Genomic DNA, 144,179 nt, shown 5'->3' on the forward strand with positions numbered 1-144,179 from the left:
ACAATATAGTATTTATATCCATGTACTGAAAAAACTAGGGAAGGTCCCCATAAGTCTGAATACATTAAGTCCAATGAAGTAAAATATGTGCTACTACTAGAAACAAAAGGTAATTTGTGTGTCTTTCAAAGCAGACAAGATGAATAGAAATCCAAATGAGAAGAAGAGACTAGAAGCTGGAATTTGATTATAATTTGTCTAACAATTGGTGTTGTAGGATGCCCAAGCCGAGCATGCTAGTTATTTGTTGAAGTTTGTTCACTTATAAATGCTGAACCAGAATCAATATGATCTACTACTCCCGTGGATTGGACTTGCAATTTATAAACCCCATCCTCAATTGGTCCTTTCAAAAGTATGTTCTTTGTCTATAGATCTTTCACAACAAAACCAAAGGGATAGAATTCAAAGTAGTAGTTATAATCCATTGTAAACTTGGCAATAGATAATGAATTTTTCGTGATATCAAGGACATTTAAGATATCATGAAGAGAAAATTTTCTAGATGATGAAAAATGTGTAGAAGAACCAATATGTTTAATGCCCAAACCTGTTCCATTACCAATCTTAATTTGATCAGGACCATCATATTCGGAGTGCAAAGATGAGTTCTAAAGATTAGATGTTATGTGATAGCTAGCTCCTGAGTTAGGGTACCAGTTGTTATCAATGAATGGTGCAATACTTATAGTATAGGCTGAAACATTACCACCAACATTGCTGCCTTTTGACCTCTCCTATTTGAAGTTTTTATCAAAACGTGCTCTACATTTGTATGCGGTATGATTTGGCTTGAGACAAATTTGACATTTGACTCCTTGGTAGGGATTTGGATTACGTTCTTTGTTAGTCTTGTTCCTGTTCTTGCCAACATCAACTTTGGGAGTAGAAGATCTGTAAAGAGTAGATTGAGCAGCAACATTTGCAAGTAGTGAAACATCGAAGAGAGGCTTTGATTGCTTTGTTCGAAGTTCATGATTAGGGAGAAGAGCCTGAATTTCATCAAACGTGTAGTCTTTAGGTCTTAGAACAAGACTAGTTACAAGATATTCATAATCTGGACCCAATTCTCCTAGAACATACTAGATTAATTCCGAATCTGAAATGAACTCACCAATAGCCACCAAGTTGTCAGAGAGTAATCTGGCCTTTTGAAGGTAGTATGCCATGCTTGTAGTTCCTCCTCCCCATCTCCTGTTACTCCTTTCAGGAACGTTTCAAACCTGATCTCAGTGAAGCTTGACAAACACAACTTCCTACTATGGAAGGATCAATACCAACCACTGCTTGAAGGCCACCACCATTTTGGGTACCGTGATTGCTCTATAACTTGCCCATCATGGTATATTACTGACAAAGATTGAACTCTCACCACCACTGTCAACCTGAGTTGTAGTCATTGGCAAACACATGATAAACTACTCTTAAGTTGGTTGCTTGTATTGAAGAGTCGACCAACCCTAGTCCTCCTCTTACCAAAGAGAGCTCAAGATCTTCTACCAAAGAGATCTCTAGTCTTCCTATTAAAGAGAGCTCTAGATCTCCTACCAAAGAGAGCTCTAGTCTTCCTGCTAAAGATGGACCATCTACTATACAAAGAGTTCTTACTATAGAGAGGCCAATCAAAGAAAAAAAGGAAACTCTCCTCTTAGGAAGTTTCCTACTCTCTTTCCTTATTTTACTGTTTCTATACTTGTAATTATTTCCAATTTATTATTTATTATTCTTATATATATATATATATATATATATATATATTCAGCCTTGTACAACATTTAATAATTAATGAAATTCGACCTATTCTTTTGAAGATCACTCTCTTCATCTTTTTTAACTTGGTATCGGAGCCATGGCCTACAATACCTCCATTGCGTCTAAAGCAATGAGATCAAGCTCAACCTCTTCCCAAATTTCTTCTCTACCAATGAGCATCAACTCAATTTCCAATATCTCTCATTATCTGGCAATCAAGTTCAATGGTGACAATTTTCTTTTCTAGAAAGCGCAATTGCTACCAGTACTTCAAGACCACAAGTTGATGGGGCTAATTGATAGATCGACCAAACCTCCCTCAAAAGAGATATCAGATCCCAATGATAACATGAAAAAAATTCTGAATCCAGAATTCTCTACCTGGGTACAATTAGATCAGCGGTTCTAAGCTAGCTTGTAGCCTCTCTAACTGAGGGAGTCCTGGCACAAATTGTTGGACTTTCTACAACTGTCAAAGTTTGGAGTGCTTTGGAAAGATCATTCTCTTCCCATTCTCGATCTAGGGTACTGCAACTTAGGCGCCAACTTCAGAACCTCAAGCAAGGGAATCTCTCCATCAGTGATTATGCTTAGAAAGCCAAAACAGTTGTAGATTACCTTGTAAGTAGGAAGTGGTTAGGCTAGGGGAGTGGTCTCCTTGAAAGACAGAGGAAGACCGGGAATAGAGAGTCAACTGAAATGTTAGGGTAAGGTGGAGTGAGGAGATAGCTGAGTAGGGAATTTGATAATAGGATTGATTGAGAGTTGAGTGAACGAATTTCGTTATGAGGGGAGTCCTTATTTAAAGGGAGGATCCCAAGATTATGAAAGGAAGGAGACAAAAACATTTGTTCTTATTGGATCTCTTGAATGTTGACTTTCCTTTCACCTAAAGATCCTCACAACCCATGTGTACTACTGCCTTTCGTACCTCACTTAACTGATGTGGCATTGGTGATGTCATCACCTAATGGGTAGCCTTTTACTAAACCTACATGGCACCCGGTCACGCGTGTAACTTAAAGTTTCACATGCAACCAATATTTGGACCCGGTTTTGGTGAATTGCGGCTCCATAATGATCTAGGGTTCAACCTAGGGCCAGGTTCGTGTGAACCTCTTCACAGGTTCAATCCAGAGTTTGCTCTGAGCTTGTGCTAGGAATGGGTATTTTGTGGGCGTGTGATGAACCATGTGTTCATTGCAGACTTGCGATGTGTTATAAGTTCATCACAGGGAAAAATCAATTATGGGCTACTTGCAAGCATCCATGTGGTATCAATCCTGTGTTTATTGTGCTATGAGGGACTGAGGGAGCACTATGTACCTACATTATCCCCCCTGTTTATCAATAAGTGGAATCTTATCGATAAGCATATTGTCTTCAAATTTGTTGTAAAGTTCTTTGATAAGTTGATGAACGCATGTGCGTTGGATCTAGCAATCCACTATGTTTTGCAATTTTGTGTGGCTAAAGAGGAGTTGATTTGGGCATTTGTCAGCCCTCCTGTCTATTAACGAGCTAGAAGTCAGTTATTTGGGTGGTTGGATGTCTTTGCGCGTTATCAGCCTTTGGTAAGAGTTAGGTGTTTGTCCACCGGTTGCCTTTCATCTTCTTCTTTGATCTAGCCCCTTGTCTTTTGATGATTTCATTTCTATCAGTGGGCAATTCTACATTGGATTTGCGAGTTTCAGGCCCCTTGACCACTGACAGAAAGGAAATTGGTAAAAGATGGTAACATTGATGTTTTGGTATGGGAAAAGCCCCCCTCCTTGTATGTTAGGGCCAAATTTTGTGCTCGATGCACGGTATTGGTTGATGATGCATGATTTGATGGTGTACCATATTCATCTATTGATTGAAATCTGGAAAGTTGTTGGGTGAAGACCACGTGGTGGTTATCATTAGAAATTTCTTGTCTGTAATTCCATAATAAATGTGGTCTGTTCGCTCATGTGGCACGATTCCAATACCCAATATTTAAGGCAGCAATTTCTTATGTGGCACTTCATTTAAATTAATGCGTTGTTTTGTCCCGCCATTTGGAGGGTATAGATGTAAATTTATTGGGGTTACTTTTTCGTCGAGTGTCGGTTGGGGTCCCGTACTCGCGCCTGTTCATCTTCCACGACACTATTTGGCATTCCCGACATGTGGGAAAGGGGTATAAAGGGTTGTTGTCTCTATTCGTCCTCCACTTTATCTTCTCACTATCTTCTTCTTAATCTCTCTATATTCTTTGCTTCGCTCTCGTTTTCCACTCTGCCTATTGTATTTTGTTATGGCTCCTCACCAAAAGAATGCCGATTGTCCATTTGTTGACTTCATCAAGAAAGTTGACATGGCGGAGCTACTATTGGGGAGGGAAACAACCATCGTGGTCGATGGGGAACAAGGTTTTTGGCCTCCCATTCCGGTGACTAGGGTTAGGGGCGGTGCTTTCGACGTTGTTGACGAGGCCGAGTTAATGTGTCTTTGTGACCATTTAGACCAATCAATTTCATATAAATGTAAGGAGCCTAGGACTGACAGTTCAAAGTCTCCTAACAACTATACGACGTGGATGCAACACATTTTGGAGAACCCTATGTATTGCCAGATGCTGCAAGACACCAGTCTTCTCATATTCGTAGGCTGTTATAAGAATCTGAAAGGTAGGGAAGGGGTAAAGCACATGAAGCATCTACTGGAGCAATGATGTTGTTGTATCCGATGTTCTTCAATGCATTTGGAGAATTTACTATTACCGTTGAGGTTGTGGCCGCCTTATTGGCGTTGCCCATTGGGGGCTCGATGTCTTCTCAACATCTCCAGCATGCGAAGTCTATTCCTATCGACTTGACAAAGCTCAGCGATCCACTCCTTGGTGAGATTTCCGTGTACAAGGCCCAGGTAAACCAATCCATCGCCCAAGGAAAGATGTTGTTGGACCAGTGGTTGGATTGGTTTGAATCCCATGGCAGGAGGGACATAATGGTGCGAGGTGTGGATAGTCAATGCCACCTCACTGCCTTCATTTTGTATGTTTCCTCCAGCTTCCTTTTCCCTGGCCTTCTCAACTATGGTTTGCGCACCGTCTTAGTCCCACTTACTGTTCTCGCTACTTGTGGGCACCAGCTTCCCTTGGCTTCAATGTTCTTGGGGTATTTATATGAATAGATGGATGACACCGTCCAACAAATAATGGACCCAAGTTGTAAGAGACGAATCAGCTATGTTTGTGCGTTGTTTTTGTGGGTGTTTCTTTGTGAACACTTCAACCTCAACGTTACACCCCATCCTCTCTCCCCGTTGCATGTCTTCATTGCCACCATGAGGGGGGATGAATTTGAAGAAAAAATGGTCAATGTTTGCTGGGAAAGTGTTGGCTTCAAGCTAGCAGGCATAAGCAATTCAAGATGAGCGAGAAAGGGTTCGTATAGAGGCTATACACCCAAGTCGTCCATCATGCAATGCCATTTCCGCATGCGTGCTCCAATTCTTGCGGATGGTGACCAGTAATGCACTATGGAGGTTAACAGTCCTGCCGCAAGCATAGCGCAGTTAATAACTTGGCCTGGCATCATTGTGTATCTTGATCGCATAGGCGAGGCTCAACTAAGTGCTTACCGACTAGACTGGGTACATCGCCAGTTTATGATGATATGGGTATTCACACGTGCAGGGTTGCAAGTCCCTCCATTTCACATATCTATGCGCGTTGTTCAGGAATTGATAAGGGTGAACTGCTGCCCCTTCATGTCTCAACTCCCTCTGAAGGTCATGCTGCCAACCAAGGTGGGAGTCTAGTTGCTCCTCAACTGCTCTCGCCGAAGAGGGTGAAGAGAAAGCGTGAGGGAAAGTGCCTCATTCCAGCAAAGGGAGAAAGTAGCAATCCTCCTCCAACGAAGAGGCCGAGGTCGGCAAGGGTGCCTCATCCAACGCAGCCACCAGTTTTTCAACAACCCTCCGGCTCAGACGTGGCTTCATCGCAAGCACAGGAGAGTCGAAATAAGGCTAGGAAAGATCCTCCCGCTTCGACGCCCCAAGAGAAGGAGGCGCCAAGCGTAGATTCGGCGGGGTCATCGATCATGGTACCCCACAGTAAGATCACATGTGTCCATTTCTCGAGTGGGCATGTGAAGAAGATGGCTTCCTGCCCTCCGAAGTGGGGTCCTGTGGAAAATGACTTGGTATGTAGTTTATCCTTTAGCCCTCTTTATTTCACTACCATTTCGTTCGATTTTATTGTAGAAGACTGAACCATATTTGATATGTTGTTTTTTCTTGAAGTCTGTTGAGACTGATGGTATTCCATTGAGCCCGGAGATCCCGACAACCCTTGCAGAAAGGGTGGATTTGGTAAGTAAGATTTTCTTGTCGATGTGTTTGTTTTACAGTTGATGCCATTATATTCTGTGACTAACTAATTAGCATATAGTCTTTTATTTTGAAGCGTGTGGATGCAAAGGATGCTCAGCCTGGTGCAGGAGCTTCAAAAGTCCCTATTGTGGACAATGAGGTATGCGTCAGTTTGTTTTATCGACGCATTGCTATTTTGAGTTTAGGCATTGTTAGACAATTTTGTATGCCCTTAGCTTCAATCAGAATGATGTACTTTATGAGTTTATTGTAAATGAATAAAAGTGCATATTTGATTCGTGTTCCCTTGATATATTTCTGTGTAATACCTTTAAACTGGACACTTAATGAAACTCGTGTTAGTTTAAAATGTTCACAGCCTGTGGGTTGGTCTGGGGAGACCTATCCTGATAAGGCTGACACTGTGGTGCCACCAAGTCGGTTGGGTGGCCTGTCTCAGCTACCAGGGTGAGACCCTAGGCACATACAATGTAGGATTAGTTGAATTTATGAACTGGATTAGATTTCCAGTATTGCCCTGGACCTTGGAGATTGATGGGCAAAACTAGAAAGTTACACCCGATCCCTAGACTCGATTATGATATTGCACTAAGTGTCGGAATGGGCTGTCTTTGATGTACCAATCAGTGAGATCCTTAGCGACGGTCAAAACCTGGGTATGTTGGGACAGTCTGAGAATTCATCTGAGTGGGTGATCGTAGTGACAGGATCAGCTCTTTTGTCAGACAAATGTAGGGGATGCACTCTCACTGATGGAAACCAAGACTGCCGACAGCCGATTTCAACCGTTGAGATTTATTTTGCAAAATATATTTTATATGAGATATAAAAGTATATATATTATGGTTTCTAAAATGTTTGCAATGAGGTTTTAATTCCCGGGATCCATATAAGCAAAGAGTGCAACACTATTCCTTACAGCCGAGGGAGAGGTCCTCTCTTGTCGGGCAGTGTATGATTATTATGGCTAAGAGGTTAAGTGTAAGACCATTGAGGATAATACCTGATGGGTTAATCTTGCATCTGCCCACAGTCCCTACATGTTACAAGGTGGCTTGGCCCAGGGACCACTTAGGGTAATTGTTGGCCCCATAGAGCCCATAAGATGGGTTTCAGGTGGTGCACTATCCATAACAGTGTATTCGGCCAGGCCTTGTAACAAAGGCTGGGCCGAACCCATGTGGCTGATGTGTAGATCAATGTTTGGGTCCCATGCCATACAATGAAGCCCAACTGGTCAGCAGTTAGGAAGGTTAAGTGAGCACATAAGCTTAATGGGCCTAAAGCCCATTTCGAACTGGGCTATTTAATTAGTTAATTATGGGGCGAATTCTGAGATGGATTAGCAGATAGGATATGGTCTTAACCCTATCCACTCAGAGAGTCCAGATCTGAATGTGATTCAGATCTAAAAACCTCCTAATTTGATTAGGAGAAAGCTAATCTAATCTGTAGATAAGATAAGGGTTTATCCTTATCACCTAAAGAGAGGGCTGATCCAAATATGATTTGGATAAGTAGCTCCTAATTGGATTAGGAGATGATCTTTTAGGTTAACAAAAAAATGAGTGGGCGACAACCTTTAGAAAAAAGAGATAATCAGATCCTCTTAAGAGCTGAAATCACAGAAGAAAGAACTAAACAACCCTGTAGAATTCTTTCTTGCCGCCTGCTTGTTCTTGTCGCCTTGTTTGCCAGTTCGATCTTCAGTTGTAGGAGAAGTCAAAATTCGATCTTGACATCAGTTCTTTGAGAAAGAATTGATAGGAAGCTGTGCTCATGTGCCATATTGTTGTTTCTTGCGAAGGACAGAGTTCTTGGAGAAGAACACTGTTGATTCTGCTCCATCCTATACTGCGCCATTTTTAGTGGGAGCAGTCTTTGGATCATTCCTTATTCGTGAACACCTTCGTTGGGGAATACTATTTCTCCATATCAGGTATAATCATCTTACTTCTTTTGGTTCAGATTTGGTTCAGTTTATAGTTTAAGAATGATCATTGAAAATATGATTTTGTAAATAGGGAATGCGATTCTCAGTTGAAGGGAGAAAAAAAATTTTGAAATTCGCCCCTTTATTCCACAAGATTTGAGCATCCATACGATGGATCTCTCATCCCTTCAGGCATGTCACACTAATTGTTTGTGATTTATTTCATCACAGGCCCTGTTCCATGTTCATCCTGCCACTGTGCCGATCTTTCCTATTATTAGGTGGCTAGTGGAGGAGCTGAGATCATCACAGCCCCCCATTCAAGCTCCAGAAGCTATTGAGGTCGCTGAAGTGCTAGCGTACATGATGTCGTGCCGGGTGCCTTGGTGTAGGGGGAGGAAAGCTCCCCAGGGGCAGAGCCAGGCTCAGCGGTTAATCGCGTAGAAGCCTCTCCCCCTTCTACCACTATAGAGGTTGAGGTCCCCACCAACCCAGATATCCAAGCTTAGGACAGAACTAGGGTTCCTATTGAACCAGAAACACTCGTCGAAGGAGGGGACGAAGCAGCAGAATTGTCGTACGAGGAAGAACTTGCACAGATTCGGTAAGAGTTCACGGAATACTGCGACAAGAACAACATCCCCTCCCTGGGTTATGAAACCGTAGATCTTGTCCAAGTCCAAGGGTGTCGGGGGAGTGATAAGTACTTCGTCTCTCGTTCGGTGGCGGGGTTCACATTGACTATCATCCAGGCAGGATAGTTGTCATTTTCCAATCTTCATCAAATGGTCATGGGGCCCGCTTTGAATATCATTGTGACTATGATGGATCACGTAATGAACCATCCAGTTGAAGAGTTTTCGTGGTTGGACTTTGCTCTCTAGCTAGAAGCTTATAGTCCTTTTCTGTCATGGGATTCAACATGGCGTAGATCGAGGAGCGAGTTGTTATGCTGGCCCATGCGTTTCCGAAGGCCGATCTGAGGGTGTCGTAGTCCGTTCTATTTCGCTTGAGGCTAACATCGCAAAGGCGACAGGGAACTCAAGGCCCTGATGGATGAGTGCTCTAGGCAGAAGATGAACCTCACCGAATATGTAGTAGAATTGAAAGACTTGTGGAGCTTCGAAGAGTGTAGCAAGGCATTGGAATGAATACCTTGTTATTGTAAAGGATTTGAGAATGATATTAAATAATATTTGAATTTTGCTTTACATTGTTGCCTTTGCGCCTTGTTATTAATTACTAGTGTACGTTGGAGTCAACTGTTTCGAAAGATTTTCTCAGTGTTGTTCCCTTACATAGAGCCCTTATGGCGATATATGATTTTGCCATACTAAGTTTTATTGTAAATAAGTATCATTGCAAGAAGTAAAACAAAGTTTAGTATACTTCAAAAAGCTAAGTGTCGATTGATCGCACTTCACCGTAGGTAGTAAATTCTATGCATCCCCCAAGTAACTTTGTTTATGAGTAAGGTTTGAGCATTATTTCAAGTTTTGGGTGTCATTGATCAGGCAAATTGGTCAATATCTGACGGAATTTAATCTTAAATAAAAGGACTTCGATTTTAATGGAATTTTGTGATTTCATGAGGTGCAATGTTTATGCTTGTAGTGATCGTTTGTTCACTTGGGAGCAAAGCTTAGAATAAAATATTATCGCCATTCTTTGTGTTGGCGTGCACGTACTCCTAAGTTTATGCATTCAATATGACAGTCAGAGTAAGGTTTGTTTATCTAAAATTTGAACTTTTATCACAATTGTGTGCGTTCATGATAGCAATGTAAACGTGAATTTATATTGACATAAATACAGTTGAAATTTTGATCACAAATTGCTAGAGAATGGTACCAATGTTGAGCCATGCCATCCTAAAAATATTGAAGACGAAACATCATCACATCATAGGTACATATCAAAACATATTGGGTGAGCTTTCGGGTTGGAGGCCTAACACGATGGTTGGGTAACATGTTGCGAGTCTTCAGAGTTGCAAACTTTATCGCAAATAGCGTCTGTAAGTATCAAATAAAACCCAAGTAATCCAGTGTTGTATGTACCTTCACCGTGAGTGAACGCCTCTGTGTGTTTCCTAGTCGTCATAATTGGCCTTTAGTCACAGAATGTTTAGAGAGGAGAAAGAAATCTACTACTGTTCCAATTCTTGAAACATTTGCTAGGGTGCGATAAGGTTAACTCTATGTAATGCAAACGACTTATCATGCACATAGGAATGGTGAAGTTAAGCCTTTTCGTGGGAAAATATGACTTTCCCAAGGAGTGAAACGAATGTCATCGTGCTTAGAAAAAAGAAGTCTTCTATGTGGGTGATATGGTTAGGGCTCAAGACAGTCCTTCGTTGCCTTTTGCGATGAGTTTTTGTCTTCACATGAAAAAACTACTTGATCAAGCATTGCTCTTAGCAAAGTAAAAACGTTTGTCTCAGATTATTGTATTTATAGTTTGAGCTAAGTACTTGTATGAGGCAAGGAACATACTTGTTGTTGCTGAAGCGTTCCTCGGGCTGCTACGGGGTGTTAGTGCGCCTGGGGTTGCCTGGGCCTTCCCGAGGCTACTGTGGAAATCTGAGTGCAAGTCTAGGGATGCCAGGTGATATAATTGCACCTAGGGTTGTCAAAGCCTCGCTCAGGGAATCTGAGTGTGCTTGGAGTTGCCAAGGAATGTGAGAGTGCACCTGGGGTTGCCAGGGAATATGAGAGCACGCCTAGGGTTGCTAAGAAATGTGAATGCGTTTGGGGTTGCCAGGGCCTTATCGGGGTTGCTGGGGAATCTGAGAGCACTCCTAGGGTTGCTAGGGAATGTGAATGCGTTTGAGGTTGCCAATGCCTTCCTAGGGTTGTTGGGGAATCTGAAAGTGCACCTAGGGTTGCCAGGGCCTTCCTGGGGATGCTAGGGAATAAGAGTGTGTCTAGGGTTGACAGGGCCTTCCTGGGGATGCCTAGGAATAAGAGTGTGCCTAGGGTTGCCAGGGAATACAAGTGCAATCCTGGGGTTGCCATGAAATACGAATGGATATGTGTATATGAGAGATGCAAAGGTTAGTGCACATATTATATTGAATGAGACATATATTGACAAAGAGTCATAACTTTATTGTATTTTTTAGAATGCATAGATACATCAAGACTTTATTGCAGAAAAAGACCCATAGCTTTATTATAACATATACTTTATTACAAATTGTAAACTCTGAATGCATGTATGAGAAATTCATCACTCTTTATGTCAATATGATAGATACAATCTCATGAGGACTTGTGAAATTGTACAAAAAGAGTTTGATCATACAATAGATACATTCATCTTGAGCAAATACTCAAATACTTAACATGCTAGTAAATGTACACATGCATTGCATGTGGAAGGTTTAGATAATAATAATTGTAATAAGAATAATTGTTAAACAGTATATGCCCTTAGCTCCAATTAGATTGATGTACAAATACATTTATTGTAAATGAATAAATGTCCATTATTGTTTTATATTGTTATCGGTTTGTTTTTGTGTACTTACCTATTAAACTGGACACTTATGAGACTCATGTTAGTTTAGAATGTTATCAGCCATTGAATAGACTTGGGGAGTTTATCCTGCCAAGACTAACATTGATGTATTGCCAAAGAAGTTATGATAGTTTGTCACAACTACTAGGGTTAGACCCAAAGCACATGTAATGTGTGTTTGGTTGAAACACTAAACCCGGACCTTTTTCCAGTTATGCATTGAACCTTGGAAATTGATGGGCAAAACTGAAAAGTTACACATAACCGCTAGACTTGATTATGATACTTCACTAGATGTTGGATTGAATTGTCATTGATATGCCAATTAGTAAGGTCTATCAAGAATTAAATCCTAAGTATGTTGGGGCAGTTTGGGAATTCATTAGAGTGGGTGATCATAGTGATATGACCGCCCTCTTTATCAGACAAAATGAATGATAGGGCTTACACTCTCTCTCATGGAAACCTAAACTACCGGCAGTGGATTTCAATTATGTTTGAAATTTGTTTTTGCAAAATATATTTATATGATATATATATATATATATATATTATGTTTTATGAAAAATATATGCAAAATGTTTTAATTCTCGGGATTCATCCAAGCAGATAATGTGAAACTGTACCTTGTAATTAGGGGATAGGTCATTCCCTGTCAGGCAGTGTTGTGATTATTATGGGCCGAGAGGTTAAGTGTAAGAAATCATTAAGGGTTGATTACCTAATGGACTTTATTTTACTTAAGTCCATTATCCTTGGGGTCTTCATAGGATGAATGAATTCAAATATCATTTAAGTGTAAATGTTGGGCCCATATTGAGCCCATAGTGATGTGTTCAGGGGTTCATTGCGTTTAGTACTGAATTCGGCCAAGCCTTTTCACATAGGCTGGACTGAACCCATGTGGACTTATGTGAGGTCATTGTGGGGTTTAATGCCATACAAATCAGGCCTAAATTGGCCATGCAATACCCTTGGGTCATGAGCCTTATAGCTGATGGACCTAAGGCCCATAATTAATATGATTAATTAAGCTGTCACATGAAAGCTTAAGTTGTCATGTGACATGGGGGGAATCTGGGTATGGAGCACCTAATCTTATAAAAAGATAAGATATATCTCTAATTTGAGTTCAAATTTGATTTAGATCTGTATCATCTCCTAATTAGATTAAGAGATTGCTCCATAAGAGATTATAAAAGGGGAGGGGGCTGACCAGTCCAAGACAACTTCATATTTTTGCAGATTTTAGTTCTCTCTGCACCCTTTGTCTCCTAGTTTTTTCCCCAGTCAACCTTAGCTATCTAGGACTGATATAGATTAGTCTTTCCTTTGAATTTTGCAAGAAAAATTTAGGGAATATCAAGCTCAATTTCCCTAGTTCGATCCAAGCAGTTAGATTGCAGTTTTATTGAAAACTGTGTTGCTGAATCGACTTCAAAAATATACTACACCATATTTAGTGGATGCTAGTTTTAGGACTAATTTGGTTGTGAATTTTCACATTGGGATCTGTGTTTGTGGTATCCATATCAGGTATATATCTCTGTCTTTGATTTGTTTCAAATCTGGTCTGGTTCATTGCAAGACCGATCATGAAAGATGCAATTTTTCAAAACATAGGGAATTCAATTCCCAAAAGGGTTATGGAATTTTTGAAAATTTGTCCAGCCATTTAGCATGGTTTGGCCATCCATATGATGGATCCTAACCCATCCAACAATAATAATAATAATTTCAAAGATGTGTCTAGATTTCTATTATTTCTTTTATAATCTTTTTATATTTTTATCTAAATTTAAATTTTTATTATTTAATTACGACACTTGTTTGTTTTGTATAATATGATTAACGTATAATATTGAGGATGTCTCATATTTTTCTATAATTTTGTCTACTTTTTTATAGTTTTTAGTATTTTTTGTATTTATTTTTCATTTTCTATTATTTAATTGTGATATCATGGGTTAACATAGACTATTGAATTTTAAACCATTCATTGAATGGAAAACATTTTCCTTTTTGAGGCAATTTTAAAATTTTTATTCCATTTTCATCATTAATAAAATCAATTCTTATTGATCACACTTATTTTCTTTAATATAATGGCTATATAATATTAGATATGTGCCAAATTTTCTACTAAAATTTTCTATTTTTGTATTTTTCTGTTTTATTTTTTATAACAATTAATATATAATATTAGAAATGCATCTAAAATTTTCTATTTTATGTATTTTTTTTCTATTTTTAAATATTATTTAACTATTACATCATGGATTGATTCATTGATATAAATAGTTGAACCATTGACCCACCACTCAAGGAGAAAATTTTTTTCACTTATGAATCAATTTTAAATTTTGTATCTCATTTCCATCATTAATAAAAATATTTTTTATTTAGCATATCTATTTTTTAATATGACAAATATATAATATTAGAGATGTGCCTACAATTTTTTGTTGTTTTTGTTTATGTATCCTTACCTATTTTTAAATTTTTAGTATTTAATTATGACATCATGGATTCAACTATTTAACCCAAATGGTTGAATTACTTGCCACTTAGAAAAACCAGTTTTGTTTGTAATTGATTTTAAAATATATGTTTTATACTATAATATCGTCATTCATGGATTTAATTAGTGAAATTTAATGATGACAAATATATAGAATTCAATGAGAGAGAATGAGAGTTAATGATTTTAATATGAGACTTATTGGGAATGAAATGCACTAAGAATTAATATCCAAAATATAAATTTTGCCCTCGTAATAAAAAGTGAGCAAATTAAAAATAAGAGGTATTTTAGTGAAAAAGAAATCCAGAAACCATAAGGAGGTATTTACACTTTTTATAGTAGTATAGATTATAAATACAATGGTAAAAGACTTTAACATACCCGGAATTTTCACAAATTGACTTGATTAAATTTACCCTTGAGTTTTTCAAATAAACTTAAATATACCCTGAGTTTTTCAAATAGACTTAAATACACCTTCTGGGCTGATCCAACTAGACTTAAATATATTCTCATCAATGAAACATCACATGTGAAATCATGTAAAATTTTTAAAATCCTATTTTGCCATTTTTGGGAAGAAGAGGAGGAGAAAGAGCAGAGGCCTGATCTACTGTAATGGTTCTTTACACAGGTGGTGGCCTCATCATATAGAGAGCACCAACACCACCATTAACCCTCCTTCCCCTCTCTCTCTCTCTATGTATATTCATTCCTTTTTGCTGCAATATTGTACTTGCTCCTCAAACATTTTAAAAATCCAGAATCCCAATGCCACTTGTACCTCCTCCCCTATGTCACGATCCTAAAATTGTAACTTTAACTTGGCTGCCAGTCCAACGACTTTGATATAAAAATGTAATGGAAAAAAGTTGAAGCAAAGTTCTGTAATTGGAGGGGTTTATGCATGTGATAGAAATGAACCGAAGAGGTTGTTTATATAATTCAGAAAGGATAGGTAGAACAACGTCCTATTTTGAATATCATAGATGATTAGGCGTGTTGTTCCTACAAGGTTTTGCTACCACCTAATATTGTGGCCGTTACTTTGAATCTATTTTAACCATATGATCCAATTGATTATGACTCCGGATCTCTTGCCCACGAGAATTCTGCTTACGTCTACCCATAATACATTATCCCCCATGAATTAGAAATATTTCCCCTGCATAATACTATACAGAGGTTGAGATGTTCTCCATATATAGATAAATATGGGCAGAAGATCTGGACTCATTGATTATTCGATTACTGAGTTTGATATGAAAGCCAACAAATTTTACAAAGCATCCCATCTTTTGAAGAATGTAAACAAAACTCAAATACAAAGTGCACATGTTTTCACCAAGAGAAGTATTTTCCATACTTTGGAATTTGGATGGGTTAGAGAGAGAGAGTTCAATATGCCCACCACCTACATGAGTTTCAAAAATTTTGGTATATTTTAAAAATTTGAAAAAAAGGGTAAAAGTATCACAAAATTATTTCAATCTTTTTGTAAAACTCAGTCATGTTTAAGTTAACTTATAAAAACTCATGGTATGTAAAATCTATGATATGGAAAAAGTAACTTTTCCATATCATATCGGATGAGATGGATCAATCAACTTTCGACTTTCTGTTTTCGTGAATATGGGTTATCGCAAGTAACTGGTTTCAAAACAACAATTAAAATCACATTTGAAAAAAGAAATTCATTTTAAGAAAGACGTTAACTTATAGAAAAGCACCGACCATCATTTTCCCTGATATCTTCAGCTCAACACCCCTGTTGAATCATCCCTGACAACAATGGTTTCTCTTCGGTGTGACCTCGTCACTCTTGTGCTTCTTCAAGTGATCCTCTTGCTCTCTCACCCTGTCAAATCTGATGGTAAGCATTGTCTCTTTTCCTTTCTTTTCTTAATTTTGCTCTTGCAGATCTTTTACTTTGATGGATTTGTCCTATTTGGTTTTATTTCTCTACCAATTTATATATGTCCATCATTCTTTCATTCTTGCATGATTTGGGTCTTCATTTCAAGTTCCAAGCATATGGGATCTCTTTATCTTCAGTGGTTGCATTGCAAGTCTGAGTTTGCCGATTAATGGGATTTTTCTAGTAGAATAACATTCATTTGGTTGGGAGGAAGATCCTGATTCCTGGTTCTCCTAAAACGTCATTAGGTGACGATCTGAACGCATTGTGTCTGAAAAGGGACCTGGTGATACGTGCATGCATGCAGCAGCCGAAGACCCGGTCAAAGTGGATAGCAGCAGAAGACCCGGTCATGTTAGCTCTTAGTTGGGATAAGCCTTATCCATTCAGTTTTAATTTTGTTAGAATAGATAAGTCTTCAATTCTGCTCCTTGATAAGTGCATTCTGTTTCCTAGATAAGTGCATTAGATAAGTCTTCAATTTCTGTTCCTAGATAAGTGCATTCTGTTTACTAGATAAGTGCATTCTGTTTTTTTTGTTGATAAGCTCCTAAGATTAAGGGGCAGTAGTTCCTATTTCTACTCCCAGTTTGTAGCACCATAAGGCTATAAATATAGCCTGAATGAATGGAGTTGGCATTGGCTTTTCTACAAACAAACTCTCTTTCTCTCTCTTCTCCTTATTCTAGATCATTCTCCCTCTTGTTAGATAACTTGAGCGTATCACCTGGATAGGGGACAAAAATGCATGTTGCAAATATCCATTTGACTGGGTATCATGTTCTGTAGTGTTACTGACTCTCTCTCTCTCTCTGGTAGTTCAATGATTCAAAGAACTGGTTTTAAGATTTTTTTTTCGTTTTTCTTGTTGGACTCTTGTCTATCAGACAAGTGCTCTGGAGGATACAGGAGAAATACATCCATATTATTTGCAAGAGCATGCTCATTACTAGATTCTAGTCTATGTCTAAATTCTTGTGTTTTAGATAATGTAATGGGGTATTCGGTTAAGGGATAAGTTAAAGACTCTTTTAAATTTTTATTAACATATAAAAAACCAATTACCGGTTACTTAAATAAAACCGATAACTTCTGTATACGTGGCAGCAGTACAAGTTTTAGATATGATATGCTTTTCCATATCATAGTCGGACCCTTAATTCTTTTACCCTAAATACAACGAGTTGCATCGATCAAACTACTCTGACAGTTCTTTATTAGACGTACTCTTATTTGAGATGGGATTTGGTCCTCACACCCTTCTCATAAGTCATATCCTTTTGCAGTAGTGTGAAGTAAACTGTAAATCTGAATTGCAGAGATGCAAAAGGGTTTTAGGAGACGAAAGGGAGTCCAGATCTGCTCTTAACAGATTGCTCCTCACAATGCATTTAACCGACCCATCAAGAACTTCTCCTATAATTTCTGTTGTTATTCATGGGGTTCCCATTACACGGTGGGATGGGCTGTGAGGTTGGTTGGAGTGTACTCTCTAAGGAGCAAATCTCAATTCAATGAAAGAAAGGGACTCGGATATGCTACCCACTACTTGTTTCCACAATTCAACCCACAGAACATAAAAGTTGTGCATTGGCAATATATCACTTTTCATTCATAGGGAGATGTTCCCAATACACGACGGCAGTGCTCGTGGGTATAGATGTGGGTACAAGTATTGGGCATCAGATCCAGAGGGGAAAGAAAGTTTAGATCTGGTCCCAATATATGGGATCTGCTCCCAACCCCATCCCAATAATCTGTCTGCACATCTCATTGTGAGACAGTGACCCATCATCATGAGAATTAGGATTTACTTCTCACAGAGTGCACCTCACAGCCACATCCCACCTGGTATTTGAAACATCTCTCAATGAATAATAAATACAAATATGGAAGATATTTCTAGGGGTGTTCACGGGTCGGGGTGGATCAGTTTATTGGGGTTTTCTCAACCGACCCGACTTGGTCGGGTTACCTGAGGTGGAAACTGAAACCGACCCACTGATAGGCCAAACCGACCTAGTCGGTTTGAATCGGGTTGGGTCGATTTCGGCTTTGCTCCTGTACAAAAAGACACTTAATTGAATTCTAATTGTAATTGCCTAATGAGTTGCCTATTTGGTGTAAAAGATTATAGAAAGTTAGAAACTATGATAGATTGCCTATTCTAATTGTAATTGCCTAATTGGCCTTCTAGTTCTAGTAGAAGACTAGTTATAGTTAAGTAGGAAACCACTCAAACTAGGAACTACCAAACTAGTAGAAGACTAGTTCAGTTTGGGTCGGGTTGGTTTCGATTTTCACACAAGAAAACCGAAACCGATTCGATATATCAGTTTATATATTTTTCCAACCCGAAACTGACCGGTACTGATGAAAACCCAGCTGACTTGGGTTGGGTCGGTCCGGATTGGTCGGTTTGGTCAGATTGGACATTTTTCTGAACAGCCCTAGATATTTATGATGTGTGTCTAAGACAAGATGTGAGTTCAGTGTGAGGCGCGCTTCGTGAGGAATAGATTTGGACTCTCGTCACGACTCACGACCCCGCATCGTGTATGTGCTGTGCGGAGATGGATGATGTTGGAGCGCATTAAGAGATCCGAGCCCAGTTGCCGGACGTCCGGATCTGGTCCTACGGCTGCGATGGCTGTTGGGATCGTGTGCCGGTAATTTGGTATCAGTCAGATCCAAACTGGCGTGTCTAATTTTTAAATTTTAAGAAAAACAAGAAAATTGAAAATATAGATTAGATCTCTACTCACTTCGGATAGACCATCTGCGGTAGAAAACTTTCCAGGGAGTTTGCTCTGCGCGCCACGGCACTAACAAAGATCGAAAGAACTACTACATAATTAAACAGATTACGAAATTGTATAAACTAGAACAGCGCGCGCTTTTCAGGGACAGTACAATCTCTCTCTCTCAAACTAACTCTCGCGTATCACGCTTTGGCGCTCTCCCGAAGAAGGGAAAAGTTGAGTACGAATTATTTATTATAATAAAAAATGATTTTAACAACACCTCTCTATGCCTCCAACAATGTTCAAATGGTCTTCACTCCCATTGTTTCTCATCCTCCAATCTCTACCTCTGCACTAAAACCTCTTTTATTTCCACTTTCGTTTCACGCTATGGCTACCAAAACAAGGAAGAGAACTGGATCGCATTCCTTTCGGAAATTAAGTATAGTAGCTTCCGCAACTTCAAATGAATCTCCATTTTCTGCATCTGAACAGGATAAGGTATATTATTTATCATCAGCAACTTATTCTTTTTAATAGTCCCTGTATCTCTCTTAGATAAGCTGTTTCATTTATTTTGTAGGATAATGATAATCCATAAGGTTTTACAGTGAAATTTCATGTTTTAGGAATTCCTCGATCAAATTGGAAAATGCTCGTTATTTCTCGTTTTGGTCTCTTATCATTTATTTAAATTTTGTGATGTCTTGGATCTTTTCTCTTAGTAATTCAAAGCTCTTCTCCCTCTCTCTCTCTCTCACACACACACAGAGCTGGTTTTACTTGTTGTTTTCTTGGGGATGGAATTCCTACTGTTTTATTCGTTGTTGGGGTTTCTTATGTTGTTTTGCTAAAATTTGGGACTATCTGATTAATCTGATTTATGTACCTAGTAAAAGATGCCTATTATTGCTCTTCTATTCTATAGACATTTGACAGATCTATAATCTTTTGTATTGTTTTAAAAGTCTTTCTGAATCACCCTTTCAGCTAGTGCTGCATGCTTGCATTATTGGTTCTTTTGGAATTTTCTTCTATTTTTATTTGGCTATCCCTTATGGATCTATACTTGATTAAATTGAAAATTTCCTGTTATTGCTCTTTGGTTCTCTTGACTGAGCTAAGCTCTCTTGAATTTTCACCTTTGTTTTTTTTGTTTTGGATTTTCTGCTGCACTAGGATTCACAAAGAAAGGGACCTGATCTTCCAACACTGTGGAGAAGATTTTGGAAAGTTGCAGCTCCATATTGGTCATCAGATGATAAAGTCCAAGCTAGGCTACAATTGGCTGCTGTTTTTGCTCTCACCCTGGGTACTACAGGAATTAGTGTTGGATTTAGTTTTCTTGGTCGGGATTTCTACAATGCACTTGCAAGTAAGTCTTAATAGTTTATATCTTCTCTTTGTTAGCCTTTTTTATCCAGTATTATCACAATCCACACATAAAAGCTTTATGATAGAAACATTTAGAAGGTTAAGTGTGTTTTCATCAATTAAATTATATTCTGTTTTTCAATCTTGCAAGACAAAGATCAAGAACAATTTACAAAACAACTATTGTACTACCTTGGCGGTTTTGCTGGAGGAATTCCGGTGAGCATATTGCTGCACTTTAGTAGGTATTGCCCTACAATCCATATTGAAGCATTTCCAAATTGACTCCACATATGAGAAGATATTAGTTTTTTTAAATAATTTACTTGTCTCTCTAGAACTAAAGGAAAATAAATTGTTTGCTAGTTTAATTTCAGAGAAGAGAGAAAATTTTAGAAGAGAAGCGAAAACTGAATGTACATTCCTGTCTGCCCATAATAAGAAAAAAATAATATAAAACAAGTAAAAGCTATAACAGCAGCTATAGGCTGTCACTAGGTCAGGCAGACCCAATAGACCAGAACCAAACTTATAGTGTCTGCATTATGCATCCCAAGTATAATTGGGTTGGGATCGGTTTTGGTTGTTCCAAACCAAGTAAGACACAAATAAACTATATATATAATTGCGTATATAATCATACACATACATATTGGCATATTGCAAAGGTATCCCCAGTCTAATACTTTTTTTTTTTTCTATTTTACAATAAAAGATACCTATGTTTCTCATGATATACTTGTAATGTTATTATATTGTGATGTCCAAATATGTGGATTTAACAAATAAGTAGGTTTATTGTCAAATTACAGGTTAAAAGTATAGCTGTCAATTACAATTGAGTCTTATCTGGTCAGACCTGATAGTTCTGATTATAGATCCTATAGGGTCTGGTTTGGAACTGGTTTTGCACATCCACTTATTGGTTGGGTCTGGGTCTAACTGGATTTGGACACAAAATGACCCATTGACATCATTAATCAACTATAAAACAACAATAAAAGTAATAAAATAAATCTGAAACAGGTGGCTGTCACCAGGGTTGGGGGGTTATGGGCTACCACCTGTTGCATAGCTCCACAAAGCCAAAAACAAGAAAAAAAAAGGAAAATGAGAAAAGGAAAGACTATCAACCTTTATGTGTTTGAACCTAGCACGTCGAACCAGGTTGTAAGCAATATTAATGGTGGCATGATTATCACAGTACAACATTAGTGGCTTCTGGAATTCAACTCCCATCTCTCCAAGTAGAGACCAAATCCACAAGATTTTTGACACACCATGTGCCAAGACCTTGTACTTTGCTTCAGCATTGGAGCACGCAACAACTAAATTTTTTCCTTTTCCAAGAGATCAAATTTCTATCAACAAAAGTGCAATACTCAAATGTAGAACACCTATCGTTAAGTGAACAAGCTCCATTTGCATAAGGCCTCCACTTTCATGTCACCATGATTAGCAAAGAAGATACTTTTGCCTGGATGTTTTTTGAAATAGGCCCAAATCCTCTCTGTTGCAGCTGGTTGAGAATTTCTAGGAGCATCTATGGCTAACTACACTCACTGCATTTGGTATATTTGTCCTTGTCCTAGTCATGTCATGTATAGATACCAACTTGCTTATTACTAGTCACTACTATTATTCAGTCTGATGATTCCTTATTTGGTATATTTGGGACACAAAATTAACAAAGTACCTTATTCAGTCTGATGATTCCTTATTACTAGTCACTACTATCATCATCAACATGAATAGTAAGTGTAATCAACGGAATACTTTGCCACTTAATGGATAAGGTGTGATTAGACTGAGATTGAGAATGCCTATCATATACCTTTTCATGTAGATCACCATATTATGGTCAAATCAAATGGGAACAAAGGCCAAGAATAAGATGCATCCCTTGGAGAGGTGCAAACTACGACTTCTCCTAACAATGTACACTGTAAATAAGTATCAAATTACACCTGAGCCAAAACAACTGTTCCCTATTTGCCTCTTGCTTGGCTAGACAATCAGCCAGTGCATTTGCTGATCTCCCCACCCATTGTATTCTTATAGACATATTATGTGTTAGACTGTTAGCCACTTAAATTTCTTGACTTCATTTTTGTAAGACCACACATAAGTCTCTGGGTCCTTCAACCAGCCCACTACCACCTTGGAATCCCCTTCAATCAAAAGCTGCTCCAGACCTAGTTGATTTGCAAACTGCACTCCTTGTAGGGCAGCTAATAATTCTGCCCTAACAGAGTCCCCAATTCCCAAGGGACCTGAGTAGAAAAGTGCAATCTCTCCAAACTTATTTCCCATCAAAGTTCAGCTTCAAAGAGCCTTCAGGAGGGGGTGCCCAGTTTGCTACCACCCTATTCTTTATGGAAGAACACCTTGCTACTGTTGGTCAATTCCTCCAAATATCATTAAAGGAGAATTGGTGAAATAGATCCATAGTCTTTTTTTTTTTATTGGTAACTGAAAATTCATTAAGATTAGAAAGGAATTACAAGAGTACAATAAAACAAAGTTAGAGAGAGATATACCCTCTTCTCTCTCCCTAACCCAACATAACTTCTTTTTACAATTGAGCCCATGAGAACTGTCTGACACCATCTTATTTCCTCCTTATGAAGTAGATCTTCTAGTTGTTTCCTCAGTGACCACCTAATTTCCCTATCTCCTTCCTCAAAAGTACTCGTCTCCTCTCTTTTATCTAATTCCTCATTTTGATTAACCAATGTTTGCTTACTCTCTTCAATCCTTCCAAATTCAAAAATATTTCATTCCTTAATCTTGGATTTTAAATCTTGCAGCTCCCTATGAAATCTCACCCTTTCTAGTCAACTCTTAGGATGTTTTCCTCCCACCACTCTCTAATCTTTTGTATAAAGCCAGGTGACACATCCACATGTTCTCAAAGCAAAAGGGAGCTGGTCCTCTACCATCAAACTCCTCCTTAGGAATGGAGATAGGCCAATGACTCGAAATTAGTTTGGGCAAAGCTCTAGACACTAGACCACCCCAGTGCTCCTCCCAGTCCAATGAGAAGAGAAATCAATCCAGTTTGGAGCAAATTGTGATAGCTTGGAGGCTGGACAAGGTAAAATTACTATGTAAGAGGGGCGATTCTTTAAGCTTAAAGCACTTATGAATTGATTAAACCTTCTCATTCTTGTGGTGATGCTTTGTCTCCTATTATTTGCTTCTTTAGTAAATCTTATCACATGAAAATCTCCACCAATACACCAGGGTCTCTCCTACAACCCTTTTATATCTCCCAATTCGTCCCACATTTCATTCCTCTCCTTATATCCATTTGGACCATACATATTTGTTAATACCAGTTCAAAACCATCCTCCACTTGGTGAAACTTTATACATACTGTAAATTTAGCCACAAGTTCTTCAGTTCCAATCATCTTCTCCTATTTCCATAAAGTTACCATGCCTCTAGAAGACCTCCTCCCTTAGTGCTCCATACACTTTTTGCCCATCTACTATCAAACTCTACCAATTTGGTTTTTTGAAGGACAACAATACCGGGATTCTCTTTTCTTACCACTTCCTTAATAATTGCTCTCTTCCTAGCACTACCTAGGCTATGAACATTCTAGCTTGAATCTTCATATCTTTTAACTCCCCTCCTAATGTTCTTTTTCCTACTTTCTCTCTTTTTTCCTTTCTCTTCTCACACTAAACTCCTTGTCCCTTTCAATGTCCAACTTCAAATTTTCAACTTCACTCAAGTTTCTTTTCCTCATCTTTCCTTCACCCTTGTTTTTTCCTTAAATATGTTTTCAAACCAATTGGGTCTTTAACGCTACAACCATGTTTTCTGGCAAAATCCACCAAGTCCTCATTCTTGCTATCTTTCTTCTTCACCGAACCTTCTCTACATACTTTTTTATCTTTCCCACTCCCCTCTACCCTCACATCTACATTGCCATCCTCAATTTTATTTCTGTCACCTTCTCCCTCAACTTCTATTTTCTTTAACTCCTCAAATAAAGCCTCTATCATTTCCTAAATTCTTCTACCTTCTTCCACATTCACAACCTATTTTCCCCAAATCCTTCCTTATCAACAAGCTTCTCATTTATACTTTGATCTGCATTACCTTGGACTCGCAAATCGGAAGGCTGTAGAATACTTGGAGGATAACTAACAGGTATAGAACAATCATTAATATCCAAAACTGAAATGACAAATGTACTTGAGCAAGAAGTCTTAGAGGGAGACTGAAGAGAAGGAACCGTGGTAGATTTTGTTGGAAAGCACCTTCCGTCTGTGACACTACCCGTTGTTCACCCTCAAGAATCTGTCACTTATCAATTATCCTAGTTCCCCACCTGACATCTCTCTGTTAGGCCTTTGAATACCGTCGCCAATTCCCTGCCTGGAACTTTTAATTTGGTTTGGAATTTCTCTATTTAGGCTTTAAAGGTTTTCACCAATATCCCTGTGCAACTCTAGTTTATCTTCCACCCTCTTTGATAGATCCAAAGTAAGGTTGGAGTATTTTTGATTTCTTCTTTGAAATGCATAGCTGTACCATACACCTCTTGTCTATCTTCTCCATCTTCACCACCTTCCCCCAAACTATTGATCAATGAGCTAGTCTCAGAGTCCGAGCTCTCATCATTTTTGAAGCATAGTTTACCCAATCTCCATCTGCATCCTTAACATCTTCTTTTCAATCTCTTGTGTATCTTGGGTTTGGTTGGTCCAAAATGATTCAACTTGCATGAGATTCTTGTGAAAAAGCCCTTGGTCTCCATTACAGAATCTCCTTCGATGATCTATTTTGTGTTGAGAAGCCATTTGGGAAGATAGAAATTCAAGAATCTTTACAAGAAGGGAGAGAACCAAGGAAGCTATTCAAGAGGTGATTTTTATTATAGTTGTAAATTGGCTTAAATCTATGGAGTTATTCAACAATGTGTTGATGGATGATTTGCCAAGAAAGTGGAAAGAAGTTGCTTATTCAGTTCCATGTTAAGAGGTGTCAGTTCCGGTATGGACCCCCCTCCTAGCGTCTTCTTCAAGATGAATTTTGATGGAAGCAGTGTTGGTAACCTAGGGCCTTTGGGTATTAGGGTTGTTTTAAGGAATGAGGAAGGGAAAATAATTGCCTTGTTCTCAAGTCCAATTAGAGCAGGTGACTCCCTTAGAGCTGAGATCTTGGCGCATTGGAAGGCGTACAGAGAGCTAAGGAGTTAAATATAAGGAAGCTGGTTATAGAAGGAAACTCCAAATTGGTGGTGGGCTAGTTGAAAGAAGACAAAAATGGTCTGCGGACTTGCAACAATGAAAAGAAAAAACTTAAGTAGCTGACAAAGGACATGGAAGTGAAAGTGACTTGGGTTAAGAGATGTTCCGACTCTTTTGCTGATGGCTTAGCTAAACAAGCTGTGAATAGGGGTGCTTTGTTTTGGGCTCAATTGTAAAACTTTTTCTGTTTTGTTTGTTTGCTGTTGGGGGAGATAACAGAGTTTATCTCTTCCCATTGTATCCTTAATTTTCATTAATGAAATCTTTTGTTATTGATAGAAAAAAAGATAAACTTAACTTATCATCCCTAGTCGGCCCTCTACATAGACATGGACCTTGACTCATATGGGTCAATAATAACTCATGTGAGACCTTTTTGATTGCCCCACTGGCCCATAACAAAAGACTTGCTATCCAAATTTCTTTTTCCATTTTCAAAAAATTTAAATTCATTTCCTTTTTGGTTAAAAACTTTGCTCGACCATTTGGAACTGACAATTGAGCTTCAACCTTCATCCAACACTTGCCCCTCAATTCTCTCTATTGCCCTTTTCCTTTCTCCTCCATGTGTCGCCCACTCCATCAATGAGCTTTCATCTTCAACCTTCGACCAAGATTCCCGTAGACGTTTCATATTCTGAAACCATCCAGACTTTCAGTCACAAACCATCAATGAACATGTCCAAATCCTTGGGGATTTTGCCTAGTTTTAGCCCCTTCACTACCATTCTTACCACCTGCAAATCATTAAGGCTACATTTCACAAGAGTTCCTCCTAGCAACTTCACAATTTTCTATGGACTATTCGTTCTAGAGATTTATAGGGAGGCTAAATAACTTTACTGTAAAACTCCCATGGGGTATATCAAGTTGGTTACATGATGCATGTCAGTTTTCAAGCATCACCAAACCCTCTAGGGTTTACACTGTCTCAACATCGGAAATGATCATCCCCTCTTTTCCAAGATCTAAGATTGCTTTTTGATTGCCAAAGGGCATAGCTGAAGTAGGGGACTTGAAGCCAAACTTCTTCAATATGCATTTCGTATCTTCCCCCAATCTTTAACATCTCTTGGTGTTGTAAGAACTACCCATTGTTTCCAACACTCTTTTCCTTCATTGATTATCAATTTTTTGTTAATGTTTGACCCAACCAAAATTGGATGAGGGCTCCTTTTCTCACCCCTCCTTCCTCCATCTCCTCCCCCTTCGACTATGAAGCTGTGGGTAGAGTTTTACTTGCACCCCTTGCTCTAACTGTTACCTTCTCACCATCTCCTCTTCTTCCTTCTATACTTCATCCTTTCTCAGTTGAAACTCCTAGATTTTATTAGCAAACGCTTGCCAACCTTTTCTCTCCCTTCTGGATAGCAAGCCAATTGCCTCCTATAGTCATCAAAATGTTTTGTTACAGCAACAAACTGCCTTTTCAAGTTCTTCCTCATTTCTATTCCATACCTCTTCCCCATTACATCCAAATAGCTCTTCCACCCCTGTTTTTTGATAGAGTAAACTACTCCTTCCAGGAAACCTTTCAGCCAACAGACAACTTCTCTCACTAGGAATATCGTAGCGCTCTTTTCTTCCTAAACTTCCCAAGGCTGCAGCTCCTCTACTTCTTCCTTCCTCAAACATTTTTTTGTGTGTTTTTATAACTTTGATCTTCAGTTCTCTTCTCCATCTTACTGCCTCCTGGAACTCTCTGCTGCCCATCAATGCCCCGTTCCAGAAGCGATCTAAGCCATAGTAACTCGGACACTCCACGGGCCATTGCCCTATACTCTGCCTCAAAAGAAGATCTAGCCACCACAGATTGCTTTTTACTCCATGAAAGAATGTTCCTTGCCACCATAGCACAATAACCTAAGGTGGATCTCTTTTGATCAATACAACCGTCCCAGTCTGCATCTATATACACTTCCTTCATATGTCCATGCTTGGTGTAGTCCAGCAAAGAAGAAAGAAAGTAGAAAAAGGGAGAAGAAAGGAGAGGAGAAGAGAAGAGAGAAGAAAACAGTTCCTTTCAACTAAGTTGCTGGCGGCACCTAAGTTGGTATTTATACATAGGGTGGCAACTTGCAATAATAGAAAGGAAATATACCAAAAATACTCATACGATAAGCATATATACTTCTTCTTCAGAAAAGAATTTTTAATGTCTAGTTGATGAAGCTCCCAGTCAAAGTTAACAGCCAAGGATAACATGATCCGAATGGTGTTCATTTTAGCAACAAGGGCAAAGGTTTTTGCATAGTCGGCCTCATAACCTATGTGTGCCCTTTTGCAACTAAACTGGCCTTATACCTCTCAATTGTTCTATTTGCCTTGCGTTTCACTATGAACACCCACTTGCACCCTAGTGACTCTTTGCCTTCAGGAAGATCCACTAACTCCCAAACGTTTTTTTTTGTAGAGAACACATTTCTTCCTTCATTGCATCTGTCCATTTAGGGATATACAAAGCTTTCGCAACATTTTTGGGAATGGAGACACAATCAATGGCAGGGGAACAAAGGAAACACTAAGGTCATTTGTAGAATTATCAATAGCAACACCCTTCCTATGAGCAATGGGCAATAGGGTGTTAGATCATGTTCCCCTTGATCTTTTTTTGAGATGTTTTCATAACACAAGAAATGGGCAATAGGGTGCTTAGTAGTACATGATTTAACACCCTTCCTATGAGCAATGGAAGCACTAAGGTCATTAATAGAATTATCAACAACAACAAGCTTAGTAACACCAAGGGGAACAAGGGTACTTGAATCCGCCACCAAGGAGTCAAATGATGTTGGATGCACAGTTTTTAGCTGCTCTACACCCTTTGAACTCAGCTGTTCCTTACGATGCCTTAGAAAAACATGAAATGGAGTAGAGTTAGGAATAAAAGGAAGTGGAACTTGAGGAACTTGCCTCTCCTCCTCCAACTTCTCCCCCTAGGCTGGGAAGAAAGGATCAAACTCAAAAAAGGACATCTATTGATACAAAGTACTTGTGAGAGGTAGGGTTAAAGCATTTGTAGCCCTTATGGGAGGATGGTTAACCCAAAAAAATACATGGGATAGACTTGGGGTCGAACTTACCCCAATTTGGGGACAAACCTTGAACAAAGCATTTACAACCAAGCACACACAAAGGAATAGAAAACAAAGGGGATTGAAGAAATATGAGCTGATGTGGGGCCTTGTATTATAAGAGACGAGATGGCATGCAATTGATGACATAAGCCGCAACTATCACATCATCAACCCAGAACCGCTTGGGAACATTCATGTGTAATATCATGCTACAGGCAAATTCAAGAAGATGACGATTCTTACTTTCTGCAACACCATTCTGTTCTGATGTCTCCAAGTGCAGATCGAAGAAAAGAAGTAAATCTGGTGGCACAGACTTCCAGATTTCAGTGCTGTCAAGGTTTGATCAAAACAAGCTTGGGAGAGAATTTCCAGGGCACTAAAGGGTTCCCAAGTATTGTTAGGAAGACCCCTATATGCCAAAAGATTCGAAGGACAGAAAAATAAACTCAGTAGATCAGATCGTGACCTGCTCTGATACCATGTCAGAGTCTGATCTAAGTCTGTAAACCCTGGAAAAAGGAGAGACAGCAGCAGATTTGTGGGTTGTCCAATGGAGAGATCGACACCCTAAGAAAGATATTTATATTAAACTGTAAAACGACCAAATTTTCCTTAGTGTACAAGATAAAATAAAATACAGCAAGAGGTAAAATTAAAAAAATAGCCTCCTTGGCTAACTCTCTTTATTTCTACAAAATAAACTTCTTTTATTACTAAAAAAATAGTCTTTACACTGAAGACTCTGGTGAGGCACTAGTTGAAATAAACTGGAAACAGACATCTCAAAGACTTAAAAGATACATAGCCTAGGTGACAATGTCATAGCCTTGTTTAACTCAATTTGACACTTGGCAGCCTAGGACCAGGGCTGACATGCCATATCTTAATTTGAATCTTGATCCAGAAGATAGACTCCATTTTCTCCAATCATCCTTCCTGTTCTCAGGTCTTGGAAAAAACTAGTCTTTGGTAAGAAGTTAACACAAAAATTCAATCTTTTAGTTAGAGAACTGACAGATAAGAGATTTGTGTGAAGCTGGGGCACATAAAAAACAGAATCAAGAGATAGTTTATTAGTTCCACACTATATATTGAATTATGGGATCCATCAGCCATAGTAATTCCATCTCTACCAGAACATGCTCCATAGGAAATAAGCTGGACGGACATTCTATCGGTTGTATGATCAGATTCTCTTGAATAGATAATCGAAGGAGTAAGAACAGAGGCATGGAAAGCACGTGTATTGATTGATTTTGCATAGGCAATGGAAGGAACAATAGGACCAGTAGAGCTAGGTCTTCTACTTCAACCCATGTACTTTTTGGTCTGCCCCTAGCCCTTCTAACCCCTTCAACTTGCAACACATCTCTTCTTTTTATGGGTGCTGTTGATGGTCTTCTGTACATGTGTCCAAGTCATCTTGGACATATTCTATCACACTCCTAGGTTCCTTCAAATGACTTCATTTCTGATCCTATCATTTGTAGTTTTTCCACTCATCCATCTCAGCATACACATTCTGTCATACTTATTTTTTGGACATGTTTCTTGTACTGCCCAATACTCTGCTCTACCACATTACTGGTCTTACAACCATTTTATAGATTTTTCCTTTTAATCTAAGCAGTGAACCTGGGAAAGGTTATAAATCATAATCATCAACATCAACAACAGCAACAACATCCAATTTAATCCCATATTTGGATGCCATAATTATTAATTTATTATCCAACAAAAATTTTATAGCTTTGTTGAAGTCTTTAAATGGAGTCCATCTTCAAAATATTGTGAAATGCTCAGTAAGTTTGGTTGTTAATAACTTATTCTATGCTATATCACATCTGTTAACAATTGTTCCACTTCTATTTGATTTCTGTAAGAATTTTAAAAGATCGCACTGTTCCTAATAGTTTCTTTATTCTGATATACCTTTTTTATACTTCTTTTACTAATTATTTCTTTGTTTTTCAGTTCTTTGTATTGAGAGATTATGCAAGAGAAACACTTGCTTTGAGATGGAGGTCATGGATGACAAGCTATTACATGGAAAGATATCTTAAAAATAGGACATTTTACAAAATCCAATCTCAGTCAATAATTGACAATCCAGACCAGCGGATAGTTGATGACTTAAGTTCCTTTACTGGAACAGCACTTTCATTTTCTTTGACACTCTTCAATGCTGCTGTAGACTTGATATCATTTAGTAACATCTTATATGGTATCTACCCACCATTGTTTGCTGTTCTTCTTGTATACTCCCTTGGTGGAACAGCTATAAGTGTATTTCTTGGAAGGGTAAATTTCCTTCTCATTATTACAATCTCCAAGATCTTTTCCCATAATATGTTGTCTTTATCTTCTCAAATTAATATAAAATGTTTTCTTTGTGAATTTCAGGGTCTAGTTAACTTAAATTTTCTGCAAGAGAAAAAAGAAGCAGATTTTCGTTATGGACTTGTACGGGTTCGAGAGAATGCTGAATCAATTGCTTTTTATGGTGGAGAGGGAAATGAAATGCAACTTCTGTTGCAGCGCTTCAAAAGTGCTTTTGAGAACTTAACTGTATGAATAACTTCCCTTTTTGTTCTTATTGATCCCATATAATTGCCCAATACGTTCTATGTTGATTGTGAAGGCTTGTTGCTTTTTTTTGTTTTTTTTTTTTTTTCAACAAGACTTTTGGGAGGAGGAATTCACCATTCAGATAGGGAGGTGTTATGACCCAGAAATTTGACACGCAGTTCACAGACTTACAACAGCGTTCACACACTCGAACATCAACAAAAGAAACTAGTATTCATTCAGCAGAAAGCATTAACAGTTGGTCGGTTCTTCGAGAGAGCGTCGGCTCTCCCAAACACACAATATTCTTTACTCAAAGAAAACATGCCCCCCACCCCCATCCCCCAAAGCCCCTTCTTATACCCTTCTGATAGCATAACTGACTCCCTCTATAAATGCCCAGCTGGCCTAGTTATAAATGCCCAAAAACTCTTCGTTTTTCATAACTGACATAGCTATAAATGCCCCAAGACTCTTCTTGTAGAGAACATTGATGTGGGCCCCACAGCTGTGGTCCCACTCTGTCCGTAGGGTAGAATGTATCTAGTCACAACTGTGGTCGATTTATGTGTTATGATGTAAACACCAAGGACAGATGTGTCCTTTCATGTAACTAGCATAACATATAAATATTAAGTTAAAGTGGTGGCGGTAGAATATTGAGATTCTGTTCTTCTCTTCAAATATGTGTTCTACTGCTCTCTCACCACTTTTTCTCCTCCTTCACTTTCTCTTCTCTTCGAACCTGAAATTTCTTAATGATCAAGACTGATAGCAGTCTTGAACAACTACATGGTATCAGAGCCAAGTTAGGGTTTCTCATGTGAGTCTAATACCAGTCGACCACATGAGAATCTCCTAGAACTGAGAGCTGAAAAGGAGGAGTTCGCAGACTGATTCTTGGAGATCGCCAGAAGTGCTAGCAGCTTTTGGAAACTTGTTAGGGTTGCAGAGTGTTGGTGGTCAGGAAGGATCAGGGAAGACTAGGGTTCGGGTAACCCTAGAAGGCAGCGAACATTTTTTCCTTGTAAGTTATTTACTTTCTAAGAGAAGTTAGATCAGAGAAGATAGGTTGGACCTATTTGGAGGGGAAGGCCAAACCATCATAGGGTTTTCTCTCTGCGATTCACTAGGGTTTTACAGCAAACCCTAGGCCGAATTGTCTCAACTGTGTTTCTCTTTACTCTAGGGTTTGAAAGTAATCTTGCGACAAGCCCTAGTGTTTGACTGAACCTTGAGATTTATATATACGGATTCTAGGGTTTCTTATTAACCCTACTGCAAGTCTATATATATAGTACTGTGTGGATTGTGCAACTGAATTGCTCACTTTAAGGACTGATTAAAACCCTAACTCTCCCAAGCATATCAGACCTCTTTTAAGCTGTTTTTTCAAAGTTCTAAGGGGTTAGAGCTCTACGGACAGCTATTGTTGTGTTGGCTAGTTGGTTTCAGATCAGAATTATCCCAGTTTTGTGCACATACACTATGAAGACAGATCATGCCCATACTGTTTTTCGATTGTGATTGGTAGTCCAAGTGCTGTTTTGAGACTTGACAGAAATGGAGTTTAAAAATCAGGTAGAAGGCAGCCTTGGGAACATTAGTTATGGTAATGTTTCTGAGATGGGTGGTTAGATTATGACTGTAAAGTTTGATGGATCAAACTATTTGGAATGGGCCCAATCAACCATGATGGCTATTGGTGGAAGAGGTAAATTAGGGTACTTCTTGGGAGATATGAAGGAACCTCCCAAGGGAGACCCGACATATACCAAGTGGATTCAAGAAAACTACTTGGTTATGACATGGGTGTGTAATTCTATGCAGCCTCATATTAGTCGGAATTATTTGTGGGCAAAGACAGCTAAGGAGATATGGGATGTTATGAAAGAAACTTATTCCCAACCCCTTAATGTTGCTAGAGCATATGAATTGAAATGTGAAGTGAAGAATCTTAAACAAGGAGAGAGACCGGTTTCAGTATATTTCTCTACCTTGCAGTCCCTGTGGCGTGAGATTGATCACTTAGAGACTCTTGAGTGGGAGAGTCCCAAAGATGCATAGATATATAGAAAGCAGGTTGAGACAAACCGGGTATTTGAGTTTCTGGCAGGCCTAAATTCAGAGTATGATATTGTACGACAACTGATTTTGACTAGAGACAGTGTGACTCTCTCTCAGGCATACTCATTTGTACACAGTGAAGAGACCGGAAGGAAGGTTATGATGCAACCTCGACCCTCCACACCAGCCTTTGTAGCGGTCACACCCAAATCAGGGGGTGATTCAGAGAAGGACAGGAGGAAGGAAGACAAGAAGGATGTGGTATGTGAACATTGTAAGAAGCCCAAACATACAAAAGAGACATGCTGGAAACTGCACCCTCACTTGGTTCCTGCAAAGTTGAGAAACAAGAAGGGCACTGCTCATGTAGCCGTGAACACTGATTCAGCATCCTCATCTGGCACAAAAGGAACATCTTTAGAGACCTTAGCAGCAGTTAGGGCTGCCCTAATACAGTTAGAAAAGGAAGTTGGAAATTCAGCTCAACCACCACAGTCTTCATCAGCACTTGCCACATCTGCCTTCGCACATTCAGGTACTCAAGCTTCAGCCTATCATGCCTCAGCTCCAGGTACTACTGAACCTTGTTGGGTAATAGACTCAGGTGCATCTGATCACATGACTAGCTTTCCTTCACTGTTTACTACTTAGCATTTGTCTTCTGGTAGGAATAAAGTATCTATTGCTGATGGCTCCCTGGTTCCTATTTCTGGAAAGGGTGACATCAAGTTATCAGATACTATCTCCCTGCCATCTGTCTTGCATGTTCCTAAGCTTGATACTAACCTTCTTTCAGTCAGTAGTATTACCAAGAATATGAACTGCTCAGTAACATTCTTTCCTGACCGATGTGTTTTTCAGGACTTGGAGACGAAGAAGGTGATTGGGACTGGCCGTGAGACGAATGGGATTTATCTGCTTGGGGAGAGGTTCCATCAGGGAGAGTCAGTTGAGAAGATGTCTTTTGTTTCTCAGAGTGTGAATCCGGTTATGCTTTGGCATAACCGATTAGGTCATTTGTCTTTTCGGTCTTTACAGAGTTTGTTTCCTGCTTTATTTGAGTCTATTGAGTTGTCTCAGTTATAGTGTAAAAGTTGTGAGTTTGCTAAGCATTGTAGAAAGCCTTATTTATCGAGTAATAAAAGGAGTGATAATTCTTTTGATATTGTGCATACTGACGTTTGGGGGTCTTATCATATCCCTTCCATGGGTGGGTACAGATATTTCTTGTTATTTGTTGATGATCATACCCGTTTTTCTTGGGTTTATTTCATGCGTTCACGAGATGAGGTACCTTCCCTGACCTAAAATTTTCACCAAATGATCATAACCCAGTTTGATGCCAAGATCAAAGTTCTCAGATCTGATAACGTAAAGGAATACTTTGCTAAATCATTGACATCTTATCTTCTTCATCATGGGGTTATCCACTAAAGCTCTTGCCCTCATACACCTTAGCAGAATGGAGTTGCTGAAAGGAAGAATAGACACATTTTGGAAGTGGCTAGAAGTCTAATGTTACTTCCAATGTTCCTATCCGCTTTTGGGGTGATGCTATCCTCACGGCGGTATACCTTATTAATCGGGTTCCTTCCAGGGTCCTTGATATGAGATCTCCTTTTTCCCTTCTACACCCACGTGAGGACTTGTTTTCTATTCCCCTTAAGACATTCGGTTGTAGATGCTTTGTTCAACTTCTCGGACCCCATCACTCCAAATTCAAAACCAAAGCCTCCAAATGCATCTTCCTTGGTTATGCACAAACTTAAAATGGTTATTGCTGTTATGATCCTGTCTCAGGGAGGAAGTTTGTCTCCATGGATGTCACTTTCTTTGAGGGGACACCCTATTATCCTCGGGTTTCCCCTCAGGGGGAGAGCAGCGAGAGTGGGGGTTTGAGTCCTTGTCTTCAGGGGGAGAGCAGTGAGAGTGGGGCAGTTCCTTTACCTATTCCATTGGGTTATGAGAGCTGTAATGGTGAGGGTAGTCAGAGGGATCAGGAGTTGAGGGAGAACTGCAATGGTGAGGGTGGTCAGAGGGATCAGGAGTTAAGGGTCTATCACAGGCGGTGCAGGCAGGTCGATCTTGATCATCAACAGTCCAGGCCAGCTCCAATCTCACCTCTAGCTCCAGGTCTAGGTACTATAGTCCCAGCCATTTCACCTCCTACAGATGATCTTGACCTTCCGATTGTAGTCCGTAAAGGGAAACGACATTGTACCACATCTACAACCCACTGTATTTCCCATTTTTTATCCTATGATCGTCTATCTCTTACCTATAGGTCCTACCTTAGCTCCATTTCCAATGTCCCTATTCCAAGAACAGTGCAAGAAGCCCTATCTATCCCGGAATGGAAAGATGCAATGCAAGCTGAGATGGATGCCCTATTGAAAAACAACACCTGGGAGGTAGTTGATTTGCCCAAAGGAAAGAAATCAATTGGATGCAGATGGGTATTTACGGTGAAGCATAGTGCAGATGGATCTATTGAGAGATATAAAGCTCGGTTAGTTGCAAGAGGGTTTACACAGACTTATGGCATAGATTACTTGGAGACCTTTGCACCGGTAGCCAAGATGACCACTATTCGAGTCCTATTATCCCTTGCAGCAAGCCACACTTGGCCTTTATACCAAATGGATGTGAAAAATGCCTTTCTGAATGGAGATTTGCAGGAAGAAGTTTACATGTGTTTGCCTCCTGGATTCTATGATGCAGAGATAGGTAAGAAGGTCTGTCGTCTCAACAAGGCTTTGTATGGTTTGAAACACTCACCTAGGGCTTGGTTCGACAGATTCAGACTACCCTATTCATCAAGAGGGTGGAGTCCTCCTTGACACTACTGGCAGTATATGTTGATGATATTGCGGTCATAGGGAATGATAGCCATGAGATTGAGTCCCTTAAACAACTCTTTCATCAAGAATTTGAAGTGAAAGACCTTGGTGTACTCCGGTATTTTTTGGGTATTGAGTTTGCTAGATCCAAACAGTGGATCTATATCTCTCAGAGGAAATATGTCCTAGACTTGTTGGTAGAAACTGGAAAGTTAGGTGTCAAGCCTGCATGTACACCAATTGAACAGAACCACAGGATCAGTGCCGAGAGTGGGGAGCTTCTTGAAGACAAAGTTATGTTCCAGCAATTGGTAGGAAAGCTCCTATATCTCTGTCTCACTTGGCCAAATATTACTTATGCTGTTAGTGTTGTCAGCCAGTACATGCATTCTCCTAGAACCACACATCTTGTAGCAAAAAGAATCTTAGCCTACTTGAAGAGATGCCCGGGTAGGGGTATACTGTTCAAGAACAACAACCACATAAAGGTGGAGGTCTATACAGATGCTGATTGGGCTGGGAGTGTTGATGACAGAAGGTCTACCTCAGGATATTGTGCCATTGTGGGAAGAAACCTTGTTTCCTGGAGAAGTAAGAAACAAAGTGTTGTCTCCCGGTCAAGTGCTGAAGCAGAATACAGGTCCATGGACAACGGAGTGGCTGAAATCCTATTGCTAAGATCTTTACTTGAGGAGTTGGGCATTGAGTATGAGAAGCCCTTGATGCTGTATTGTGATAATGAAACAACCATTAATATAGCATATAATCCAATGCAGCATGACTGAATCAAACACATTGAAGTTGACCGGCATTTTATACTAGAGAGGGTCTCATCTCTAGAAGTATGCCTCCCTTACATCACATCCAGTATGCAACTAGCGAACATCCTCACTAAAGCCGTATCAAGAAAGAAGCTAGAAGCAGATCTATCCAAGTTGGGAATGATAAACATCTACTCCCAACTTGAGGGGGAGTGTAGAGAACATTGATGAACATTGATGTGTCCATAGCTGTGGTCCCACTCTGTTCGTAGGGTAGAATGTATGTAGTCACAGCTGTGGTCGATTTATGATTATGTTATTCTAGTTGTTATTTACTTTTCAGTTTTATATTGTTATGTGTTATGATGTAAACACCAAGGGAAGACGTGTCCTTTCATATGACTAGCATAACATATAAATGAAGGGATAGGATATCCATCACATGGACGCCCAAATCTTGTGGAATGGATTGGGCGAATTTCAAAAAAAAATTTCTCCCATCTTTGCAGGGAATCGAATTCCCTATTTAGAAAAACATATTTTTCAAGGATTAATCTTGAACAATTAACTAAACCAGATCTGAACCAAAAGGAGTAAGAGGGAGGATGTACCTGATACAGAGAAACAATATCTCCCAATGGAGGTGTTCACGCCCAAGGAAGGATCCAAAATCTGCTCTCTCTGAAGATGGCGCAGTGTAGGATGGAGCAGATTCAGCAATGTTCTTCCAAAAGAACTTGACCCTTCGCAAGAGTCAACAGGATGGCTTGTGAATACAGCTCCAATCAATCTTTTCCACAAAAGATTGGTATCAAGATCAAATCTTGATCACTCCTGTAGAGAGTAGGAGGTCGAACTACTGGAGGTGGCAGCTGCAGGAAGGAGGCGGCAAGAGAGTATTCGTAGGGTGCAGAATTCTCTCTTCTTGTGATTTTACTTCTGAAGACAAGCGTTTTTCGTTGCCTATCTAAAGGCTGCCGCCCCCTCCTCCTTTTATAATCTTAAAGGGATCAACTCCTAATTCCATTAGGAGTTGCTGATCCAAATCATATTTGGATTAGAAGTCCCTTTAAGTGATATTGGATAACTATTTGGATTAGAAGTCCCTTTAAGTGATAAGGGATAACCCCTATCTTATCTGCAGATCAGATCAGCCATCTCCTAATCTCATTAGGAGGCTTCCAGATCTAAATCTTATTTAGATCTTGGACTCTCTAAGTGGATAGGGTCTAGGCCCAATCCTATCAGCTGATCCATCTCAGAATCGCCCCTTTTAATTGACTGGTCAAATCAGCCCAGTTTGAAATGGGCTTAAGGCCCATTTAGGGTTATGTACTCACTTAGCCTTCCAAATTGCTGCCCAGTTGGGCTTCCTTGTATGGCATGGGACCCAAACATTGATCTACACATCAGCCACATGGGTTCAGCCCTGCCTTTGTTACAAGGCCTGGCCGAATACACTGTTATGGACATTGCACCCCCGAAACCCATGTTATGGGCTCTATGGGCCCAACACTTACCCTAAGTGGTCCCTGGGCCAAGCCACCTTGTAACACCCAGGGACTGTGGGCAGATGCAAGATTAGCCCGTCAGATATTATCCTCAATGGCCTTACACTTAACCTCTCAGCCCATAATGATCATACACTGCTCGACAAGAGAGGACCTCTCCCTCGGCTGCAAGGAACAGTGCTGCACTCTCTGCTTATATGGATCCCGGGAATTAAAACCTTTTGCAAATCATTTCGAAACCAAGCATATATTTATATAAATATATTTTGCAAAACAAAATCTCAACAATTGAAATCGGCTGCCGACAGTCTTGGTTTCCATCAGAGAGAGTGCATCCCCGATCATTACCTTTGTCCGACAAAGGGGCTGATCCTGTCACTATGATCACCCACTCAGATGAATTCTCAGACTGTCCCAATATACCTAGGTTTTGACCCCCGCTAAGGATCTCACTGATTGGTATATCAAAGACAACCCAATCCAACACCTAGTACAGTATCATAATCAAGTCTAGGGGTCGGGTGTAACTTTCTAGTTTTTCCCATCAATCTCCAAGGTCCAGGGCAATACTGGAAATCTGGTCCAGTTCATAGATTCAATTAATCCTACACTGTATGTGCCTAGGGTCTCATCCTGGCAGCTGAGACAGGCCACCCCAACCGACTTGGTGGCACCACAGTGTCAGCCTTGTCAGGATAGGTCTCCCCAGACCGACCCACTGGCTGTGAACATTCTAAACTAACACGAGTCTCATTAAGTGTCCAGTTTAAGGGTATCACATAGAAACATACCAATGGAACATGAATCAAATATGCACTTTTATTCATGTACAATAAACTCATAAAGTACATCATTTTGATTGAAGCTAAGGGCCTACAAAACTGTCTAACAATAAATATTAAATTAAAGTGGCGGCGGCAGAATATTGAGATTCTGTTCTTCTCCTCAAAACTGTGTTCTACTGCTCTCTCACCATTCTTTCTCCTCCTTTTTCTTCACTTTCTGTTCTCTTCGAACCTGAAATTTCTTAGTGATCAAGACTGATAGTAGTCTTGAACAACTACACTTTCTATTCCCTTTTGACCTCCTCCATAAATGCCCTATGTCTAATCTCCTCCTTATGCTGCCTTTTCTTTCTCCTAGCATACGTAAGGTTAACTGGGGGCCTATCATTACCCGCCGCCCAAAGTCTAACCTTGTCCTCAAGGTTAAAATGAGGAAATTGGTCTCGAAGTAGGTCAAAAGGCTCCCAAGAATCTTCAAAATCAGGCAGGTCCTGCCAATGAATAAGCACTTCCAACCAGTAACTCCAGGAATAGTGGATGGACTCACAACGCGCACGGCCGCAGGATAACAGAGCTTTGCAACTCTTCCAGTCTCTGAATAAAATTCCTTCTTTCTTTGAAAGGTAGACCTTTTCAATCTCTTGACTGCTACCCTTGTTATAAATGCCCAGCTGGCCTAGTTATAAATGCCCAAAAACTCTTCTTTTTTCATAACTGACATAGCTATAAATGCCCCAAGACTCTTCCTATTCCCTTCTGACATCCTCCATAAATGCCCCATGTCTAATTATCTCCCCCTTATGCTGCCTTTTCTTTCTCCTAGCATACGTAAGGTTAATTGGGGGCCTATCAGGAGGTCTTAGGGGACTAAGGACTTCTTTATTGGCTTCACAACACAATAGGTTACAAAACAATGGCTAGGACATAACATAATATAGCAAGTTACACTTGCCATTTGATCAAAAAGGATTCATTATAGAAATATGAGTCTCCAAACTGAGATACATTATTGGTTTTAGTCAATTAGTGAAACAGCTTTCCAATTAGCTTTTTTGGGGGAAATACCTAAGGTCAAGGCCACTTTGCAGAATACTCTCTGTGATCAATTAGTATTTTTAGTTTTGTATTATGATAGTTTTGCACATCTATGTGAAGCTGATCTTATTGCTTCGTTTATTTGGGTTGTGTTTTACTGCTCAGTATTTGATTTGTCTAATTCTTGGGTAAAAAAAAGAAGGTTGCACAAGGTAGATAGTTGCATCTTCACAATATTTAGTGCTTTTTTTTTTGATAAATAATGAGTAAACTAGCTTTTGGTCTAAACATTATTTTAAATTTTTCCCACCATTTTGAACTGCTTTCTTTCTGGGTTAATAACTGCAAGACAAAGATTTTCTAAAATGGTTAAGGAGAGGGAGAGGGACTGCTGTTATAATTTACAGGATTTTAACCATTTAGGTTGCAACTTGTATGGCTTGGGTTGGGTTTAGGATCAACTCAGTTCCAATCCCAAGACTTGGGCCTCTGGCTCAAGCCTGGCCTACCTGAGGTGAAAGCCTGAGTTTTCAGACACATGCCCAATCTGAGCTTAATCCAACAAAAACTGGGCCAGGCTTGGACTTGGTTAGGCCTGGGAGGGTTGGTTGGGTTTGGATGTTTCCTTTTTATTAGAAACAGTTGGCAATTGATTTTGAATAAAAGAATTTTGTACATGGACCATAAGATCTAACACCCCTTTGTTTGGCCTATCACAAGCCACCCACCTCTTACTCTCATTGCTATTTCTTTCTTTTTTATTTCATAAGCCTCCTCCTTGGGAAATCAGTCCCCTATACATTTGGTTTCTTCCTTTTCCTTGTCTACCTAATGATTTAGTCATGTTATTGGCTGAACATGGAGTCCACTTGTATGCCACTCTGAATAGATTTGTTATTTACTTAATGTCCTTGATTCATGTTTTAATGCCAAGACCCCATCCTATTTTTTTGGTAATAAAATAAAAAAAGAATTTTCATTAATTGATAAAAAAATACAGCCAACAGTGATGGGAAATCACCAACAAGAGAAAAAACTCAAGATAAAACAATAAATCAAAGGCAAAAACAGTACAATAGATCAACCCAACAACCAATTCTAATGATTCCATGGACACCCTCTCAAATTCAGGCAAGATTAAAATCCACTCCAGAATCCTTTTTTCCAATGATTGAGATAATTTGATCCTTGCACTTGAATGGCCTTCAAATGTTCTTCTATTTCTCTCTTTCCAGATTTCAAGGGAACATATTTCCACGCTATTTTTGTGTTTCTTCAAAATAAGCCAATGGGAAAATATCAAGATTAAAAAGGCTGAAGAAGTATCTCCAAATATACTTAGAGAAACAGTGTTCAAAATAAAGATGTAACACATTCTCCTCTTTGACCAAACATAAGTAGCACCTGCCTGCCATCTGGATTTCATTGCTTTTGATACGATTCTGGGTAAGAATGCTATCTAATCCAACTAGCAATCAAAAGCCCCCACCCTAGGAGGAATTGGATTTTCCCAAATTTCTTTCACATCCGACTTCTCCACTTCATTCCTTGCCAAAACTCTATAGGACTTCAAACACACACACAGAAAAAAAAAAAAAAAAACGAACTACTTTCTTTCCACCATCCACATCATTTCTCTCTACTTGTAACTCAACTAAGTGTAAATTTGCTAATAACTCCACACACTCCTCAACCTCCCAATCAAGGAGCAACGTTCTGAATTTTGGTCACCACACCACTCTTCCTTGATTTAATTCATAACAATCAGCAATTAAAATATTCTTCTTGCTCAATCTATAAGGTCTTGGACACAAATCACATAATCGGCTAATGCCTAACAAATCATCTTCCCAAAATTCTCTATCTGCTCCATCCCCAACCTTGAATATACATAGTTTACAAGTGCTGACTGAAAACTCATAATTCCCTTACACACACACATCCCACACCATACTTACAAGCAACCACCTTTCTCCAAAGAAATTCTCTCTCAACACCAAATCTCCATAATTACTTTCCCAACAACTTATTAAATACCCTTGCTCTCATTATCCCTAAATCTCCATCTTTGGCCCTACACACCCAATCCCAGTTCACTAGATGGCACTTTTTTTTTTTCAAAACCCTCAACGTTCCATAAGAGATCCCTTTACATATTCTGAATTTAATCTTCCATTGATGGTGGAACTTTAAGCAATGATAGATGGTAAATTGGGAGGTTAGACAAGACATTTTTGTTTAATGTGATCCTCCCACCAAAGCATAGATACTTTGCCTACCAACCTTCCAATCTCTGATCAATCCTGTCCAAAATTGGCTGCCAAATAGAAGGAATTGAGGCTTTTGCATCAATTTGGAGTCCTGAATATGCGAAAGGGAACTAATCTACAAGACAACCCACAACCTGAAGATACTGCATACTCCTCTAACAATGATTGAAAAATATCTCCAACTCCAATCATGGCATTCTTATTTAAGCTAATTTTCTGACCAGATAGGGTTTCAAAACACTTGAGAATGGCCCTCAACCTTAACACTTGTTCCACTGAAGCATCAACAAAGATTAATGTATCATTTGCAAATTGAAGATGGACATTGGATAATCCTTCCCTACCAACTCTGGAACCTTCTATCATTCCCGTTTCTGCTCCCTTGTTCACAAGTCTGTTCAACACCTTTGCTAGTTGCTACTAAGACAGAGTAATGGAGAGAGGGGATCACCTTGCCTTAAGGTGAGCCATCTTCAACCATTTAAATCTTGAGGTTGAGTGTGCTAACCTTAAATCCATGTTATACTGCCTTCGGTCCACCCTAGTTGAGTCTCCATAAGCTATGGGGCAAAAAAAAAAAAAGGAGCTAAAAAGTGCCCATTAATTCTGAAAATACCTCCAATTCTGGAGTTGCCTATATTGCCAAAACTGCAGCCTTGGAAATTTAACTTTATCATATCCTGATTAGGTGGCATCCACCCAACAACCGAAAGGAGGGGATAAACAAGAATTAAGTATCTTTCTTTGAAGTAGGTCACTTGTGTTGATTCTTTCCAAGAAAGTTTCCCAACAAAAACTACCAACCGAGGAGGAATGGGCTTACTCCAAACCTCTTTAGCATGGAAGGGCAACCCAAGAGGAGTAGGAGGATGAGTTAAGGTTTCAAAAAAAGAGGCACAGGAGAAGGCACCTGAGGAGGAGGGGGTCCAAATTCTGATATCTTCCTTAGAGGGTCTGGGAAAACATTATCAAGGATGTTTAGCAATGTCAAAATGCAGTCCAAATCTATACCCCTAATGGTCCTTCTCAGGCTTAGATTCCACCCAAAGCCAGAAGTTGAATTTGAAGGAACTAAGAAGGAAGAAATAGGTTCATTCTTCAAGTCTGACAGAGTAAACAAAGAAGGGAACTGTTCCATCAAAGGGGAATCCCCAACCCAAGTTTGTTCCCGAAATTTTATTAGGTTACCTGAGTTCAAGCCATACCTGATCGAAGGAGAGAACATTGGAAGTATCTCATGGATGGCTTTCCATGTAGATGCAGCTGTAGCTCTTGCCAGAATTCCAAGATCCTAACCATTATCCTCCAGCCCATGAATGCTAGCCACTATCTTCGTCCACAATTTGTCCCTTTCCAGAGGAAATCTCTACAACCACTTCCCTAGCAAGGCCATGTTTCTTTTCTTAATATTCCCTATCCCAATACCTCCTAGGATTTTTCTTCTAGTTACCACCTCCCAACCCACCTTATGATCCTTTTTCTCCTTTCCTAGCTCCCACAAGAACTCCCTCATTAATTTTTTCAACATGTTTGAGACTTTGGTTGGAATCTTAATCATTGACAGGAAGTAAACATGTAAGTTAGCTAAGGTAGACCTAATCATAATGGTCCTCCTTCCCAAGGATAAATAATTCTTCCCCCAAGAAGCAAGCCTTCTCTTGAATCTTTCCACCACCGGGTTCCAAAAACTTTCTTTCTTGGGATTATCTCCTAGGGGGAGGCCTAAGTAATTTAAAGGCCAATCCAAAATTGCACAGCCTAACTCACCTGCATAAACTCTTATTTTCCTCTCCTCCATGTTTACCCTCGCAATACAACTCTTGTCAAAATTCACCTTTGGATTAGACATTTGCTCGAAGAGTTGTATTTCCAATTTTAGGTTCCTAGTCCAATTTGTGTCTCAACCTTCACAAAACAGAATTGTATCATTTGCAAATTACAAGTGTGTAAGTGGAACTTCCTCCCTTCCTACTCTCCATCCTCTTTGTAGATTGACTAAATTCCTCGAATCAGCTCTATGAATCAATCTCCCAAGAACATCCACAATCAAAGTGAACAAAAAGGGGAAAAGTGGGTGATAAAATTCAGATGTAGTGTCCGTACGATTTCAGATAAGGTGAAGAAGAACAATTTCAGTCGAACTAGAGAGAAAAAAACATCTTCCCTAGTCGGCCGACCTTTATTTATACTTTTCTAAATAAACAAGAATTACTCTTATTCCCTCAATTAAGTGAGAGCCACATCAGCTAAACAATTAACATATAACTTAAAAAAGGTCTACACTACCCTTCTACAGCCGACTCTAACACTCCCCCTCAAGCTGGTGAGTATATGTCATATAGTCCTAGTTTGTTACATATGTAGTCCACTCTTCCCCGATTCAACCCTTTGGTAAACAGACCTGCCCATTGATTTCCTGTGTTCAAATTTGTTGCACTTATCACTCCATTAAGCACCTGCTCATGTACAAAGTGGCAATCAACTTCTACATGCTTTGTCCTTTCATGAACCACTGGATTGGGGGAGATATAAACTGTAGCTTGATTATCACAATATAGCTTCATAGGAGTGTCATTCGAGTATCCCATCTCCTCTAGGAGATGCTTCAACCACACTAGTTCACATGTTATGTGCCATGGCTCTATATTCAGCCTCTACACTGCTTCTTGCTACCACTGTTTGTTTCTTAGTTTTCCATGTCACTAAGTTCCCACCAAGAAAAGTGCAATACCCTGTAGTGGACCTTTTGTTAAATATGGAACCGGCCCAATCAACATCTGTGTATCCCTCTATCTCAAGACTTCCTCTACTCTTATATAACAAACCACGACCTGGAGCTCCCTTCAAACACCGCACAATCCTTAGGACTGCCTCTAAATGTGGAATTCGAGGATTCTGTATAAACTGACTCACTACACTAATTGCAAATGAGATATCAGGTCGAGTGATGGTTAGGTAATTTAGCTTACCCAACAACCTTCTGTACCTTCCTGGATCCTCAAACTCTTCACCTGCATCACTGCTCAACTTAACATTCAGTTCGATGGGTGTTTCAGCTGGTCTAGCACCTAACAACCCTGTTTCTTCTAGCAGATCAAGGACATATTTCCTCTGGCACAGATTAATACCATTCTTGGACCTCGCTACCTCTATCCCTAGGAAGTATCTTAATTTGCCAAGATCCTTTGTTTGGAAGTGATCATGCAAGTAAGTCTTCAACCTGTCAATCCCTAGTTTGTCATTGCCTGTGATTACAATATCATCTACATATACAACCAATAGGATCTTCCCAACATTGGATTCATAGCTGAATGCGGAATGGTCAACTTGACATTGTTTCATTCCAAACTTCTTCACCACTTCATTAAATCTCCCAAACCATGCACAGGGAGATTGTTTAAGTCGATAAATAGCCTTCTTAAATCTACATACCTTGTCAGCCTCCCCTTGAGCAACAAACCCTGGTGGTTGCTCCATGTACACAATCTCAAGAAGATCACCATGTAAAAAAGCATTCTTGATATCAAGCTGAAACAAGGGCCAATCAAATATAGCAACGAGAGAGATCAGAACACGAATTGACCCAATTTTGGCAATTGGAGAGGTGTCTGTGTAATCGATAGCATATAGTTGTGAATAACCTTTGGCAACTAACCAAGCTTTCGATTATTCAACACTCCCATCAAGTAAGTATTTAACCGTGTACACCCACTTACAACCCACAACATGCTTACCAGGCGGAAGAGTGGTGAGGTCCCACGTATGAGTACGAGTCAGGGCCAAGAGTTCTTCTTCCATTGCTTGGCGCCACCCTGGAGAAGTGAGAGCTTCCTGGATATCCTTGGGAACATAGATAGAGGATAACATAAAAACAAACTGGCGATGGGAAGCCGAAAGGTGAGATACAAAAACATAATTGGAAATGGGGTGAAGAGTGCAATTGTGTTTACCTTTCCGCAAAGAAATAGGGAGATTAAGGTCAGAAACTGGGGTTGGGGCTGGGGTGGTAACAACTGTCGGATCTGTCAACGGAGACAAAGCTGGAGGAGGAGCCAATGCTTGACGATGTGTATACACTTTCCGGATAGGTGGTCGTTCTGCAGGTAGTTGCATTGGAGGCAAAGACTCGGTCACAACTGGAACAAGGGGAACGAGGTCCTCAACTTGAACTGGAAGAGGAGGTGATAGCAACAAAAGAGAAGAAACATCCGACTCGGAGAAGAAAGGAACAAACTCAAAGAATGTAACATCAGGACACACAAAAGAATGCCGAGAACTAGGATTATAACATTTATACGCTTTTTGAGTCTTGGAATAGTCAAGGAAGATGCACTTAATGGATTTAGCATCTAACTTGTCCATTCTAGGCCCAAGATTATGAACAAAACACACATCCAAAAACTCTGGGAGTAAGGGGAAAAGGAGACAACGTGGGAAACAAAACAGAGAATGGGGGCTGACCTTCAAGGATAGACATGGGCATGCAGTTAATAAGGAAGTAGGATGTAAGTACAACATCACTTCAAAGGGGTTTGGGAACATTCATATGATGTAAGAGGGACCAAGCAGTTTCTAAAAGGTTATGGTTCTTTCTCTCAACCACCCCATTTTGTTGAGGGGTTTAGGTACACGAGGTTTGGTGGATAATGCCATGTTATTCCAAATATTCTTGAAATGGTGTGTAAAAATACTCGCAACCATTATTAGAATGGAGAATTTTAATGTGTACACCAAATTGATTGCGAATCTTAGCATAAAATTTTTGGAAAACAGAAAACAATTCACTCCTTTCTTTCATAAGGTAAAGCCATGTTATCCTTGAATAATCATCAACAAAAATTACAAAGTACTTGTAACCATTATAAGACACTATTTTATTTTGACCTAGATGTTTGACTGGACTAAAGAAAAAGGACTCGATGTACGACTATCAACTCTATTACGAAAGGGAACACGATGATGTTCCCAAATTGACATGACTCACAATTCAAAGTAGAAAGACGACTTAATGATGGAACAAGTAACTAAAGAGCTCTAAGAGACGGATGACCAAGTCTGTAGTGCCACTAATGAGGAGAAAGAGATGTTTGAAGGGCTGTTGTTGAACCACCTCCATCAAGATAATACAGTCCACTAGCTTCATGCCCTCCACCAATCTTCATCCCCGTCTTGAGATCATGAAACATGCAAGAGGAGGGTAAAAAGTTATAGAGCAATTAAGGGACTTAGTCAATTTACTAACAGACATCAGGTTAAAGGGAAACTTGGGAACATATAAAACTGAGGATAGGGATAACGAGTCTATGTCAACATTACCAACACCACATATGGCAGATGTAGAGCCATTGGCAAGAGGAACATATTGTGATGTGGATGGAGAAATGGATGAAAACACACCTGAAGTCTTAGTCATATGATCGGAAGCTCCAGAATCTATAATCCAATGGGAAGGTTTGGATGCCAGACAAGTCGTACCTGAGTGTGCAAGGGTAGCCGTGTTCTGTTGAGATGTTGTTAGACAGTTATGCCCTTAGCTCCAATCAGATTAATGTATCTTTTGACATTTATTATAAATGAATAAAGTACATAATTGATTCGTGTCATTGTGGTGTGCTTCTGTGTAATACCCTTAAATTGGACACTTATGAGACTCGTGTTACTTTAGAATCTTCACAGCCATTGGATAGATATGGGGAGATTTATCCTACCAAGGCTGACACTGATGTGTCGCCAAGTTGGTTGGGTGGCTTGTCTCAGTTGCTAGGGTGAGACCTGAGGTACATGCAGTGTGGGTTTTCTTGAAACCCTGAACCAGACCAAAATTCCAGTATTGCCCTGGACCTTGGAGATAGATGGGCAAAACTGGAATGTTACACCTAACCCCTAGACTTGATTATGGTACTACACCAGGTGTCGGATTGGGCTGTCTTTGATATGCCAATCACTAAGATCCTTAGGGGGGGGTCAAAACCTGGGTATGTTGATCATAGTGATAGGATTAGTCCCTTTGTCGGACAAAGTGAATGATCGGGAATGCCCTCTCTCTGATGGAAACCTAAACTGCTGGCAATTGATTTCAACTGTTGAAATTTGTTTTTGCAAAATATATTTATATAGAGATATACATATATATATATATATATATATATATATATATATATTATGGTTTCACAATGTTTTGTCAAAGGTTTTAATTCCTGGGATCCATGTGAGTAGAGAGTGCAACACTGTTCCCTGTAGCCGAGGGAGAGGTCCTCTCTTGTCGGGCAATGTTTGATCATTATGGGCTGAGAGGTTAAGTGTAAGATCATTGAGGGTAATACCTGATGGGCTAGTCTTGCATTTGCCCACAATCCATTGTTTTCATAAGGTGGCTGGACCTAAGGACCATTTAGTGTAAATGTTGGGCCCATTAAGAGTCTATAGTGATGGACTCAGGGGTTCACTGTCTCTTACAGTGAATTCGTCTAGGCCTTGTAACAAAGGCTGGGCTGAACCCATGTGGCTGATGTGTAGATCAATGTTTGGGTCCCACGCCATACAAAGAGAGCCAACTGGGCAGCAGGTTAAGAGGTTAAGTGAGCACATAAACTTAATGGGCCTAAAGCCCAATTTCGAACTGTGTTAATTTGATTAATTAAATAGGGGCGGACCTGGGTTTGGATCAACAGATAAGGATAAGAGGATAAGTCTTATCCACTTAAAAGAATCTAGATTCAAATAAAGATTTGGATAAGGAAACTCCTAATTTGATTAGGATTAAGCTGATCTTGAACTGCAGATAAGATAAGGGATTATCCTTATCACTTAAAGAGTCCAAATCCAAATAAAGATTTGGATCAAGAAACTCCTAATCAGATTAGGTGGTTGTCTCTTTAAGTCTATAAATAAGAGAGCAGGGTGGACATGAAAAAACACACCAGACACGAGACAACAATTTGCAGAGTTCTTCCCTGTTCTTGCCGGCCCTACCTAGTTCAATCTCCACTTGTGGGAGTGCTCAAGAATTGTTCTTGATATTGCTTCTTGGTAGAAGAAGCAATCTGAAGTCGTGCTCACCAGCCCTTTACTCCATTCTTGCTGAGGAATTTGGTTCTTGCTGAAGAGCCATCATGTTGATCCTGCTTCACCACACACTGTGTCATCTTCAGTGGAAGCGGGTTTTGGTTATCTCTTTGGGCGTGAACACCTTCACTGGGAGTTACTGCTACTTTGTATCAGGTATCTCTCTCCTCCGTTTTGGTTTCAAATCTGGTCTGGTTTGGTTCAAGATTGATCATTGAAAATACAATTTTCTAAAATAGGGAATGCAATTCCCAGATGGGAAAGAGAAATTTTTTGAAATTTCGCCCAACCTTCTTGCAGGGTTCGGCCATCCATATGATGGATCTCTCATCCCTTCAGATGTACCCTGAATAAACCGTTCATACTCATCCCGTGGAACACTCAACCTGTACTTTTTGGAGGCATCTGTAGATGTAGAGGGTATCTGATTAGTATGTTGAGATTCTTGTTTCGAACCACCACCATTTACGGCTGCATGATTTGCCCAGGTTGAAGGTGGGCCATGTAGATCATAGCAGAAGTTGATACTATGTCCCTCCATACCACAACGTTTACACCTCCTTTGAGTATTACCATGTCCTCTACCACGGGCTCCCCCTGAGTCTCGACCTCCAACATGACCACCACCACGACTATACATTCCACCACCACCACGACCATACATGGGTCCACACCACTACCATACATGGGTCCACCACCACTACCACGGCTAGGTTGACCTCCTCTACCACCACGGCCTCCTCCTCTTGTAACTGCAAATGTAGACCTATCTGATATAGTGGAATTCTCTGTGGGTCCAACTGAGATCCTCCAAAGACGAGCAAACACTTCCTCAAGAGAGGGAAGAGCAGACCCACCTAGTATTTGTGCCCTTACTGGTTCATATTCAGACTTCTACTAAAAATCTGGTCACATCCAACTGCTCTCTCTGTTGTTGCTGAATTTTGACATCAGGTGTAAGAGGGTGATAAGCATTCAACTCATTTTGCAGATTTCTCATACTTGCATAATAGTCCTCAAGACTCTGATTCCCCTGTTGCAAATTGAAATACTCTTGGTATAGTTGGTAAACCCTACTAGTGTTATCTTGTCCAGAATAAAGCTTCCTTGCATGATCCCAGACTTCCGTGGCTGTATCTAAAAACATGAAGTTCACACTGATTTTGGATTCCATATTGTTTCATAGCCATGTCATAATTTGAGCATCCTCTTGCTCCCACTCATCATATCCTTGAGAATTAATTGGGGGTTTTTCTTCCTTCACATGCTTCACTTTCTTTTTGGCTTTCAGAAAAACTTCAACAGATTTAACGCAAGGCACATAATTCTCACCATTCAGTTTTATAGAAGTCATCTGCACAATCAAATAATCAGAAGGGACCATCACACTTGATTTGCATTCACTGCTGTCTCCCATGACTGCACAAGGAAAAAGGGAGAACTTCTACCACTAGGTTGTCACTCTACTGCACTAATTAGTCACCACGCTACACACTAACAACTGAATACTACTAGGGTTCCTACTATCATAGGTTTCCGCAACAACACTCACAATTCTTCACCACTGTTAGTAACAACACCACTGCTGCCGTCCACTGTCAGCACCATAAACCCTCACAATACACCTCACGAATAGGACATTTAGTTTTGCAACATATCAATTTTTTTTTTCTGCTACACAACACAATTTGATTCAGAGATCATGTACCTGTTTTACCAAATCTGCACTGTCACCATCCTCACGAAACCAACCCTTTTCGAACTGCCGAGTAGAGGGTTTTCTACCAACCACACAAAACCACAACAACAACACTCATTGGAGGCATGAAAACACCAGAAGGAGAAAACGACCAGTCCTTTTTTTTTTTTCTTTCTGAAAAACTCCTAGCTATCAGTGAGAATTCTGCAAAACCCTAGGAGAGAATGCCAGAATAGAGAGAAAAGAAGGAGACTGATCTGAACTGATTATTGTGGCTCTGATACCATGATAAAATTCAGATATAGTGTCCATACGATTTCAGATAAGAAGGAGAAGAAGAAGAACAGTTTCATTCAAACTAGAGAGAAGAAAACATCTTCTCTAGTTGGCCAGCCTTCATTTATACTTTTCTAAATAAACAAGAATTACTCTTATGCCCTCACTTAAGTGAGAGCAACATCAGCTAAACAATTAACATATAACTTAATATAAAAGCTCTATACTACCCTTCTACAGTCGTTAACAGTGGGTCACCTTGCCTTATTCCTCTCAAAGTGGGTCACCTTGCCCTATTTGTAGTAGAATGAAAACCTGAATGGGCATATGTGGATGAAGAGGGAACTATCTCTAATGAAGTAGGTGCAATAGTAGTAGACTCCAGGTGACTAATTATTCAGCCATACTTCTCATACTCATCCCTAGCAATTGCTAGTTGCTCTCCCATCGACTTCTCACCACTATGCCCCTATTCACTCTGTGAGGAGGTAGCTACATTTGAAGGGATGAGATATCCATCGTATGGATGCCCGAATCTTGCGGAATAGAATGGGCGAATTTCAAAGATTTCTCTCCATCTTACTGGGAATCGTATTCCCTTATTTTAGAAAAATCATATTTTTCAAGGATCAATCTTGAACCAAGAACCCGACCAGATCTGAACAAAAACAGTAGGAGAGGGATATACCTGATACGGAGAAATAGTATCTCCCAATGGAGGTGTTCACGCCCAAGGAAGGAACCAAAAACTGCTCCCACTGAAGATGGCGTAGTGCAGGATGGAGCAGAATCAGCAGCATTCTTCACAAGAACCGGATCCTTCGCAAGAATCAGCTGGATGAGATGTGAGCACTACTTCCAATCAGCCCTTTCACAAAGGACTGATATCAAGATCTGATCTTGATCACTCCCACTGAGAACAGGGGATCGAACTGGCAGATATGGCGGCAGCAGGAAGGAGGCGGCAAGAGAGATTTAGCACAGTAATGCTGAATTCTCTCTTCTGTGATTTCAGCTCTGAAGACAAGATGTGAAGTGTGTGTGTCTAAAGGCTGCCACCCCCTCCTTTTATAACCTTAAAGGAATCAGCTCCTAATCCCATTAGAAGTTGCTGATCCAAATCATATTTGGATCAGAATTCCCTTTAAGTGATAAGGGCAAACCCTTATCTTATCTGTAGGTTAGATCAACCTTCTCCTAATCTCATTAGGAGGTTTCTAGATCTGAATCACATTTAGATCTGGACTCTCTGAGTGGATAGGGTTAAGACCCAATCCTATAGTTCTATAGACTGAACTTGTCTTTTGCTCTCCTCACTACTCACCATAGCATAAGCGTGAGATAAAGTCACCTCATCCTTTGCCAAAAAATTTTCTCACTATATCATACTCCGGGTACGGAACTCAAAAACTCGATTTCTTTCAACCAACTTCCTATGTGTTTTAGCATCCTTTGTACACCCCCAAACCATAGTCTCCATCAAATCAGTCTCCTGCCAAAAAGATTTTAGCATGGCGAAGTAAATGGCTAAGGGCTTCTCCCCTTGTCTTAGATTATTCACATCATTCTTCAATTTGTATGCCCGAGCAACATTTGATTTATGGGAATAGGTCTTCATGACACTTTCCCACCCATCCTTTGCAGTTCCCATCCACAAGTAGTGCTGCCTAATATGTGGTTGCATAGAATTCATTAACCAACCCACTATTGTGTAATTCTCCTGCATCCACCTCTCATAGGTAGGGTCATCCTCCCCCGGTTTCTTCTTTCTCCCGTTGATGTAACCGCATTTCCCTCTACTGCATATCTTAATTGACTGAGACTAGGCTAAATAATTGGTCCCATCCAGGTTCACAATGGTCACTACCCCAAAAAGATTCTCCATTGATCCCCCATGTCCAAACCCAGAATCTGTTGGATATTTGGTTTCTCCTTCAGTTTGCTCCACTGAGTGAAATGGATATCACAATAAGTCTCAACTAAGCTATAATTTCTATTCCAAGCAAAAAACTTCTCTTCAAACAACCAAATCTATAGTTTTAGAAGACCCGTCCGAATAGAAGAAGAGGAGAAAGTTCAACCACTCCTACCAGAGGTTCCAGAATCCTGTCCAACTCAAATTGCCCTTAATGAAAATCTAAAGGCTACCCTTTGATCTCAGTAGAAGTTCAGGACTGTTACCAGTCTTGAACCCTAATGGATTTCAGGTTCGAAAATAAGAAGAAAGGTAAAGAGAAAAGAGGAAGAAGAGGGAGGAGAAGCGGTAGAACACGAGAGTTGAAAAGGAGGAGCAGAAGCTTAATGTTCTGCCGCCGCCACTTTAATTAATATTTATAGGTTATGCTCATTACATGGAAAGGACAGATCTGCCCTTAGTCTTTACATAACAAATAGAGCAAAAATAAGACTGAAATAAATAACAACTGAAACAACTAAATAACCAATAGCTAACCCTAGGAAGACTAGAACACCTTCTACCCTACGAACACAGTGGGACCGTAGCTGTGGGGCCCACATCAGTGTTCTCTACAATCTCCAAGTGCCAGTTTCAAAGTGTCTCTAGGACTTGTAATTAGTTTTCTTCAGTTGTCTAGGGTTTTCGGGAAAAAACTCCAAGAACTTGCCTTGGGCTTCAATTGGGGATGAAAAACTTCACAAAACCTCTCCAAAAGCCCTCCCAACTAGGCTACATAAGCTGCTCCCTAATCAGCCAATCAATTCTCCATACACACTGTGTATGGGCAGAGAGAGAAGAAAGAAAAGAAGGTGAGAACCTTCTCTGATACCAAGCTGTTTATCACACCTGCAATAATCTGAATTAAAAGAAAAAGAAACAGGAGAAAAGGAGATTGAAGAGAGAGAAGTGATGGAAGAAAAGGAAGAAGAAGAGAGAGTAGTTCAAAACCTCTCTTCAGTCCCCAATGATCTCTTTTATTCTTTTGATATGAAAAATAGGGACAATTACATGAGTGCCCTTAGTAGGGCGTCCATCACTAAAGACAACAATAAAAAAGAGAAAACAGGTCCACTATCTACTAGCAAAAGTCATAACCATAACTTAAAGAAAAACGAAGAAACTAAGGCCCATTCCGCCCATTATCTCTACAAAGTTGTTAGCAATAACACCCTTTACAACATAGAATCCCACCACCCTATTAACATTGAGCCCAAAATAAATGATGTCTATTTACTCCTTGTTTATCTAAACCATCCGCCAAACCATTATTGGATCTCCTAATCCATCTTACTAATTCCTAAAGATATTGAGGGGCATAAAATCAGCAAAGGCATCCAGTGTCTTCATCTAGTGAGCCACCTTAATAGAAAGATTCTCTATCAACATTTCCTTAAGTAGCATCCTCTATTTAAAGATCCTGGCATTTCTTTCTTCCCAGGAGTACAATAGATGATAAAGGGTTGCTGAATATTGAGAATGTCATCAAGGACTTCTGTGCGGAGAATTGGACAAAAGATGATAAAGGGTACTGTGAATTAACCCAGGAGTACAATATGTTCTTGGGGGGTGGGGGGGGGGGCAGAGATCAAAAGATATTCTTGAGTGGAACAAGTGTCTTTGGTGTGCTTTGGCTTCTTGCAGTGATCAACACACCAGGTCCTTCTTCTCTTCTCTATTCTCACTGCCACCACTTTTAACCCCACTAGGCCAAGGCTTAGTACTCACCATGGTTGTGGCCTCAACAACAGAAGGCTTAAGCATAACATTTCTTTAATTTTCAAAAGTTTGTTTTTCATTTCTGGGGTTTAGATGTGCCTCTTAGCAATTGTTTAGATTCTTCAATCTCTTTTAATGGCATTAAGAATGTTAGGTTCCAAACAATTTCTGTCCTTACTTCAAAATTCTGCATTTTAATTACATTTGATAAACTCTTTTTCCATCCAAATGGAATCTTCCACTACCCATATAAAGAAACCTATCACCATCACCTAGGCCTTATCCCAACTATATGGGGCTGGCTACATGAGGATGCCATTGTAGAAAGATTTTGTGGTTTTAGTAGAGTATTGCATTAGGTTCCTGAATGAATGCTTATGATTTTATCCTATCTTGATGAGTTTTGTTGTTTATTTTGCAGAAATTGTTGATTTCCTCTAGAAATCTGGAGTTCTTCACAAATGGTTACCGCTACCTGATTCAGATTCTGCCTGCTGCAGTTGTTGCTCCAATGTACTTCTCTGGAAAAATTGAATTTGGAGTCATCAACCAGTCTGTTTCTGCTTTTAATCATATCCTTGGAGATTTTTCCCTCATCGTATACCAATTTCAGGCTATCAGTGCCTTTTCAGCTGTCATTGATCGACTAGGTATTGCTTTCATTGTTTTCTCCTCCTTTCTCAGTGTATTTCCTAACTTGCATTCATTTTTTTTTCTTTGTTTAGTAAATCAGTTTTGTGGTAAGACAAGTAAAGTGATCAGTTCTTATATTTTTCCTGGTTAGGAAAAAAAAATTCTCCTGGTTGAGAGTGATCATCCTAGAAAGTATATAAATATGTTTACAGCTTAGATGGATGCCTTTCTTTTGATATGAAAAGGAACTGATAAAGAATGACAAGGTGTGAGGTACCTTAAAAAGATTCCAGTGATCTAAGGAATGCGTAAGTTTGCTACTTAGGCCATGTTTGGGAGTGCTTATGTTAAAAATAAGTGCTTAAAAACAAGTGCTTATTTGAATAAGCACTTATTTGCATTTGACATCCAACTTTTTCAAGTACATGTTTAAAAAAAGCACTTATTTCATATTAGGCATTTGGTAGTCTTGTCCTTCATTTTCTTTCAAATTTTCAAAATATACCCTTATGAAAGTACTTTTATTAAATTACATTTATAAAAACACTTTTATGAAAATACTTTTACGAAAGCATTTTTATGAAAGTGCTTTTATAAAAGTACTTTTGTGAAAGCACTTTTATGAAAGCACTTTTAGAAAAGCACTTTAATAAAAACACTTTTACGGAAGTACATTTATGAAAGCACTTCAATAAAAGATTGATAAAAAACAACACTTTAATAAAAGCACTTTTACGAAAGTACCTTTTATAAAGTACTGTTATGAAAGCACTTTTATAAAATTCAACTAGGGATAATTTTGGAAGAAAAAAATTGAATAAGTTCTTATTGTATAAGCACTTAAAAAAGCTGGAAATTTGGGGTCAAAAAATAAGCCCTTATTTTTAAAATAAGCACTTATTTCGGACTTATTTCCCAAACACCAATAAGTGCTTAATGGTTTGGTCCCAACCCAAATAAACACTTATTTCGAATAAGCACTTATTTTTAAGCACTCTCAAACATGGCCTTGGATGCTTAAACAAATTTGTAACATGGATGTGCTTGCAAGTTTTGATCAAGATGGCCTTTTTTATAAATAGAGAAGAATTAAGGAAAAATTACAAAGCAGTTAAAGGGTGTTGAGATAACACTCTAAAGTCTCAACCAATGTTTTAAAAGGCGTAGGACGCATACGCCTGAAGGCGTGCCTCAATGCCTCTAGGTGAGGTGCTCCCAAACACCCTGAAGCACATGCTAGAGGTGTTGACACCTCTGAGGCGTATGCCTCAGGTGCAAAAGGTGTACATCCCATGTGCTTTATGCACACCTCATATAAAAAGACTAATAAAAAGAAAAAAAAAGGAAAGGAAAGGAAAGGAAAGGAAAGGAAAGGAAAAGAAAGGGAAGGGAAAGAAAAAGAAAGAAAGAGAAGAAAAAAGGGAAAAAGAAAGAAAAGGAAAGGGATGGGAAGGGAAGGGAAGGAAAGGTAAGGGAAAAGAAAGTCGCCCCCGACCTCTTTTCTAGACCCCCTCTTTCAACTAATGCTATGCATTCTTCATTCTTCTTAATATAAGAGATTTTTATTAAAAATATAGAAAAATGAGATCCTCCTTCCTCTTCTTCCTCCTCACCCCCTTTCAACTAATGCTATGAACTTTGTGTGGATGCCAAAAAGAGATTCGGCCACAGGACAGAGGTGTTCATCTAGTCGAGGTGGTTCCGAGCCTTGTTCTCCTTTTTCCACATCAAGTGTGTGGGGTTTTAGCAGAAAACATTGGAGTTAAGAGGGGTAAAGGTGGAAGCTCCTGTTGAAGTGGCAGTTGTAGAGAATATAGTGGAAGAAGAAGCATCAACTTTCAATAGTGCGGTTTTTCCTGAACAGGGAAGCGAAGCTTGTCTTCTTATCAATTCAGTGGAGGTTTTACTGGTATATGGTGCAAGTTCAGTTTCCAATAAGGAGGTGCAGGAGGGGAGTTTAGTTTTGCCAATAGAGGAGAATCTGCAAAGGCATGTTGATGATAAAATAAAGGAGTTTCGACAAGAGGTTTTTAATCTTGGTCAGTCTTCACAACTAGAGGTGTTGTGGATGGCGGTGGTTTAGAGTTGACACAAATTGGTAATCATGTGTTTTCCTTTTTTCCTTTGAAGACTGCAATAGTGAGTTGTTTACGACCTTGGCCGTAGGAGGTTTGAGGCAATTTGTGCAGAAGTTGCTGAAGATTTAGTAAATTCGAGAAAAGTAGGATCAACTGCAACTCTCAATTTGTGCATTGCAGTATAAAGAAAAGACAGGTTTAGAACCAACGTTGGTAGTGAACGGCGATAGTTGGATATGTTAAACAGAGGCAAAGAAAGAGCGGTGTTGCAGAGTGTTTTAGGGCCAGCAGCGGCGACGTGGCTAGAACTGAAGGGATGAGAGATCCATCATATGGATGGCCGAACCCTACAGGTAGGTTGGGCAAAATTTCAAAAATTTCTCTCTCATGTAGGAATCGCATTCCCTGTTTTAGAAAATCTGCATTTTCAAGGATCAATCTTGAACCTAAACCGAATTAGATTTGAAACCAAAAGGTAGGAGAGGGATATACCTGATATGGAGTAGCAGTAACTCCCAACGAAGGTGTTCACACCCAAGGAAAGTTCCAATGACTGTTCCCACTAAAGATGTCACAGCGTAGGGTGGAGTAGAATCAGCAGGTGGTTTTTCACAAGAATCAAATCCTTCAGCAAGAATTCGATGGAGGGTATGTGAGCACGACTTCAGATCAGTTTTTCTCCAAAAACTGATATCAAGAACCCTTCTTGATCGCTCCTACAGTGGAGAACGAACTGGCAATGGCGGCAACAAGAGGAGGGCGCAAGAGCATAAGATGGCGCAATCTTACTGTTGCTGTCTTCTCTCTTCCTGTGATCTGAGATCTGATTGAGTTGTGTTGTGTTGTGTGGAGGTTCACCCTCCTCCTCCTTTTATAACCTTAAAGAGAGCTCCTAATCTCATTAGGAGTTTCCTAATCCAAATCCTTATTTGGATCTGGACTCTCTTTAAGAGATAAGGATAATCCCTTAATCTTATCTGCAGATCTAGATCAGCCCTCCTAATCTCATTAGGAGTTTCCTGATCCAAATCTCTATTTGGATCTGGACTCTCTGAGTGGATAGGGATAACTCCCTATCCTATCTGTTGATCTAAATCCCAGATCCGCCCCTCTTTAATTAATCTAGTTAAACCAGTTCGAATTGGCTTTAGGCCCATTAAGTCCATGTGCCCACTAACCTTCCAAACTGCTGTCCAATTGGGTTTCCTTGTATGGTGTGGGACCCAAACATTGATCTACATGTCAGCCACATGGGTTCATCCTAGCCTCTGTTACAAGGCCTAGCTGAATTCACTATAATGGACAGTGAACCCCTGAGCCCATCACCATGGGCTCTTAATGGGCCCAACACTTACACTAAGTGGTCCCTGGGCCAAGCCACCTTATAAAAACCCAGGGACTGTGGGCAGATGCAAGATTAGCCAATCAGGTATTACCCTCAATGGTCTTACACTTAATCTCTCATCCCATAATGATCAAACACTGCCCGACAAGAGAGGACCTCTCCCATCGGCTGCAAGGAACAGTGCTGCACTCTCTATTCACATGGATCCCGGGAATTAAAACCTTTTGCAAACATTTTGAAACCGTAATATATCTGTATATCTTTATATAAATATATTTTGCAAAAACAAATTTCAACGATTGAAATCGACTGCCGGCAGCTTTGGTTTCCATCAGAGAGAGTGCATGCCCGATCATTACCTTTGTCCGACAAAGGGGCTGATCCTGTCACTATGATCACCCACTCAGATGAATTCTCGGACTGTCCCAACATACCCAGGTTTTGACCCCCTCTAAGGATTTCACTGATTGGCATATCAAAGACAGTCCAATCCGGCACCTAGTGCAGTATCAATCTCCAAGGTCCAGGGCAATATTGGAATTCTGGTCCGGTTCAGGGTTTCAAGAAAACCCACACTGCATGTACCTCAGGTCTCACCCTGGCAGTTGAGACAAGCCACCCCAACCAACTTGGCAGCACATTAGTGTCAGCCTTGGCAGGATAAATCTCCCCAGATCTATCCAACGACTGTGAAGATTCTGAACCAACACAAGTCTCATATGTGTCCAGTTTAAGGGTATTACACAGAAACACACCATAATAACATGAATCAAATATGTACTTTATTAAATGTCATAATGTACATCATTCTGATTGGAGCTAAGGGCATACACTGTCTAACAAGAACCAATGTGGGTTGCGACAAGAGCTGTATTTGTTAGGGATAGAGGCAAGGTTGAAGAACGATTGGAGTTCCTAAATGGAAGTCTAATAGGTAGATTTGTTCTCTTGGATCCTGATATTAGAGATGTGGAGAAGTGGGCAAGCCAAGAATGGAGAAACAGAAACCTAAGCTTCTCCTGTGTTCAAAAGATGGTGGCATCTTTATTTTTGTTCAGTTTCAAGTGGAAAAATGATATGGAAGAAGCCTTGGCAAGGGAGTGCATTGGAAAAAACAGAGGAACCCCAAAATCTTTTTTAGCTGTTGGTTACCCAGTTATGGAATGGAGATAGAGATAATGAGGTACATCTGGATCGATGTCTATGGGATACCGGTGCATACCTGGTGTACAGAGGTTTTTAGAGCCAAAGGAAATGCTGTGGGAAGTTTTAAAAGATTTGACTTAAGAAATAGAAGATGGGAGATTGTATAGTTTCCAAGAATTATAGTTGAGACTGAAGATGTTAGCTTGATCCCAACACTCATGGATCTGTTTTTTTCTTGAGAAGTCTTCAAACTCCGAAGTGTAGTTGCTAGTGGAGATCCACTGTTTCGATGGAAGGACCAGAAGGCAGGTAGGGAGGCCCTCAAAGTAGACAATCAAAAGAAACCGCCTGTGTTTCATAATGCTTTGGGTAAGACAGAAATATGGGAATTCTGATGGTGAAAGGTTGGGGGCCTGTTGTAAAGTTACAAGCCCCTTGATCGAAAAGAAAATGAAGTGTCAAATTTCGGTTCAATTGAAGCCGGTCTAAATGTTAAGATACAAGTTGGACCAAGTGGGGCCAATCCAGTGGCTGGTTCGACGCAACAGCTGCCTAGGTCTTCTTCTTTTCTAAACAGAGATAACTCTATCCCAAGCAAAGGGGTGAGTATAAGTGCTTCATGACAAAATATTCTTATGTAAGAGGGGAGTGGTCAGAGAATAGGCAAGGTATAGTTGTCTAGTCCAGATAAGTCTGAGGAAGATTCAATTCTGTTGAGAAGGGCCTAGGGCTTGCAGAGATTTGGGTGCTGCAACAACATTGTCTTGTCCAGATAAGTCTGAGGAAGATCCAATTCTGTTCTCAGGTATGGAGAAAAAGCTGCTTGATGACATCTACTTCAGCCACTGTCTTGGAACACAATCGCTCGACAGTGGAGGTAGATTATGTTGACCCTTTTTTGCTTTCTAAGTTAGATGAGGGGAAAAGGGTTAAAAACACACAACTAAAGAAGGTGGGGAATGCTCTTGTCTCGACTGTGGATGAGGACCAGCTCACAGCTCTGAATCTTAATGGCGAGGTGGGAAGATTAGCAGAAGATCCATACACTAGTGCAGCTTTGCTATCTAATCTAATCTGGAGGGGCAGAGCTTAGAGGAAGGGAGGATAACCAAAGATGATGGCCATGTTTTAGAATTCATAGTAGGGAAATTTGGTAGAGATCTTGGTAGGAAGATGCAGGGACCAAGGAAACTTGGGTTAATGAAACAACATACCTCCTTCTCAAAATCATCAGTAACTTGAAAGAAGACAAGTGGTACCAACACTAGGCATCTAATTCACATTACCAAGGTCTTCTCCAGGCTGAAATATGGACTCATAAGTGTAAGACCAAATAGCAAATTTAAGAGTGTATAGAAGGAAAAGACTGAAAGACAAAAGTTCTTTAATCAGAGACATTATTGTTGAGATTATGTTGGACTGTTTTCCAGTTGGTGGTGATAAGGGAAATAAATCAGCAGAGATCATCGAAGAGGTTTTGGCAAAAGAAGGGGTGTTGTCAGGGGAAGAGGATGCTTCAGAAGAAGTTGATGAAAAAGTTGAGCAAAAGGTGGTGGAAACTGGTCTCCAAGTAGGTAAGAAGTTGGGCTTATTGGTTTTAGGAGGGGAAGAATACACTAGAAGAGTATTTCGAGAGTTAGAGCTACAGTAGCCTCTGATTGTTGAAAGCCCTTGATATGATTAGGGTCAAATTATGGTTTTCTGTTTAGGGAGATCTTTTGTTGGGTGGGCATCTTGGTATTGGTTAACTAAGGGTTGTGTTCTTCAAAAGCAAGTTTATGGATTAATTTTTTGAGGTTTCAAATTAAAAGTTTCTTAGAGTTTTGGTTTTCTCTTGGGATCTCTGTTCATTCTTAATGGGTGATATCTTATCACCTATATTGTACTTTTTTTTATTTTCTTAATAAATTTCCTTTTTTATTTATCATAGTTGGAAACTAGTATTGTAAATCTAGGGTTTGTATGAGAAAGAAAGAAAGAAAGAAAGAAGTAATTGAAGGGATAGGATATCCATCGCATGGACGCCCAAATCTTGCGGAAAGGACTGGGCGGATTTCAAAAATTTCTCCCATCTTTGTAGGGAATCGAATTCCCTATTTTAGAAAAACATATTTTTCAAGGATCAATCTTGAACCATTAACCAAACTAGATCTGAACCAAAAGGAGTAGGAAGGAGGATGTACCTGATACGGAGAAATAATATCTCCCAATGGAGGTGTTCACGCTCAAGGAAGGATCCAAAATCTGCTCCCACTGAAAATGGCGCAGTGCAGGATGGAGCAGAATCAGCGATGTTCTTCCAAAAGAACTTGACCCTTCGCAAGAATCAACAGGATGGCTTGTGAATACAACTCCAATCAATCTTTCCCCCAAAAGATTTGTATCGAGATCAAATCTTGATTACTCCTGTAGAGAGTAGGAGATCGAACTATTGGAGGTGGCGGCTGCAGGAAGGAGGCGGCAAGAGAGTATTCGCAGGGTGCAAAATTCTCTCTTCTTGTGTTTTTCAGCTTTAAAGAGAATTGAACATCAATCCATCATAGTTGCCGCCCCTTTCTCCTTTCATAATCTTAAAGGGAATAGCTCCTAATCCCATTAGGAGTTGCTGATCCAAATCATATTTGGATTAGAAGTCTTTTTAAGTGATAAGGGATAACCCTTATCTCATCTGCAGATCAGATCAGCCATCTCCTAATCTCATTAGGAGGCTTCCAGATCTAAATCTTATTTAGATCTTGGACTCTCTAAGTGGATAGGGTCTAGGCCCAATCCTATCAGCTGATCCATCTCAGAATCGCCCCTTTTAATTGACTGGTCAAATCAGCCCAGTTTGAAATGGGCTTAAGGCCCATTTAGGGTTATGTACTCACTTAGCCTTCCAAATTGCTGCCCAGTTGGGCTTCCTTGTATGGCATGGGACCCAAACATTGATCTACACATCAGCCACATGGGTTCAGCCCTGCCTTTGTTACAAGGCCTGGCCGAATACACTGTTATGGACATTGCACCCCCGAAACCCATGTTATGGGCTCTATGGGCCCAACACTTACCCTAAGTGGTCCCTGGGCCAAGCCACCTTGTAACACCCAGGGACTGTGGGCAGATGCAAGATTAGCCCGTCAGATATTATCCTCAATGGCCTTACACTTAACCTCTCAGCCCATAATGATCATACACTGCTCGACAAGAGAGGACCTCTCCCTCGGCTGCAAGGAACAGTGCTGCACTCTCTGCTTATATGGATCCCGGGAATTAAAACCTTTTGCAAATCATTTCGAAACCAAGCATATATTTATATAAATATATAAATATATCGGCTGCCGACAGTCTTGGTTTCCATCAGAGAGAGTGCATCCCCGATCATTACCTTTGTCCGACAAAGGGGCTGATCCTGTCACTATGATCACCCACTCAGATGAATTCTCAGACTGTCCCAATATACCTAGGTTTTGACCCCCGCTAAGGATCTCACTGATTGGTATATCAAAGACAACCCAATCCAACACCTAGTACAGTATCATAATCAAGTCTAGGGGTCGGGTGTAACTTTCTAGTTTTTCCCATCAATCTCCAAGGTCCAGGGCAATACTGGAAATCTGGTCCAGTTCATAGATTCAATTAATCCTACACTGTATGTGCCTAGGGTCTCATCCTGGCAGCTGAGACAGGCCACCCCAACCGACTTGGTGGCACCACAGTGTCAGCCTTGTCAGGATAGGTCTCCCCAGACCGACCCACTGGCTGTGAACATTCTAAACTAACACGAGTCTCATTAGGTGTCCAGTTTAAGGGTATTACATAGAAACATACCAAGGGAACATGAATCAAATATGCACTTTTATTCATGTACAATAAACTCATAAAGTACATCATTTTGATTGAAGCTAAGGGCCTACAAAACTGTTTAACAGTAATGTGTCGAGTGGTGTGTTGTTGTTACTGTTCACACCCTCAAAAGGCACTTTATATTTTGAAACAAAAAATTACAAAGAGGTCCCTACTTGGGCACCCAAATACAAAAATATTACAAAGGGAAGAGATAAAGACTAAAAACACCCTTGTGTAAACATTCTCAACACTCCCCCTCAAGCTGAGCATATAAGTCAATCATGCCTAGCTTGGCAGGGTTCTTAGCAAACTTTGGGTGGTGAACAACTTTAGTGAGGCATGACAATTGACCTAGATTCTAGGATGAAGAATGGATGCTTCGACCCTACCCTAAGGGTCCTTTATATAGAAAGTGAAAGTTACAAAAATTACAAAGAGGCCCTTCTAGGGCAACACAATTTAGAGAATTTACAAGGAGGCCCTTACAGGGATGAAGTGAAAATAATAATAAATAAGAAAACAATACAATAAGGGTCCTTGCTCACAAGAAATAAGTGTCTGGATCTCGTCATGGCCTTTGTGAAGATGTCAACAACTTGCATATCAGAGGTAACATGAGGGAGAGAGATTGTGTTTGCAAGAAACAAATCACGGATAAAGTGAAAGTCCACCTCAATATGCTTTATCCTTTCATGAAAGACAGGATTAGAAGCAATTTTAATAGCACTAGTGTTATCCACATATAGAGGAATGGGCATAGGAGAGGAATGTCCCAATTCCTGAAATAAAGATTGAAGACAAGCAACTTCACTACAAAAAGATGACATTGCCCTGTACTCTGCTTCTATAGAGGACTTGGAAACAATCTGTTGTTTCTTGCACTTACATGATATTAGAGAGTCATCCATGAAGACACACCATCCGGTAGTGGAGCGTCGTGTGTTGGGGCATCCAGCCCAATCTGCATCAGCATAGGCTTTCAGTTGGAGAGAAGAAGATGAAGAGAAGAAAAGACCTTGTGATAAAGAACCTTGAATATAGCGGATGATTCGATGCACTAGAGTCAAATGAGGTTGATGAGGTGCATAGACAAATTGACTAACAAACTGAATTGCATGTGAGATGTCAGGACGGGTCATGGTCAGATAGAAGAGAGATCCTACAAGTTGTTGATAGAGGGAAGCATCAGGAAGCATGGAGCCTTTTGATTTGGATAATTTGACATTCTACTCCAAGGGAGTATCGACCTGTTTATTATCACTGAGGTTGGCTAACTTAACAAGATCAGAGGCATATTTGTGTTGGCAGACAAAATAACCTCGAGAGCTCCGTTGAACTTCAAGTCTCAAGAAATAGTTAAGAGGGCCGAGATTCTTCATGTGGAAGGAACTATGGAGAAGAGACTTGAGGTCTTGGATTCCTTCTATATCATCTCCAGTCAATAGTATGTCATCCACATACAATAAGAGAATGGTAAGGCCTTGGGGTTTTTTCCAAACAAAGAGTGAGTAGTCCAATGCACTTCGGCTATATCCGCCTTGCACGACAACATCTTTGAATTTTTCAAACCAAGCTTGAGGGGCTTGTTTGAGCCCATAGAGGGACTTCTTTAGTTGACAAACGAGGGAGGGATCACTGCAGTACCCTAGAGGAGGTTTCATATATACTGTTTCCTTTAGATGCCCATGTAAAAAGGCATTTTTCACATCTAGTTGAAGGATTGTCCAAGAGTGAGCAGCAGAAAGAGCTAAAAGAACACAGACTGTAGTAATCTTGGCTACTGGAGCAAAAGTCTCTTCATAGTCAATGTCATACTCCTGCTTATATCCTTCTGCCACAAGCCTGGCTTTGTAACGGTCCAAAGACCCATCAGATTTCAGCTTGATGGAATAGACCCATTTGCTCCCAATAATAGAGCCATCTGAAGGTGCTGGGACAAGGTCCCATGTGTCATTCTCATGCAAAGCTTGAATCTCTGCATCCATGGCTTCTTGGCATCGAGGGCTGCTACTAGCCTGTTGGTAAGAGCAAGGAATATCTGTAGAGGTCAAAACAGCAGAGAAGGAGCTATGGTTTGAAGGAAACCCATAGCGGCCAGGTGGTTTGGAGATACGAGTAGAACGACGTAAAGGAATAGAAGGAATAATTGAGGAATCGGAGCATCACTTACAAGGTTGTCTATGATGGGTGAGGGATCTGGACCAGGAGGAAGAGGTGTCGTAGGCATAGGAGCTGGACCAGAAACCCGCTTGCGATAAAAGACGAGAAGTTCCTTCTTAGTAGTGGATGATGGAGAATCCTATTGTTCAAAATCATGCAAAATTGAAATAGAGGGTGCAAATAACTTGGCAATTCCTGAAAAAAAGGAGATATGCTCAAGAAAAATCACATTTCGAGAGATACGAATCTGATGTGCTAAGGGATCGTAACAAATGAATCCCTTGTGGTTTGGGCTATACCCTACAAAAGCACACATGACAAACTGAGCTGAAAGCTTTGAACGTTCACAAGGAGGAAGATGAACAAAGCATAGACACCCAAAGACATGAAGACTGGAAAGATTTGGGGGGGGATCCAAACATCTTTTGATGAGGAGAAATGTTAGCAAGCACAGATGATGGGATACGATTGATCAGATATACTGCAGTGCTAGTGGCCTCAATCCAAAATGTGGGAGGCGCGTGTGATTCTTGTAGGAGAGTCCTTAAAACATTGAGAAAGTGACCATTCTTTCTCTTCACCACACCATTTTGCTGAGGAGTGTTTGGGCAACATCGTTGGACTTGTATGTCGTGATATTTCAGGTAAGCCAAAAAATCTCCGTCACTGTATTCTCCCCCTGAGTCTGAGCATAAGATTTGCACATTCACTTGGAAACATGCTCGAACCATGTTATGAAACAAACTAAAGGTTGGAAACACTTACGGTTTGTGTTTGAGAAAGTAGATCCAAGTGTACCTGGTACAATCATCAATAAATAGCACAAAATACTTGTATCCCATTCGAGAGACAATAGAAGAAGTCCCAACATCACTATGAATAATTTCAAAAGGTGAAGTAGCATGTTCAGCTCGGTGAGTGAACGGTAAAGTATGACTCTTACTCTAACAACAAGAAACACAAGATGTATCAAAGGATTTCATAGAAGGAATTTTAGTTTTAATAAAACCAGACTCAAACAAGTATTTAAGTTTATCAGAATTTGGGTGGCCCAAGTGCTTATGCCATAGATCCTAAACATAGTTTCTCTGACTCAAAATAGGATTCAATGTAGAAGAACTCAAAAAAGTAGAGGATGATGTTGATGGAGATTTCTCAAACTCCAATGCAAACAAGCGGCACATCCTACGCCCCTTCCTTTTCATCTTCCTAGTGCACTGGTCCTGAATCAAACAATCATCAGAAGAAAGTGTTAGAATATGACCTTCATCAACTAATTGACCAATTGAAATTAAGTTGGCAATAAGATTAGGAACAAGGAAGGTTTTAGCAAGGGACAAGGAATTTGAGGGAGTAAGTTTGATACACAAGTCATCACTTCCATTAGCACTGTATTCTCCCCCTGATGTCAAGTTTCTCACCATTAGCAATGACAATGTGTCTATGGTTGGTTTCAAACAATCTGTTTGAAGGTTCAGGATATGCCCCAGTCATATGATTTGTAGCACCAGAATCAATTATCCAAACGGGAGAAGAGCAATAACTGGAGAACTTGCTAGATAGACCAATAGCAGAAAAGGCAGATGAGATGGTAGAAGATACCAGTTGTTGTATCTCTTCTTTATTCATGGAGGCAGAGGATTCTCCCTTGGCAATGGGGGTGTCGGACACTCGTCCTTCAGACGCTTGGTAAGCGTGTGGCTGATTCTTCTTCATGGGTCCCTTGGGTGGACGAATTGGGCAATCTGGAATGATATGTCCATGTTGTTTGCAATATGTGCAGACATTCTTCTTTTTGCAATGAGAGGCTATATGTCCATACCCTTTACATTCATAGCATTGAGTTTTATAAGGGCCATTTCCACCAGATTTCTTATTCCCTTGTGCAAGAAAAACAATATCCATCCCTGAATCAGGATGTTTCCCTTCTATGTTTGCAGCAGTTAGGAGTCTAGTTTCTTCCCTCAATAATTCTCCCATCACAGAGTCCAAGTCTGGAAGAGTTCCTCAGGTCAAAATATTTGACCTGATTATTTCATACTCAGGTCTCAGCCTCATGAGAAATTGGTTAACTTTCCTATTTTCAAAATGTTTATGCAAATACTTGACACATTCAACGGGATCAGAGGGTTCAGTATGAACAAGTTCATATTCCGCCCAAATACACCTTTTCCAAGTAGGTATACATCTCATAGGCAGTCCTTAGTCTTCTCATAGGAATACTACTGCGAGGCGCAATGAAGCTCAAAATCCATGAGACTAACTTTCCATTGTCAAGCTTCCATTGTGTATAGGCTTTACGATCAGCCTCATCCTCATCAGGTTTACTTACAGTCCCATTCGAGTAACCTTCAAGTCCCTTTCCCTCAACATAGAAATCAAAATGGAACTTCCGCATATTGTAGTTAGTTCCATCAAATTTTACAGGGAGAAAATCTGCTTTGTCAGCCATCAAGAATAAATAAAGGCAACCCAGGAAGAAAAGTAGCAGTACTGAAATTCGAAGTTCAGGGCTGTTAACCACTTCACTTAATTCAATAGCAGTTTAAGGAAGAGGTTGTGGAAGGAATAACTACTAAGGTTATCCATTGGTTGAAATCCTGTGATCTTTTTTTAAGGATTTCTCAGTTGAAGACATTTATAGAAGTTGGGGTATTGTGGCATCTACTACTACTTCCAAACCTATGATACAGGAAGTTTGGTCCCCAATGGCACAACAAAGGGTGAAACTGAACTTTGATGGAAGCTCTATAGGCAATCCAGGCCCATCTGGTATAGGAGGTGTCTTCAGAGATAATGAAGGCAAGATAATGGCTTTGTTTTCAGGTCCAATAGGAGTTGGAGATTCCTTAAGAGAGGAAATCTTGGCACTACATCAAGGTGTAAAACTGGCCAAACAATTGGGGCTACAGCAGATTGAGATAGAGGGAGACTCCGAATTGGTAATTGGGTGGGTGCAATCAGGGCAGCTGGGAATTTGGCAATATAGACAGCTGATAAGCGAGCATAACAAGGGAGGGGGTGTTGGTTAAAGTGGGTAAGGAGATCAGCAAATGGTTTTGCTTACGCCCTAGCAAAACAAGGGGCTGTAAGGGAGAGTCTTTATTGGGTAGTGCTGTAATGTTTGATGTTTATTGGATCAACCTTTTCTAATAAGGGTTGAATTTTGTATTTCAGGTTAATTTATCTCTAATGAAAGTTATCGTTTCTGATAAAAAAAAAGATGTTAGATCCAACAGCAAAGAGAAAAAGAGAGGAGAGAATAAGAAGAAGAAGTTGGCGGCAATAGGGTTTAGAGAGAAGTCAATAAAAATGTTTTCTCTTGCCTAATCCTTTTCACTAAAACATAATTTACAAAGTTCTGATATTTACAGAGAGGCCTTTAATTGGGCGATTAACTTAATTAAGCATAACATAAAGAATTATAAGAAAATGCCCATTAAGAAAATAAACAGAAACATGAACAAATAAAAACATCCTATGGACCATTCGGCCCATTCTCTCTATAGTAGGAAAAAAGGTTACTGAGCAATTATGGGATTTTGTAAGAGAACTAACAGACAACAAACTTTTATGTAATTGGGGCCATGAAGAACTGATTCAAGAGAAAGGTTATGAGTGAGTTTGACTTCACCCGCCCAAAATAGGGTCTGAGATTCATCAGCAACAATAATCTTGCCCTTCCCTGGGGTTAACCTATATGAGGTAAAATGTGAGGTGTAGAGAACACTGATGTGGGCCCCATAGCTGTGGTCCCCACTGTGTTCGTAGGACAGTATGTGCAATTATTTGTTTCAGTCATGTTAGTGTTAGTTGGTGGTCAGTGTGTTATTTCAGTTGTTATTTATTTCATTTTGTTATTTGCTTTATTTGTCATGCAAGTATTAAGGGCAGATCTGTCCTTTCCTCTATGTACTGAACATAACCTATAAATACTAAGAGAGTGGCGGCGGCAGATCAATTCCAGAATCTGTCCCTCCTTTCAAACCTGTGTTCTCTTGTTCTTCTCCTCTCTTTTCTTCTTTTCCTTACTTTTCTTCTACCTTTTCTAATCTGAAATCCATTAGGATTCAAGGCTGATTGTAGTCTTGATCGCCTACTTGGTATTAGAGCCTGTCTAGGGTTTCTCATGTGAGTCTAGTCCAGCCGACCACATGAGAACTATCTAAGGCTGGAAGTTTATAAAGAAGTGTTCGTTGGCTGATTCTTGGAGGTTACCAGAAGAGTTGAGCAGCTGTTCGAAGACTTGGCACAGCTTGCAGAGTGTTGGTAATCAGGAAGAATCAGAGAAGGCTAGGGTTCAGGCAATGTTGGAAGGTAGCGAACAGAATTCTCTGGGTAAGTCTTATTTATTTTCTAGAGATTGCTATCAATCAAGATAGGTTGGACCTATCTAGAAGGAGCGGCTGAATTGTTTTAGGGTTTTCTCTCAGGGGTGATCTATTCTAGGGTTTGATATTAACCCTACGGCAAGACCTAACTGTTGGGCCGAACTCTTTTATCTTCTTGGAAAGTGTTCGTTTTAAGGGTTTTTTCTCAGAGGTGATCAGTTTTTTTTAGGGTTTCACATTGAACCCCTTGGAAAGTGTGGCTAAGCACTTATTTCAGACCTACGATTAAAACCCTAATTCTGTTCCAGCATCTCAGATTGCTCTCTAAGCTGGTTTCAGACCTGTCTCTTGGTTCCGAGCTCTTTTAAGGGGTGAAAACTTGTACGGACTGCTTGGTACTGTGATTGTCGATTGGTTTCAGATCAGATTTACACTGGTTTCATGCATATACTGTGATTGCCGATTGGTTTCAGATCAGACCTGCACTAGTTTCATGCATATACCGTGATTACAGATTGGTTTCAGATCAGACCTGCATTGATTCCATACTGATTTCTGATTGTGATCGACTGTTCAAGTGCTGTTTTCTGTTGTAGTAACCCTAATAGTTCGTAACTACTGATTCTTGACCAAGAACGGAGTTCAAAATTCCGGGAGAATGTAGTTTTGGGAACAACAGTTATGGTAGTGTATCTGAAACTGGGTTTCAGATTACAATTGTGAGATTTGACGGGTCAAACTACTTGGAATGGGCCCAATCAGCCATGATGGCTATTGGGGGAAGGGGAAAACTAGGTTACCTCTTGGGAGATGTGAAAGAACCTTCCAAGGAGGATCCAATGTATACCAAGTGGGTTCAAGAGAACTGCTTGGTTATGACATGGTTGTTACTCTATGCAGCCACATATCAGCCGAAATTACTTGTGGGTAAAGACAACCAAGGAGATATGGGATGTTATGAAAGAAACCTATTCCCAACCCCTTAACGTTGCCAGAGCCTATGAACTGAAGTGTGAAGTGAATAGTCTTAAACAAAGAGAGAAACCAGTTTCTGTCTACTTCTCTACCTTGAAATCCCTATGGCATGGAATTGATCATCTAGAGACTCTTGAGTGGGAAAGTCCCAAAGATGCACAAATTTATAGAAAGCAAGTCGAGACGAATAGGGTATTTGACTTTCTGGCTGGCCTGAATTCAGATTATGACATTGTGAGGCAACAGATACTGACCAGAGATAGTGTGACCCTCTCTCAAGCATACTCCTCGGTGCATAGTGAAGAGATCAGGAGGAAAGTTATGATGCAACCTCAACCCTTTTCCCCAGCCCTGGCAGCTGTTAAACCTAAGTCAGGGTGTGATACAGAAAGGGACAAGAAGAAGGAAGACAAATGGGATCTGGTATGTGAGCATTGCAAGAAACCCAAGCATACAAAAGATACTTGTTGGAAGCTGCACCCTCATTTGGTCCCAGCAAAATTGAGAAATAAGAAGGGTAATGCTCATGTGGCTATGAATACTGATTCAACATCCTCGTCAGGCACAAAAGGCACACCCCTAGAGACCTTAGCCGCAATTCGGGCTGCCCTAATACAGTTGGAAAAGGAAGTTGGGAGTTCAGCTCAACCATCTCAGTCACTATCAGCCCCTGCCACATCTGCATTTGCACATTCAGGTACTGGAGCCTCAGCCTACCATGTTTCAGCTCCAGGTAATACTGAACACTATTGGGTAATAGATTCAGGTGCATCCGACCATATGACTAGCTTGCCATCCTTGTTCACTACATCACTTATCCTCGGGTAGAGATAAAGTATCCATTGTTGATGGCTCTCTTGTTCCCATTTCTGGCAAGGGTGACATCAAGTTATCTGAAACCATCTCTCTAACTTCTGTCTTGCATGTTCCTAAGCTTGATACTAACCTGTTTTCAGTCAGTAGTATTACCAAACATATGAACTGTTTAGTAACCTTTTTCCCTGACCGATGTGTTTTTTAGGACTTGGAGACGAGGAAGGTGATTGGGACTGACTGTGAGACGAATGGGATCTATCTGCTCGGAGAGAGTTCTCGTTGGGAAGAGTCAATGGATAAGAAGTCCTTTGTTTCTCAGTTTGTGAGTCCGGTTATGCTTTGGCATAATCGATTAGGTCATTGATCTTTCCGGTCTTTGAAGAGTCTGTTTCCTGCTTTATTTGAGCTTGTTGAGATGTGAAAGTTTTGAGTTTGCCAAACATTGTAGAACATTTTATTCTTTGAGTAATAAAAGGAGTAATAATTCTTTTGATATTGTGCATACTGATGTTTGGGGGCCATATCACATCCCTTCTATGGGTGGGTACAGATATTTTCTGTTGTTTGTTGATGACTATACCCGTTTTTCTTGGGTCTATCTAATGCGTTCTCGAGATGAGGTTCCCGCTCTGACCCAAAACTTTCATCAGATGATTCTGACCCAGTTTGGGGCCAAAATCAAAGTTCTCATATCCGATAATGCAAAGGAATAATTTGCTAAGCCATTAACTTCTTACCTCCTTAATCATGGGGTTATTCACCAGAGCACTTGTCCTCGTACACCACAGCAGAATGGGGTTGCCAAAAGGAAGAATAGGCACATCTTGGAGGTATATCTCCTTAATCATGGGGTTATGTTTACCTCCAATGTACCTATTCGCTTCTGGGGTGATGCTATTCTCTTGGCAGTATATCTCATTAATTGGGTTCCTTCCTGGGTCCTTGATATGAAACCCCCTTTTACACTTCTATACTCAGATGAGGAGTTGTTTACTGTTCCTCTTAAAACCTTTGGTTGTACCTGTTTCGTTCAGCTTCTCGGGCCTCCAAATGCATTTTCCTCGGTTATGCACAGACTCAAAAGGGTTATTGCTGCTATGGTCCTGTTTTTGGGAGGAAGTTTGTCTCCATGGATGTCACCTTCTTTGAGGAGACACCCTATTATCCTAGGGTTTCTCCTCAGGGGGAGAGCAGTGAGAGTGGGGATTTGGGTCTTTTTCCTCAGGGGGAGTGCAGTGAGAGTGGGGTTAACACATCTGAGGCTGTACCTTTACCTATTCCATTGGGTGATGAAGGCTGTAATGGTGAGGGTGGTCAGAGGGATCAGGAGTTGAAAGTCTATCACAGGCGAGGCAGGCAGGTTGATCCCGGTCATCGGTAGTCTAGGTCAGTTCCAGTTCCTTCTACGGCTCCAGATCTAGGTATACAGTCCCAGGGCCCACTGAGACACCTTCCACTATTGCCACTTCCCCTCCTTTAGATGACCTTGACCTCTCTATTGCTGTCCGTAAAGGGAAACGGTATTGCACCACATCTACAGTCCACTGCATTTCCCAGTTTTTATCCTATGATCGCCTATCTCCCTCTTATAGGTCCTATCTCACTTCCATTGCCAATGTCCCTATTCCCAGAACAGTGCAAGAAGCCTTATTAGTTCTAGAGTGGAAAGATGCAATGCAAGTTGAAATGGATGCCCTGTTGAAAAATAACACTTGGGAGCTAGTTGACCTACCCAAAGGAAAGAAGCCAGTTGGATGTAGATGGGTATTTACTGTGAAGCATAATGCTGATGACTCCATTGAAAGGTATAAAGCTCGGTTGGTTGTAAAGGGGTTCACCTAGACTTATGGTATAGACTACTTGGAGACTTTTGCCCCGGTAGCCAAGATGACTACCATCCGAGTTCTATTATCCCTTGCAACAAGTTATTCTTGGCCCTTGTTCTAGATGGATGTTAAAAATGCTTTTCTGAATGGAGACTTATAGGAAAAGGTCTACATGAAGTTGCCTCTTGGATTCTATGATACAAAGACAGGTAAGAAGGTTTGCCGACTGAATAAGGCATTGTATGGATTAAAGCAGTCACCTAGAGCTTGGTTTGATAGATTCAGACTAGCCCTTGCAAAATTCGGTTATGTATAGATAGGCCTAGTTAGATCATACACTGTTCATTAAAAGGGTGGACTCTTCTTTGACCTTGCTTGCTGTATGTGTGAATGGTATTGTAGTGACAGGAAATAATAGTAGTGAGATTGAGTCTCTCAAACAACTCCTTCATCAAGAGTTTGAGGTGAAAGATATTGGTGCACTACGGTACTTTTTGGGTATTGAGGTTGCTAGATCTAAACAAGGGATCTTTATCTCTCAGAGAAAATATGTTCTAGATCCGTTGCCGGAAACTGGAAAGTTAGGTGTCAAGCCTGCTGATACACCCATTGAATGGAATCACAAGATCAATGCAGAGGGCGGGGAGCCTCTTGAAGACAAAGTTATGTTCCAACGGTTGGTTGAAAAGCTCCTATTATCTCTGCCTCACTCGGCCAGATATCAGTTATGCAGTTAGTGTTGTCAGCCTGTACATGCATTCCCCTAGAACTACTCATCTTCTTGTGGCAGAGAGAATATTAGCATACTTGAAGAGATGCTCGGGTAGGGGTATACTGTTCAAGAACGATAATCACATGAAGGTGGAGGTCTATACAGATGCTGATTGGGCTGGGAGTGCTGATGATAGGAGGTCTACCTCTGGATATTGTGCCCTTGTGGTGAAAGGGATGGTAGAATCCATCGTATGGACACCAAAACAGTTGCGGAATGGGTGGGCAAATTTAAAAAATTTTCTACCTGCCTTTCAACTGGGAATCACATTCCCTAATTTTAGAATCAAGATTCAAGGATCCTACTTGAACCATAACCGAACCAAATCTGAACCAAAAGTGAAGGAAGTAATTATACCTGATCCAGAGAAAGAAATTTCTCCCAAAGTTGGTGTTCACGCCCAAAGAAGGAACCAAGATCTGCTCTTGCTGAAGATGACACAACAACTGTGGAACAGAACCAACAAAGTGCATCCTACACACTGAATCCTTCACAAGAATCCTCTCGATGACAATGAGCATCAAACCGAATCAGCCTTTCAAGAAAGACTGATATCAGGAACTTTTCTTGATCTTTCTCTGGCAGAGAAAACAAATTGCAATAGATGGGTGGCGGCTGCAACTGGAGGAAGCTAGAGAAATAGATGGCGATTGCAACAGATGGGTGGCAGCTGCAATTGTGTTCTGTCTCCCTAGGGTTCGAATTCATGTAATTCGATTAGGGTTTCTTCCAGTTGCTTAATGATTAAGAAAGGTTTTCCTGATCATATCAGGAGTTGCTCCTTATCCAAATCAGTATTTGGATTAGGTCTCTTCTTAATCCTATCTGTAGATTAGATAAGCTTTTGGGCTCATCCTAATCTCAGATTCACCCCTTAATAATGACTTATCAAATCAGCCCAGTTCGAAATAGGCTTTAGGCCCAATAAGGTTATGTGCTCAAAAGTCTTCCAAATTGCTACCCAGTTGGGCTTCTTTGTATGGCGTGGGACCCAAGCATTGATCTACACACCAGCTACATGGGTTCGGCCCAGCCTCTGTTATAAGGCCTGGCCGAATTCATTGGAAAGCCCAGTGAACCCCCTGAGCCCATCACATGGACCCTATGGGCCCAACACTTACACTAAGTGGTCCCTGGGCCAAGCCAGCTTATAAAAACCCAGGGACTGTGGGCAGGTGCAAGATTAGCCCATCAGGTATCATCCCAAATGGCCTTACACTTAACCTCTCAGCCCATAATGATCAAGCACTGCCCATCAAGAGAGGACCTCTCCCATGGCTGCAAGGAACAATGCTGCACTCTCTACTTACATGGATCCCAGGAATTAAAACCATTTGCAAACAATTTGAAACCATACTTATATATATATATATATATATATATATATATATATATATATATATATTTTGCAAAACAAAATTCCAACGATTGAAATCAACTGTCGGCATTTTGGTTTCCATCAGAGAGAGTGCATCCCCGATCATTACCTTTGTCCGACAAAGGGGCTGATCCCGTCACTATGATCACCCACTCAGATGGATTCTCAGACTGTCCCAACATACCCAGGTTTTGACCCCCGCTAAGGATCTCACTGATTGGCATATCAAAGACATCCCAATCCGACACCTAGTGCAGTACCATAATTGGGTCTAGGGCTCAGGTGTAACTTTCCAGTTTTGCCCATCAATCTCCAAGGTTCGGGGCAATACTGGAAATCTGGTCCGGTTCAAGGGTTCAATTAATCCTACATTGCATGTGCCTCGGGTCTCACCCTGGCGGCTAAGACAAGTCACCCCAACACTTGGCAGCACACCAGTGTCAGCCTTGTCAGAATAAATCTCCCCAGACTTATCCAACGACTGTGAACATTAAAAACCAACACAAGTCTCATTAAGTGTCCAGTTTTAGGGTCTTACACAGAAGTATACCACACAACATGAATCAAACCTGTACTTCATTTATTTACATTAAATATCAAAAGTACATCAAAACTGATTGAAGCTAAGGGCATACAAAAACTGTCCAACATGTGGGGGGTAACCTTGTCTATTGGAGGAGTAAGAAACAAAGTGTTGTTTCCCGCTCAAGTGCCGAAGCTGAATACAGGTCAATGGCTAACGGAGTGGCTAAAATCCTATGGCTGAGATCACTACTTGAAGAGTTGGGTATTGATTATGAGAAGCCCTTGATGCTGTAATCAGGCGGCTATTAATATAGCTCACAATCCGGTGCAGCATGACAGAACTAAGCATATCGAAGTTGATCGACATTTGTCCGAGAGAGGGTCTCATCACAGGAAGTGTCTCCCGTATATCACATCCAACATGCAACTTGCAAATATCCTAACCAAGGCTGTACCAAGGGTGAAGTTAGAGGTAGACCTATCCAAGTTGGGAATGATAAATATCTATTCCCAACTTGAGGGGGAGCGTAGAGAACACTGATGTGGGCCCCACAGCTGTGGTCCCCACTGTGTTTGTGGGACAGTATGTGCAATTATTTGTTTCAGTCATGTTAGTGTTAGTTGGTGGTCAGCATGTTATCTTAGTTATTTATTTTAGTTTGTTATTTGCTTTATTTGTCACGTAAGTATTAAGGGCAGATCTGTCCTTTCCTCTATGTACTGAACATAACCTATAAATACTAAGAGAGTGGCGGCGGCAGATCAATTCCAGAATCTGTCCCTCCTTTCAAACCTTTGTGTTCTCTTGTTCTTCTCCTCTCTTTTTTTTTCTTTTCCTTACTTTTCTTCTACCTTTTCTAATCTGAAATTCATTAGGATTCAAGGCTGATTGTAGTTTCAATATTGCTTTCGATATTGCTCACCATCTTCAGTGTCCTTCCATACAAGAGTCTTTAGGTGATCCATTTCTTCCTAAATAGACTGTAGAGAAGAGAAATACATAGCTACAAATCTCTCCCCTCGGTGCATACTACAAGATTCTCTTCGAAGCTGGTACACTCTAGCAGTATTGTTAACTCGGGAATAAGTGGCAACAACTCTATTCCAAATATCTTTGGCCGTTGGAAGAAACATGTAGTTTCGGGCAATATGAGGTTGCATTGAGCAAATCAACCATGACAATACAAGGGAGTTATCTTGTTCCCACTTTGCATATTTTGGATCTTCCAAATTTGGCTTCACCTCCTTTCTTGTGATGAATCCCAGTTTATCTCTCCCAGTGATGGTAAGTTTAGTAGATTGGGACCACTCTAAAAACTTGGTTCCATCAAGTTTAACAGTAGTTATAATACCATTGGAAATGTCTGCAGTTCTCGGGAACACACTAGAAACCATCTGTACATCCTTAGATGATTCCATAATCTATCAAAACACTTGTGCATCAACCAAAAGGGGCCCCAAATACTTAACCACAGCTAAGGACCCAAGAAACTAGGTCACCACACGGTTAAGAGGCAAAAAAAGGCCAAAAAACTAAGTTGGCACCAAAATAGAGGGAGAAGAAAATCTCCCAAAAATTGTCTAGGGCTTAGAAAAATACAGGACCACTTTCGTTGCTCCCACGGTAAAAAACGACCTGAATGGTCTAGGTTTTGCAGCAGAAAAACTGATTAAACAATGTGTATAAGGATCGACATCAGATCTGGATTTTTTGCGGTTTTCTGCTTGAAAAATCTATTAAAAATCATAGAAGCTTCAAACAAAGACAGGAGTCATACCAAAGATCTTCTAAAATCAGGGCAAATCAAATCATATATGATTCATGTATTGCCGCTGACACTTGTATGGACTGCTGACATCATCCGATGGCAGTTTGACATCAGCAATTCATCTCATGCAAGAGAGTCAGCAAGAAAGGTATTCCCAAGTGCCTTTGCTTGCTCTGATACCAAGTTGGAAACTAGTATTGTAAATCTAGGGTTTGTACGAGAAAGAAAGAAAGAAAGAGAGAAAGGAGAAGAAGTAGAGGAATGTGTCGAGTGGTGTGTTCTTGTTACTGTTCACACCCTCAAAAGGCACTCTATATTTTGCAACAAGAAATTACAAAGAGGTCTCTACTTGGGCACCGAAATACAAAAAGAGTACAAGGGGAAGAGATAAAGACTAAAACACCCTTGCCTAAACTTTCTCAACAATTACCAAAAAAATCATGTTACCAAGTTTTTTTCTTGTTTAAAGGAAGGTATTGTTGGGGTGGGTCCCAGAAATAAATTCAAGAGGTTGTATAGAATAAAAGAAGTTGAAAGCAAAGCTAGACTTAAGCCAAAGTCTGGCAAGCATGCTCTTCTAACAGCTGGGATTATGCTTCGGATTAGGTATTTGAGGGGGCAGCTCAAAGTGTCCAAGTAGGTGAGTTGGTGGATTCTAAGGAAAGGTGTGTTGGGTTGTGTTAATGGAAAGTTTTTATTATAATTTCAAACATAACATAATTCACCCAATTATACTAATAACTAGGGTTTTTGATATTTGGGTAAGCTCCATTCAGGATATCTTGTAGATATTCCTTTAATTATATTTCTACTAGGGGCAGAAAAACCCATTGATTCTGGTTTAGAAGTACAAATGAGCAGAATAAACTAAGTAGAATTTCACTATTGAATTTTCCTCTGAAATTTTTGGTGTATTTTCCCTCTTTATTTGAGAGAAAACCAACAAATATAATAAATATTTTTTTTCTATGTATAACAAGCAAATGGAGATCATAATTAGCCATATTTCATGAATAAGATTATAGATGGCCTTAAATAATGATTTTGTGTATTATCATGATGTGGGGAACCATAATCAGCCAAGTTTTCTAAGCTAGCCTATAGATGGTTGTCTTCTTACATATAAAATAGTGATTTTATGGGTTAAGATGGAGTAAGGAACCATAATCAGCCAAGTTTCATAGACAAGGCCGTAGATGGTTATTTCCTTATATGTATTTCAATATTAGACAAGGAAGAAAAGAAAGAAATAAATAAGGGAAGAAAGAAAGGGTGAGAGGAGTAGAGGAATATGGTCCTCCATCTCATAAGAGACGCTGTTGGAATATCATAGTGAAGAGGCGTAGGAGGAAAACAAGATTCCCTACCTTCCTCTTCTTACATTTTTTATGATCTTCACACCAATCTTCTTCTTCTTTCTCTCTCTCTTGATTAGAAGAAGAAATTGATTTAATGATTTTATTAAAAAGACAGATTAAGGTACATGATAGAAGGTGACCTTTCACCCAAGAAATAGAGAACTGAGAAGCTTATCCAAAAGGATTACAATATAGCCCAAAACAATGGATACCTATAAACCCCTTGTTTATCTAGTGTGTTGGCCATCCGGTTTATAGTCCCTGTCCAATTAAAATTGGAAGGTACATTGCACCTGTTTGTAGTCCATGAAACAACGAACTTTGAGAACCCTTCACCAATCTTCTTTTTTCTCTTCTCATTTGTCTTTTGGTGCTGGAAATCCTAGAAACAGAGTAGTATTAGCCAATAGAATGGCATTAGCTCTCTCTCCTATAGGTAGGGGTGGCAATTTCTCACTCAATCCGTTAAACCCACCCAACCCACCCATTATATAACCTGTTCAACCTGCCCACTTAGTGAGTTCAAAATGGGTTGAATCACCCATTGGAACAATTTAAATGGGTTGGTAAGGTCAGGTTGTGGATATCCATTGGGTTAACCACTAATGGTACAAGTGTGAATTCCATGGCCATTTTTCTTTAATTTTCTTCATTTGAGTGAAACAATTTATAATTAATGCATTAATTTCTAATTAATTATTGACTAAAATTAGTTTTGGTTTGAGCCAACACAGTTCACCCAAATCAACATGAATCCAAATTCAATCAAATGGTTAAATGGCTTACTCTGGTTTGGATAAGTTGGTTCACTCATACCTGGCTGGAATTAATCTAGACCCAATCAATTCATTCAATGACGAGTGCGATTTGATTCCAGCACAAATGGCCCAACTGTGCCAACTTGAATAAACCCAAACAACCCAACAATCTGGACTGACCTGATTTGGGTCAACCAGATCCAACTCTAGATCAGATTGTTTGGGTATCCCGACTTGACCCTGGTTTGGATCAGTTTGGACCAAATCAACTTGACCCGGGTCTAGATGGTACCCGATTTGGACCAGTTTGGCTCAAACCAATATTGTTTAGATCTAAGTGGACATTGTTGACTTGGTTCGATCTGATTTGGCTTTGCCACTCCGGTCCGAACCCAAATGGTTTGGCCACTCTTGATGCAATTAGCTTGAATATGAACACAATTAGATGGTTCAAGTTGGTTTGGCCGATTTGAATCCAAGCGGTTCAGTCGAACCCAAAATCCAAACATAGTCAAATGGCTCCAAGTGATTAATTGCTTTTTATTCTCGTAAAAATAATATGCATGTAATGTGATTTGAACCTTCATCACTTATGTTAGAGACGACCACTATTACCACTAAGCCATGACCAACTTATTTGTCAAAAGGGAGTTGGTTTTTAGTTTTAAGTGTCATAAACTAAGTTGCTACAAGGTTAATGGGTTGGGCGGGTTGGATTGGGTCATGGTGGGTTTGGGTTGAACTCAACCCATTTAATTTTATTTAAATGGGTCATTAATGGGTTGGGTTGAAGTTCAACCCAAACCTATTCAATTGCCACCCCTACCTATAGGGAGAGGGGTTTATATTGAGGAGGGAGGTGGTTAGGTATTTCCCCACCCCTCTCTTCTTAGGGTGATTAACCCTAGTTCAGTTCTAGGTCCGAAGTATGTAAGAAGAATAGAAGGAGAAAGAGAAGAAGAAGAGAAGAAGGGTTCGGTCTAGGAGGGAAAACACTTCACTAACCCAACCAACCTACTATGTATTTATACTGTATATATTGAATTACAAAAGTCAATATTGTCGCTCATTAAGTATGGGACACATAACTTAAACTTAGACAAAACAGGCTATTCAATCTCAATTAGATAGACAAAAGATCTAAATACCCTTGTATGGTTGATTCTAACAGGTGCCAAGTCACACCCCACTTAGAATGGTTTATGGAGGGAAAAGAAAACTCTTCCTTCCTTGGGTGACATGTGCCACCCCACTTATAATGGTTAGAGGAGGGAAAATAACTTCCTCCTAGGGTGACGTGTGTCACCCCACTTAATGTGGCTAGAGGAGGGAAAATAACCCTCGTGTTATGATAGGACAAGTGTCATCCCCTTTATAAATAAATGGGACACCTCATAAGATTCTTAATTAATATAAGTTTAACTCTTTTAGGGCCTGTTGTTCACTAAAATGGATTACATGCCCCTTTCTTTCCTAAACAAATTATTTCTGCCCACCCATAGGACTGGGCTTAGAAGATCAACCTGGAAAGAAATGCCCTTTTTTTTTTCTTAAGCTATGATTGGGAATACTTTAATAACCTGCTCCCAGTCCAGCAAAATTAAGGACATAACAGTTTGGCCTTTGAAGAGACCACAAGATTCGAGAAAGCTAAAGGTTGGAGTGGAGTTGTCTGATCAAATGAGATCGGTAGAGAAAAAGTTGGACCTGAACAAACTTTCAGAAAAAGAGGCTCATGTTAGTAAAATTTTCAGGCTTTTCTTTGTGGGCAGCGAGGAATTTTCAAGAAGAGCTTTCTTGGAGTGGGGAAACAGAAAGAGGAGAATTTTAAGGAAGAAAGTAGTGCTGTTGAAGTTTTAGAGGATGTGGAGGATTGATATGTAGTTTTGGGTGGCTTGGGCGGGGGGAGGGTGTTGATGGTTGGTTTATTATATTTGTTGAAGGCTTTGTGAGATTGCATCCGGGTTTGAGGTGGTTTTTCTTTGGTGTTTTGTGTTTGCTTTTAGTTAGGTGATGCTTTATCACCTTTCTTGTTGTATATTTATATATTTTTATTTTAGTAAAAAATTCCTTTTATTATAAAAAAAAGACATCTAAAATGGTTATTGACAACCCCCCACCCCCCCACCCCCCCCCCCCCCCCCCCCCAAAAAAAATAATAAAAAAAAGAAAGAAAGAAAGAAAGAAAGAAAACAGCACCGAAGTTAATCTGGTTAACCCTGGGAACTCAGGTATTGGTGGATTGTTTAGAAACTATAGTGGGCAGATGATAATATCCTATTCAGGTCCAATAGGATACGGTGACCCCTGAAGGGCTGCAATCTTATTAGATCAAGGCCTAAGGTTAGGAATGATTGGGTACACCGACATGAGGGAGCCAAAATCTTTGGCTGGAAGGCTGAATACATCTTTGAGTTGGATGTTAATATTATGGGAAAATAGTCCAGGGAAGGAAGGAGTCAAAGGGTTAGCCTGCTTGTATTTGTTTTGTGTCCAATTTGATTTGGGAGTGCACATGCTATTTCTCATTTTATCTTTCTTGTACCATCCATTTTTTTTCGTGAGTATGAATAAATGCTGCTTGATCTGTTATTGATAAAAAATGTAGTGTTCTTTCTCCTTAATATTTGCTGTCTGTATCATGTGTAACATACTATGCATTTTTAATTTGTTGAGTATTTCTTTTTAAAATTCAACTCTGTCCTAGATTTATGTGCTGTTGATATTAATGGTTGTTAAAAGTTCAATGCAAAACTTTTGCTTATCATCTTGTTTGGTCTTTTCCTTTCTTCTGTTTTATTTGTTAATTATGTTCTTTTGAGTCTTATTCTAAAATTTTTGTTTACCTACAGAGTTTTAGTTTATATAATCTTTTCCTGTGGCTGCTAATCTTGGAGTTTTATTTTTGATTTACAATGGGTCTGGTGGATATTTTTAATTGAATCTCCATGCCTTTAACATTTTGCAGGTGAGTTTGATGATATTCTTGACAATAACAGCAATCAGGATATCTCTTATTCCAGTGAAGAGATTAGTGTTGTTTACAAGGATGTAGAAACTTCGTCCTTACTGCAGTCAAATGGATCTATGCTTCTGGACAAGTGCGACAAGTTGCTGGACATTGAGAATTTGACACTACAAACACCAAAAAGTAAAACTGTTCTTGTTAGAGACTTATCATTGGTAGTTAAAAAGAAAGATCACTTATTGGTTAGTGTATTTTTACTTTTCATCTTGACCTTATGTCCTTTTGATATGAAAATATTAGCAATGATGCCCTTTGAGGTGAAAATGTTAACAGTGGATAACTGTATCGATAGGTAACAGGCCCTAGTGGTAGTGGCAAGACTTCATTGTTAAGAGCTATGGCTGGTCTTTGGAGTACTGGCAATGGGAAAATTACATTCTATATTGAAGATGCAAAGGAAACTCAATCACCCATTTCTCCAGATATGACACCTTCTGAAGTAATCAACACAGAAAGGACAGATGTAGAACTTGGCATGTTTAGAAATGGAAAAAATCAGGATGCATTTTTCCTTCCACAAAGACCATATATGGTCTTAGGGACACTTCGACAGCAATTGCTTTATCCGACATGGAGTGAAGATCCACTTCCATTTTCAGTGAATGCTAAATCCACAGGTATGGATTTTCTTACATGTTAAAATTTCCTGGAAGGATGTAGGGTGTCTCTGATGCGGTCATCCATGAATCTCACTCCCTCCCCTCCCTACAACCTGGTAACAGATTTTTTTTTATAGGTAGATTGAATGCTTTAATTCTTAAAAGCACCTAAGAATTATTGTATACAAGATCCTTAGTAACCCAAGAATTTCTATCCATGTCTTCAATGTTCAAGAGCATTGAAATCCTGTCAAGAATAAACTGTCTTACATCAGGATATATCCAACTAATTGGCCACTTGGTGCAGAAAAATGCTGAAGGTTAGGACCCTGTCCATTCTACCTCTCCCAAGACTCCAGATAGTTTGGATCGACATTCAGTAATGGCCTTTACATATTCAACTAATGGGCCTTCCCTCTCCATCTCTGTTCAAATCACCCCCACCAAAAAAAAAAAAAAAAGCAAACAAACTGGATTTCTGTTTGATGGTTTTTTTATACATCTGGTGACACTAGATTATGTGCATCATTATCCTATCCTATCTGACATTCATTAATTAGATGGTTTAGTTCTGTGTTTCATTGTATAATTCTTTCCATTCTTTATCTTTTTCTCATTATCATTATGGATATTTATTGTCCTGACCTTTTGAGCCATTATTTTTCTATTGTGCATTTTCTGTTTGTTAGTTCCAGATCATGTTCAAAAGATTGATATGGATTATTGAGAGGAATTTTTTATCAGATTCTAAAAGCAGTATTAAATTTGATGCACAGGTTCATTGCCTTTCTTGATGCAAGCACCACAGACAGAATATGCGGGAGAAAAGCCTAAGAAGCCCACTCTAGACGATCTCATTCGGGTCTTGGAGGATGTACGCTTGGGTTATATTTTATCTCGGCTTAATGGTCTAGATAGAACATATGAATGGTCTAGTGTCCTTTCTCTTGGTGAGCAGCAACGACTAGCATTTGCACGCCTTTTGCTTTCAAAACCAAAATTGGTACTCTTGGATGAATCTACCAGTGCTTTAGATGAAGCCAATGAGGTATTTGTTAATTCATGAATTTATTTACATCTCTGTACTGTTTCAATCGTCTGTGAAGAATTGATGTAACTGGTTTCTGTAATGTTCTTAAGATGTTTATGATGCTGCATGGAGCTTAAAACAGGTCTACTTACAATTTAGATTTAAGGTTCTGAAGGTACTTCAGTGCTGCACAAGTACTATTGAGGGTAATTGGGAGAGTAAATAAGAAGACATCTTTGGATCTTCCTTGGAAGTGGTTAATGGTATTTCCCAAGGATCAACATAAGACTTAGGTGTTCAAGCATCGAGAAAGATCTAAAGCACTAGTAGATGGGATGCTGGATCTGTTGTAGTGGCACTCTTAACCTTTGTTGGATTATGGTGGAAATAGATAAGCAAGATGGAAAAGAATTTCTGGATCTGATGCTTCCCATGTTCCATTGCTTAGCTCTCAAAAACAGGCAATGCAGAATGTATTAGTGGATTTTATGCTACTTTTTCCATCGGTTTCATGGATAATAATATAATGACATTGCCGCCTTGGGGGTGGGGGGGGGGGGAGGGATAGTCATTCCATTTTTCTCCAAATCATGGAAACTGTGAAACTTTTATTTTCTGCTCGACAATTCAATCACAGCCTTGCTACTAAATATAGTCCTCCAATATCCCATCAATTCATCAGGGGATGTTGCGTTAGGATTGGAACCTGGGAAAATTATTGTGTATAGTTCCCTTGTGATGTGCATTTGGTAACCCTACTTTGTATCCCAATATCTCCATTTCTTTCTATTTTTCATAAAACTTTGGTTTTTGCAGGGTTGCTAGGGATGAAGAGTGATAATTCTTTTCTTATAGTGAAATTTCTGTGAGGATGCTTTCTTTTTTATCCTATTGTCAGGATTGTTGTATATGGATTCCCTTTGTAAGGGTTTCTTTACTTGTCTAAAATCCTTGACATAAATGGCATTGTTGCTGTGGAGTTCTCTTAAGGTTATTTTTGAGAACTCAACCCAAGGCACCAAGGTGAGGCTAGGAGACAGGGGGGCGCCTTGTCGCCTAGGCGATGGATTTTTTTAAGTAAAAACATGTATCCTAGGGTAGTTCCCTAGGTTCCATAATCATATATCCTTAATAAATATCCATAATTTTCATAAGAGAAGTATAAACTTCATGTTAAAGTATAGAAAATCAAAAAATAAAGGGCTGAATCCTATTTCTGTTATAGGAAAAGAAGAAGAAGAAGAAGAAGAAGAAGAAGAAGAAGAAGAAGAAGAAGAAGAAGAAGAAGAAGAAGAAGAAGAAATGTGTTGATTGGACAACATTTTATGTTCTTCCTTATTGGTTCAGGTTTTGAAGTCTTTGAGGGATCAATACAGAATTTAGCAATGTTTGTGTTGATTAAACCCTAACAAATAAGAAAATAATAAAAAGAAGGGAAATTGTCTAAAACTCACCATGAGTTTTCAGCATTTCTCTAAACTCACCACAACTTTTCAAAACGTCTAAAACTCACCATGTCAGTAAGTTTTTATTTTTATTTTCCAAAACTCACCTTCCGTTAGTACACCGTTAATGTTTCTTAACAGAGGTGTCCATGTCAGCATAAATAACAATTTTTATGACCAAATCACCCTTGAATGGTGAGTTAGAGGAAAATGGTCTTTTTTAATTTTCAATTTTATTTATTTATTTTTTACATTTTAGTGTTTTGTTATAATTTCTAATGTTTTGTTATAATTTCTGTTTTTTTACATTTTTCTATTTTCTACAGTCTATAAAAGTTTATGTATTTTTTTTATTTATTTGCAATTTTTGTGCTTTTCTATAATTTTTGGTGTTTTTTCTACAATTTTTATTTTCTAATTTTGTTTTTCAATTTCTATAGTTTCTATAATTTGAAAATAATTTTTTATTTTGTGTGCAATTTCTATAATTTTTTATATTTTTTCCAATTTCTGTGTTTTTCTGTATTTTATATTTGAAAATATTTTTTGAAGTTTTTCCTTTTTCTCATATCTAAATATTAAAATATATGTATATATTTTATATTTTTCTATGAAGGTTAAAATGGTAATATATTAACAGCTATTAATCTCTTAACGTCAAGTTTGTGACATGGTGAGTTTTTGACAATTTCCCTAAAAAGAAATTAGTATATAAACATACAAAATGAATATTGTAGTTTAAAAATGGCTATTTTATAATTATAATCTCAAAAAGTTAAGAATATAAAGCTTTTTTATAACACGCTATAGAAAACTGCTTAGCGAGCCTCCAAGGGTGCCTTGTCGCCTAGGCGATCACCTAGGCATCGCCTTAACAATTATGGGATTTGTTAGTGTAGTGGTATTTTTGTCTTTACACTTATGTTTAGGTTGCTGATCTGTAATATTATATTAGAACTAGTGTCCCTCACTTAAATAAGGGCACATGTGTCTTTTCCATTATGTTGGTAATATAAAACATGTCTGGCCGAATGGGAGAAGGGATCTTTTCCCTAATTTGAACAAGACTTTTCTTCTCTCCTTTTCTCCTCCTTTCTCTCTCTTTCTTTCTTCTTTCTTCTCTCTTCTTGGTTGTTATCAGACTAACAGAACTCAAAGGCAGGCCGAATTATAATATGGTATCAGAGTACAACTAAGCAACTTGGATCTGCCCAGATTTCTGTTTTCTACGCACTCAATCTAGGGTTTTCTTGATTTCTCTGCCATCGATTGGAGATAAGGGCTGAAAAGCAGTGGTCACTCTCTTCCCTTGGAGGTTTCTATGCCTCCAGTTGTACTGTTCATGGTCGGTTGTTGTGGTTTCTAAGAAGTCCCCCCCTAATCGATGAAGAGAAGAGGGTTGATTCGTGTGGTGCAGTGGGTGCCTTGTGTGGACTGATTTTCTTCTTGTGTGGTTTGTTTTTCGGGTGATGAGGTAAGAGATTTCTATGCATATTTTTGTTATGAATCAAATAGGAAGTATGTTTCAGATCGTATGATGGGATTTCAGACTGTAGTGTGCTAGGGTTTATGCTGCTTTTTGTGCGATTCAAAGGGGGAATGGTTCTCAATTTCTCATATAGTGGTGAGATTTCAGGTAGTCGTAGGGTAGGGTTTGTGGTGTAAAGAGTGCAACCTTCAGCAATAAAAAGTGCTGAAACTAGTGTGATCAGTGTGATCAAGTAGTGTGCAGTGTGTCGAATTCAGTAATAACAGAATTCAGCAATGGGAGATAACAGTGATAGAAAATCTAATGTGATGATACCTACTGACTACCTGAATGTTCAAATGGCCTCCATTAAATTGAATGGGGAGAATTCTGTACCTTAGGCTAAATCTGTAGAAATTTTTCTGAAGGCAATGAAGAAGGTGAAACACATAAGGGAGGAGAAACCCTCCACTGATTCTCATGAGTATGAAGACTGGGAACAAGAGGATGCACAGATTATCACGTGGTAATGGAACAATATGGAACCCAAGATTAGTGTAAATTTCATGTTTCTTGACACTGCCAAAGATGTGTGGGACCATGCTAAGAAGTTGTATTCTAGTCAAGACAATACAACCAGAGTATATCAGCTGTATCAGGAATACTTTAATTTGCAATAGGGCAATCAGAGTCTTGAGGAGTACTATTCTAGTATGAGAAACATTTGTAATGTGTTGAATGTTTATCACCCCCTCACTTCTGATATCAAAATTCAGCAATAATAGAGAGAACTTGATGTGACTCGATTTTTAGTGGGGCTGAAATCTGAGTATGAACCGATGCGGGCTCAGATACTAGGAGGGTCAGCTCTCCCTTCCTTAGAAGAGGTGTTTGCTCGACTTCGGAGGACTTCCATTGGATCTAATGATAATTCTAATGTCTCTAGTAGATCAGCCTTTGTAGTGTCAAGGGGCCGTGGTGTTAGAGGTGGAGCTCGAGGAGCTCAGTCTGGCCGTGGTGGTAGCAGTGGTCCGGTATATGGCCGGAGTGGTGGTGGTGGACCTACATATAACCGTGGTGGTGGTCGTATTGGAGGTAGAGATTCAGGGGGAGCTCGTGGCAGAGGATGTGGCTCTAGTCCGAGGAGATGTACTCATTGTGGTATGGATGGACATACCATTAATTATTGCTATGACTTGCATGGTCCACCCTCAACTTGGGCCAATCATACCCTGACTAGTGACACCAGTTTCAGGCAAGAGAATCGTTCAGCTGATCAGATGCCTTCTACATCCACAGATGTTCCTGGGAAGGAGATGGTGAGTGTTCCCCGTGATGAGTATGAGAGGTTTGTCCAATCCACATCTCAACAGAACACGGCTACTTTCGCACACTCAGGTATGGCTTGTTTGGTATCCACACCCAATCCCTGGAATATTGACTCTGGAGCCTCCAATCACATGACTGGAACTCCAGGTGTGTTTTCTTCCCTCTCTCATTGCTCAACATCACAATCTGTTACCCTTGCTAATGGTTCCACATCCTTGATTTGTGGTGTTGGTAATGTTAATTTGACCCCCTTATCTTTATCCTCAGTTTTGTATGCCCCTAAATTTCCGTTTAACCTTATGTCAGTTTGTAAGTTGACCAAGTCACTCAATTGCTCTATTACTTTTACCCTTCTATGTGTGTTTTTTAGGATCTCAAGACGGGGATGAAGATTGGTGGAGGGCATGAAGCCAGTGGATTGTATTATCTTGACGGTGGTGGAAGAACATCAACAACTCTCCAGTCATCTCTCTCTCCTCTCTAGTGGCACTGTCGATTTGGTCATCCTTCGCTGAAAGTTTTGAAATCTTTGGTTCCTTCGTTGAGTCAACTTTCTGTTTTAGATTGTGAGTCGTGTCAGTTGGGGAAACATCATCGAGTTCCCTTTAGTCCTAGGGTTGATAACCGTGTGTCGAGTCCTTTTTCTTTGGTTCATTCCGATGTTTAGGGTCCTTATAAAGTGATGTCATACAATGGATATAGATATTTTGTCATTTTTATTGATGATTTTTCAAGGATGACGTGGCTCTATTTAATGAAAGAAAGAAGCGAATTGTTTACCATCTTCCAAAAATTTTATGTTGAGATTCACAATCAATTTGGTGTTCACATTAAAATTTTTCATTCTGATAATGGCCGTGAATATTTATCTTCATCATTTCAAGAATACTTGGACCAACATGGCATTATACATCAGACCTCATGTACCTACACCCCACAACAAAATGGGGTGGCTGAGAGAAAGAATCGTCATCTTTTGGAAACAGCACGATCCTTCATGCATCACATGAATGTTCCCAAACCCTTTTGGAGTGATGTGGTGCTTACTTCTTGCTTCTTGATTAATCGGATGCCCACGTCTATCCTTGATGGTCATTCCCCATTCACTACCTTGTTTCCCACCTTGTCTCCGTTTCCTCTTCCTCCTTAGGTTTTTGGGTGTGTCTGCTTTGTCCATAATTTGAGCCCCAGGAAGGACAAGTTAGATGCACGATCCATTAAGTGCATCTTCCTTAGCTACTCCCGGATCCAAAAAGGGTATAAATGTTACCATCCTTGTTCTCGACGTTCCTTTGTGTGTGTTGATGTTACCTTCTTTGAGTTTACTCCGTTTTTCTTGGGGTCCGGTGATGCTTCTTCCTCGTCACCTCCTGCTCTTCCACTTCCAGTTGTCGATTCTGTTTCCCTTGTTCCAATTGTGACCAAGTCCTTGCCTCCAGTGCCACCGCCTGTTGAACGCCCACCTATCCGTCAAGTGTATACATATCACCACATGTACCGGCTGCTACTCCTCTGGCTCCATCATCGTCGACAGATTCGGCAGTTGTCTCCACACCAGCCCCAAACCCAGTATCTGATCTTGATCTTCCCATTGCCTTGCGGAAAGGTAAGCGCACTTGTACCCTTCATCCTATTTCTAATTATGTTTCACTCACTCAACTTTTCGCTTCCCATCACTAGTTTATCTCTTTGTTATCCTCAGTTGTTGCTCCTAAGGATGTCCAGGAAGCCCTTGCCTCTCCAGGGTGGTGCCGTGCAATGGAAGAACTCTCAGCTCTAATTCATAATCATACTTGGGACCTCACCACTCTTCCTCCTAGGAAGCAGACTATTGGTTGTAAGTGGGTTTATACTGTTAAGTATTTACCTGATGGTAGTGTTGAGTGCCTGAAAGCTCGATTGGTTGCAAAAGGGTACTCCCAAACCTATGGTATTGACTACACAGAGACCTTCTCCCCAGTTGCTAAGATTGGTTCGGTTCGTGTTGTGATCTCTCTTGCTGCTATGTATGATTGGCCCCTCTATCAGCTTGATATCAAGAATGCTTTTTTGCATGGTGATTTGCTCGAGGAAGTCTACATGGAGCAACCATCGGGGTTTGTTGCTCAGGGGAAGGATGGTAAGGTATGCAGACTAAAGAAGGCTATATATGGGTTTAAACAGTCTCCTCGAGCATGGTTTGGTAGGTTCAGTGAGGTGGTAAAGAAGTTTGGTATGACAGTGCCAAGTTGATCATTCCGTCTTCAGTCATGACTCTCAGGCAGGAAAAATCCTATTGGTGGTGTATGTAGATGGTATTGTTATTACCGGGAATGATAAAATGGGTATTGACAGGTTGAAGACTTTTCTACAAGAACATTTTCAAATAAAGGACCTTGGTAAATTGAAATATTTCTTGGGGATAGAACTAGCAAGATCTAAGCATGGTATTAATTAGTGTAAGAGGAAATATGTGCTTGATTTGCTGGAGGAAACAGGTTTGTTAGGTGCTAAACCAAATGAAACACCTATGGAAACAAATACTAGGCTGAGTAGTGATATGGGTGAAGTGTTTGAAGACCCTGGCAGATACCAGCGACTTGTAGGTAAATTGAACTACCTAACCATTACTCGGCTAGATATTTCATTTGCGGTTAGTGTGGTAAGTCAGTTCATGCAGAAACATCTGGTTACTCATTGGGATGCGGTTCTAAGAATTGTGAGGTATTTAAAAGGGGCCCCTGGTCATGGTTTGATATACAAAAGTGGTGGAAAACTTGAAATAGAATGGTATACTGATGCTGACTGGGCCGGTTCTATGTTTGATAGGAGCTCTACCACAGGCTATTGCACTTTTCTTGGGGGTAATCTGGTGACATGGAAAAGTAAGAAGCAGACAGTCGTGGCGAGAAGTAGTGCAGAGGCAGAATATAGAGCTATGGCACATATTGCTTGTGAATTAGTGTGGCTAAGGAACCTTCTACAAGAGATAGGATACAATATTAACACTCCAATGAAGCTCTATTGTGACAATCAGGCTGCAGTTCATATTTCTTCTAATCCGGTGTTTCATGAAAGAACCAAGCACATAGAGGTTGACTGTCACTTTGTGAGAGAGAAGGTGCTGAATGGAGTGATAGACACTGCATATGTTAACACAGGGAACTAGTGGGCAGACTTATTTACAAAAAGGTTGAGTTGGGGAAGAATGGACTACATATGTAACAAGCTGGGATTATATGATATATACTCACCAGCTTGAGGGGGAGTGTTAGTGTAGGGGTATTTCTATCTTTATACTTATATTGAGGTTGCTGATCTGTAATATTATATTAGAACTAGTGTCCCTCACTTAAATAAGGGCACATGTGTCTTTTCCATTATGTTAGTAATATAAAACATGTCTGGCCGAATGGGAGAAGGGATCTTTTCCCCAATTCGAACAAGACTTTTCTTCTCTCCTTTTCTCCTCCTTTCTCTCTCTTTCTTCTTTCTTCTCTCTTCTTGGCTGTTATCAGACTAACAGAACTCAAAGGTAGGCCAAATTAGAATAGGATTAATACATGCATTGCTTCAATATTGTACAGAAACTAGTAAGTTCTCTTGATGTGTGTATCCTTTTTCTTGGCATCTTGTGAGTTCCTTCTTATTTCAATAACGAGGTACATGTTAATTTTTGACAAGATCAAAAGTCAAAGAGGATAAATATATACATATGGAAAACTTTAACAAAATGTACAACAGATACAAGGACTCTATTCAATTAGTAAATAATGTAGGTATAATTCTGTTTAATTAGTTCTTTTATCCACCTTCTTGCCTCAACAATTTTCTGATGTCGTGACTCAGATTAGAGAAGAAAATAAGAAGAGAATAAAGAGAACGATAGAAGAGAGAAATTTGAAGAAAGCAAAAAGTATGAGGTGGCAGCTTCTATATTACTTATACAGGCATCAGTCGAGAATGAGCATGACTAGAATAACCCTGGTCATAGAGCAACTATAAATATCAATAAAAAATGAAAATAAAATAAACCAGTCTAATACTAATAGTCCAAAATAAGTCCAATAGAGCCAAAAACCCAGGCTTGGGCTGATCATTCTTGGCTCGGGCCAAGAATGAACATGGCCAGGGTCTCCTACTAAGACTCTCTCATATGAAGTGTAGGTGATCATTCTTTGCTTGGGCCAGAAACGCGGCCCGATCCAGCTTGCAAATTTCCGAGCTTGGGCCTAGATTTTTGTGTATAGCCCAGTCCGGGCTTGGGCCCTCATTAAGCCCGAAAATTCTAAGGCCGGGCTTGGGCTTAATACTTCAAGGCTGGCGTAGGTGAAGGCAAAGGCTTCATTTTCATTCTCTAAACAATGTGGGACTTGGAAAAACACTCAATGGTTGCACTAATTATTTAGTGTTGTTCCAAGTCCCACATTGCTCAAGAATGAGAATGAAGGCCTTGCCTTCCTCTTAGTGTTTTAAAAGTGCAAGGGCCAATTTTAAAAAACCTATTATCTAAACTTAAAATACATAAACATAACATGTAAAGTGTATTCAAATGAAAATTTAAAAATAAAAGCAAACATATTGCATTCTTGATTCTTATTGCATTACTTTAAGTAGCTAATGTGATGTAAAACATATTGGATTCTTGATTCTCTGAGTCACTTTTGTACCATGCCCCTCGAGGCAAGCCCAAACAAGTCCATGTTAAGGTCTTAAATTCTTATTTCGCTCGCTCATCGAAGCAGAGGAGAATCCCCTATTTGCTAGTGTTGTTCATTCATTCATTCCAATAAAATATCTTCTTAAAAGGCAATTAAAGTTATAAAAACATTATTTTTTATGTGAGAAATAAGAATTTAAGAACCTAACATGGAGTTGTTTGGGCTTGTCTTAGGGGGCGTGGTTGGGGGTCTAGGGGCGGAGCCTCCAGCCCAGCATTAGGCTAAAAAAAATCATTAAAAGGGCGCACGCCTGGGCTGAGGTACAAGGTGCATGCCTAGGTGCACCAGGCGAGGTGCATACCCTAAAATGTGCCTTGCCTACACGCCTCAGGCACACCTTGTAAATCATTGCTTCCTCCATTAAAGGATAGGTAACCCAAGCCAATTCAAGTCTAACAATTAAATGAGTCTCATGCCTTGTTTTTTGTGCCATAGGCCTAAAGCCTAGCCAAGCTCAATTTAACTTTAGCTTGTGTAATTTTTTGTATGTATTACATTTACATATTATTTAATTTAAAATTTTAAATAAATTAATTTTGATTATTTGGTTTCATGGACTTAAAGTCTTTACTCATTAGGCCCGGAAAGCCCGTAAGCTTGGCCTGGTCCTGTGTAGGGTAGGTCTTGGGCTTGCAATCTAGGCCCAGGGTGCAAGCTGGGTCGGGCCCGGGCCTACCTTAAAGCCCTTATAATTGGTGTTAAGCCCGGCCCGGGCCCGGCCCATGATCAGCCCTAATGAAGTGTCAATCAACTTTAATTTTATGTCTATCATGTTGTACTACGTTATGGGCAATATTGATTGCTGCCTGATTATCACAATATGGCAACAGAAGCTACACCAAGTGAAGCTTTGGTACCAGTTTGAATAATTTTCAGCTGTACGTCCTTTTTTAAAACCCTGATCTCTCCTACTCAACCTGGGGTACACTTCCCAGTCCGAGAAGTTTGGTGTCACCCTATTCCCCCCAAAGTGGGTGCTTTCCGTTGGGAGGTCTACCATGGTGCAATTAACACCTGCGACCTGATGCAGAGGAAGAGGCCTGGATGGTGCCTTTCACCCAATAAGTGTTGGTTGTGTGAGTCAAATGGTGAAACTGCTCTTCATATTTTTGTCTCCTGTCCTGTTGCTAGCTGCATTTGGGAATGGTTCTTTTCTCTCTTTGGGTGCAGGTGGGATACCCTGGTGATCTTGGAAAGGCTGTTTGACTCCTCCACTTTCAGATGGCCAAAAAGAAGAAGCAGAACTGTGGAGATGCACATGGGCAGCAATACTAAAAGTGAGAGAAATCTGAGAATTTTTGAAGAGGAGAAAAGATGCAAGGAAATGCTGATAGAAGGGATTATGATAAAAGTGACCTCATGGGTAAAAGTTTTGGGATTATTCTCAGATTTTACTACAGATGATATAATCAGGAATTGGAGTACAGTAGAATCCTTGTCATCGGCAAAAAAGGTCTTAAGAAATTGGGACCCCCTTAATCTGGTTTCCTCAAATTAAACTTTGATGGGAGCAGCTTTGGCAACCTGGTTATGTCTGGAATTGGAGGGGTAATAAGAAATGACAAGGGGAATGTGGTGGGGCTGTTTTTGGGCCCTATTGGATGGGGAGACTCCACTACAGCTGAACTAAAAGCAGTGGTGTTTGGGATTCAAAAAGCTGTGGAATTAGGAGTGAGAAAGCTGGTTGTAGAGGGCGACTCAAAGTAATCATAAGCTGGCTAAAGCAGAATGGAAAGACTCCCTGGTTCAGAAATGAATCCAAGAAGCTTAATCACATAACCAAGTACATGCAGTTATTATTTCAGTGGACTCCAAGAGCAGCAAATGGTTTTGCAGATCAGCTAGCAAAACAAGGGGTTAACAGGGAACTTTGTTTTTGGGCTCAGTTGTAAGTAAAAGTTTAATAGGTGGAAAAGTAGTGGGGTAGCCAAGGCTACTCAGATTCTGTACTATTTCTCATCTTAATTTTCTTAATGAAATTACCGTTACTGATCATAGAGAGAGAGAGAGAGAGAGAGAGAGAGAGAGAGAGAGAGAGAGAGAGAGAGAATAACAATAGTAGAAGGGAGAAATTTGAAGGGAGAAGAAAATGAGGTGTTGGCCTATATATTACTTGTGTCTGTCCAGAACGAAGAAAACAACCAGAACACATTTTTCATGTCTCTTCATATGATGTATCCCTAATATGTTTTCCATCAATAAACTTCCTCTCTATGGGGGATCTCTACAGAATTTCTAAGCCTTTATTTCAGCATTTTATTTCTAGTGCAAATCTTTGTCATATAGGAACACCATTGTCAGAAACTGAGGTCTTCTTCCAAACATAAGATAAGGATGGGTTTTTTTTTACCAATTTCAATTTATGGATCATTTCATTTTATTACTATTGAGTGGGCCGACTTGTGTTTAGTTTATTTTCTTTTAAATTAAGATGTTGTTGGGCCTTAGGCCCATTAGTTTTTATTTTTTAAAGAGCTGTAATTACTTAGTTTGAGTTGCCGCCCTACTAAGGGCATCCTTGTAATATCTCATACTTAAGTTAATTATAAATAGAATGAGGGGTTGGAGGCTAGGGTTATGTTAATCTATTCTAGTCGACCTTCTTCTCTTTCCTCCCCTTTCCTCTCTTGCTGAAATCCCCAACTTTTTACTCTTCCTTTCATAAGAAGCTTGGCTGAAATCAGCACATAAGGTTTTCTACTTGGTATCAGAGTAGGTTGAAAGTTCTTGAAGAGATTTATTCCTACAGCCCTAGATCGGCCGACTGCATGGAGTTTTAAGAGGCTGATCGAAGCTTTCAGGTAAGCCCAATTTTTGGATTTTCTTGATGGATCTGTATGCCCTGTAGTTGGTCTAGGGTTTCTCATTAGAATTAGGAAAAACTGGAGAAAGGGGAAGAGTCTTGATTTTGTTGGACTCTTCAATTCTGACCTAGGTAGTGGCACCCTATTTTTCTAGGGTTCCTCTGGGTTTTTTGTAAGGGGCGATTCAAGTTCCATGTGGTTTGGAGGCCTCTAGAGAGGGCGGTTGCTTCTTCTCTCTCTTTTCCTCATCCCATCGAAAAGGAATCTTTCGTTGGAAGAAAGTCCAAAACACCAAAGGAGTGTCGTTGGTTCCAGAAGGTATTCTGTTTATTCTTGTTGCATTTTTTAGCTGTTTTCTGGACCTCTTTGAGACACATGGAGGGACAAAGAGTTGAATATAAGCCCGGGAATGAAATGGGACCAGTGGGAGGTGCTGGAGACCCCTTTGGAGCCGAAACCATTACTACAGTTAGGTTGGATGGTACAAATTACTTAGAATGGTCTCAATTGCAAAGATGGCCATTGGGGCTCATTGAAAATTGGGGTATATTACTGGTGAAGAGGTAAAACCCGAAACTGGCAACTCCCGGTGGGTGCAAGAAAATTATATGGTAATGACATGGTTGTGTAATTCTATGTTGCCACATATAAGTAAAAATGTTTTATGGGCAAACACTGCTAAGGAGATATGGGATGGGGTTGCAAAGACCTATTCACAGAAGGAGAATGTTGCTAGGGTTTATCAACTGAGAAATCAAATTATTGCTACTAGGCAGAGAGATAGATCTGTTGTAGCTTATTTTTCAGTCCTTAAGACCCTGTTGCAGGAGATTGACCATCTAGAGACCTTTGCCTGGGAAACCACCAAGGATGCAGCTACCTATCAAAAACACTTAGAGAAGTATAGGGTGTTCGAATTCCTTGCTGGCCTTAACCCTGAGTATGACATTGCACGACAACATCTTCTTTCCAGGGACAGTGTCACTCTCTCCCAAGCATATGCATTCGTCTCAGGAGAGGAGTGCAGGAGGGATGTAATGATGAAGAATCTCATGTCTGATTAGTCTGCTATGGTAAGTGCTGTGAAATCTAAACAAAATGGCAATGAGAACAAGAAGGAAGACAAAAGGGACTTAGTCTGTGACTACTGTAAGAAACCAAAGCATACAAGAGATACTTGCTGGAAGCTTCATCCACATCTTGTGCTGACCAGATTGAAGAATAAGAGAGGAAATGCACATATGGCAGTTACTGGTGACACTCCGCCCCCCCTGCTACATCTGCCTTGGAGTTTGTTGCAGCTGCTGTAGTAAGGGCTGAGATTGAGAGGTTTGGGTTACTTCTGAATCAGAGGGATACAACTAGTTCCAATTCAGCCACAACCGGACAACAAGGTACAGGTAGCATAGGTGGAATTCACTCTACCTCCCTTGCCCACACAGGTAGTCCACATGTCACTGCAAACTATGTTTCTGCTTCAGGTAAGGAGAGATCTCCTTGGATTATAGACTCTAGAGCCTCAGAGCACATGACCCATTGCTCCACCATTTTCTCCTCTTACCAGCTCAGTTCTGGCAGAGATAGGGTCTCCACAGCTAATGGATCCCATGTTCCTATTGTTGGGAAGGGATCTATCAAGATTAATGATTCCATTTGTTTACCCTCTGTCTATCAGAGTAGCTGCTCCTACAGTCCACAGCAGAATGGTGTTGCAGAGAGAAAGAACAGACACATTGTTGGGACGGCAAGAAGCATGATGATCATAGCGACAGTTCCGGTTCGGTTTTGGGGTGATGTTGTTCTCACGGCAGTATATCTGATTAACAGGATGCCTTCTCGTATACTTGGATTCAGCACTCCATTCAGCCTTCTTTTTCCTCAGGGGGAGATATTTTATATTCCCCTAAGGGTGTTTGGGTGTGTTTGCTTTGCGCATATTCTTGGTACTTACCGTTTGAAGCTTGATCCCAAGGCAAAGAAATGTGTCTTCCTTGGATATGCAGAGAATCAGAAATGGTATCGCTGCTATGATCCAGTCTCTGGGAACCGGTTTGTTACTATGAACATCACCTTTTTTTAATCTACATACTTCTTCTCAAGGAATCCTTCTCAGGGGGAGTGTTTTGGGGAAGTAAGTCAACAGTCTATCCCTCTCCCAGTTCCGGTTTCTGTGTCTACTACTGTGCTTGACAACCATCCGATGTCACCTACCTTGCCACCCCCTTTGCGTTCCGTCTCACAGTTTTACTCACGGCAGGACTTCATAAGGAGGTTGATTCCACTACGGCAGAACTCACACCACTTCCTGTCGATCCCTTGGAGACTCCAGATTCGGCTGATACAGATCCATGTATTCCTCTTGATCCCTCTACTATTTCAGTTCCCATTAATCCCACTAACACTGTTACAGATAACCTTGATCTCTCTATTGCTCTTAGAAAAGGGAAGAGGAAGTGCACTGCTCATTGCATATCACAATACTTATCCTACAGTGGACTTTCTCCTTCATACCGTGTTTTTTTCTCTTCTCTTGATTCCATATCTATACCCAAGGGTGTTAGTGAGGCTCTCTCCAAACCTGAGTGGAAGGCAGCTATGCAAGAAGAGATGGAAGCTTTGATTAAGAATCAGACATGGGAGATTGTGGACCTACCAGAAGGCAAGGAGGCAGTTGGATGCAGATGGGTTTACACAATAAAGTATAAGGCAGATGGAAGCATAGAGATGTACAAGGCAAGACTTGTTGCAAAAGGATACACACAGACCTATGGCATTGATTATCTAGAGACCTTTGCACCAGTTGCAAAGATGACCTTTGTTCGGATACTCCTTTCTCTTGCTGCCTCATACTCTTGGCCCTTGTTTCAACTGGATGTGAAGAATGCTTTCCTAAATGGGGATCTACAAGAAGAGGTTTATATGGATCTTCCAACTGGTTTTTATGATAATGCTAAAGAGGGAAAGGTATGCAAGCTGAAGAAGTCACTATATGGCTTGAAATAATCCCCCAGAGCATGGTTCGACAGATTCAGAAAGGCCCTGATTGTTTTTGGCTACACTCAAACTCAATCTGATCACACCTTGTTTGTGAAGCGCAGGGGATCCTTGGTGTCAATCCTAATTGTTTATGTGGATGATATTGTTGTCACTGGGAATGATCTGAGTGAGATTGATAGTCTGAAGAGGAACCTGCATAAGGAATTTGAGATTAAGGACCTTGGAGAACTGAGATACTTCTTAGGCATTGAAGTTGCAAGATCGAAACATGGAATTTTTATCTCTCAAAGGAAGTATGTCTTGGACCTTCTCCAAGAAACAAGGAAACTTGGAACAAAGGCAGCTAGCACCCCCATTGATCAGAAACATAGAATCAGTGCATCAGAAGGTGAACCAGTAAAGGATCTTGAGAGGTACCAAAGACTTGTGGGTCGGCTACTATACTTGTGCATGACAAGACCAGACATCTCCTATGCAGTAAATATAGTGAGCCAATACATGCATGCTCCACGAGACCAGCACTGGAAGGCAGTTGACAGGATCCTTGCTTATCTGAAGGGACATCCAGGCAGAGGCATATTGTTTATTGATCATGGACAGCTCAAGCTAGAGACCTATACAGATGCGGACTGGGTAGGATGCCTCGATGATAGAAGATCAACTTCAGGAGTGTACACCCTAGTTGGGGGTAACCTAGTCTCATGGAAGAGAAAAACAAACAGTTGTGGCAAGATCAAGTGCAGAAGTCGAATATAGGGCCATGGCACATGGAGTTTCAGAACTTCTCTGGATCCATTCTCTGTTGGGAGAAATCGGTGTTCAGGCAGAAGAACCTATGATGCTATACTGCGATAACCAGGCAGCAATTAATATTGCTCATAATCCAGTCCAGCATGACCAAACTAAGCACATTGAAGTAGATAGACATTTTATCAGAGAAAGGGTAACTTCTGGAGAAGTTTGTCTTCCATACATTTCTTCTGATTTGCAGCTTGTTGATGTCCTCACAAAAGGCGTTGCAAAGAATAAGCTGGAGCATGATCTACGCAAGTTGGGGATGTATGGCATCTACTCCCAACTTGAGGGGGAGTGTTGAGTGGGCCGACTTGTGTTTAGTTTATTTTCTTTTAAATTAAGATGTTGTTGGGCCTTAGGCCCATTAGTTTTTATTTTTTAAAGAGCTGTAATTACTTAGTTTGAGTTGCCACCCTACTAAGGGCATCCTTGTAATATCTCATACTTAAGTTAATTATAAATAGAATGAGGGGCTGGTGGCTAGGGTTATGTTAATCTATCCTAGTCGACCTTCTTCTCTTTCCCCCCCTTTCCTCTCTTGCTGAAATCCCCAACTTTCTACCCTTCCTTTCACAAGAAGCTTGGCTGAAATCAGCACATAAGGTTTTCTACTATTACCTTTTACTACATATGATAGCAGTGTACTCTGTTCAAGCGTTCAATTGGTATTAATTAACTCGTATTAAATAGCTTGCTGCTTAATATTTTGTACTGCTTTTTACAGGCTCATCTATACAAACTGATTGAAGCTGCAGGCATAACATATATCAGTATTGGCCATCGAAGGACTCTCCTTAATTACCACAACAAGATCTTGCACATATCCACAATAGATTCTGATAGTAGCCTACCTAACTGGCACCTTAAAACCATCAACCAGGACACTACAAATAATGCAGCTAAACTAATATTGTAGCCATCTCAGGAAAGGTTGTACCATTTACTAGAGAGAGATGGCTCATATGCCCTAATGAACTATTCTTAATGGGAATCAAATGGCAGGATAACAACTGTACTGCTCAATTTGGTTTACTCCTTATGCACATAGGATGCAACTTCTGATCCAATAGCTCATATGATTTGCCATCTTTCTATCATACTGTGATTTAGGTCGATTCTTTGATGTATATCACAATATTTTCCATTGCTTTATTTTAGATCTTGAAGATGGACTAGGCTTGAATATGTAAGACATGCAATGCTTCTTCAAGATGTAGATAAAATATTAGAGTTCATTTCGTAGACAACTGCGAAAACATTATGCTACTTCAAAAACCATTTGAGCACAATTAGAAGTCTTGACAGGAATATTTTATTAGCCTGTTTACTTGGTAAAAACCAAGATCTTCCTACAAGGGTGTGCAAATGAAGGTTGGTTCTTTCACCATTTTCCTACTACATAATTGATAATCCTGACTGATGCATGTCGTTTTAAGTCTTTTTTTTTTTTTCCTACCATAGATATTCTGATTACTTTTTAACTTCATTGTAATCATGAATAAATATTTAACCATCTGGTCTTGTCTAAAAGAATCATGTTCTGGTATTTTTGTGTGTTCTTAATAGAACAATTCCCTTACTGTATTTTCAGGGCATGTCCTGAAAATCCTTGTTCATTCTTTTATTGTCTTTGCCATAGTTGATCAAATTGTTAAAACCAATCTCCCTTATTTTATCATCTACTGGATTTAGTCCTAAAATCCCTTTTAGCAGATTCCAAACTTCCCATTGTAGATTTACGCATTTATGTCAATGAAATAGTGCAGATGTACGTACCAGGACATAGGTTGCACGCCACTAATTACAAATTATCTGATCCGGACTATTGAAACGAACAATAGATGAATTCACTTTCACAATGAGCTAATAAGGCTTTTTCACCAAGACGTTTAGACATTCATGGACGTTTGTTAATGACAAGTGGGACCCGATCAAAAGACTTTGCAGATTGATTCATACCAACAGGCTGGACCATTTTAACAACAGACATGGTGTTCAAATGAGAGAAGACATTACTCGAGAATTTAGTATATCAGCAAATAGTGTAACCATTTTCTTTAGGACAATGGAGCTCGGTATTTGTGTTGTGCTGTTATTGTTAAGGCTCAGTTTGGAAGGAGTACAAATACAAGTATGTAGAGTGCAAAATCTTGTATTTTGCAAGGCTCAAAATATCCATATGCTAGTAGGGGCATATCGGGTGTCTTGATACTTTTTTTTATTTTTTTTTTAACCGGTTCAGGGGGTCGGTTTAGGACTCCTCTATCCCCTGAACTGGTCAGACCTCCCAATACACCCACTGTACGGGTGTATCGGAAGGGTCCCGGAACGATACGTATCGGCCGATACATGTTGATACTTTGAACCTTGGTATTTTGTATTATTTAATATCTATTTGTACTGTACATATTTATATTTGTACTCCTTCCAAACTAAACCTAAGGTGTAAATCAAGTTTGATAATTTCTCCTGGCAAGTCCAGCTTAGATTATTTGATAGAATACTTTGCGTACTCCCGGACTTTGATATGGTATTAAATCAGCAGTGACTGATCAAGGGTTGGAATGCTCCCAACTCTCCAATCCATGACCGATCAGCATTTGGGGTCATCAATGAGTTATTAAGCCATTGATTTGTCGAATCCAAATTGAATCCAACAGTCTGGAGAATTTTATTATCCTTCTATTAGTGGTCGTTTATGCAGGGGGGGGGTGAGAAATGTGCAAAAGCTCCCCCAGTTTAGGACCTTTAGAAAGCCAAAAGTTCAAAGTTAAGATTTGATCAATTTGTGTCCAGGTTACCTTTGTTAATTTGGACATGCGAGTAGGGACGGGGTAGTTCGAGACTTCGATCTGCCAAAGCCTCTCACCTCTGATCGAGGCATCCCCCCACCTCAAACTCATAATAGTTCCCAACTTGTGAATGGTAGAGTATATTCATTTGCATCTTATGCAGTGAGACCAAATGGCCAAAGCTGCTTTTGGTTCCATAGACAGAAATGATAAATGTGCTATACTTAGGACCACCAGCATGGGTCCTGTGTGCTCATCATGCAGAGATGTGGGCCGCTGTTGAAGCCCAAAGATTAGCAATCCAGCTAGGTTCGTTCTTCAACAGTTAACCAACAAAGGAGATTCAAAAATTACAATTCAAGCTCTTCAATGTTTGTGTCAAGCTACACCGTCCACATTAGGTACTTTCATACACAGGGAAGGAAATCGATCTGCAAATTGGCTGGCGAACGATGGTCACCACCCTGTATGGAGAGACCAGGATGTCAAACTTATCGTGGGACCTGAATTATATTGTTCTGATGGATTCTGCTGGTAGTGTGTTCCCTAGGGTCTGTTAAATTTTGTAACCTATGCAGAATTGAACGGTATGCATTTAGGATGGTCGGTCCAATGAGCCCACCAAAAGAGAAGCATTTGTTTCTTTAACAAAATTTTGCACCTAACTGTACTTTGTATTTGTCCGAGTTCTTTTTTTTTTTTTCTTTCTTTTGTAACTTTTCAAGGAATTTGTCATAGGGCTTAATGTTTCTTCCTTTGTTTTCTTTATTTCCATTTGAATAAGCATAAAGATTGATGGGACTCGCTCGGTTTTGAGTGTTCCAAAATTCAAATAAAACAACAAAACTGATCAGCCAATTGAATGGGAGCTAGCCAATAGCCAAGAATTCAACATTTGACTCGGCTGGAAAACCAGTCGACTGACTAGCCTATAATAAGGACTAATTTTGAAAACCGACCCTACTCGACCTCCCTCCTTCCCAACCACCAAAACCTAGACACAGAGGAGAGGGACACCACAGAGGTGCACGTTCCTTTCAATAAAGATGTCCAAATTGTGGTCCCTGCTGGAAGATTTACCAGACAAGATTTAGCCCCAAGGATCTGACCAATTGTACCCCTCTTGCGTTTAATATAATTCAATTATTTATTTGGTAAAATTTTGAAAAAAATGTAGAGTTGCTTGACTATGGTACATTATCACCTTAGACTATTATATTACCATACCTAACCTTTGCTTCAAGCCTTTCTACTACCAAATATAAACCAGCAAGGTAAGGAGCCTGGCTGCTATATATGAGGGGTTCCCTCAGAATATATAACTGCAATCTGCTCCATGTATATAAATGATTTTTCTTTTTTTTTTCTTTCTTTGGGTAAAACATGTATAAATTATCTGGAGTCTGGACCACCATCAAATATGTATCAGTAGTATCACCTATCTGATGGCGGATCCCAATCTTATTAGCATACTAGCTAGGAGTTAACTGGGGTGTATATGATTTTGTTTTTCTAACTATGGTTTTGTTTTTCAAAAGAAAAAACAAATGCCACTTGACCAAAAATATATGAGAAAGTCCAGCCCCCTATATCATTCCCAAGTTTCTACGTAAAGAAAAAAAAATTATAAGAAAGTCCAATCAACACAGGGATTTCAATGCTTAATTAATAGCACCCCAACTTCCAAAACTACCATGATTTAAATACTACCTCAAACCATCACTCGTGAGGATAGTGTGGGCTGGTTTTCTTCACATAACATGATAAATAGCATCATGAAGGACCCTCTCTCCCTCTCTTTGCTTCATTTTTAGTCGTGTTAGGTGGGGGGAACCCAAATTGTATTTAATATCATAAAAGGTAGGGGTTTTATCATCTCCACGTTTCTTGTCGGCGTACGACCCATTTGTGCAGGCAGCTGATATGGAACTCACATGGCTATCACAGACTCAAGCACAATAACAGTAACTATAAACTCCATCGCCATCAAATTCCCCATAAGAATAATCTCTCTCTCTCTCCACCTCCATCAGAAAAGGAATGACAAATAAATTAAGGAAAAGCAAACATCAAATTTCAACATCACTATGTGGATTGGGATTTAACAGGATTATGACTCAAATTAGAATAAGAAAATTAACAGCCACTGGTGCTTAAAAATGCAATACCATCAATCTTCAATCCCCCCCCCCCTCTGACTCCACACATGACTAATTATTATCTTGGTCTTTGCTCCTTTAAGCAGTATTATTATTACCATCTCCTTTATACTCTTTTCGCTTAGTCTCTTCAAACTTTTACTTCAATAAGATGGCTTTCTTCATGTTTTCTGCACCTTGGTAGTGTATGTGTTTTCTTAGTCAAGTGGTTCTCAGGAAATTAAATAAATCCACGCTCCTGGAAAATATGAATTACCCGGCAACTGATTATTCTCTCTGGAAATTTCGTTTCCTGTGAAACCCATAATTACATCATAAAAAATCAGTCAATTACCTGATTAACCAACTTATCTCAATAGATTTTGCCTGGTGTGGAGTAGTTGGGATCTCTTATCCAATCCCATCAAGAATGAGATGTACGGTATGAGATCTTGTTGGTAAGGGATTGGAACATGTATGTTGGTAGGAGATCCCCACTTATCATGGGCCACACAATACAAAAAGAAAAAAAGAAAGAGCAGGAGCAGGAAAACTTATGTTTGTTTCAGTACAAAGCTAATGCCAAAGCCAGTATCACTCCACATGGCTTGCCTACAAAAGTATGAAGCGTCAAGTTTTGTAGGGTTAGATATGGTATGGTTAGCCTGTCCAACTCATTCTCTTGTACGAGAGCCCTGACATGGTCATTTCTCCCATTCTCCCCCTCTCTGCATGCGCAGGCATTATTTATAATTAACTATTAAACCAAACACACATGATTCATTTACCAAGTCATTGTTATTGTTAGGGACTTTCCCTTCATTCTTCATTCTTCTTCTTCATCTGCATACGATCATATCATTGAACAGGTGTTAATGACAAGGCATCGTATCATCAGACACCTCACCAACAAACAGCACGTGCGTACATGACTCCCGAATGAATTAACAATTAAAGAATTCAAAGGTGGACGAAACAGACCCAATCGACTCGTCGGTGGTTTCTTGTAATTTAATTCTGGAGTGCATCATACAAGTTTGACCGATGACTATTCGTCCTAGAGCAGAAGAACACGGACGACACGGTTGGAAGAAAGCTAGCTAGCTGGTAGCTGCCACCTCATATTTACGTTAATTTGATCTGGATTTATATTTATCCATTGAAATAGAGTACTACTGGCCTGGTCATGGTGCTCTGTTTTTCAATGACATAAACATATAGACAGTCAACTACTGCGACGTGGTTACCTTCTCTCACCAATTAAAGTCTATACATAGAAGAGACTAATGATATATAAACGAGGGTCTTCTATCGTCGTCTTACACATTTTTCTCTATAAGATAAATAGTTGACATGACATATAAATATCAATCAATCCATGGCGTCAAATGGTGGTTTTATCACGGAACAGAGACGTTAGCACTACTTGCAAATTGAACAGAATTTGGATTGACGATATATCCGTTAATTAGTTTCGTTATATATTCGTATAAAGAAAAGAGAAATACGTAATTAAGTACTAGCTCTTACAAGTTAACAGCTGTGATTCGCCTCATAAACCGACATTCCCCAGCATTCACTCACAGATACTGGTTTAACAAGTTTTAATTATTCCTGTGCATGCAGCAGATTAGTTTTACTTGCAGTAATCATACGTAGTATTTTGCAAAGAGTCTACTTTAATTTATTAGGAAATTAAACGTATCGGAGAATGTGCTTGGCCAGGGCGTCACCAATCACGTACATCAACAATAAGAATTCATGTTCAGTTCAGCTACGTACGCAGACACCCTTGCTCAAGCAGAACACTTCAAACCCTCGTGTTACTTTGCATCATAAAATATTTCATCATTCAACTCTGTATTGCACGAATCTTCTTCACTGCGTTCGATCGTTTAACAATATTCAAATGTTTCTTAATACCTAAATCTAGATTTCAGTTTAGAAACTGCCAACTTGCACACAAGTTACTCATCAACTCTGTGTTCACCCATGCATTCTAATTAATTTCAAACTCTTCAGTCATTAATCTCTTCATTCGATTTTCTTCTAATATCTCTCGTTAATTATCAACTATCATCCTTTAAAAACATTGCTAGCAGCTGTGAAATTAAAAGAGAGCCCTTGTCAGCATGGATTTGGATTTGTATAGCAAAACCAAAAGTAGTTTTTCAGCAATAATACACCCTTGTAGCCCATGTTAATTAAGATCAATTAAGCAACTTCTTGTTTTTCAGTTTTCCTTCATTTATGCTAGCTTTGCTTGTTCATCTTAGCTAAGCTTGCATGCGCTCGCTTCATGCACTATCATTTATTTTTTAATTTCCTCAATTTGACTCTTTTTTCACTGTCATATATGGCCTGATTTTTAGCAAATAATTAGAGCGAGGTTAAGGATATTTCCCATAGAATAATCAGAGTAGATGCATGGGTATATATATTACTTATACATGTAACTGAATTTATCCATGCTCTTTTATTTTCTAGATAAACAGGGTAATGATCATTTTAGCCATTAAAATCTATTATTAAAAGGGTATTTTTGTCCCATTCAAGTATTGATAACCTTTCTCTTAGGTGGAAAAGTTATTTATCCACCTAAGAGACCCGGGAAAATAAACTTTCTCTAATCCCCACATATATCTGAAAAAAGAACATATGATTCTTGATCAATGGGAATCAAAATCCCATTGACCAACTTTCCCCCTCTCAAATTTCCAAAAAAGAATGCCCCCCCTAGAGTGTTGTATAGGAGAATATCACTTAAGATTTAATTTACTACAAAAACCAATGGTTTTTTATGGGGCATGGTATTGGATACTCAACAATAATATATCCAAAAAAGCAAATGTGGTAAAGATTTGTGAATAATATTTGTGAAATTAGTGGTGGGTTGAAAAGATAGAAAGCACTAGAAATGAGTAAATTCTTGAAAATCTAGCCATAGGAATAGCTAAAAAGTGATTCCTTATAGGTTGAAGAGTCTAGAAGAGTTAAAGGTACACCAAACATGACATGAGTTGAAGTATTACTGAAAAGTTATTTAAGGGCTGTAATTTAGTAATCGATATGGCATTGAGCAAAGCCAAATCATGGAAACAGGGTTTTTAATTTTTTATAATTGATGATAGATAGATAGATACATTCATTCATGCTTTATTTTTCGAGTGTTTATATTTGGATCCACACTTGAACAGTTGCCCCTCCTTTCCTTTCTCATGAAAGGGAAACCGAACAATGTAGTTAATTTTATGCATGTTGAATGGATTTGCCTTCATAGGAATTTTAAGTGTGGCACTTCAATTCAAAAGAAATGGAATTGTGGGCTGGAATTTTAATTTTGGGCATTTGGATGCGTCTAGCTAATTACAATATCAATGGATTTCCAATTCATGGTTCCGAGCTATGTCCTTTTAATTTCTAGATATTCTAATACATCCAATTGACATGCATTTGAGTTTCCATGTGAATAGCAATTCAAGCAATTCAAATTAAAGCACCCTAGCACCCTCATTTAAGTGTGGCACTACAAGATATTTTTTTTATATATATAAAGCCATATGGCTACATGATAATACATTAAACATGAAGTTTTGTGTAACATAAAATATTGTTACGTAATTAGAAACATATGTGTGCTAGCACATGGCATCATATATAGTCCTCTAATTAAATCACATGGAGGGATCATGTAGTTGCTTCAGCTATCTTTTAGATAGGAAACCTACTAGATACTTTGTTTTTTATATCCCATTATCCACCTCCATCTTCTTTTATAAAGCTTTAATTATCACTTATGCATTTATTATTTTATTATCATTATTATCCAAGGGTAGGGGTGTCAATTGGACCAGATTTGGTCCAATCTAATCTGATGAATATTCTGGAACATATTGGTTCGTTTTAATTTTGTTTAAATTGGTTTTAATTATATCGGTTTCAAATCAAACATGTCCCATTGACACTTAGGGTCTGTTTGGTTTATAGTCAGAATCTGAATCGGAATTGGAATCAAAATTTTTTAGAATCGGATTTGGAATAGTCCATTCCCATAGTTTGTTTGATTCCAACAGAAATGAGAGTGAGGATTAAAATCTGTAAGAATGGGATTTCATTCTCAAAAAAGGATAAATGGCATATGGCATTCTAACAGAAATGAGAATGGGATTTTGATTCCGTCAATCATACAATTGAAATTGAAATAACTCATTCTGATTCCGATTCTAAACCCTTATTCTTACAAACCAAACAAACCCTTATATTTTTAACTTTTATCAATGAATCATATATTGATTCAATCCAACTCAATCTAATATAAATATATTATGAATGAACCAAATTTAGACCTTTAAATTTGGATTAATCCAATTCAATACCCCTTCAAGCGGTATTCATCAAAATACACGAGGGATTTGATTGATCGAAACTGGTGTCATACATTTTGGGCATCATACATTTTATCATATGATTGAATAGAATATTATCAAATTCGGCCCTGCCGCTGCCGGAATCTAACTTGTGACAAGGAGAATAATTATTCTGATAAAATATCTCAACCTCATTATGTATTGCCAAAAAAAACAAAGGAGTATAGATATGGTGGGTCTCACCAAAGACACATTACAAGGCAGCATTGGACAAATCATTTCATGGGTCCCGCCTCATCTGTAAGGTCTGAAAGAAGATCTTTATTTCTTCAGAGGCGTTTTTTTTTTTCAATAGAAAAAAAATGATAAAATACAAAAACCTCTCTTACAGTTTTTGACAATAATAAAAACCTCCTATTTAGTTTAATTTTATCAAATACTTCTTCTGAATTTTTGAGAAATTTGATAAAAACCTCTCTTCTGTTTGTTTTTTCAGACAGAAAACGTTAAATTGATGTATCAATTTCTACTAAATACCCATTCCATCATTTTATAAATTATTTTACATATAAAATTATTAAAATAATCATATTTTTATTTGATAAAAAATCTTTTTTGAACGATCAATTTTTAATGTTTTTGACGAATTAAAATATAGTTATTCAGTAATTTTTTATATAAAATAATTTATAAATGAGCAGAATGGGTATTTGAAAGAAACTGCTATATCAGTCTAACGTTTTTTGTCTGAAAATTTTGACAAAAGAGAGGTTTTAGTTAATTTCTTAAAAATTCAAGGGAAATATTTGTTAAAATAAAATAATAGAGAAGGTTTTTGTATTTGGAGAAGAATCAAAGAATCTTTCTTATTTCGTGTCAGAGAGGAGCCAATAAGGCATGTGGAGTGAGTTACGAATCCCGAAGGGAAACGGGGAACCTGTTCCAAACTCCAAACTATCTTCAACTGAAACGCACGTGATGAGATAACAACTCAAAAACTGAGGCATGGCGGTGCGTTTAATTTTGCCTTGTTCCGATATCGTCCACTCAGGAGTCAGAGGGTAACCTGAGTACCTGACCACTGAGGCAGTGAACCAGTGACGCACTGACCACTGACCCACCCATGCCCCAGCCGGTCACGTTTTGACTCATGGCAACGACTCTGCCTTTGGCTCCTTTCTCTACACTCAACACTCGATCTGCCGGGCCCCCTCCCCGGCTCCCCCTTCCCTTCCCGACGCAAGGCAAAAAAAAAAAAGATTTGTCGGCAGCAAGCAAGTGGGACTGTTAAGCCACGTAGTCGTACGACTGAAGCGTCAACTGTCACAATGGGGTCCAGTGATGGGCCGGTATGGGAGTCCCACGTGTCTCTAACGTGGCAACTGTCAAAACCGACAATAACTCCCATCTATGCCTCGATTCAGGCGTGCGCATAACGACGTAGGGACTGGACCCCGCCACTCTCTCTTTCTAATTTCCCTTTCACACACCACGAGAGGCGACGCAAGCTAGTCGCCCAGTCAGGATCAGGATGGAAAGAGATGAACATGCAGAGGTGGGGGCCACATCATGTCACATCCATTTTAATCAAAGAATCAAGAAGAAAAGCCAGGGGCCGATTCATGGTTGGCTGTAGGGTGTGGGGTGGTAAGTGGTAACATGACTAAGACAAATCTCCTGAAGCAGAAGCTAGCAGAACCAAACCATTTGGGCTTGGACATTGGGATTGTCAGATACAATGAGTCAATAACAATGCTTTTGGTTTTGGACACTCTCACCTAGCTAGAGTACACTGTAGACTGTAGAGTATCTCGCCCTGCGATGCGAGGTGGAGTGGGGACCACCTCAAATTAAGCTCCTCGATATATGGCAAATAATCCTCGTCGATGCTGGTGCGGTGCCTGGCGGTGGCGGCTATATCCAAGTAGCGCAGCTTGTGCCGGGGATGCCGCACTGTGACGCCACGCGTATCAGTGTCGGATTGTTTCTCTCGGCTCCTCCTCCTCACACCAACCTCGAATCATATCGCAGCCCTGTATTGGAACATCTTCTCGTGACTTCAGATGTTCTCAATGTACGGTTAAAAACGTTGCGTGGTTGGTGTGAAGCGTGCGTGAGGAACAAATCCGGATTCCGTGTTTGTTTTGGGGATTTTAGTCAAAGCTCTTTTTAATATTAACATAAGAACTCCTTATCTTTATTTTATTGCTTTTAATTTTTAATTCGTTGGCCGTTGCTTAAATTGTGGACATCTGACTCGGAAGTGAAGAGACACATCCTTTAATTTAGTGGGGCACACGGCACACCATAAGCTAAGCGCATGAGATAAGAAGTTCGTATTTCAACTTTCAACTAATACTCTTAGTATTAGGTAATGTTTGGAAGTGCTTAAAATAAGTAATTATTTAAAATAAATATTTATTTAGGTTATTAAGCATTTATTGATATTTAAGAAATAAGTCTGAAATAAGTGTTTATTTTAAAATAAGGACTATTTTTTAAACCCAAATTTCCAACTTTTTTAAGTGTTTATACAATAAACACTTGTTAATTTTTTTTTTTTCAAAATCATCCCTGGTTGATTTTTAAAATATCACTTATAAAATTATCTTTAGTTGAATTTTATAAAGGTACTTTTACGAAAGTATTTTTATAAAAATATTTTTATGAAAGTACTTTTACAAATATGAAAGTACTTTTATGAAAGCATTTTTATAAAAACACTTTTATGAAGGACACTTTTATGAAAGCATTTTCAAATTTATAAAGTGTTTTTATAAAAGTTCTTTCAAATGATATATTTTGAAAATTTGAAAGAAAATGAAGGACAAAATTATCGCAAATACTTATTTAAGTGTTTACTAGAGAAAGGACTACAAATGCCCAAATAAAATAAGTACTTATCTTAAAAAACTAAGTCAAGGACTACAAATGTCCAATATAAAATAAGTACTTATCTTAAAAAACTAAGTTAAGGACTATAAATGCCCAATTAGCACTTGAAAAAATTGGGTGTCATATAAATAAGTACTTATTCAAATAAGCACTCCCGAATATGGCCTTAGAATTAGAGATGTATTGCCTGAGATGGTTTGATTGGTTAAGGCTCTTCTGATAGGATTTCTTTCCGATATCATAAATTTTCCATAAAACAAAATTTCGTATAATCATCAAACTGTATACCCCCGATAGAACTGAGATATGCTACAAACAAGATGTGTATGTAGCACGGGCCATTGCATGTAACCCAATTATGAGTAAACGGATTAGAGATCAAAGCACATCTTGTTTGTAGGATATGCGGAGTTCCCATGAGAAGACCAAAGCACATAGGGCAATACTTGGCTTCTACCGAGTATTTTTTTAGACATGTGGTACAAAAGCAGTGGTTGGTATGATCTTTAATTATAGAATTTCGCCTATTAAGGGATGCAACAGCCAGTCAGCCACGTAACGAAGTTTTATCTTGGCTCCTTGAATGTATGACGCAAGCTTCCTTCACGTAAGGAGTTGATCATTTGGAGGAGCGAAAATTTTACCCACGTAAAGCCTCTCCCGTTAGTCGTTCCTTTCGACTCTTAAGAAGTTGGTTTTAACATTGTTTCGTTTTTTTTTTTTTTTTTCTAAAAGGTTACGTTTTTTTGACATTCATGTGAGCATAAACTGATATTTTTAACTATGTTTGGGAGAGAGAAACGGGGCATACCGACATTTTAGTCGGCGGTGAGGTTGTCTCTCCATTTATTCGGTGATATGGATTAGCTCTTTGGCTGGTAGTGACGGAGACCACGACAATTCAACAATTGGGAGGGAGAAATTTGGAGGAGCTGGCGAGAAGGATTTCTCCTGTTTGGTGATCATACAGATATAGTGGCAGTGGCTTGGTCGGCAATGAGAGAGAGATTGGTCACCAACTGGGAGGGAAAAACAGATTAGAAACGGATGAGGATTGAGGAGAACAAGAAATAGAGGAAGAAGTAATCGGTTTCTCCTCTCATGTTTCAAATAAAAAAGAAGAGAAGTCTCATTATTTATTATCGTTTGGTAAAAAAGTACTGCAATCCAGCTTTTAATATTTCTTTACTTGGTGGTTAGCTGGTTTCCCAATTTGAGAACTTTAATTGTAGTGCTTCTTCTCCATAGCTTTCCAAATTTGCACTCTCCCATCTTTATCTCCAGAAACAGAGAATTGAGAGAGAGATAGAGAGAGAGAGAGGCGCAGCAAGTTCTGTGGTGATGATTGAATTGAAGCTGCTACATTAGAGTTCGCGGGTCCCTTTTAATTAAACATAAATTGTGGGTGAACAATGACTAATTTATGAATAAATTAAAAGGGATAAAGAGGGGGGAAAAAACGAACCTATACACTCCCTTCTTTCACGGGTGCTCTCTTGTATTGTATCCTATACACTCTCGAACCAATCAATTTGACTTGAAAGAGGAAAAACTTACGTGACAAGCGACAACCTACTGGGTACTGACCTATTATCATCAACTTTCCACGAGAAATTAATCTAAGGCGACAGTGGTCGGTCAGTCCCTGTGGGTGCACGCGCTTCACTGCACCAATCCATCTCCATCCATCAGCTTTTCTTTTATATGGTTGTGTTGTGACTTGTGATCATTGAGCCAGGACTCAGAAGGAGGTTCGGTTGGAGTAAATTAAGGAGATGATTACTTGGACCTTAAACTAATACTCAGTCCTAAACTACTCCAGGCTTTCCTGTAAAACAAGGCGATCGATTTTACACGCATAATCTCTCTCTTTTCTTGTCTTTTATTTTTCTTCTCTTCTCTTCTGTTTGTGATGAACTGATGAGTGTTATTTGTTTCATTTGTTGGGTTAGATTCTGAATCTCGAGCTACAGGGGCGGGTACTGCACTACATTGGATATACCTCGAGATTCTTACGATTCGTTGTGTTGTCTACGATAATAACAGCATACCGAATTATATTTTGTCCTTACCGGATCTCATGCAGTTTTGGCGGGTTTCATACAATTGGAGGCATGCATGCATGTGCATGCGAACGAAACGAAAACCAAAAAAAAAGGGCATTCCATTTCTTATAGATTTAACTCACAAGAATCACTTCTTCAATGGAGAGAGAAATGACTAATCACTTAGACTGAAAGTAAGGCAGGTGAAGATTTTCTTTCTTACACTGTGAGATATCTTTTTTCACGTCCCATCATCTTAAGGAACCCTTCATTTGTTAAATTGCCACATATGCAGAAAGAAAGGAAAAAAAAAAAGAAAAGAAAAGTTCCTAACATGTGTTTTTTTTATATATATATGGATTAGAAAAACTATATTTTTGTTTGAAAATGTAAACAAACAATTTATGCATATTTTTAAAACTAGTCAAATAATGATTTTTATAAAACAAATTTTGTAGTTTTATGGATTACGATATTAAGTAACCAGATAGGAATACGTTCTTTAAACGAGAAATTCAAAAGCACATTTCTGATTTCAGTTTTGGGAAAACACGTATATAACCAAAATGGTTTCACTATGATAGGGAAAGATATGATCAATCGGTATCATAAAAGAGGTGACCTATCCAATTTTAAGAACCAAATTGTTTCCAAACGGTTTTATTTTCTGTTTTGGAACTCACAACAATTTAAACGATTCAAATTGGAGAACACCCCATCAATATTTACTAAACAAAAATCATAACGAACTGCACATTTCAATTATTTCTTGACATTTTAATATCATGAGAGGTTTACTAACTTTTACCTCTATTTTCTGGATGGGAAATTAAGTCTTTCTTAAAGAATCATTCAACCTAAAATCCTAACCCTAAATACGTTTTTATTCTTTAACATGTCCCCTCATTCCAAAGCCTATAAAGTAATGGACAAGTATAAATTCACCCATACCTTATGTTGAAATTTAATTATTATAATGAGGCAATGAGCAGTAGAACACTTATCAAAATAGGGTTTGATACCATCTTAAGAAATTATTCAATCTAAGAGTTTAAGGTGTTAGGTGAAATCCTGAATAAGCTTTTATTCTCTAACAGAAAGCATATATATTCTATAATAATTCTACTCACAGCGGTGGAGGTAGAAAGCTTAAGCCAAAACGGGTCCACCTGCTCCTCCATACCAATCTCTTTAATTGCTATGTGGTGATTTTTAATTAGTGCATAGGCGTCTCAGCCTGAATACAGAAAGATATATTTATTGTCATTTCTGTGACCCGAAAATGCAAAAAAGGTTCAGGTGCTACTGCTTCGCTTCGGGAGTAGAGAAGGAATCAATACATGTGAGAGCTTGAGAGTGACAAAAGTGAATGACGAGACTAAACAGCACAAATATATATAACCAACATTGTCCATCTAAAGATGCTCGAATTGAAGAATAAGGTTCTCAATATATTTATATTAATTGAGAATTTTATATCAAAAGTTTGTACAGATATGAATAGAAAGAATAGGAATCAATATTTGCAAATAATATATTTCTCATTATTGTACACCATTATCTGTCGTAAAATCTTGGTCAATTCGGTTGCCACCTTTGTCATGTATAAGATCTTGGTTGCCATGCAAGTTTGGAGATTCGATTTCCAATTCAGATCATACCTTGTCGATCATGCCCTCTCAAGATCAACGGTGAGGAGGCAACATTGAGCTTGACACATAAGAAAGCTAAATGTGGCATGAATAAAGCTTTGGTGAAAACGTCAATGACCAGATGACATTGTATGAAGAGATGATGAACAAGTAGGGTTTTATTGAGAACGGGATATATGCTCAGCCTGAAAATGATTTAGGGGCTTTGCAGCCAAGTATGCCACCACCACATTATCACAATACAAGGTAGGCAATATAGGAGAAGGAGAACCAAGTTCTGCTAAAAACAACACAAGCCAAATAACCTTAGTAGTGGTGTCTACCAAAACTCAAACTTCGTATTAGATCGAGCAAAAATAGGTTGATGCAAGACACCCGAGAAACCAAGTTTGAGCAACATAGACAACAAATCAATTAGTGGACTTACAATCATCAACGGAAGTAGCCCAATCAACATCAGGGTAGATTGAAATGTGCAAAGAGGGAGAAAGAACAAAAAAGAAGACCTATTTCTATTTTGTGGTTTGTTGTGAATTGGGGTTATGAAAGCTTAGAGGAGAAGCTCTGAAACGTGTTTGAAGACATTATCTTTAGAACGTTATTTGCTCTTACTCAATTTTACCGAGTTTGTTATTGAGTTACAAGCAAATTCGTTCCTAGGATACAAAAGAGCATTGGGTGAAAATTTGCAACCAACAGAACAAAAGAATCTCCGAAGAAATCTTTTGTGAAACCGTAGCAGATTGGACCGAAAGAGACAAGAGTGACTTGTATGTTAATTTGCTTGATCCATGTTGTTTATATAATTTTTGCAGAGTCATCTTGAAGAGGAAGGTGCGGGTTCAAAGAGGCTTTTGTTACAATCAGAATTTCAAACTTTGTGATTGTTCAAAATTAGTTAATAGTTAATGACGACTAACTTTTGAATAATGCCTCTTGAGCGCACCTGATAAAATCATGACCATAGGATTTTCTTAAAATGGCAACGGTCATGATTCAACCTCAATTGTACCCTTTGGTGCAGTTTAACCCTCACACAAAATAAAAATTAATGTCACCTTATGTGAACCACGCGAGTGCAAGCAAAGTGTGCTTCTAAAGCACCTCATTGCACCGCTACACGTCCACACACATTGTGCGATAACAAGCCTATGTACTCTCCTCTTATAATTTTAAGGAGTGTAAATAAGCTTCTACTTAAAATCTCAAAAGAAGTTTAATAATTTTCTAATGTGGGGCAAAGTTTTAAAAAAGAGAAACTGGTTGAAAACTGGTTTTAGTGTAAGATTCAAAACTAATAGAGTCCCACTCGAACTCTCTCACTCCATCTCTATTTTATCTTTGTATCTTATCTCCGTATAAATACAAGCCCAACACACAACGCCTATGTGCCGATTTCTCTCATTCTTGACATATCACTTTACAAATAAACCCTAACACAGCAAACACACGCTCTTGCAACCTATGATAAAAAATTGCCTACTTGCAGGTTGCATTTCCCTCAAGATCACTCTCAGCCAAGGGAAGTAATGTCCACATATGTTGCCCATGCCAAGAATCACACCCTCCCATGTGAATAGAACAGTGATTAGTAGGAGAGACAGACAGTGACCTGTTTATTCAAATATCACTAAACCTATTATATCACACCAAGTTATCAGCAATTCATGATCTTTTTCCTATGCTGTACGTTATATATAATTATATAATAGAGAAATGTATAAGTTTATTGAATTACTTAAAAACCAATTTTTAGTCATTCTATTTGAAGTTTCCTTCATCCTATGAGTCATGCATCCAAATTCAATGGCAAGATATATGCAGTCCAACTTGCTTAAATCTCGAGTATAGCATATCTACATCTTTTTTATGATTTTTGGTATACAATCTCTCTTATTTCTTTGCCTTTTTAATTAAGGCTTGATTAGAGACAAAGTACATTAATTAGAAAACTACTTTGGAAATGTTCTATCTGTGAATTATTCACCAAATTAAGACTCTAAAACATGAAGATTATATTTGTTCTTTAGCATGTGGTAAATTAAAGATGAGATGTTGGTGCATGTTAAGTACCTTTCCAAGTTATTGTACCAAGAGATCAAATTAATAATTTTATGTTTCAAATCTCATGGGTTTCATTCTACAACTTGGATTTTAGATTAATTAGAGAATTAGTGGAGTGCCCCTACTTTGTAGGGGCTGGAATTGCAACATTGCTATTTGCTATATTAAAAAATAAAATGATTTCTTTAATAAGAAACTTGTAATTATAAGTATTCAAGTCTTAAAACTCATATAAATATTTAAAAGAGATCATTATATGCTTATTTTTTAAATATTGTTTCAGCAAAGCATCTCATACAAAAGAATACAATCATATAGTGATAGTTCTGAGTTTTACTTCATAGTTGTCTTTTATTTTACATCGAGAATTCCTAGTTGACCCAGACATTAGGACCATTCGGCCCGAGAACCGTCCAGGAAACCAGTTCCGTTTTACCCTAAACCCGCTTCTTGGCAAAAAATCATTGAATCAGTCAATGACCCGTTCAACGGTTTTTGGCCATTTTTTAATTTTTAATTTTTGTTGTCAGAACGGGCCATCCATTCGAACCGAACGGTTGAACCATCGACCTGAAAACTGGTGGTCGAGATGGTTCCATTTTCGGGTCATTTTTTTTAGATGTCAATAATTAGACGAAATAACTTTGTAGTCATAGTCATGGGAAGGGTGGACATTGCAAGGGATTCTAAAATCTTGAAAGATAAATCCAAAGTAACCTTAAACACAGAAAAAATTGGCGATAAATCCACAAAACTGTAAAAACAAGGAAAAAATCAGAAAATTGAGCCTAAAGTTTGCTTTGAGATGGAGCAAAATATACATGCAATCAAAGAAAGAGAAAGAATATCATCTTGTAAGAAAATTAAAAAAATAAACATTGCACAAGAAAACCCAAAGAAAAAACAAAAGGGAAGAAATAAAACTGTGGTAAACCCTAGGCCATTTTGGAGGATCTTGAAGAAGAAGACCACATACAAAAAAAAAAAAAGGCAAAAGCAAAAGGTGAAAAAAAAGAACATACTGCACATGCTCGAATAAAGCCAACAGTATAACAAATCTTTTAATAGTGAAAATCCAAAGGCACGAAAAGCCATGATTTTCAAACTGTTGTTGACCTGGATGGACGGGCATTTCAGCCTAGGAACCGTCCAGGCAACCAGTTCCGTTTTACCCCAATCTTGGTCCTTAGCCAAAAGCCATTGAATCGATCAATGACCCATTGACCCAGGTGGTCGAACTGTTGACCCATTGACCTGTTCAATGATTTTTAACCATTTTTTTATTTTTTTAATTGGGAACCATCCAGACAACCGGTTCCGTTTTATCCCAATCCTGGTCCATGGCAAAAAACCGTTGAATCGGTCAATGATCCATTGACTCGGGCGGTAGAACCATCGACCCTTTGACTCGTTCAATGGTTTTTGGCCTTTTTTTTTAATTTTTGTTGTCAAAATGGGACGTCCATTTGAACTGGACGGTTGAACCTTCGACCCGAAAACCGGTGGCCAAAACGGTTCCGTTTTCAGGTCATATGAGTCACACGCTCGGATGACATAACACGTACGATATTGCTTAATGGACCTCACACACTGAATTTTTTGCTTGTAATTTTTGTTGTCAGAACGGGCCATCTGTTCGAACTGGATGGTCTAACTACCATTCTTTTACTTTTTTAATTGAGAACCATCCAGGCAACCGGTTCTGTTTTACCCCAATCCCGGTCCCTGGCCAAAAAACCGTTGAATCGGTCAGCAACCCATTGACCCGAGTAGTCGATCCTTCGACCCGTTCAATGGTTTTTGGCCTTTTTTTTTATTTTTGTTGTCAAAATGGACCGTTCGTCCATTCGAGCCGGAAGGTCGAACTGTTGACCCAAAAACCGATGGCCAGAATGGTTCCGTTTTTGGGTCATATGAATCACATACTCGAATGACATAACACGTATGATACTACTTAATGGACCTCACACATTTAATTTTTTCCCCATAATTTTTGTTGTCAGAACAGGTCATCTGGTTAAACCATCGACTCGAAAACCAGTGGCCAGAGTAGTTCCGTAATTTTTTACTTATTATTTTTGTTGTCAAAATGGGTCATTCATTTGAACTGGATGATCGAACCGTCAACCCAAAACGAGTGGCAAATATATATCTTAAATTCTTATATATATATATATATATATTAAATTTTTCATTGAGAATTTTCAATGAAGAATCTTTTTGTAGAAAGGGGAGACTACTCCTATCCCTTTAATAGATATATATAAGATGTCTAGCTACTATATATTGATTACCTATAGAGAGAAAGAGAGAGAGAGGGAACAGTCACTAAGCTAGCATGGCTATATTCGAATAGTTTTAATGAAATGAACAGTACTATTCCACTCCAAGGTATGGAACTTAATAGAAGTATATGTTATAAGGTGTTTGTGAAGAGCCAAGATACAACAAGCTAGTGGAACTTCATGAATTCCAATTTAATATTCTTTTCTATTGAGAGCCCGGCGTCATATCTGTTGTGTTTTCAATGATTTCGAGTCCGGTTATGATGATACCTAAATAGGCCGAGTGTGATTCTGGATCGGTTTTGTTGGTTTCAGCTTTGACTTTGCCTTATTGGTTTGTGAGAAGTAAATGAAAATTAAGTAGCACTCACTTTTACAAGAAAGAGAATGGAGGTACGTAGAAAGTGGATTTTTTGTTTGGTAATAAAGGGGATATTTGGAACCGTGGCCGTATAAACAATGCCATGTTGGATTCACATAGGCATTTTAACAAAGCCCATGTATCTTATTGTTTGGTTCAACCGATTATTAAAAAATCGGGCATGTTTCAAAAATCGGGACCCCATCGATGAACGTTTCCCCCAACGGTTGGTTGATATGTATCCTATGTGGTGCTTACCTGTCAGCACATACATGAAAAACGATGATGAAAATCACCTTACCAAATAGCATAATGTTGTTCACTGTCAGCATGGCAGAAGCGTTTTTTTTTTGTGAGAAACGTGTCTTGGAAGCATGGACGTTTTTTCTTGAAAATCAGTCCCAAAAAGTGCCCACGCTTCCAAACACCATGAAAGTAGGAAGCAAGATGATGCAATCCACAATTTATATGATAGAGAATGGAGGTAGAAGTAAGGTGGTGCAAATTTTGATTAGTTTTTGGGGTGCAAAATTTGCAATACATACCGATGGATACTGATGTAGCCAACATTATGGCTAATAACCAAGACAACATGAAAAATGCTCAAAACCTTGTCACTAAAGACCAATTTTTTATGGTCATCGACCAGCTCGACAACATCACCTAGCGATTGGACAAGGTGGGGCGACCGATAGGAGGCCGCCCTACTAGAAGCCTGGGGCACCATAACAAATGCTCTTCCCAAGCTCCCCTTAAGGTCCAATGGCAGCAGCCAACGTGCTAGTCAACCATCGAGAACCTCCCACCTCCCCAGCCGAAGGGGAGGAGATCCAACAGGGTCCCGCGATCAATGCCAGGACCATGAAAGAAACTACAGAGTGGAAAGCCCCCAGGATGAAGATTGGCACTTTGGCAATTCTAGCCCTCCTCCGAGGGCTCGAGATCGACACCGCACCTCTCCCTTACATGCCTCGGACCTTTGAGAACTCATCAACGATTGGCGTGTCAAATGAAACCAAGATGCACCCGCATCACAGTACTCGTGCAACCGGGCCGACCTATTTCACGTTCGAGAGGACCGGGAAGAGGCCCAGGCCCCCATCGACCAGAAGATAGTCGACTTACAGGTGTAGATATCTGTGCCATGCAAAACAAACTTCGGCAGGTCAAGGAAAGCCAAGGTGACACCTCAGCAAGCCAAAACCCTTTATCCAACAAAATGGACGCTTTCACCGATTCCATCACCTCGGATCCCCTACCACCCAACTTCAAAGCCCCTACATTGGAGATGTACAATGCAACACTAATCCAAGCGACCACCTAGAAAGCATTAGAGCACTCATGCTCCTTTACGGATATTTTGACGCCTTGACGTGCCAAGCTTTCCTGGCGACTTTTAAGGGGCAGCACGCCAATGGTTCTCTGGGCTCCCACCTTGCTCCATTAGCTCATGGGAGCAATTTGCAAGTCTTTTCCTTGCCCATTTTGTCAATAGCAGATGGTGCCAGAAGAGCGTTGTCTCACTCATGCCCATTCGACAGAAGCGTGTCGAGAGTCTATGATCCTACATCGACCGCTTCAAGAAGGAAGAGCTCATCGAGACCTCGACCCCATGGTCTCCATGCACGTAGCGATCAATGACCTCCTGTCGGGATTGGCCCTCAAGTACTCTGTAGTGAAGACACCGCCCAAAACCAAGGCAGAATTTTTGAAAAAGGCTTAGAAGTACTTCACCACCGAGGGGGTCTCGGCCGGCGAACACCATGAAGGAGAATCCGACCACAACCGTGGGGGGTTAGAAAAGAAGGGGAAGAATGGAGACGGTCACAGCAACATAAACAACAACAATAGTAAAGATGACAACAAAAATTTGTTGGCCCTCACCTACAACAAATACACTCCACTCAACTCCACCCGATCACAAATACTCATGCAAGTAGGGAAGGAGGAATGCATGAAGTGGCCGGAGAAGATGAAAAGGAACCCCAAGAGGGGTAACCCCAAAAAGTACTGCAAGTACCACTGTGGCACCGGTCATGACACCGAGGAATGTTATGACCTCAAAAATGAGATTGAGCCCCTCATCCGCCGCGGTCACTTGAAGGAGTACATGATGGGAGATGTCAGCACCTCCTCCTCACAATAGCAACAACAACTGCAACAATCGGATAGAGTCATCAATGCCATCACCAAGGGTTTGGCCTTGGCCCACAAGGCCTACACCACGCAACTCAACATCTAGGGGCTGGCTTTCAAGAAGTCGAAGTAGAATGAAGCCCTCACCTTCACGGATGACGACCTGAAGGGGGTGTCAGTCCCCCATGATGATGCATTGGTGGTGTCATTGACCATCACCAACTACCTTGTGAATAGGATATTTGTCCACAACGGCTCATCAGAAGGCATCCTCTTATGCGAGGCCTTTCAGAAGATGAAGCTGGCACCAAAGCACCTCCAACTAGTCGATGTGCCACTCGTTGGCTTCTCCGAGAATGTTGTTAGACTAGAGGGAAAGATTACCCTACCTCTCACTATAGGGACAAAGCCTTGGTAGGTGATGAGGATGATTGAGTTCCTGGTTATGAGGATCGGTTTCCTCTACAATGCCATCACCAAGAGGCTAACTCTTCATGCTCTCTAGGTGGCCATCTCGTCCTAGCACCTCAACATGAAGTTCCCCACTGAGCACGACATCGGAGTCGCTCGAGGGAACCAGCAAGCAGCTCGACAATGTTATGTGGCAGCATTGAAGGAAAAGAATAAAGAAGCTTTACCATTGGAGGGCCTCAACTATTAGACAGTGTATGCCCTTAGCTCCAATCATATTGATGTACTTATTGTTATTTATTGTAAATGAATAACGTGCATAATTGATTCATGTTATTATGGTGTGTTTCTGTATAATACCCTTAAACTGGACACTTATGAGACTCGTGTTAGTTTAGAATATTTACAATTGTTGGAAAGATTTGGGGAGATTTATCCTACCAAGGCTGACACTGATGTGCCGCTAAGTTGGTTGGGGTGGCTTGTCTCAGGTACTAGGGTGAGACCTGAGGTACAAGTAGTATGGGTTTTCTTGAAACCCTAAATCGGACCAAATTCCAGTATTGCCCTAGACCTTAGAGATAGATGGAAAAAACTGGAATGTTACACCTGACCACTAGACTCGATTATGGTACTACACTAGGTGTCAGATTGGGATGTCTTTGATATGCCGATCAGTGAGATCCTTAGAGGGGGTCAAAACCTGGGTATGATGGGGCAGTCCAAGAATTCATCTGAGTTTGTGATCATAGTGACAGGATCAGCCCCTTAGTCGAACAAAATGAATGATCAGGGAAATGCACTCTCTCTTATGGAAACTTAAACTGTCGATAGTGGATTTCAAATGTGTTTGAAATTAAGTTTTACAAAATATATTTATATAGAAATATACTTATATATTATGTTTTCAAATTGTTTATAAAAGGTTTTAATTCTCGAGATCCATGTGAGTAGAGAGTGCAGCATTGTACCATGCAACCGAGGGAGAGGTCCTTTTTTGTTGAGTAGTGTTTAATCTTTAAAGACTGAGAGGTTAAGTGTAAGACCATTGAGGGTTATACCTAATGGGATAATCTTGCATCTTCCCACAGTCCTTAGGCCTTCATAAGATGGTTGGACCCAAAGACCATTTAGTGTAAATGTTGGGTCTGTTAAGAACCCATGGTGATGGACTCAGGGGTTCACTGTATTCAGCAGTGAATTCGGCCAAGCATTATAACAGAGGCTAGGCGGAACCCATCTGTCTGATTTATAGATCAATGATAAGGTCTCATGCCATACAAAGAGAGCCAAGCTAACTAGCATTAAAAGGAAGTGAGCTTGAAAGCTTAATGGGCCTAAAGCCCATTTCAAATTGGGTTAATTGGATTAATTAAACAAGGGTGAATCTAGGTATGGATAAGCAGATGAGGATAAGAGGATAACTCTTATCCACTTAAAGAGTCCAGATCTAAATAGATATTTGGATCAGGGAACTCCTAATTTGATTAGGAATAGCTAATCTTGATCTGCAGATAAGATAAGGAGTTATCCTTATCACTTAAAGAGTTCAAATCCAAATAAAGATTTGGATCAAGAAACTCCTAATCAGATTAGGAGATCATCTCTCTATGGCTATATATAAAGAGCAGGGCGGACCTAAAAATTACACAACACAAAAAACACAGTTTGACTATTTCTGCCTTCTTCTCTCTCTACTCTTTCCGCCCTACCCTGTTCGATTTCCATTTTCTTGGAACTGATTAAGATTATATCTTGATATTGTTTCTTGCTAGAAGAAACAATTCTGAAGCTATGCTCACTACCCCATTCGATTCTTGCTAAAGAATCAGAGGTTCTTGGTGAAGAACTACCTGCTGATCATACCTTATCCTAAGTTATGTCTCATCTTTAGTGGATGGAGGATTTGGTACACTCTTTGGGTGTGAACACCTGCGTTGGGAGGAGCTTTTTGCATAGGTTCTATATTAGGTATATCCTTCCCTAATCTTGGTTTCAGATTTGGTCCGATTTGGTTACAAGAACAAACCTTGAAAATGCAGTTTTCTAAATTGGGAATATGATTCCTAGATGGGAGAAAAGAAATTTTTGAAATTTCGCCCAAACATCCCGCCGGGTTCGGCCATCCATATGATGGATATCCCATCCCTTCATTGACCTAAAGGACAAACTAGCGAGCTGAGGCCAGCTGGTCGAGGACCTCATCTTTGTACCCATAAATGAGGATGAACCATTTCGAGCTGGTAAGTTTCCTTAAAACTAATGCCAATGTTTTTGCTTGGTCTGTCACTGACATGCCCAGAATTGACCATTCGATCATTACTCATAGGCTAAGCGTGGACTTGAGCTCTAGGCCAATTCAGCAAAAAAAGAGGAACTTTGCACCGGAATGTTGGAAAGCCATCGGAGAGGAAGTTGACAAGCTACTTGATGTCAGATTCATCCGAGAGGTACACTACCCTAACTGGTTGTCTAATGTGGTTATGGTGAAGAAGGCTAATGGGAAATGGTGGATCTGTATTGACTTCACGGACCCCAATCGGGACTGCCCCAAGGACAACTTTCCTTTACTAAGGATCGACCACCATGTCGACACCACTACAAGGTATGAGCTACTTAGTTTCATGGACGCTTTCTCCAGGCACAATCAAACAAAGATGCACCCCAAGGATGAGGAGAAAACCTCATTCATGATCGAGCATGACACCTACAACTACAAGGTCATGCCCTTCGGCCTCAAGAATGTCGGAGCCACCTACTAGAGGCTTGTGAACAAAGTTTTCAAGCACTAGATGGGGAGAAACATCGAAGCCTACATAGATGAAATGGTTGTGAAGAGCCTGAAGGCCGACCAACACACCTCGGACCTAACTAAGACCTTTGCCACTTTGTGGAAGTACAACATGAAGCACAATCCCGGCAAGTGTGCCTTTGACATCACGTCAAGAAAATTTCTAGGATTTGTCATCACACAGCAGGGTATTGAGGCCAATCCAGAGAAGATTTAGGCTATCCTTGACATGGTGCCACCTCAGTTGATCAAAGAAACTCAGAGACTCACCGGTCAAGTGGCTACCCTTAACAATTTCATGTCAAAGTCGATCAACCACTGCCTACCTTTCTTCCAAGCCATCAAGAAACTAAAGGACTTCCAGTAGATAAAAGAGTGTTAGTGTGCCTTTGACGAGCTAAAGTCTTACCTCGCCTCGCCCCCTCTACTCACTCAGCCACTTCTAGGAAACATGTTTTACTTGTACCTATCGGTCGGGGACGAGACAGTTAGTTCTGTGTTGGTGAGAGAAGAAGATGGAGTGTAGAGGCCTATCTACTATGTCAGCAAGGTCCTCTACAACACTGAGGCATACTACCCCGAGGTGGAGAAATTAGCCTTCACCCTGGTGGTCTCAGCCAAGAAACTCAGGCCGTATTTCTAGGCCCACAACATCACTGTCTTGACTAGCCAACCACTCAAGTCTATCATTTCCAAGCCTGAGACCTCGGGTTGGCTGATCAAATGGGCTATAGAGTTGTCTGAGTTCGACCTGCAGTACTAGCCAAGACCTACAACCAAAGCACAAGTCCTAGTTGATTTCTTGGTGGAGTGCACATTTAGCAAACCCATCAGCCCAACTCCCATGGATGACGAGGGACCCCATCCAACCTGGAGATTGTTTGTGGATGGATCATCCAACATGAAAGGAAGTGGAGTAGGCCTCATACTCCTCACGCCAAGTGATAATGAAGTGGAGTATGTGTTGAGATTTGACTTCTTGACCACCAATAATGAAGCTGAGTATGAGGCCTTACTCGTCGGTCTACACTTTGCCAAAGATCTTGGCACCCAACACATCGAAGTCTTCAGTGATTCTCAACTGGTGGTGAGCCAAGTGATTAGCGAGTACGAGGCTAGAGAAGCCAACATGGCCAAGTACTTGGCCAAGGTGTAGGAACTTGCCTGCCACTTTCAGCATTTTGCCTTGCTTTAAGTCCCACGTGCCGAGAATATGAGCGTCGATGCCCTATCCAAGTTGGCAAGCACTTTGGGTGCAGCCCTTGGTTGCATTGTCCATGTTAAAAAGCTAGCACGACACAATATTGAAGAAGTCTAGGTGCTCCCTCTACAAGTAGAGCTTTCTTGGATGGACCCCATCATTGCCTACCTGATACATGAGAAACTGCCTGATGACAAGAATGAAGCTAGAAGAGTCCGACGACAGGCATCCCATTACACTTTGTTTGAAGGGAAGTTGTATAGAAGATCTTTCACTTTGCCCTACCTCTGATGCCTTTATCAAGAGGAGGGCAAGTATGTGCTCCGAGAGATCCATGAAGGCTTCTATGGCAACCACCTCAGAGGTGGAGCATTGGCCCAAAAAACACTAAGGCAAGGGTATTTTTAGTCGACAGTTTAGAATGATGCAACCGAGCTAGTGCAAAAGTGCGACCGATGCTAGAGATACTCCAACATCTACCATCAGCCATGCATAACTCTCTCAGCCCTCAGCATTCCATGGCCCTTTGCCAAATGGGGAATGGATCTGCTCGGCCCCTTTACTCAAGCCAATGGAAACAAAAAGTACCTCATCGTCGCTATGGACTACTTCACCAAGTGGGTCAAAGTTGAGCCCTTGTCCATCATCATGGCTAAGATGATTCAAAATTTCATCTAGAAGAACATAATTTGCCGCTTTGGCATCCCCCACATGCTCCTCACTGACAATTGCAAGCAATTTGATGACACGAGGTTCAGAGGATGGTGTTCCAACCTTGACATCAAGCAGTAGTACACCTCAATAGGCTACCCCCAAACCAACAGCTTAGTTGAAGTCACCAATAGGACAATTTTGGGTGGGCTGAAGACAAGACTTGATAGAGCCAAAGGCCTTTGGGCCGGCCTTTGGGCCAATAAGCTATATAGCATCCTATGGGCCTACCAAATGACACCTCAAACCGCTAGGGGAGAGACCCTATTCAACCTAACTTATGGCATTGAGAATGATGAAGAACTCAGAAACAACTTAGATCTGTTGGAAGGAGTCTAAGAGTAGGCTCAACTCAAGGTTGTGGCCTATCAACAGAGGGTAGACCGCTTTTACAACTCTAACCTCATCCTCAAAAAAGTCAGGGTGCCTAAGCTCAGTGTTGGCAAGCTCAGGCCCAATTGGAAAGGTCCCTATAGAATCAAGCAGGTCATCAACCCTAGCACCTTTCGGCTTGGGTATTTGAATGGAAGACTGGTTCCTCAAACTTGGAACTCAGAAAATCTCTGTATGAATTATCAGTGAATGTAATCTTTGAAGGTTTATTAATGAAAAAAGTGCAAAATTCCTCCCCCTCGGCTTCAATTTTAGTGTATACGTTCTTAATGCTACTCGATCCTAGGTGGTGCAAGAACCGAGGTCATAGTTAGATAATCCTCATCTACAGGGCGGAGCCGAGGTGGAAGGTTGAAGCTATGCAATGAGATCTGTGAACAAGAAGAGATGTTATAGGCCCAAGGAGTTGTCCCCGGGTAGGCACTCCAACACTCAAGTTAGTAGAATGTAGTGGGCGGTCGGGCCAACGTAGCCGCGGAGTCGGTGTCTGCCGCGGAGATGGGAGAGTGGCACCAATGTGGCCGTAGTGAATAGGTGGCCACGTGGCATCCAAAGCCAGCTTAGCCATGACTTGAACACCACTCCTCTAGTTTCAAAGTCGAGGGGTGAAGTGCTCGGCCGAAGTGTAGCGCAAGAGAGAACTTTTGTCCTCGGTTGAGGAACTCAAAGTTGAAGTCTAGCTAAGCATCTTTTCAAAATTTGTAATCCAAGCACTGTGGACATAGCTGAAGAGTTCTCCGATCGTCAGTTTTGGAACATTGGTTTCAGAATTCGAAATCTGAACAACACTCCCCCAGTTCCAAAGTCAAGGAGAGGAGTGCTCGGAAAAGGCGTAGCACGGGCTGTGTGGCCGCAGCGTAGTGCGCACTGCTTCACCATGGTGTAGCGCTAACTGCTTGGCCAGGGTACAGCATGGACTACTTGGACAAGGTGTTGCGCGGACTACTCGGTCACTGGTTGAGGCATGTAAGGCTGGTTCTTGTTGGGTGCTCCGTGGGAGTCTTTGCCATTTGCAAAAGAGATTTGCTTAGAGAGCTTGGCGAGGGGTGGTGTGAAGTGCTTAGAGTCTGCTTTAGTTCTGTAGTTCTCAACTCGGTAAGATGTCTTCCTTGTCCTTCCATTCTTCATCTTCTTCTGATTCTTCTAGCTTCACTTCTTCTTATTATGAGTCTGAACCGAGGTCCTTCACCGGGGCCGTGGACTTTGATGGGGTAGAGCCTAGGAGGGCTGTCGAGGTTGAGGAGGTTGAGGCTGGGCCGTCCAGTGTAGATGTAGAGCTTCCTATGCGGGCTGGCCGCCGATTTGGTACCACTCCTTGTTGTCTGACTCATGGGGATATTGCTCGGGTCTGAGCTCTATACTATATTCCCGAGGAGTTTGAGTTGAGGTGTCCCCTGCCTGGTGAGAGGCCCATGGATGCTCGACCTAGCGAGCTTTGCATGTATGAGAGTACCTTAGAAGCTGGGCTAAGGTTCCCTCTGCACAAGGGAATAGTCAAAGTGTTCGATTGGTATCAAGTGTTGCCTGTGTAGTTGATGTCGAACTCCTTTAGGTTCTTGATCAACCTTATGTCGTATTGCTTTGTCCACAACCTCGATCTTACCCTGGGGATAGAAGCTATTTCCTCCAGTTGAAACACCACCAGCAGGGTTGTTATTATTTCTTGGCTAGACGGCCGGGGCCCTATCCTCGGTGAAGGGCTAGAAGGGGTAATTCTTCTTTGTATGTTGTCTTGGGGGCTCTCCCCTCCCTTCCGTGCTCCAAGTGTCGCAGACTAAGGTACTACAGCCTAAGTTGGAAAGAATGACCGAGGAGGAGAGAGTGGCCATAAGCGTGATAGAGGAGGTCGATGTGATGTGGTACACCTCTTTCTTGATGTTGATCCGCACTGGGCTAATGCCCGGGGAAGCCGATCTGCCTTGTTGCTCTCTTTTTCTTTATTGCTAATGCTCGTCGTGGCTGACTTCTCATCCTTTGTGCAAGTGTCGATATGTCGAGTCAAGAAGAGATTGTCCGTAGAAAGATGGTCAGGCAGATGAGGTGCAGCCGAGGAAGTGGTAGGGATGCCCTAGTCCCGATCTGAAGCGAACCCACCGAAGTCCTCCGAGAGGGTGTCTCGACAGCAAAAGAGGGCGAGGCAACGGGGTGACGACAAGGATGTGGGGGTTGTTAACCCAGAAGAGGGCTGCCATTCCACAGTTCCACCCTCTCCGTGGGTGGATGTACCTAGGTGCAGCAGCTCAGTCCACCACATGCCAAGGTGGACTGTCTGTCCTGAGGACGAGCTCGAGAATGAGGGCATCCTCGAGCAACTTCTTTGTGGGATCATGATTATGGCTATTCAGTGGGAGGCTGCGAAGACAACGAGTGGTACCCTGGAGTGCTCGCTCATTTTCCAAGTTGCTTTGGTGAGTCCACGCCCATTCTCAGGTTCTGCTTGGTTGAAATCGGTTGTACTAATGCCATCTTTTTTGCTGAATGCTTGTCCGACGATTGTCGTGGTGAGTCCACGCCCATTACAGCGGCTCTATGACTAGGAGCATACCAAACTCGTGGGGTTGAGGGCTCGATTAGCTGAGTTTGAGGCGGTAGGTGAGTGGACAGTCATAATGGAGGCAGAGATTGTCGAGCTAAAGCGCTAGGTTAACAATCACTACAACATCATTCGTAGCCTTAAGAGGCACATTGCTGATTTGAAGGCAGAGCGGAAGCAACTGAAGGAAGAGGCCGAGGACAAGGGGCTCAGGCCGTTGATAAGTATAAGGCCTCTGAGGAATATCAACATGTGATGGACAATTATGTCATGAGCTCCTTCGAGGCAGGGTTTAATCACTTTAGGAACAGGGCTCTATGCTTTTATCCTGACTTTGCCAAGGTTGCACAGACTTGGGGACCTTATGACACCATTCGCCCACCTACCAAGGATAACCCTGTTGCTTACGTGTCTGAGGAGAAGACTGAACTGACTTTTATCCTGAATTTTCCGTTGGCCCTCTTGCTGAAGTCAGAACTACCGCCTGTTGTTGTTATTGCTATTACCTACCCATATTTTTGTTCTGCTTTGTTGATGTTATTTTCTTTATCCCTTTTTTTTTATGATGTAAGCAGCTCAACATATCGAGCTCTATGACTATGCACAATTTTTCCCAAGTTAATGAAGGAATGCTTTTATGCTCTGAAATTGTGTACTCGCACTGTTTCCCTTCATCTTTTCTTTGTCTCAAACCCTAATTTTCTTACGACCAAGGTCATGTGTGGCTGAGATCTTTAGTCCTCAATTTCTGGCCAAGGTGATGTCCGAGCTCTCATCTCTTGGAGGGATGCTTAGTCATTGGTCTTGGTAGCTTTCGGCTCTTTGTGGGCTAGCTGTTCTCCAGTTAGCTCTATCTGACACTTCGTCAACATGGTATAGAGTGTAGTGACCGCCCTCTAGCCTTGGAGGTAGGAGCAATCTTCTCTATTTTAGGCTCTGGCCGTCAAATAGCCCAGCCGAATGGTCAGCTATATGCTATCGGGCTAGCTACTATCTATGCATTAAGGGCTCAAGCCATTGTGGGTCAGCCAAGTCGAGGTGCATTGAGTGGTGTTACATGCGCAGTGTTGTGTATGCGACGCTTTCCATGCTATTTGTACATTGTGAGCCATGCGTTGGAAAATTTAGTTGGAACAAACAAGGTCTTTATTCATGTAGAACTTATCGGTATACATTTGGAGGTTGCTGGTGTTTTGGCTCCTCTGTATAGGTTTTCCGTTGAGGTCTTCTAGCTTGTAGGTGTCGGGGCCGACCACTCTGGTGATTCGGTACAGTCCTTACCAGTTTGGTCTGAGCTTTCCTTCTCTCGGCGTAGGTACTATGACCTTCCGAAGAACCAGGTCGCTGGTCTTAAACTCTCTTCTTCAGACCTTGGAATCATAGTACTTTGCCATTCTTTGTTGTTGTGCAACCATCCTTGGGTGTGCTCGGTCTAGTGCTTCTACTAGGTCAAGTTTTGTGCAGAGGTCTTCGTTATTCTGCTCTTCATCATAGAATTCAATCCAGAGAGTTGGTGAGCCTATCTCAACAGGGATCATGGCCTCAACCCCGTAGGTTAGGTTGAAAGGTATCTCTCTGGTGGCTCTCCGCGGTGTGGTCCCATATGCCCAAAGAATGCTCGGCAATTCCTCGACCCACATTCCCTTAGCCTGGTCAAGCCTAGTTTTTTGGTCGTGTAGTAGGGTTCTATTAGTCACTTTAGTCTGCCCATTGCTCTGAAGTTGGTGGATGGTTGATCTTTAAGTCGGTGTAGAGTGCATCAAACTTTCGATCGGTGAGATGTGTGCCATTGTCACTAATGAGGACCCACAGAATGCCGAAGCGACAGGGAGATCCATCATATGGATGGCCGAACCATGTAGGGTGAATAGGCAAAATTTCAAAAATTTCTTTCTCCCTTTCAGGAATCCTATTACTCAATTTAGAAAAAATGCATTTTTCAAGGTTCATTCTTTAAACAAACTAAACCAAATCCGAAACCAAGATTAGGGAGAGGAATTCCTGATACGGAATCCATGCAAGAAGCTCCTCCCAATGTAGGTGTTCACGCCCAAAGAGGTTACCAAATCCTTCCTCCACTAAAGATGGCACAGCTCAGGGTGAGGCAGGATCAATACGGAGATTCTTCAACAAGAACCCCAATTCTTCAACAAGAATCAAGGATGTGAGCACAACTTCAAGATTGACTCTTCTAGCAAGAATCAATATCAAGATTCAATCTTGATCACTTCAAGAACTGGAGATCGAATAGGGTAGGGTGGCAAGAGCAAAGAGAGAGAAAACAGAATGCAGAAAACTATGAAACTGTGTAACCTTTTTCAAGTAAACCCACACTACATGTGCTTCAGGTCTCACCCTGGCAGCTGAGACAAGCCACCCCAACCGACTTGGCAGCACATTAGTGTCAGCCTTGGCAGGATAAACCTCCCTAGGTCTATCCAATGCTGTGAAGATTCTAAACTAATACAAGTCTCATTAGTGTCCAGTTTAAGGGTATTACACAGAAACATACCATAATAATATGAATCAACTATGTACTTTATTCATTTACAATAAGTTTCAATAATGTACATCAATCCGATTGGAGATAAGAGCATACACTGTCTAACAGTTCCATGCATTGTGTACGGTGATGCATTCTAGGGCTTCGGCTTCCACCTACTTGGTAAAATAGTCCATAGCGACCAGATGATCTCTATGGATTCCTTCGTGAATCTCCCTGAGAACGTAGTTAGCTTCGGAAGGGGAGAGGCACTACAAGAAGGGGAGAGTGTGAGACCGGCAATAGATTTTTCCCCAGATGAGGCAATACTGGGCGACTTTGTGCTCAAGCTTCTTCGCTTTCGTGCGGTATTTGGGCAGTTTCCCATCTTGTAAGTATTGCGCTATGGGATCCATCTAGGACGAGCCTTGCTGTATGGAGAGGATGAGAAGCACCATCGGAGCAATGCTAGGTTAGGCCAAGACATCGACCTGGACTTCTATGTCGAAGTCGGTGCACGGTGAAGTTGCTAGCTTAGAGAGTGCATCTACTCGGGCATTCTCAACTCGTGGGATCTGTTGGATGGTGAAGTGGCCGAGTTGTTGAACGAGCTCCTATACCTTCTACAAGTAACTCGCCATTGTCAGAGTCCATGTCTCAAATTGGCCGTGGAAATGAGGCATGCTCAAGAACTGTGTCCTCTGGTCCAAAGAGAATGAGGACGGCCCCACTGCCATGCTTTTTATATGAACCGTCCACATGGAGAGTCCTTATTTGTGGTGCCAGGGCTGGGTCTTGTACCATGAACGTGCACTCCACTAAGAAATCAGCGAGGGCTTGGGCCTTGATAGCAGGTCGCGGATCATTCTCTATATCAAATTCACTCAGCTCCATGCTCCACTTGATCAAGCATCCAGATGCTTCCGACCTTTGCAGCACTTGTCTGAGAGGTTGGTTGGTGAGCACGCAGACACTGTGGGCTTGGAAGCATGGCCGGAGTTTCCTTGTCGTAGTGATTAGGGTCAGGACTACTTTCTCCAAGTTTGAATACCAAGTTTTTGCACTGTTGAGGACTTTACTTGTATAATAGATCAATCTTTGTATTTGATCCTCTTATTTAACCAGCACAAGCTAACCACCTCATCACCGGCTGAGTGGTAGAGCAACAGCTCATCCCTAGGGCTAGGTTTGGTGAGGAGAGGTGAAGAGCTTAGGTACCTCTTCAGCTCTTAGAAGGACTACTCGCATTCTTTGGTCTACATGAATTTTTTGACCTTTTTCAAGGCCTTAAAGAAGGGCAGGCATCGGTTCACAAGCTTGGACATAAACCTACTAAGGACGGCTACTCGCCTAGTAAGGCATTGTACCTCCTTGTGAGTTCGGGGCGACTGCATATTGAGGATGGCTTGGATTCTCTCTGGATTTTCTTTGATCCCTCACTGAGTAACCATGAACCCTAGAAATATTCCAAAACCAACCTCGAAAGGACACTTGGTTGGATTCAACTTTATTTGGTACTTTCTGAGTTTGCCAAAGACTTCTTTGAAGTCGGGCAAGCGGTGCTTGGCTCTCTTGCTCTTCATGAGCATGTCATCGACGTATGCTTCAACATTATGGCTGAGCTGGTCCTTGAACACCTCATTCACCAGCCGCTGATAAGTAGCGCCGACGATCTTGAAGCCAAAAGGCATTACTTTATAGTAGTACAGACTGCAGTTGGTGATGAATGAGGTCTTCTCCTAGTTGTCGAGATGCATTTGGATCTGATTGTATCCTGAGAACGTGCTCCCCGACCATGGGTAATGACCTTGTTGTCTTCTCTTGGTCATCGATGGGTAATGACCTTGGGGTCGATCCCCGGCATATCTGCCATTGACCATGCAAACACATCAGCGTGCTCCCTAAGAAGTTGGATGAGGTCCTCGTATGGGTGGGCGTCAAAGAGGGAGCCGACCTAGACTGTTCTGCCAGGGTCTTCCTCGGAGAGTGGCACTTGGATGAGGTCTTCCATAGGCTGACCTCGCTGCATTCTTAACTCGTTGCGCAAGTCTAAGCTCTCAGCCGTGAAGGTCTATGGCTGGTTGTTTTCCTCGACAAGATGTTAAATAACATTGTTGTACCGCCCTTTGGTCTCCTTGGGCCACTCCCACCCTGTATGGAGTCGGGAATTTCCTGGCTAGGTGGAAGGAAGACAAAGTGGCTTGCAGAGCATTCAGAGCCGGATAATCGAGGATTGCATTATAGGAGGGGCAACGAACAACGTTGAAGTCTACCATGGTTGTGGAGGTGATCTTACCATCTCTAGTGAGCAGGGGCAAGGTGATCCTCCCCTTGGGCATAAGTTTCTCCTTGGAGAAGCCCATCAAGGGGGTATCGACCAATGTTAAATGATCTCTACCAATGCCAACCTGATCAATGGTATCTTCGAACAGGATGTCAGCTGAGCTCCTAGCGTCCACCAGGATATATCGAACTTCAAAATTCAAGATTTTTGTCGTGATCACTAGAGCATCATTATGCGGGGTTTGGACCCCCCCCCCCCCGAGGTCATCTTCAGTGAACGTGATTTGCTCTACTTGCTTCTTCTGCTCCCTGTCGTCGATCTCCATCAAGCGTGCATACCTCTTCCTGCCGAAGCTGCTCTCCCCTCTGTAAGCCAGTCCTCTTGAGATTATTGCTATGACTCCAGCTAGAGGAGCTCGGCCAGGGAGCCTGGGGTGCGGCTCTACCTTAGGAGGGTCGTCTTTTATGTCAATGAACTCCACCAAGTAGTCACGCCTGATTAGGTCTTCAAAGTGGTTCTTGAGGTCAAGGTAGTTGTCAGTCTCATGGTTGTGGTCTTAATGAAAGTCACAATACTTGTCGCAGTTTCTTTTCTTCTCCTGGGTCTTCATCTTCTTGGGCCATTGGATGTACTTGCTGTCTCAAATTTGCATCAGAATCTTAGACCGCAGAGCAGTTAGCAGCATGAAATTCAGGATGGTCGGAGGCTGTGTGCACGACCTCCTCTCTGGTCGACAGTCTTGCCGCTCGCTATCTTGATCCCTCTCTGTCTTTCGGTCTTTAGCATCTCTTCTCTTTCTGTCAGGACACTCCTCCTCCTCCCTCAACTGTGCCTGGGCTTCTTCTGTGTTGATATACTTCTAGGCATAGCTCATTAGTGCGGTTGGTGTTTTAGGAGGGTTCTTGGAGATGGAGAAGTTATACAGTGAGGGGTGGAGACTATGCTGAATGGTTGTGATGGCCACAGATTGGTTCAAGTTCTGGACCTATAGTGCTTCAATGTTGAATCTCACCAAGTAGTCTCTGAGAGATTCTGTCTTCCTCTGCTGCACTTGCATGAGGCTAGCTGAAGTCTTCCAGTGCTTCTAGCTTGCCATGAACTGCCCTAGAAACTGGCTTTCCAGCTGCTCCCATGATGCTATAGAGCATGAGGGAAGAGAGGAGTATCAGGTGAGGGTTGGGCCCTTGAGGGTGGTCATGAGAGTTTTGCCCATCAAGCCCTTGGACAACCCGTGCAGCATCATCTGAGCCTTCATCACTTCAATATGGTCACCAAGATTAGTATCCCCATTGTATTTGTTGAACTATGGTGCCCATCACCCTACAGGGGGTATCTCGTCCACAATCTCTTGGACAAAGAGTGGCTCCCGAATGGGCTGGACGATTGGTTGTGTGGGCTGGTCTACAGGTAGTGTCACACTCCTCCAAGCTTGGTTGCGCTCCAACTCAGTCAAGCATTGTTGAAGCTCTCGAATCTCTGCATCCTTGTCATCTAGAACTATGGCGTGCGTGGCCTTCTCTTTCTTTGGCCATGCAGGGTAGTCTTTTACCGTACTGGACTTGGCTATAGAGACCACCTAGGGCAGCGTGTACTTACTGAAACATTCTTTGGTGGGGATCCGTGTAGTCTGATGAGTCTTACTACGGTTGTCACGTTCATGAGAGCGGGCAGAGGAGGTGGACCTTCCTACTGTATCTTGCCTTTCTTAACCTGACCGTGCTCCCCTCTTGTCCGACTGACGTGTTTTGGGGTCCTCAAGACAAGGATCATCCTTCATATATGGCAGGGCAACAGGGAGGATGGTTTGAGTGGGCAGTGCCATGGACCCTAGTGACTACATCATCTCAAAGATTTTGTCAACCTTTTCTTGCTTCACCTGGAATAGTACGAGGTCGACTGTGGCCTATGGCTGCAGAGTTTCTTGGTGCGAGGGGCTGTGGTGACGGGATTCCTAAGATGGGGATCGGCTTGTCAAACACTCGGAATGATTTCTGGGCATCTTGATCGCTTTCTTGAGTGTGAGGTAAGAGAGATTTAGGAAAGGCTTTTTGATTGTTTTCCACAGATGACGCCAATCTGATGCTGCTCATCCTAGGTGGTGCAAGAACTGAGGTCACAGTCAGATAATCCTCACCTACACAGCAGAGCCGAGGTGGAAGGTTGAAGTTGTGCAATGAGATCTGCAAACAAGAAGAGATGTCAAAGGCTCGAGGAGTTGTCCCTGGGTAGGCACTCTGACACTCAAGTCAGTAGAATGGAGTGGGCGGTCAGGCCGAGCAGTTAGAGAATAGTGCTGGTTCGAGTAGAATAACAGTATGGGTGCTAGAAGTTGGAATCCTTACCTTGAGTAGGTGTGAGCTCTAAAAAGCTCATGGCCGACTCAATAGAGTTGGAGTCACCACCCATTTTTTAGAGGAAATGAGCCCTCACTTTCGAGTTTGAAAAATGGTTTACTGGCCTTGATATTGACTCCGTTCTCAGCCAAGGAAAGGCACTAAATTAAAAGGCTTTGGGTTCAAAGGATTAGGAAAGAAAAGGTGTTAGGCACCTCTCTCTCAAGCTTCTATAGCTGCCCACTACGGGAGTAATTTAGGCTCAAATTCCGACAGAAACATGCACTAACAAGATTGTCCAAAGCTTCTCAAATCTGGCAAAAATGTTCCCAACTTCGCCCATAATTGATTTGAGGTGATGTTATCAGGTCTTAGGTACTAGTTTCCCTAAGACCCTCACCTCTCTACCTATTTTTTTTGAATCTGGAGGAAGATGGGAATGCAAATTTCCCAAGATTCCAGAGCTTTAAGCAACTTGAAACTAAACTAAAAGCAAAGAGATTATGGAATAAGAGGCTTACCTCTTGTGTACGACTTTGAAGCAAGCTTTCTAGCAGCCGAAAGAAATTCAAATGTAACTTGAACAAGGTAGGAGCTATGTATGTTGTTTCTAGTGTTGAGACTGGAGAATAGAGGATAAGGCTTGAGCATGGCTGCAAGGATTCTAGGATTTCAAGCAAGTTGGGTGTACTATAGGAGTTGGAAAGCTCTCCCCTTTCCCCTTCAAGTTCGAGCTGAGCCTCTACTTATAGAGAAAATGGAGGGAGATGGGTCTGAAACTCGTCTAGCTATAGTGTTTGTATCTCTGCAAAGTTTTTTCACCAAAATAGGTAAGGATTTTGAGAGAGGGGGGCTTACAGTTAACCCTTCCTTCTTTGTGCAACAAATCTTCTTGATTTTGGGTGGTTTTTCATGGGCTTCGTGCGTCTGGTGAGGGATTGGGGCGTGCCAGACTTTGTAGACCCGTATTTGGGGCTTACAGTGGCAAAAAACATAAATTTGATGAGATTTTAAAAGTGGTTTTTTTCCTTTCTTGGTTTTAAGTGGGGGTTTATTTGGTATTTTAGGTTTTTTAAGCCTATTAGGCTCAAAATCATTGGCCCAGGTGATTTAATGGGGTTAAGTAAGGATCTGACATCAGTCCCCACCTACTTAAGATCCTAGGTTGGATAGCTGATGTGGCGGTTCAATCTGGTGTGTCACAAAGGTATCTCTCTAGTTTAACGGTCAAACAGATGAATCTGATAATGAAATTTGGTGTGTTAGGGTTTTTTGGGTCTTTGAACACAATAGTGAGATTTGATCGGACGAACAAGGTCGGGAAGATTGAGATCTGTGGCTGACAAGTTCGGATCAATAAGATTTGTTGAAATAGAATCTTTGTTTGACGAAGGGTCAAACGGGGGAACTTTGGTATGAAATTTGGTGGGTAGATCCCAAGTCTAATGGAAGTGATGGATCTTTGATTAGAAGTGTTGATTGATTGATTTAGTTCAGATCCTAGTCTTAGCTTATGGTTTTTCAATCAACGAGAGGGCCCGGAATGGAATCTTACTTTTTCAATGGTCAAATGGAAGTGTTTAGTTGTGAAATTTGATGTGCTGGGATTCTTTGGGTCGCTGAACATGGTGGAGGGGTCAGATTAGTTAGATAAGGCTTGGATGATGGAGGTTTGTGACATGTGAGCTTTTGATTAATAAGATTCACCAAAACAAAATCTAGGCTTGATGTTAGGTCAAATGAGGGAATTTTGGGATAAAATTTGGTGGATAGGTATGGATTGGGATTATGAGGCTGTTTGAAGGGTTTGGTCGTGTTAGGTGTGTACAGATCACAAGTTTTAGGTTCGAGGAGCATCATAATGTTATATGCATCAGGGATCAGGTATGGTGATGTGGCATAATCAAGACGATCAAAAGGTAATCAAGTAGATTTAATAGTGGATTTTTGGGCATTTGGGCTAAAATTTGGTTTCCTAGGGTTTAATCATGTTTTAAAGTGATTAGTGTGGTATGATCAGGCATTCGGAATGTAAGAGTGGGTGCTAACAATGGGACATACCTTTTTATAGCCAAAGATCCGTGTCCTGATCGGATTAGGCTTCAAGGGCTGCCGGATGAGGTGAACCGCTGAGGTCTTCGAGATGAGTCCTAATTCCCAACAGAGTTGTCCCCATCCACTCCTGTTCTTTGTCATGCTTATCCACATGATGTAGAGTTGACGTGGCCAGGAGGATAAGGTGGGGACCATAAAAGTAATACAACGCAGCCTGTTGCTGTGGAGATGGGAGAACGGCACCGACACAGCCGCGGTGACTCGGTAGCCATGTGGCATCCAAATCTAGCATAGCCCTGACCTGAACAGTTCTTATTATGCACAATTGCTAGGACCCCTCGGTTGTGTGACCAGCCAAAACACACAACTTTCTCCAAGGTTATATGTTTGGACTGGATGGTGGTCAAGGCACAGAGGTCCTGGTGAGCCATATGCCTACTTGACCTTCTCGTTAAGGTAAGGAATGGCGGGGACCTCAACTATGGCATCGGTCAAAGACTTCAGCCCACCATGAATAAACACACTAAATTCAACTAAGTACTTCACCAAAACAGGAAGCGCACCATGACCTTGGTCAAGCACGTCGGCCTCAGTTACTAGAAGGGTTACACCCTAGAACCCCTAATGAAAGACAAGCCATGCTAGCTAAGGCATGCCCCTCGCCCTGACCCATCGGTGGCACAACGCAGCCTCGGCTTAGCAACCTTGAAAGGGATGGAGAACAAGTTGAAATTTTTAGGGCTTGCGCCTCCATTTCCTTCCCTCTAAGGAAAGGGGCCCTGAGCCCTCGATGGCATAGTTCATCCTCATCCTAACAATTTTTGATGGGGGTGGAGAACAATCTCAGAGATCTAAGGCTTCACCTCCCTGTCCTTTCCGCTAAGGAAAGGGTACCCGAGCCCTCGGCGACATAGCTTGGACTCAATTGAACTCTCTTAGTTTCCTAAGCGAACGTCTAAGTAACAATCCACAGTCGACTTCTTTGCTACTCAAGACCTCTTGTTAGGGGGCATCTGCCCCTGAGCGTAAAAATAACAATAATATGGACAATAATGGCACAAGTTATGCAAAAAGTGTATTTCATTCAAGTATCATCTTTCAGCTTTACAAAAATTGATCTCGGATGGGTGAGGTTGAGCCCCTTACAAAAATATATGAACAAAAACAAGCAAAATGGAGAAAAAAACGAAACTCAAGTGGCTTCCTCAACGTTCTCAACAGGCATAGGAACCTCAGTGGGCATAGGGACCTCGGTTGGGGGGACCTTGAGCTCCAACTCAAGAAAGAGCCCTAGCTTGCCGACAAGGAAACCAAGCATCAACTGTAGCACTTGGGCCTTTGTATCCTTCGTGTCCTCAAGGTATGATGCAGCCCCATAGTTAGTCAACGCCTGGGAGTAGTTGGTCGTCATTTTCCATACCTCTATGGCCACCATGGCCTCCTTCTTCGTGACCTCGAGCTAGACCCTGCTCTCCTCAAACGCCTTCAAAGTCTCATCGGTCTTCTTTAATGAGTTCTTCAACTCTGTGGTAAGGACCTTCTTGGCCGAGAGCTCAACCAAGAGGACCTTCTTTAGGTCCCTCTCTTCACGCATAGCCGAGACAATCGACTCCTAGCAACTCTTTGCCTTGGAAACCCAAAGCTCGAGTTGCTCCCTTTTCTCGTCGAAGGCCTTTAGTTGGACCAAAAGAACCTCCATCTTGTCACACAAGCTGACAGCATAATGAGATGGCTACAACAAAAAAATGTCTTCTTTAGCAATATAAAACCAAGAGGCAAAATCTACCAAAGGGACAAGGCAAAAAAGCAACATACCTTGGACAGATGATCCATAACAGTGTTTCGGACCTCCTGCAGGCCCATGTTCATCATGGCAAGACAATCCCTCTAAGGGATCATCCTAGTAACCGAAGCACGTCTGACCCCTCTCTTGTTCATAGAGTCTCTATCCTTTACATTCAATTGGTGATAGAATGTGCATCATGCAACCAGTTGCATGTCATCCCATGGCTCGAACGATGCATAAGGCCCCGATTGATGGGACCCCCCGATGACACCCTCAGTGTGCATCTACCTTTATGGTCACCCTCGGCTGGGCAGTCTTTGTCGGCAACATCTTTCCCATTGGGGGCTGAGGTGGGTCAGGTGACCTCTTTTGGCCAGTCTCTCAACATCGGTCTACCTCAACTGGCCTCTTCCCTCGGTCAACACCAACACTATCATGCACCGGTGGCTAAGGCATTCTCTTGACTAGCACCACATCCCTTGGCGCCTGACTCTGCGAGGGGCCATCGCTTGGAATCCTCTTCAGTGACTTAGCCTTCTCCAAAAGCATCTCCTTGGCGTTGAGGGGCATCTCTACAAAAGGACAAAACAACCATGACTAGTACTTGTGCACAAGAAATTTAGCCGACAGTAGGAATTCTACTACCGAGGTGGGTGGGGCTAAGGCCAGCCCAAACCAAAGTTTCCTCCAACACCTAGGGCTTAGCATGGATCTTCCCAAACACCTAGATACGGGTAATGACCTTTGCCTCCTCGTCCCAAAAATAAGGGGATGCCCTCTCATCTACTAGGTTCAGCCTCCCACAGTCTGACATGATTGACCATCCCTCGGGGCATGAAGTGAAGAAGTACTCCCTCTTCCAGTTACGCATAGATGATGATGGGTTTAAAGGAATGGAAAGATCCATCGTACGGATGCCTGGAAAAAGCGGAATAGAATGGGCAAATTTCAAAAATTTCTTTCCTTCCTACAACTGGGAATCGCATTCCCTATTTTAGAAAACTAATTTTCAATGATCAATCTTGAACCAAGAATAGAACCAGATTTGGACAAAACAGTAGAAGGAAATACCTGATATAGAGAATTAGTATCCCCCAACGAAGGTGTTCACGCCCAGAAAAGTCACCAAAGACTGCTCCCACTGAAGATGGCTCAATGTAGGACGGAGCAGAATCAGCAACGTTCTTCACAAGAACTGGATCCTTCGCAAGAACCCACTGGATGGCAAGTAAGCACAACTTCTTTTCAATTCTTTCACAAAGAACTGAAATCAAGAACCCTTCTTGATGATTCCCACGTGAGTGGAGATGAACTGCTAAAGGCGGCGGCGGCAAGGAGGCAGCAAGGAGAAATTGGCACAGTCTCTCTATATGTTGATTTCTCTCTTCTGTGTTGTATCTATATCTCAGATGAGTGTGTTTTCAGGCCGCCGCCTCCTCCTCCTTTTATAATCCTAAAGGGATCAGCTCCTAATCCTATTAGGAGATGTTGATCCTTTTAAGTGATAAGGTAGAGTCCTTATCTAATGTGCAGATCATGAT

At 40.5% G+C, this 144,179-nt stretch overlaps 1 protein-coding gene across 1 annotated transcript; it reads left to right on the forward strand.

The window, feature by feature from the left end:
* Positions 1–18,890: 18,890 nt before the first annotated feature.
* Positions 18,891–102,466, forward strand: ABCD2 (ABC transporter family protein). The gene is made up of 10 exons (XM_088956383.1): positions 18,891–19,259; positions 19,938–20,133; positions 20,284–20,351; positions 30,455–30,781; positions 30,884–31,048; positions 55,452–55,680; positions 83,697–83,938; positions 84,049–84,373; positions 85,132–85,403; positions 101,648–102,466. Exons 1-10 carry the CDS (start codon positions 19,023–19,025, stop codon positions 101,837–101,839), a joined length of 2,253 nt encoding a protein of 750 aa, XP_088812509.1. The 5' UTR covers positions 18,891–19,022; the 3' UTR covers positions 101,840–102,466.
* The last annotated feature ends 41,713 nt before the right edge of the window (positions 102,467–144,179 follow it).

Source organism: Nelumbo lutea, chromosome 7 (genome assembly GCF_056320005.1).
Source record: "Nelumbo lutea isolate HS-2025 chromosome 7, American lotus-T2T, whole genome shotgun sequence".
Taxonomy (NCBI): domain Eukaryota; kingdom Viridiplantae; phylum Streptophyta; class Magnoliopsida; order Proteales; family Nelumbonaceae; genus Nelumbo; species Nelumbo lutea.

Excerpts from the sequence above, each read along its gene's own strand:
- ABCD2 (XM_088956383.1), top strand. The coding sequence starts at position 19,023 with ATGATTTTAACAACACCTCTCTATGCCTCCAACAATGTTCAAATGGTC. Across the intron at positions 20,134-20,283 it reads TTTCTACAATGCACTTGCAA|ACAAAGATCAAGAACAATTT; the intron begins GTAAGTCTTAAT and ends CAATCTTGCAAG. Across the intron at positions 84,374-85,131 it reads AGTGAATGCTAAATCCACAG|GTTCATTGCCTTTCTTGATG; the intron begins GTATGGATTTTC and ends TTTGATGCACAG.